General features: G+C 62.9%; 5 protein-coding genes and 3 long non-coding RNA genes across 28 annotated transcripts; 6 read left to right on the top strand and 2 right to left on the bottom strand.

Moving 5' to 3' along the window:
• Positions 1 to 948: 948 nt before the first annotated feature.
• NEURL4 (neuralized E3 ubiquitin protein ligase 4) lies at positions 949 to 31,811 on the top strand. The gene is given in 35 exon segments (XM_066985131.1): positions 949 to 1,245; positions 2,938 to 3,751; positions 4,260 to 4,438; positions 4,961 to 5,419; positions 6,375 to 6,435; positions 6,438 to 6,485; positions 6,580 to 6,668; positions 7,435 to 7,507; positions 8,181 to 8,496; positions 9,211 to 9,392; positions 10,579 to 10,664; positions 10,760 to 10,922; positions 11,907 to 12,099; positions 13,512 to 13,588; positions 13,721 to 13,799; positions 14,881 to 15,050; positions 16,135 to 16,378; positions 17,070 to 17,122; positions 17,125 to 17,213; positions 18,616 to 18,828; positions 19,796 to 19,894; positions 20,948 to 21,088; positions 21,866 to 22,003; positions 23,383 to 23,443; positions 23,446 to 23,540; positions 25,440 to 25,506; positions 25,509 to 25,612; positions 26,297 to 26,387; positions 26,893 to 26,997; positions 28,163 to 28,204; positions 28,309 to 28,444; positions 29,794 to 29,906; positions 30,883 to 31,009; positions 31,571 to 31,693; positions 31,695 to 31,811. Coding segments are annotated over 35 exon segments (5,382 nt in total). The 5' UTR covers positions 949 to 963; the 3' UTR covers positions 31,765 to 31,811.
• Positions 31,812 to 32,741: 930 nt separating this feature from the next.
• Positions 32,742 to 39,323, top strand: GPS2 (G protein pathway suppressor 2). 3 transcript variants are annotated; one of them, XM_066985246.1, is made up of 9 exons: positions 32,742 to 32,932; positions 33,366 to 33,475; positions 34,890 to 35,002; positions 35,963 to 36,045; positions 37,251 to 37,340; positions 37,605 to 37,684; positions 38,116 to 38,184; positions 38,678 to 38,764; positions 39,115 to 39,323. In XM_066985246.1, the coding sequence occupies exons 1-9, from the start codon at positions 32,839 to 32,841 to the stop codon at positions 39,196 to 39,198; spliced, it is 810 nt and encodes a 269-aa protein (XP_066841347.1). In that variant the 5' UTR covers positions 32,742 to 32,838; the 3' UTR covers positions 39,199 to 39,323. The 3 variants fall into 3 exon arrangements, with proteins under 3 accessions (XP_066841347.1, XP_066841345.1, XP_066841346.1); XM_066985244.1 differs by having other exon boundaries at positions 34,869 to 35,002; XM_066985245.1 differs by lacking the exon at positions 35,963 to 36,045 and adding an exon at positions 35,282 to 35,361 and having other exon boundaries at positions 34,869 to 35,002.
• Positions 39,324 to 39,498: 175 nt separating this feature from the next.
• Positions 39,499 to 53,698, bottom strand: EIF5A (eukaryotic translation initiation factor 5A). Of its 3 annotated transcripts, none has more exons than XM_066985249.1 (6): positions 53,556 to 53,658; positions 48,432 to 48,604; positions 42,026 to 42,130; positions 40,520 to 40,651; positions 39,903 to 39,976; positions 39,499 to 39,630 (listed from the first exon to the last, which is right to left on the bottom strand). In XM_066985249.1, exons 2-5 carry the CDS (start codon positions 48,594 to 48,596, stop codon positions 39,914 to 39,916), a joined length of 465 nt encoding a protein of 154 aa, XP_066841350.1. In that variant the 5' UTR covers positions 48,597 to 48,604; positions 53,556 to 53,658; the 3' UTR covers positions 39,499 to 39,630; positions 39,903 to 39,913. The 3 variants fall into 3 exon arrangements, with proteins under 3 accessions (XP_066841350.1, XP_066841348.1, XP_066841349.1); XM_066985247.1 differs by lacking the exon at positions 53,556 to 53,658 and adding an exon at positions 53,333 to 53,461 and having other exon boundaries at positions 39,507 to 39,630; positions 48,432 to 48,611; XM_066985248.1 differs by having other exon boundaries at positions 39,508 to 39,630; positions 48,432 to 48,611; positions 53,554 to 53,698.
• A 6,108-nt stretch (positions 53,699 to 59,806) lies between these two features.
• Positions 59,807 to 61,067, top strand: LOC136787860 (uncharacterized). Its single transcript, XR_010826951.1, has 3 exons — positions 59,807 to 59,900; positions 60,376 to 60,508; positions 61,020 to 61,067. It is a non-coding gene; the product is annotated as an uncharacterized lncRNA (long non-coding RNA).
• A 7,710-nt stretch (positions 61,068 to 68,777) lies between these two features.
• LOC136787944 (uncharacterized) lies at positions 68,778 to 79,154 on the top strand. 10 transcript variants are annotated; one of them, XR_010827001.1, is made up of 7 exons: positions 68,778 to 68,972; positions 69,642 to 69,707; positions 70,423 to 71,467; positions 71,834 to 71,881; positions 71,959 to 72,176; positions 72,804 to 72,908; positions 72,981 to 73,461. It is a non-coding gene; the product is annotated as an uncharacterized lncRNA (long non-coding RNA). The 10 variants fall into 10 exon arrangements; XR_010827000.1 differs by lacking the exon at positions 71,834 to 71,881; XR_010827003.1 differs by lacking the exons at positions 68,778 to 68,972; positions 69,642 to 69,707; positions 70,423 to 71,467; positions 71,834 to 71,881 and adding exons at positions 74,949 to 75,789; positions 76,798 to 77,873; positions 78,892 to 79,154 and having other exon boundaries at positions 71,888 to 72,176; positions 72,981 to 73,170.
• Positions 79,155 to 80,505: 1,351 nt separating this feature from the next.
• On the top strand, positions 80,506 to 91,069 carry LOC136787936 (Fc receptor-like protein 5). 6 transcript variants are annotated; one of them, XR_010826987.1, is made up of 7 exons: positions 80,635 to 80,872; positions 81,545 to 81,610; positions 82,345 to 82,515; positions 82,883 to 83,386; positions 83,752 to 84,093; positions 84,722 to 84,826; positions 84,899 to 85,379. XR_010826987.1 is itself a non-coding variant. In XM_066985362.1 (7 exons), exons 4-7 carry the CDS (start codon positions 82,987 to 82,989, stop codon positions 84,997 to 84,999), a joined length of 948 nt encoding a protein of 315 aa, XP_066841463.1. In that variant the 5' UTR covers positions 80,667 to 80,872; positions 81,545 to 81,610; positions 82,345 to 82,515; positions 82,883 to 82,986; the 3' UTR covers positions 85,000 to 85,379. The 6 variants fall into 6 exon arrangements, 2 of the variants coding, with proteins under 2 accessions (XP_066841462.1, XP_066841463.1); XM_066985362.1 differs by having other exon boundaries at positions 80,667 to 80,872; XR_010826986.1 differs by lacking the exons at positions 81,545 to 81,610; positions 82,345 to 82,515 and adding an exon at positions 90,809 to 91,069 and having other exon boundaries at positions 80,506 to 80,872; positions 83,090 to 83,386; positions 84,899 to 85,088.
• Positions 82,941 to 84,906, bottom strand: LOC136787950 (uncharacterized). The gene is made up of 2 exons (XR_010827018.1): positions 84,703 to 84,906; positions 82,941 to 84,599 (listed from the first exon to the last, which is right to left on the bottom strand). It is a non-coding gene; the product is annotated as an uncharacterized lncRNA (long non-coding RNA).
• Positions 91,070 to 91,377: 308 nt separating the features above from the next.
• Positions 91,378 to 96,956, top strand: LOC136787934 (uncharacterized). Of its 3 annotated transcripts, XR_010826981.1 has the most exons (7): positions 91,536 to 91,744; positions 92,343 to 92,408; positions 93,143 to 93,313; positions 93,888 to 94,184; positions 94,674 to 94,891; positions 95,516 to 95,620; positions 95,693 to 96,161. XR_010826981.1 is itself a non-coding variant. In XM_066985359.1 (5 exons), the coding sequence occupies exons 1-5, from the start codon at positions 91,393 to 91,395 to the stop codon at positions 95,791 to 95,793; spliced, it is 1,197 nt and encodes a 398-aa protein (XP_066841460.1). In that variant the 5' UTR covers positions 91,378 to 91,392; the 3' UTR covers positions 95,794 to 96,161. The 3 variants fall into 3 exon arrangements, 1 of the variants encoding a protein (XP_066841460.1); XR_010826980.1 differs by lacking the exons at positions 92,343 to 92,408; positions 93,143 to 93,313 and adding an exon at positions 96,938 to 96,956 and having other exon boundaries at positions 91,378 to 91,744; positions 94,550 to 94,891; positions 95,693 to 95,882; XM_066985359.1 differs by lacking the exons at positions 92,343 to 92,408; positions 93,143 to 93,313 and having other exon boundaries at positions 91,378 to 91,744; positions 94,550 to 94,891.
• Positions 96,957 to 104,367: the final 7,411 nt, after the last annotated feature.

The raw sequence follows: 104,367 nt of genomic DNA, 5'->3' as shown, positions 1-104,367 counted from the left end.
AATGAATCCTCGGTTTAATTAACCCCAGAGCTCTCGAGCTCTCGCAGCCTTAATGGCTTCTTAATTAGGCGGTAATTCCGCAGCCCGAGTGCTAATTAGCGTGGTTGGTGGTAATTAGCGGCCGCTCGCCTCCTCAGAGCGGCCCTGCGTTGCCAGGTGCGGCCCCGTCGCCATGGCGACCGTTGCCAGTCGCCGCCAGGCCGCCGTAAAGCCGCACTGCCGTAAAGGAGGGGAGCACCGATAGGGGTGCGGTATCGTGAAGGGGGAGTCGCGATAAAAGGTTGCGAGACCCTAAATGGGGGAGGAGGCGGCTGCGGCCACGCTGCCGTAAAGCACGGCGAGGTCAGGACGGAGGACCAGAGCGCCACACCGCCGTAAAGCACAGCACGGTCAAGACGCTCCACCACCACGCCACCCTGCCGTAAAGCACGCCGCGATCCCGCTGAGGCCACGCTGCCGTAAAGCACACAACGGACAGTACGCCCCGCCACCCTGCCGTAAAGCACTGTAGGATTCCCCCCCGGTGCCACAATATCGTAAAGCACGGTAGGAATCCCCACCCCGCCACACTGCCGTAAAGCACGACAGGCTTAGTACTCCCCGCCACACTGCCGTAAAGCACGCCGCTGCCCTCTCACTCCACCGTGCCACACTGCCGTAAAGCACTCAGCGGCGAGGACGCCCCGCCACGCCGCCGTAAAGCACGGAAGAAACCCCCCGCCGTAAAGCACGACAGGCTTAGTGCTCCCCGCCACACTGCCGTGAAGCACGCCGCGATCCCGCCGAGGACACACTGCCGTAAAGCACGACAGGCTTAGTGCTCCCCGCCACGCTGCCGTAAAGCACCCCGCGGCGAGGACGCCCCGCCGCGCCGCCGTAAAGCACGCCGGCCCTCTCCCTTCCCCCCCGTGCCGCCAAGCGCGGCGCTGTCGCGCGGTGTCGCGGCGCGGCGCCGGGATCGCGATGGCGGCGCCGGGCCCCAGCGCTGCGGGCGGCGGGGCCGGGAGCGGGGCCGAGGGGGAGGGCGAGGGGGAAGGCGGGGGCGGCCCCCCCCTCGGGGGTCCCCCCCCGGCCCCCCCCGGCCCCGGGGAGCTGCACCCCCGCACCGGGCGCTTGGTGGCGCTGTCGAGGGGGGGGCGCAGCGCGGCCCGGGCCCAGCCGGGGCAGGAATTCAACCACGGGCTGGTGCTGAGCCGCCGGCCCCTCGCCCCCGGCAGCGTCTTCACCGTCAGGATCGACCGCAAGGTGGGGGGGGGGGGGGGCACTGGGAGGGGACTGGGAGGGACTGGGGGGCACTGGGAGGGGATGGGGAGGGGGTGGGGAGGGGTTGGGAGGGGATAGAGGGAGATGGAAGGGGACTGGGGGGCACTGGGAGGGGACTGGGAGGCACTGGGAGGGGACTGGGAGGCACTGGGAGGGGATGGGGAGGGACTGGGGGGCACTGGGAGGGGATGGGGAGGGACTGGGAGGGGATGGGGAGGGACTGGGAGGGGATAGATAGAGATGGAAGGGGACTGGGAGGGACTGGGGGGCACTGGGAGGGGATGGGGAGGGACTGGGAGGGGATAGAGAGAGATGGAAGGGGACTGGGAGGGACTGGGAGGCACTGGGAGGTACTGGGAAGGGATGGGGAGGGACTGGGAGGGGATGGGAGGGGATAGGAGAAGATGGAAGGGGACTGGGGGGCACTGGGAGGGGGTAGGAGGAGATGGAAGGGAACTGGAGAGACTGGGGGGCACTGGGAGGGGATGGGGAGTGACTGGGAGGGGATAGAGGGAGATGGAAGGGGACTGGGAGGGACTGGGAGGGGACTGGGGGACACTGGGAGGGGACTGGGACGGGCCTGAGGACCGAGCCCTGACGTGGCCCCATTGCCCCCCGTAACCCCCAAATTCCCCCCCCTAAACTCCCCCAACCCCCCCATAATTTTATATCCCCCCCCCCAAGGTAAGCTCGTGGGGCAGCCCCCTGTAACCCCCCCAAATCCCCCCCATGAACCCCTGTAACCCCCCCAACCCCCCCCAATTCCCCCCCCAACCCCCCCTAAATTTAATCCTTGCCCCCCCCCCAGGTGAATTTGTTGAGTGGCTCCCTATAACTCCCCCCCAATTCCCCCCATAACCCCCCCAACGCCCCCCCAAACCCCCCCACTTCCCCCCATAACCCCCCCCAATTCCCTCCATAAACCCCCAATTCCACCCCCCCATAACCCCCCCAAACTTACTCCTTGCCCCCCCTCGCTCTGGGCAGGTGAACTCGTGGAGTGGCTCCCTGTAACCCCCCAACCCCCCCCATAACCCCCTGTAAGTCCCCCAACCCCCCCCATAACCCCTTAATCTCCCCCAAACCCCCCAATTCCCCCCCAAACCCCCCCATTTCCCCCCCCCAACCCCCCCCCAAACTTACTCCTTGCCCCCCCCTCACCCCCCCGGGCAGGTGAACTCGTGGAGCGGCTCCCTGTAACACCCCCAAATCCCCCCAATTCCCCCCTATAACCGCCTAATCTCCCCCCAACCCCCCCAATTCTCCCCATAACCCCCCCCAATCTCCCCCCAAACCCCCCAATTCCCCCCATAACCCCCCCCAACCCCCCCCAAAATTACTCCTTGCCCCCCCCGGCAAGTGAACGTGTGGTGCGGCTCCCTATAACCCCCCCAAATCCCCCCCATAACCCCCTATTTCCCCTCTATAACCCCCTAATCTCCCCCCAAACCCCCCAAAATTCCCCCCCTAACCCCCCCTAGCCCCCCCAGATTTACTCCTTGCCCCCCCCCAGGTGAATTTGTCACGTGGCTCCCTATAATCCCCCCCAGAGCCCCCAATTCCCCCTATAACCCCCCCAATTCCCCCCCATAACCCCCCCAATTCCCCCCCCAACCCCCCAATTCCCCCCCCAACCCCCCCCCCCACTTACTCCTTGCCCCCCCCCCCGGGCAGGTGAACTCGTGGAGCGGCTCCATCGAGGTGGGGGTGACGGCGCTGGACCCGGCCGAGCTCGACTTCCCCAGCAGCGCCACGGGGCTGCGGGGGGGCTCCTGGGTGGTGTCGGGGTGCTCGGTGCTGCGCGACGGCCGCTCGCTGCGCGACGACTTCGGGCCCGACCTCGACGCCCTGGCCGAGGGCGACCGCGTCGGGGTGCAGGCGACCCCCGGGGGCGAGCTGCGCCTCTGGGTCAACGGCCGCGACTGGGGGGTGGCGGCCGCCGGGCTCCCCCCCCGCGTCTGGGCCGTCGTCGACCTCTACGGCAAGTGCACCCAGGTCACCGTCGTCGGCCCCGCCCAGCCGGGGGACGAGGCCCCGCCCCTCGCCGACGGCCACGCCCCGATAAGCCACGCCCCGATAAACCACGCCCCGATAAACCACACCTCGATAACCAACACCCCGATAAACCACGCCCCAACGAGCCACGCCCCGATAAACCACACCTCGATAACCAACGCCCCGATAAACCACGCCCCAACGAGCCACGCCCCAACAAGCCACGCCCCGATAAACCACGCCCTAATGAGCCACGCCCCGATAAACCACGCCCCGATAACCAACGCCCCTATGGACACCCCCGTGGACTTGCCCCTGCTGGCCACGCCCACCGCGGCCACGCCCCCGCCGGCCACGCCCCCACCGGGCGCGGCCCCAACGGACACGCCCCCGATGGGCGTGGCTCCGGTGGACACGCCCGCGACGGGAGGGGTCCCGGCGGAGGGGCCCTCCCCCCGGCCCGGTGCTGGTGCGCATGGGAGGGGGCTGCTGCGTGAGTGGGGGGGGGGGTCGGGGGGGGGGATTTGGGGGGGGTCTGGGGAGGTTGGGGGGCATTTGGGGAGGGGGATGGGGGGTTGGGGGTGGTCTGGGGAGGGGGGATGGGGGGATTTGGGGGGGTGGGGAGGGGGATGGGTGGTCTGGGGGGGATTGGGGGGTCTTGGGGGGCGTCTGGGGGGGATGGAGGGGGTTTGGGGGGGCTTCTGGGGGGGTGGGGGATTTGGGGGAGGCTGTTGGGGGAGTCTGGGGGGGTGGAGGGGGTTGGGGGAATTTGGGGGTTGGGGGGGGCTATGGGGGGGTCCAAGAGGGGTTTGGGGGGGGGTTGGAGGGGGCCTGGGGGTGTCTGGGGGATTTGGGGGGGGTCTGGGGGGAGGAATGGGGGCATTGGGGGGGAATTGGGGGGCTTTGGGGCTTTTTGGGGGGGTTTTGGGGTCAGTTTGGGGGGGGGGGCACATTGGGGGGGGGTTGGGGGCTCTGTCTCACCCCCCCCTCCCCCCCCCCAGCGCTGCCCCCCCCTGCCCCGGCGCCCCCCCGGCCCCAGCCCCGCCCCGACCGGTTCCTGGAGGGCCTCGACCCCCCGAGGGTGAGTGGGGGCGGGGCCAGACCCGGAGGGGGCGGGGCCAGGCGCAAAAGGGGCGGGGCCAATCCCGAAGGGGGTGTGGCCAACCATACAGGGGGCGGGGTTCGGTGCGGGGGGCGTGGTCTATTCCTGGGGGCGGGGCCTGCTGCAGGGGGCGGGGCTTCCACCCCTGTATTCCCCTATAGGTGAGGCGGGGGGTGGGGTCTTGTGTAAGGGGGCGGGGCTTTATGCAGGGGGCGGGGCTTCCGCTGCCACGCCCTGATGCAATGAATGGGGGAGGCCCCGCCCTGGGGGCGTGTCCGGGCGTATGGGGCGGGGCTTCCCTGCCCATACCTGCAGCAAGGGATTGGGCGGGGCTTGTCCTGGGGGGCGGGGCTTGTTCTGGATTGGCCGTGTCCATCCCGAGGGGGCGTGGCTAACTCGGGGGGCGTGTCCGCCCGGAGGGGGCGTGGTCTACCCGGGGGGTGTGCCCCGCCCTTGGGGACGGGGTTAACCCTTTCCTTGCCACAGCCCTAAGAGTGCCAGGGGGCGGGGTCTCTCTTCCTGGTGGGCGTGGCCCAGCCGTGGAAGGGGGCGTGCCCACCAAGGGGGCGGGGGTCTATCAAGGGGGCGTGTCGCTCATAGGGGATGGGGTTAACCCTTTCATTGCCACGTCCCACAGTGTGGTGGGGGGCGGGGCTTCTCCGTGGTGGGCGTGGCCCAGGCGCGAAGGGGGCGTGGTCTATCCAAGGGGGCGTGGTCTATCCGGGAGGGGCGTGTCCACCCCGGGGAAATGGAGTTAACCCTTTCCTTGCCACAGCCCTGAGAGTTTGTGGGTGGGGGGGGGGGGGGGTGCCTCTCCTCGATGGGCGTGGCCTCGGTGTGCAAGGGGGGCGTGTCCCGACGTGTCCCCGCCCCCCGGTAGGCGGGGCGTGGGCGGGGCCGTCGCTGTCCAACGAGGCGCTGCTGTTCCACGAGAAGTGCGGGGCGCTCATCAAGCTGAGCAACGGGCACAAGACGGCCGAGCGCCGGCGGCCCCTCGACGAGTTCAACAACGGCGTCGTGCTCACCAACCGGCCCCTGCGCGACGGGGAGATGTTCGAGGTGGGCCGGGGGGGGGGCCTGGGGGGGTCCTAGGGGGGGATTTGGGGGTCCTAGGGGGGGATTTGGGGGGATTTGGGGGTCCCAGGGGGGGACTGGGGGGTCCCAGGGGGGATTTGGGGGGATTTGGGGGTCCTAGGGGGGGATTGGGAGGCCTAGGGGGGATTTGGGGGGTCTGGGTGCGGGTTAGGGGGGTCCTAGGGGGGATTTGGGGGTCCTAGGGGGGGATTAGGGGGTCCCAGGGGGGATTTGGGGGGATTTGGGGGTCCTAAGGGGGGTCCTGGGGGGGATTTCTGGAGGTCAGAGGGGTCCTAGGAGGGGATTTGGGGGGCTTAGGGGGGCCTAGGGGAGATCTTGGGGTCCAAGTGGGGTCAGGGGGGTGCTAGGGGGGGATTTGGGGGGTCCCAGAGGTGACATAGGGGTTTTAGGGGGGATTATGGGGGTCCTAAGGGGGGCCGGGAAGGATTTAGGGGAGGTTGGGGGGAGTCAGAGGGGTCCTTGGGAAGATTTGGGGGTCCTAGGGGGGATTTGGGGGTGCCTTGGGGGGATTTGAGGGGTGTCAGAGGGGTCCTGGGGGGGATTTTGGGGCTTAGGGGAGCCCTAGGGGGGGTTGGGGGGCTTAGGGGTGTCCTGGGGGGGGGATTTGGGGGTCCTATGGGGGTGCTGGGGGGCATTAGGGGGGGATAGGGGGGGTCAGAGGGGTCCTAGGGGGGACTGGGGGGGCTTGGGGAGTCAGGGGGGAGCTAGGGGGGGATTGGGGGTCATAGAGGGCATTTGGGGGGGGCCTGGGGGGGATTTGGGGGGGGTTGGGGAAGCCTGTGGGGGATTTGAGAGGGGTCCTAGGGGGTCTTGGGGGGGGCTGGGGGGGGTTGGAGGAGGGCCGGGGGGCAGGTTGGGGTGTCAGGGGGCTCCTAGGGGCTGTTTGGGGGGGGTCCCAACGTGCCCCCCCCCCCCCCAGATCCGCATCGACAAGCTGGTGGACAAGTGGTCGGGCTCCATTGAGATCGGGGTGACGGCGCACAACCCAACAGCCTCGAGTACCCGGCCACCATGACCAACCTGCGCTCCGGTGGGCCCCCCCTGCTAATTAATGCCCCAATTAACCCCCTCCCCGATTAACGACACCCTAATTAACTCCCCCTGACTCCCCCCCCCCCCCCAAGGCACCATCATGATGAGCGGCTGCGGGATCCTCACCAACGGCAAGGGGACGCGGCGCGAGTACTGCGAGTTCAGCCTGGACGAGCTGCAGGTGCCCCCCCCCCGGACCCCCCCCCAATTTAATTTTCATGGGGGGGGGTCCCCAAAACCCCCCCCGGCCTGGGGAGGGGGCGGCGCCGTGCCCCCCAATCCCCCCTTGTTGGTTAATGGGAGGATGAAGGAGTCCAAGTCTTTTGTGCTCCCCCCCCCCAATTTGATTTTTAGTGGGGGGGGGGTTCCGGACCATTCCCCATTTATTTTTTATTGGGGGGGTCCCCAAAAGCCCCCCAGAATGGAGAGGGGGTGGTGCTGTACCTCCAAATCCTTCCTTGTTAACGGGGAGGGGGGGTCCAAATCCTTCGTGCCCCCCCCCCCCGCCATTAATTTTTTCCTAAATTTGGTCTTCCCTAAATTGGGGGGATCCCCAAACTGAGGGGGAGCAGCCCCAAATTGGGGGGGGGGGGGACAAATTTGGGGGAGGGTCCCCAAATTGGAATGGGGCAGCCTCAAACTGGGGGGGGTCCCCAAATTGAGGGGGGGACCCCAAATTAGAGAGGGATCTCCCAATTATGGGGGGGCCCCCAAGTACCCCCCCCAGGACCCCCAAGTGCCCTCCCCACCCTGGACCCCCAAATCCCCTCTCATTGAGGGAGGGATGACCCCAAACGCCCCCAAAAATCTGCACCTGGGGCCCTCCTTAACTCTCTGGGGGGGTTGTTGGGAGCCCCCCGGGGGTCCCCCCATTTTTTGGGGGGGTTCTCGGGTCCCTCATATTTTGGGGGGCTTCTCGGGTCCCCCATGTCCCCCCCCCCTCACAGGAAGGGGACCACATCGGGCTGACGAGGAAGGCCAACAACGCGCTGCACTTCTACATCAACGGCGTTGACCAAGGTGGGGGCGCGGGGGGGTGCCACGGGGGGGCCACGGGGGGCGTGGGGACACTGGGGACATGGGGGGACACGGGGGGGGACGCGGGGGGGTCAGGGACGTGGGGCGTGGGGACACCAAAGGGACGCGGTGCCCTTGGGTGATGTTTTCGTGGCGTTGTCCATGTCAACGGGATGCAGTCATGCGGGGGGCACGGAGGTCCCCGGGGGGGACACGGTGACGTTGTCCCACTCGTGGTGGCCCTGGGTGATGTCGTGACACTGATGACGTCACTGATGTCATCGTGGCACGATCGGGACCTCCCAACGTTGCCCATCGATGACGTTTTCGCCCTCATCCCGTTGAGCCCAACCCAACGTTGACCCCAACCCAAGACCTGGGGTGTGCTCGGGACGCTTTGGGGTGCCACGGGGTGACTTGGGGTGGGGGACAGGAGACCCCTGGGTGAAGTTGTGACACCGATGACGTCGCTGATGTCATCATGACGTGATCGGGATCTCCCAACATTGACCATCGATGACATTTTTGCCCTCATCCCGTTGACCCCAACCCAACGTTGACCCCAACCCAAGACCTCGGGTGGTTTTGGGACGCTTTGGGGTGCCACGGGGTGACGCGGGGGTGGGACACCAGACCCCCCCCCCACAAGGTGACCCCCCAGTGTCCCCCTCCCCAGGGGTGGCGGCCCCGGTGACGCCGCCGGTGCTGTACGGGGTGGTGGACCTCTACGGGATGGCGGCCAAGGTGACCATTGTGCACGGCCACAACCCCAGCGACCGCCTGCGCCGCAACAACGCCATCCTGCGCGCCCTGTCCCCCGAGGGGGGGCGACGAAACGGGACCCCCGCCCCCCCCGCCGTGGTCCCCCCCGGCCCCCCCCCAGCCCCGGTGCCGGCCCCTCCCCTCTCCGGAGCCCCCCGGCTCCTTTTCCACCCCAACTGCGGGCAGAAGGCGGCGGTGGTCAACGAGGGGCGCACGGCGCTGCGGCCGCAGTGAGTTTTGGGGGTGGTCTTGGGGGGGTCGGGGGGGGCATTAGGGGGTGTTCGGGGTCTGGGGGGGAAGATTTTGGGGGGATATTGGGGGTCTGGTGGGGGATTGGGGTGAGTGGGGCTCTGGGGGGTGATTTTGGGGGGATATTGGGGGTCTTGGAGGGTTATTGGGGATGGGGGGATTGGGGGGGATTGGGGTATGGGGGGGAAGATTTTGGAGGAATACTGGGGGGGTTGGGGGGTCTGGGGGGTATTGGGGATGTTGGGAGTGGGATTGGGGGGTGTTGGGGGTCTGGGGGGGATATTGGGGGTCTGGGGAGGTTATTGGGTGGGGGACATTGGGGACGGGGGGAGCTTTGTGGGGGGGGCACACTGGGGATGGGGGGGCATTGGGGGGCTATTGGGGATGCGGTGGGGACATTTGGGGGACTTGGGGGAGCATTGGGGGGGCGTTGGGGTTGTGGAGGTTTATTGGGGGGGCTAGGGGGGTTTTGGGGGCCCATGGGTGCCGGGGGGCCCCTTGGTGACCCCCCCGTGGTGTCCCAGCGCCACGGACGACTTCAACCACGGGGCGGTGCTGAGCGCGCGGGCGCTGTGGGACGGGGCTGGGTGGGGGTTTATTGGGATGGGGAGGGGGGGCTATTGGGGTTGGAGGGGTTCTGGGGTCCCACGGGTGCTGGGGGGGGGGCCCTCGGTGACCCCCCCACGTCCTCGCAGCGCCACGGACGACTTCAACCACGGGGTGGTGCTGAGCGCGCGGGCGCTGCGGGACGGGGAGGTGTTCACGGTGCGCCTGGACCGCACGGTGCCCAAGTGGGCCGGCTCCATCGAGATCGGGGTCACCACGCACAGCCCCGCGCGCCTCCAGCTGCCCTCCACCATGACCAACCTGCGCTCAGGTGGGCGGGGGGGGTCCCCAGGGGGTCCTCAGGGGGTCCTCGGCATCATTACGGGGTCCTCGGCATCATTATGGGGTCCCCACAGGGTCCTCGTCGTCCTTATGGGCTCTCCATGAGGTTCCCAACATCTCCATGGGGTTCTCAGCATCATTAGGGGGGTCCTCAAGGGGTTCCCAACGTCCTTATGGAGTCCTCATTGTCCGTATGGGGTCCCTGGGGGGTCCCCACGGGGTCCTCGTCGTCCTTATGGGGTCTCCATGGGGTCTACAACATCTCCATGAGGTCCTCAGCATCATCAGGGGGTCCTCAAGGGGTTCCCAACACCGTTATGGAGTCCTCATTGTCCGTATGGGGTCCCCAGGGGGGTCCTCAGCGTCATTATGGGGTACCCAGGTGGTCCTTGGCATCATTACGGGGTCTTCAGCATCATTATGGGGTCCCCATGGGGTCCTCATCGTCCTCATGGGGTCTCCATGGGGTCTACAACTTCTCCATGGGGCTCCCAACATCTCCAGGGGGTCCTCAGCATCATTACGGGGTCCTCAATGCCTTATGGGGTCCCCAACAACCTTATGGGGTCTCCATGGGGTTCCTAATGTTCTTATGGGGTCCTTAGCATCATTATGGGGTTTTCATGGGGTCCTCATTGTCCTTATGGGGTCCACAACATCTCCATGGGGTTCCCAACATCTCCATGGGTCATCAGTATCATTAGGGGGTCCTCAAGAGGTTCCCGACATCCTTATGGGGTCCTTAATGTCTGTATGGGGTCCTCAGGGGGTCCTCAGCATCCTTATGGGGTCCCTATGAGGTCCTTGGCATCGTTAGGGGGTCGTTAACATCCTTAGGGGGTCCTCAGCATCATTATGGGGTCCTCAAGGGGTCTTCAACATCCTTATGGCATCTTCAGTGTCCTTACGGGGTCTTTGAGGGGTCCCCGATGTCCTTATGGGGTCCCCATGGGGTCCCCAACATCTCCTTGGGGTCCCCAACGTCCTTACGGGGTCTCCACGGGCTCCCCACCACCTCCATGCGTTTTTCGACCCCCGTATCCTCCATCCTGAGATCCCCAAGCCCCCCCCAACCCCAAACCCCACCGTGACCCCCCAAAAAAAACCCCCAAACCCCCCGAAAACCCCAAAACCCCCCCAAAAACCCCAACCCCCCCCCCCAAAACACCCCGCAGGCACCTGGATGATGACGGGCAACGGGGTGATGCACAACGGCACCACGGTGCTGGACGAGTACGGCCACAACCTCGACCGCCTCAAGGTGGGCGCCCATGGGTGGGGGCGGGTGGGAGAGGGGGGTCCCGGGGGTCCTTGGGGTGGGGGCGTGACCCCCCCCACCCACGGGTGTCCCTGCAGGCGGGGGACACGGTGGGGGTGGTGCGGCGGGCGGACGGCACCCTGCACTTCTTCGTCAACGGGACCCCCCAGGGCCCCGCCGCCTGGAACGTGCCCCCCGGCGTCTACGCCGTCGTCGACCTCTACGGGCAGGCGGCGCAGGCCACCATCGTGGGGGACGGCGGTAATTTGGGGGGGGGGGGGCACGGGGGGGGGAAATGTGGGGGGGCTGGGGGGCTTGGGAGGGGGTTTGGGGGGTGAGAGGGGGGTATTGGGGGGATTTAGGGGGGTATTGGGGGCTATTGGGGGGTATTGGGGCAGGCGGCGCAGGCCACCATCGTGGGGGACGGCGGTAATTTGGGGGGGGGGGAATATGGGGGGGATTTGGGGGGGCTGGGGGGGCTTGGGAGGGGGTTTGGGGGGGATTTGGGGGCATTTCGGGGGTGGGAGGGGGTATTGGGGGGATTTAGGGGGTTATTGGGGAGCTATTGGGGGGTATTGGGGCAGGCGGCGCAGGCCACCATCGTGGGGGACGGCGGTAATTTGGGGGGGGGAGTATATTGGGGGGGGGATTTGGGGGGGCTGGGGGGAATTGAGGGGCGAGGGAGGGGGGTTTGGGGGGGAATTGGGGGGATTTGGGGGCAGTTGGGGGGTAATTGACGGGGTATTGGGGGTAATTGGGAGGGTTTGGGGGGAATTTGGGGGGTGGGAGGGGGTTGGGGGGGGATATTAGGGGATTTGGGGGGGATTTGAGGAGGTGGGAGGGGGCATGGGGGGGGTTGGGGGGAATTGGGGAGGATTTGGGGGGAAATTGGGGGGATTTGGGGGCAGATGGGGGGTAATTGGGATTTGGGGGTGGCATTTGGGGGGCATTGGGGGGAGATGGGGTAATTGGGGGGGGATTTTGGGGGGGTGGGAGGGGGGGTTGGGGGCGATTGGGGGGGTTGAGGGGGGATATTGGGAGATTTGGGGGGTATTTGGGGGAATTGGGGGAGTGGGAGGGGGTACTGGGGGGGCTCGGGGGGGCATTGGGGAAGTTGGGGGGGGAACTGGGGTGAGGATTTGGGGTTATTGGGGGGGGGGGTCCTAGGGGGCTTGGGGACACTGGGGGGGGGGTCCCCAGGGCCACGTCACCTGCTTTCAGCCCCCCCCCCCCCCCCAACCCCAGACCCGCCGTCCGAGGGCTCGTCGGGGGGCTCCCCCGGGACCCCCGAGAGCCCCCCCCCGGCGGGGGGGTCGGCCAGCGACCTGCGCTTCCACCGGCGGCACGGGGCCAACGCGCTGCTCACCAACGGGGGCCGCACGGCGCTGCGCCAGAACTGCCGCGCCGAGTTCAACGACGCCATCGTCGTCTCCAACCGGTCGGCCACCCCGAAAAGCCCCCCGGGGGGGGGGAACCCCAAAAATCCAGGGGGGGAACCCTAAAATCCAGGGGGAGAACCCTAAAATCCAGGGGGGAACCGCGATTCCCAGGGTGGGACCTGGAATTCCTGGGGGGAATCCAGAATTCGCAGGGGGAGCCCGTAATCCCAGGGGAGAGATCCTAAAAGTCAGTCTAGAACCCAAAAATCCAGGCGGGGAACCCCAGATCCAAGTGGGGGGAACCCCAAAATCCAGGGAGGAACCCCTAAATCGAGGGGGGAACCCAAAATTCCCAGGGTGGGACCTGAAATTCCCGGGGGGAACCCAAAATTCCCAGGGGGAACCTGAACTCCCAGGGGAGAGATCCTAAAAGTCATGCTCTAGAACCCCAAATCCAGGGGGGAACCCCAAAATCTGGGGGGGGGACCCCAAATCCAGGGGGGAACCTGAAAGCCATGGGGGGAACCCGAAATCCCAGGGAGGATCCTAAAAGTCATGTCCTGGAACCCCAAATCCATGCCAGGGACCGTAAAACTCATGTTCTAGAACCCAAAATCCAAGAGTGAGACCCCAAAGGTCATGTCCTGGAACCAAAAAGTTATGTCTAGGAACCCAAAATCCATGGGGGGATCCTTAAATTTGTGCCTGGGATCATGAAACCTACGGGAACCCAAAAATCAGGTCCTAGAACCCAAAATCCCCGGGGGGGGATCCTGAAAACCATGGGGGGAACCTGAAATTCCCAGGGGAAACCCAAAATCCCATGGGGGGAACCTGAAATCCCAGGGGGAGATCCTGAAAGTCATGTTCTGGAACCCAAAAGTCACTTTCTAGAGCCCAAAAATCCACAGGGGGAACAAAATTCCCACGGGGAGATCCTAAAAGTTATGTCCTGGAACCCCAAATCCATGCCAGGAACCCCAAAACTCGTCTTCTAGAACCCAAAATCCATGGGGAGATCCCAAAAGTCATCTCCTGGAACCCAAACTCCATGGGGGGGGTGGGGTCCCAAAAAGCACATCCAGGAACCTAAAAGTCATGTTCTAGAACCCAAAGTCCATGTTGTAGAACTCAAAATCTATTGGGGGGGGGGGGGGGGGTTCCTAAAAGTCATGTTCTAGAACCCAAATTCCATTGGGGGGGGATGTCGCAAAAAGCGTGTCCAGGAACCCAAAACTCACGTTCTAGAACCCCAAAGCCACGTTCTGGAACCCCAAGTCATGCTCTAGAACCCGAAATCCTTGGGGAGATCCTAAAAGTCGTGTTTTAGAACCCCAAATCCACGGGTGGGACCCCCATGGGTGTCCCCCCATAATCCCCCCCCCCCCCCAACGTGTGCCCCCCCCATGGGTGCCCCACCCCCCCATGGACCCCCCCCACCCATGGGTGCTCCCCTCCCCCCCCCCCCCAGGGCGCTGCGGGACGGGGAGCTCTTCGAGATCGTCATCCAGAAGATGGTGGACCGCTGGTCGGGCTCCATCGAGGCCGGTGAGCGGTGTGGGGGGGGGGGACGACACTTTGCGGGGGGGGAGGTGACACTTTTGGGGGGGTGACACTTTTTGGGGGGGGTGGGGGTGACAAGGGGGCGTGGCCTGAGCCGGCCCCGCCCCCCGCCCCCAGGTGTCACCGCCATCCGCCCCGAGGAGCTCGAGTTCCCCAACACCATGACCGACATCGACTACGACACCTGGATGCTCAGTGGGGGGGGGGTCCCCAAATTGTCCCCAAGGGGTCCCCAAATTGTCCCCAGGGTCCCCATTGGTCCCCAGCTGTCCCCAAAGGGACCCTAGGGTGTCCCCAAAGGTCCCCGTGGGGTCCCCAGTTGTCCCCATTGGTCCCCAGGGGGTCCCCAGTTGTCCCCTGGAGGTCCCCAAATTGTCCCCATGGGGTCCCCAAATTGTTCCCAGGGTCCCCTTTGGTCCCCAACTGTCCCCAAAGGGACCCTAGGGTGTCCCCATTGGTCCTCATGGGGCCCCCAACTGTGCGCTGGGGGTCCCCAAATTGTCCCCATGGGGTCCCCAGCTGTCCCCAGTTGTCCCCATTGGTCCCCAAATGTCCCAAGGGGGCCCTAGGGTGTCCCCATTGGTCCCCAATTGTCCCCTGGGGTCCCCAGCTGTCCCCATGTCCCCCTGCCCCCATGTCCCCTATTGTCCCTTATTGTCCCCAAAATCCCCTACTGTCCCCATATCCCCCAAGTGTCCCCAATGTCCCCATGTCCCCATATCCTCCTATTGTCCCCAAATGTCCCCATGTCCCCACTTGTCCCCATATCCCTGTACTGTCCCCCGCCCCCATATCCCCCAACTGTCCCCATATCCCCCAACTGTCCCCAATGTCCCCAATGTCCCCATGTCCCTACTGTCCCCCGCTGTCCCCAAATGTCCCCAACGTCCCCAATTGTCCCCATATCCCCATACTGTCCCCATATCCCTGTATTGTCCCCATGTCCCCAATGTCCCCATATCCCCCAACTGTCCCCGATGTCCCCAAATGTCCCCATATCCCCGTACTGTCTCCCTGTCCCCCATATCCCCCAACTGTCCCTGATGTCCCCAATGTCCCCATGTCCCCCAAAGTGTCCCCATGTCCCCTATTGTCCCCAAATGTCCCCATGTCCCCAATTGTCCCCATATCCCCGTACTGTCCCCCTGCCCCCATATCCCCTACTGCCCCCATATCCCCCGATGCCCCCGATGCCCCCGATGCCCCTGACGCCCCCGCCATCCCCGTGTCCCCTGTTGTCCCCCACATGTCCCCAACGTCCCCGCGCGTCCCCGCAGCGGCACGGCGGTGATGCAGGACGGGAACACGCTGCGCAACAACTACGGCTGCGACCTCGACTCCCTGGGGACGGGGGCGCGCATCGGGATGATGCGCACGGCGCGCGGGGACCTGCGCTACTTCATCGACGGCAGGGACCAGGGCGTCGCCTGCTCGGGGCTGCCCCCGGGTACGGGGTCCTTATAGGGTCGGGGGGGTTATGGGGTCATGGGGGGGGGTTATAGGGTCAGGGGTTATGGGGTTGTGGGGTTATGGGGTATGGTAGGGTTATGGGGTCAGGAGGGTGATGGGGATAACAGCACTGACCAGGGCGTCGCCTGCTTGGGGCTGCTCCCGGCTACGGGGCCGTTATAGGGTCAGGGGGGTGGTTATAGGGTTGGAGGGTTATAGGGTTATGGGGTTATGGGGTCAGGGGGTCATGAGTTCATGGGGTCAGGGGGTCAGGGGGTTATGGGATGTGGTAGGGTTATGGCGTCCTTATAGGGTCAGGGGGGTTATGGGGTCATGGGGGGGGGGGTTATAGGGTCGGGGGGTTATGGGGTCATGGGGGGGTTATAGGGTCAGGGGGATATGGGGACAGGGGGCCATTGGGACATGGGGCTGTGGGGCACGGGGCTGTGGGGTTATAGGGCTGTGGGGTTATGGGGCCGTGGCGCTACGGGGACACGGGGACATGGGGTTATGGAGTTATAGGGCCATGGGGTTATGGGGTTATAGGGTCATTGGGCTATGGGACCCTGGGGCTATGGGAACACAGGGCTTTGGGGCTGTGGGGCCATGGGGTTATAGGGCTATGGGGCTGTGGGGTTATGGGGTTATAGGGCCATGCAGTTATAGGGCCATGGGGCTATGGGGCCGTGGGGTTATGGGGCCGTGGGGCCGCAGTGCTGTGGGGCCATGGGGGCTATGGGGCTGTGGTGCCGTGGGGCTATGGGGCCGTGGGGTTATGGGGCCGTGGAGGCTATGGGGCTATGGGGCTATGGGGTTATAGGGCCATGGGGTTATAGGGCCATGGAGTTATGGGGCCATGGGGTTATGGGGCCGTGGGGCTGTGGGGCCGCGTTGCTATGGGGTTATGGGGTTATAGGGCCGTGAGGTTATAGGGTTATAGGGCCATGGGGCTATGGGGCCGTGGGGCTATGGGGTTATAGGGCCATGGGGTTATGGGGCTGTGGGGCTATGGGGCTGTGGGGCTATGGGGTTATGGGGTTATGGGGCCGTGGGGCCGTGGTGCCATGGGGCCCGTCCCGTAGAGGTGTACGCGGTGGTGGACCTGTACGGGCAGTGTGTCCAGGTGTCCCTCACCGGCGCCTCCGGCCCCGCCGACAACAGCCTGGGGCCCGGCCCCCCGACAAGGCCCCGCCCCCATCCCCAGGTGGGGGCACCCCAAGGGACCCCCCGCTGGGAGGGAGCCCCCGGGTGGGGGGGGAGCCCCCGGGATGGGAACAGCCCCCCCGAGGGGTGGGACCCCCCTTATAGGGTGGGAGCCCCTCTGTAGGGTGGGACACCCCACTATGGGGTGGGAAGCCCCCCCAAAAGGGATGGGACCCCCCAGGTGGGAGGGAGCCCCCAGGGTGGGAACAGCCCCCCCCAAGGGTCAGAAGCCCCCATATAGGATGGGACCCCCTCTATAGGGTGGGACCCCCTGGGATGGGACCCCCCTCCCAATAGGATGGGACCCCCTCCCCCCCCGGGTATCCCCCCAACCCTTTTTGGGTCCCCCCACTGGTGCCCCCCTCGGGTCTCCCCCCATGCTCGGGTCCCCCCATTTGTGTCCCCCCATTGATGTCCCCCCTATTGCCGCCCCCTCCATTACTACCCCCTGGGTCCCCCCATTGATGCTCCCCCTCGGGTCCCCCCCCCCTCGGGTACTCCCCCCCCCCGCTAACCCCCCCCATTTTTATTGCCCCCCCCCCCCCCCCCCCCCGCCGGTGCGGCACCGCTTCCATGCCCCCCCCGGGTCCCCCCCCCCCCATTGATGCTCCGCCCCTGGGTCCCCTCCCCCTTGGTGCCCTCCCCCCTCGGGTCCCCCCCCCCACTGGTGCCCCCTCCTTGGTGCCGCCCCCCTTGGTACCCCTCCCCCATTAGCACTCCCTCGGGTCCCCCCCTCGGGTACCCCCCCCTCGGGTTGCCCCCCCTCGCTGCCCCCCCGCTAACCACCCCCCCCCAATTTTTGTTGCCCCCCCAGCCCCCCGGTGCGGCACCGCTTCCACGCCAGCTGCGGGCAGAACGTGGCGCTGGCGGGGAGGGGCAGCGCGCGGCGCGGGTCGGGGGCTTCAGCCACGGGCTGGTCTTCAGCAGGAGCCACCTGCGGGCGGGGGAGCTCTTCGAGGTGGGCGGGGCCGCGGGGGGACACGCCCACTGGGGCGGGGCCGCGGGGGGACACGCCCATTTGGGGGCGGGGTCACGGGGGGACACGACCTCTGGGGATGGGTTCACGGGGGGACACGCCCACTGGGGGCGGGGTCACGGGGGGACACGCCCACTGGGGGCGGGGTCACGGGGGTCACGCCCACTGGGGGTGGGGTCACCGGGGAGACGCCCACCGGGGGGGAGGGGTCAGAGGGGGTGACGTTGGGGTGGGGGGTGGGGCACTGGGGGGGGGGGGGGGGGTGGGCGAGGTTATTGGGGGACGCGCCCATTAAGGGTGGGGCTAATGGGGACACGCCCATTTCAGGTGGGGCTAATGGGGACAGGCCCATTTGGGGGCGGGGTCACGGGGGACAGGCCCACTGGGGGCGGGGTCACGGGGGACACGCCCACGGGGGGCGGGGCCTCGGGGGACACGCCCACCGGGGGGGGAGGGGGCAGCGGGGGTGATGTTGGGGTGGGGGGTGGGGCACTGGGGGGAGGAAGGGGGTGGGCGTGGTTATTGGGGGACGCGCCCCCTTTAGGGTGGGGCTATTTGGGACACGCCCATTTGGGGCGGGGTCACGGGGGGCACGCCCACCGGGGGGGGGAGGGGTCAGAGGGGGTGAGTGACGGGGGAGTGAGGGGCACTGGGGGGGGGGGGGGGGTGGGCGTGGTTATCGGGGGACACGCCCAGTTAGGGTGGGGCTAATGGGGACACGCCCGTTTGGGGCGGGGTCACGGGGGACACGCCCACTGGGGGCGGAGCCAAGGGGGAGTCCCATTGGGGTGGGGGTAGGGGAGGGCACTGGGAGGGGAGGAGCGGGAATGGGGAGGGGTAAGAGAGGCCACGCCCCCTGTATGGGAGGCCACGCCCATAACGCCAGAAGCCACGCCCCTTCTGTGGGAGGCCACGCCCACTGTAGGGGAGGGGACACGGTGCACGAGGCGGGAAGGAGGCCACGCCCACCAGTCTGCGAGGCCCCGCCCACTGCATGGGGGCGGGGAGATGGGAGGAAACCACGCCCCCGGAGGTCCGAGCCCCGCCCCTGGGGCCCAAGCCCCGCCCCCTGAGCGTTAACCCTTCGCTGCCCAGGTGCACATTGGGGCGGGTGGGGGAGGGAATAACCAACGGTGGGCGGGGCCTGCTGCTGGCCACGCCCCCTTGAGCCCAAGCCACGCCCCCAGGGCCCTAGCCACGCCCCCGAACATTAACCCCTCGTTGCCCAGATGCAAATTGAGGTGTCCAGGCAGGTGGGAGGGCTGCTGCTGGCGAATAACCAACGGTGGGCGGAGCCTGATGCTGGCCCCGCCCCCATTGGGTCTAAGCCCCTCCCCCCGATGTCCAAGCCCCGCCCCCCGAGCGTTAACCCCTCGCTGCCCAGGTGCGCATCGAGGCGCTGGACGAGCGCTGGGCGGGCTCGGTGCGGGTGGGGCTGGCGGCGCTGCCCCCCGGGCAGGGCCCCCCGGCCCCCGCGCTGCCCCCCTCCCTCCTGGACCTGCCGGGCCCCCCAGCTGGGTGGTGGCGGGGGCCGAGGTGCGCCGCAACGGGACCCCCGCCCGCCACAACTACGGGGTCAACCTCCGAGCGGCTGGCCGTGAGTTAGCGGGGGGGGGGGGGCCGGGGGGGGGGTCCTCGGAGGGGTCTGGGGGGTCTTGGGGGGGGGGCTGGGGGGCGTTAGGGGGGTGCTGAGGGGGGTTTGGGGGGTATTGGGGGGGATTAAGGGGGGCTGGGAGGGGTGTTGGGGGGGCTGGGGGTATTGGGGGTCCAGGGGAGGTGCTGGGAGGGGGCTGGGGGGGCCTGGGGGGGGTTAAGGGGGTCTTGGCGGGGGGTCGAAGGGGTGCTGAGGGGGGGGTAGGGGGGTCTGAGGGGGTTGGGGGGTCCTGGGGGGTGTTAAGGGGTTTCGGGGGGGGTTAGGGGGGTCTGAGGGGGTTGGGGGGTTCTGGGGGGGGGTTAAGGGGGTCTCGGGGGGGGTTAGGGGGGTCTGAGGGGGTTGGGGGGGTCCTGGGGGGGTTAAGGGGTTTTCGGGGGGGTTAGGGGGTCTGAGGGGGTTGGGGGGGGTCCTGGGGGGGGTTAAGGGGTTTTCGGGGGGGGTTAGGGGGGTCTGAGGGGGTTGGGGGGGTCCTGGGGGGGGGGGGGGGTCAAAGGGGGTCTCGGGGGGGGGTTAGGGGGGGTCTGAGGGGGTTGTGGGGGGGTCCAGAGAGGTTCTGGGAGTGGTCTGAGGGGAGGTTGGGGGGGGGTTGAGGGGGTTGTGGAGGTGTTGGGGGGGTCTTGGGGGGGGTTAAAGGGGGCTGAGAGGGTTGGGGGGTCCTGGGGGGGGTCAAGGGGATCCTAACTGGGACGGTGGGGGTCTGAGGGGTCTTTCAGAGGGCTCAGGGGGTCCTGAAGTATTCTGGGGGGTTCTGGGGGGGCCTGGGTGAGACTGGGGGGGCTGGGGGGTCCTGGGGGTTCTTTCAGGAGGTTTGGGGGGTCCTGAATGGGCCTGGGGGGAGGCCCGGGGGGTTTGGGGGGTGTCACAAGGTGTGTGGGGGGGTCTGACCCCTCTGTGCCCCCCCCCCCCGTAGGTGGGGAACCGCCTGGGGGTGCGGCGCGGCGCCGACGACTCGATGCACATCCTGGTGGACGGCGAGGACATGGGGCCCGCGGCCACCGGCGTTGCCAAGGTAACGGCCCGTGACGTCATCACCCCGTGACGTCATCACCCCATGACGTCATCAACCCGTGACGTCACCTGTCCAGTGACGTCACACCCCCCCCGGGACCTCACCCGTCCCTTGTGATGTCACACCCCCCCCCCCACCATGGGTTTGTTCATTGGGAGACGTCATCGCGGTGACATCATCGCAGTGACGTCATGATGATGTCATTGGGTCAGGTGATGTCACAGGGTTGGGTGATGTCATCGCGTTGGGTGATGTCATCGGGTCAAGTGATGTCATCGGGTCGGGTGATGTCATCACGCTGAGTGATGTCATCGGGTCAGGTGATGTCACAGGGTTGGGGGATGTCATTGGGTTGGATGACGTCATCAGGTTGGGTGATGTCATCAGGTCAGGTGATGTCATCGGGTTGGGCGATGTCATCACGTTGGGTGATGTCATTGGGTCGGGTGATGTCATCGAGTCGGGTGATGTCCTGGGGCTGGGTGATGTCACCAGTTGCATGACGTCGTCAGGTTGGGTGACGTCATGGGTTGGGTGACGTCATGGGTTGGGGAATGTCACCAGGTCTCTGATGTCACGGGGCTTCCGTGACGTCACATCCGGCCTGGGAGGGGCTCCCCTGTGATGTCATAGGGACTCCTTGACCTCATTCTTTTTACCTGGGCGTGGCTATGACATCACAGGCGTGGCTGTGACATCACAGGGCATGGCTATGACATCATAAGACACAGCTATGACATCAGAGGCCATGATTATGACATCACAGGGTGCAACCATGGCATCACGGGGCGTGGCCATGACATCACAAGTCGCAGCTATGACATCACGGGGTGTGGTTATGACATCACAGGGCGTGGCCATGACTTCACCGCTCCCACTCCCCCCTGGGGGAACGTCCCCACCAATGACATCACAGCACCGCGGGGGGGCTATGACATCATCACACCGCGTGACCTCACCGGGCTGCCTGGGGATGTCACGGCGATGACGTCATGGTGATGACGTCATGGTGATGACGTCACGGTGATGACGTCACTCCCCCTCCCCCCCCAGAACGCCTTCGTGGCCCTGGACCTGTACGGGCGGGTGACGGCCGTGTCCATCGTCAGCGCGGGGGGGCGAGGGGGGGGCAGCGGCACCCCCAGCCCCTCCCCCACCCCCAGCCCCTCCCCCACCGCCACCTCCCCCCCCACCGTGAGTCCTGGGGGGGGGGCACTGGGAGGGACTGGGAGGGGACTGGGAGGGCGGGGGGGACTGGGAGGAGGATGGGGGGCACTGGGGGTACTGGGAGGGGGATGGGGAGGTACTGGGAGGGGGATGGGGGGTACTGGGGGCTACTGGGAGGGGACTGGGAGGGGGATGGTGGGCACTGAGGGTTACTGGGACTGGATGGGGGGCACTGGGAGTACTGGGAGGGGGATGGAGATGGATTGGGGGATACTGGGAGGGGCACTGGGGGCTACTGGGGGTACTGGGAGGGGCACTGGGGGTCCCCAGGCGGTGCCCCCACCCCTGTTAACCCCGCCCCCTGTTTGACCCCGCCCCTGTTAACCCCTTCCTGCCCTCACCCCTGCGGACCCCGCCCCCGTGTCCCCACCCATTTGGCCCCGCCCCCATTTGACCCCTCCCCATTGTGGCCCCGCCCCTTGACCACGCCCCCTCTGGCCCCGCCCCCTGCCAACCCCACCCCCGTTAACCCCTTCCTGCCCTCACCCCTTTAACTCCACCCCTTGCACCCCCACCGCCTTTGACCACGCCTCCATTTGACCACGCCCACTGTGACCACGCCCCCACCTTGACCACGCCTCCTATGGCCCCGCCCCCTTGCCCCGCCCCTGCTACCCCTGCCCCTGTTAACCCCTTCCTGCCCTCACCCCTGCGGACCCCACCCCCCACGACCCCGCCCATTCTGACCCCGCCCCCTCCGGCCCCGCCCCCTCTGGCCCCGCCCCCTTTCGGCCCCGCCCCCAGGGCCCGCCCACCTTCCTGCCCAGCCACGGCCGCAACATCCTGCTGTCCAACGGGAACCGCACGGCCACGCGCGTCTCCAGCTACAACCAGGGGCTGGTGCTGGTGGCCCAGCCGCTGCCGCCCGGCCGCCTCTTCCAGGTAGTGACGTCATAGGGGGCGTGACGTCATCGGGGGGTGACGTCATCGGGGGTGTGACGTCATCGTGGGGTGATGTCATCCCTGGGGTGATGTCATTGGGGATGTGTGATGCCATCCCCAAGGGTGACATCGTGGTGGGCGTGACATCATGGGGGGTGACGTCACTGGGGGGATGTGACGTCATCGGGGGGTGATGTCATCCCTGGGGTGATGTCATTGGGGATGTGTGATGTCATCCCTAAGGGTGAAATCATGGGGGCGTGACGTCATGGGGGGTGACGTCACTGGGGGGATGTGACGTCATCGGGGGGTGATGTCATCCCTGGGGGTGATGTCATTGGGGATGTGTGATGTCATCCCTAAGGGTGAAATCATGGGGGCGTGACGTCATGGGGGGTGACGTCACTGGGGGATGTGACGTCATCGGGGGGTGATGTCATCCCTGGGGGTGATGTCATTGGGGATGTGTGATGTCATCTCTAAGGGTGACATCATGGGGGCGTGACGTCATGGGGGGGTGACGTCACTGGGGGGATGTGACGTCATCGGGGGGTGATGTCATCCCTGGGGGTGATGTCATTGGGGATGTGTGATGTCATCCCCAAGGGTGACGTCATGGGGGTGTGACGTCATCAGGGGTGTGACATCATCAGGGGTGACGTCATCCAGGGGGTGATGTAACTGGGGGTGTGTGATGTCATCCCCAAGGGTGACGTCACTGGGGTGCGCAATGGGGTGGTGTCTGGGTGGGAGGGGTGTGGCCCAGGGGGCGTGTGACATCATAGGGGGGTGGTGACGTCATCAGGGGGTGTGTGACATCATCAACCCATCTCTGATGTCACTGGGGCATTTTTGAGAGGTGTTTTGGGCGGGTTAGGGGTTTTGGGGGGGGTTTAGGGGGGTATTTAGGGGCTTTTATGGCATTTTTATGGGGTTTCAGGCATTGTAGGGGAGTTTTAGGTGGGTTTGAGGTTTTTTTGGGGGGGGTTAGGGTTTTTTAGGGCATTTTTAGGGGGGTTAGGGGATTTTCAGGGCACTTTTAGGGGATTTTTGTTTATTTTAGGAGGTTTTCAAGGGGTTTTAGGGGAGATTTAAGGGGGGTTAGGTTTTTTTGGGGACTTTTGGGGGTTTATTTTTTTTTGGATTTTTTTTTTAAGGTTTTTAAGGGTGTTTTTAGTTGTTTTTCTAGGGGGGTTTAGGGGTTTTTAGTTTTGGGGGGGCATTTTTAGGGGTTTCAGGGTTTCTAAGGGTGTTTTTAGTTTCTTTTTAGTGGGTTTTAGGTGTTTTTAGTTTTTTGGGGGGTGTTTTTTGCGTTTTTAAGGGCGTTTTTAGTTTTTTTTTAGGATTTTTTAGGGTTTTTCCCCCATGGGTGCCCGCAGGTGCGGATCGACGCGCTGAACCCGCAGTGGAGCTCCTCGCTGGCCCTGGGGGTCACCGCGGCCCCCCCGAGCGCTTCCCCTTCCCCGCCTCCGCCGCCGGCGTCAAGCGCTCCGCCTGGCTGCTGCAGCGCCGCAGCGTCTTCCACAACGCCCGAAAGGTGCCAAAACACCCCAAAAACGCCCCAAATAACCCCAAAACCACCCTAAGGAACCCCAAATAACCCCAAAGAGTACCCAAATAGCCCCAAATGGCCTCAAAACAGCCCCAAAACAGCTCCAAATGGCCCCAAAGAGCCCCAAAATTGTCCCCCCCAAAAAATCCCAAAGACCCCAAAACCACCCCAAATAGCCCCAAAACCTCCTTAAGTAACCCCAAAGAGTCCCAGAATAGCCCCAAATGGCCCCAAAACCACCCCAAATGGCCCTAAAGAGACCCCAAACCGCCCCAAACCCACCCCAAACTTCCCCAAAGCTGCTGCAGCGCCGCAGCGTCTTCCACAACGCCCGAAAGGTGCCAAAACGCCCCAAAAATGCCCCAAATAACCCCAAAACTGCCCTAAGTAACCCCAAATAACCCCCAAACTGCCCCAAAGAGACCCAAAAAGCCCCAAACTGTCCCAAATGGCCCCAAAACCAGGCCAGAGAGCCCCAAAATTGTCCCCCCAAAAAAACCCAAACTGTACCAAATAGCCCCAAAGACCCCAAAACCACCCCAATTAACCCCAAAGAGCCCCAAAACCTCCCCAAAGAGACCCAAAGAGCCCCAAAACTGTCCCCCCGAAAAATCCCAAAGACCCCAAAACCACCCCAGATAGCCCCAAAACTGCCTTAAATGACCCCAAAGAGTCCCAAAACAACCCCAAGGAGTCCTGAAAGAGCCCCAGAGTGCCCCCAAACCGCCCCAAAGAGCCCCCAAACTGCCCCAAACCAACCCCAAATAGACCCAAATTGACCCAAAGCTGCTGCAGCGCCGCAGCGTCCTCCACAACGCCCGAAAGGTGCCAAAACGCCCCAAAACGCCTTAAATGGCCCCAAAACCACCTTAAGTAACCCCAAATAACCCCAAACAGTCCTCAAATAGCCCCATATTGCCCCAAAACAGCCCCAAAACAGCTCCAAATGGCCCCAGAGAGCCCCAAAATTGTCCCCCGCAAAAAATAAAGACCCCAAACCCACCCCAAATAGCCCCAAAACCTCCTTAAGTAACCCCAAAGAGACCCAAAAGCTCCCCAAAGAGCCCCAAAACTGTCCCAAATGGCCCCAAAACTTCCCCCCCAGGAAAAAACCCAGAGTGCCCCAAGTAGCCCCCGAAGACCCCAAAACCACCCCAATTAACCCCAAAGAGCCCCAAAACCTCTCTAAAGAAACCCAAAAAGTCCCCAAATTGTCCCCCAAAGCCCCCCCCCGAAGCCCCCCCCAAACACCCCCCAACCCCCAAAGACCCCCAAAGGGCCCCCCAGGCCCCCCCCACCCCCAAAGCCCCCCCCAAAGCCCCCCAGTGCCCCCCAAAGACCCCCAGGACTTCCCGACACCCCCCCCAGGACCCTTCCCGATGACCCCCAAAGACCCCCCAAGTTACCCGAAGCCCCCCAAGAACCCCCAGAGCCCCCTGGACCCCTCCAAATCCCCCCCTACCCCCCAAAGACCCCCCAGGCCCCCCCAACCCCCCCAACGCCCCCCCACCCCCCTCCCAAGCCCCCCAAATTCCCCACAGACCCCCCAAGCCCCCAAACTCCCCCAATTTCCCCGAAGCCCCCAGAGCCCCCCGGGACCCCCATAATCCCCCAAAGCCCCCCAAGTCTCCAAAGACCCCCCAAAACCCCCCAATACCCCCCAAACCCCCCAGGACCCCCTCGGGACCCCCCAGGCCCCCCCCTGACCCCCCCCATTTTATTTCCCCCCCCCCGATCCGGGACTGCCACGGCCCCAACCTGGACGCGCTGCTCCCCCAGAGCCCCCCAAAGGCCCCCAAAGACCCCCCAGAGCCCCCAATACCCCCCAATGCCCCCCAGGACCCCCAGGCCCCCCTGACCCCCATTTTATTCCCCCCCCCCCAGATCCGGGACTGCTACGGCCCCAACCTGGACGCGCTGCCGGCGGGCACGGTGCTGGGGCTGCTGCTGGACGGGGGCGGCTGCACCTCTACGTGGACGGCGCCGACCAGGGGGTGGCCGCGGGGGTCCCGCAGCCCTGCCGCGTGCTGGTGGATCTGTACGGGCAGTGTGAGCAGGTATTTGTGGGGTCGTTATAGGGGATTTATGGGGTCGGGGGGTTGTGGGGTATGGGGGGGTATGGGGGGGGGAATGGGGGGGGTTGGGGGGGGGGGAGGTCGGGGGGGGTTGGGGAGACGGGGTCCCGCAGCCCTGCCGCATGCTGGTGGGTTTATATGGGCAGTGTGAGCAGGTACCTATAGGGGATTTATAGGGGATTTATGGGGTCGTTATAGGGTCGGGGGGTTGTGGGGTCAGGGGGGAATGGGGGGAATGGGGGGGGGTCAGGGGGGTTGGGGAACGGGGTCCCGCAGCCCTGCCGCGTGCTGGTGGATCTGTACGGGCAGTGTGAGCAGGTGGGGGTATAGGGGATCTATAGGGGATTTGTGGGGTCGGGGGGGTCATGGGGTCGGGGGAGGTATGGGGGGGTTATGGGATCGAGGAGGAATGGGGGGGGGGGTCAGGGGGGGGTTGGGGAATGGGGTCCCGCAGCCCTGCCGCGTGCTGGTGGATTTTATATGGGCAGTGTGAGCAGGTGGGGGTTATAGGGGATTTGTGGGGTCGTTATAGGGTCGGGGGGTTATGGGGGAACTGGGGGGATTGGGGGTTGGGGGTATAGCAGAGACGGGGGGTGGGGTCATAGGGACCCCATGCTGGGGGTCCTGACCCCTGACCCCCGACCCCCGACCCCTGACCCCCCCCAGGTGACGATCGTCTCGGACGTGGCCGACGTGGGGGGGGACGGCAGGGGACGCCCGCGCCCGGGGGACGTGGAGAAGGCCGACGTGGTGGACGGTGAGGGGGGGGGGCGCGACCCCAAATCTGTGGGGCTGGGGAGGGGCGGGGGCCTCAGGGACCCCCAATCTATGGGGCTGGGACCCCACATCTATGGGGTGAGGGGGCTGGGACCCTAAACCTATGGGGCTTGGGGGGGTCTGACCCCAAATCCATGGGGCCATGACCCCACATCTATGGGGCTGGGGGGGCTGTGACCCCAAATCTGTGGGGCTGGGGGGGTTTGACCCCAAATCTACGGGGCTGGGACCCCACATCTATGGGGCGGGGGGCTGTGACCCCAAATCTGTGGGGCCGGGGTGGGGTGGGGTGGGGTGGGGGGGCTCGGTGACCCCACATCTATGGGGCTGGGGGGGCTGGGACCCCAGATCTGTGGGGCTGTGACCCCCAATTTATGGGGCTCTGACCCCAAATCTATGGGGGGGGCTCGGTGACCCCACACCTATGGGGCAGGGGGGGCAGGGGGCGTGTCCTTGCTAAGCCCCGCCCCTTTCCTCCCCCCCAGGGATGAAGGAGAGCCTGTGCTGGGCGCCCCCCCGCGCCCCCCCCCGGCAGCCCTGCGCCTACCTCGCGCTCTGCGCCCGCTTCACCGCCCTGCTGCTGCTGCCCGGTGAGGGGGGGCAAAATTTGGGGGGGGGGGGCCCAAAATATGAGGGGGGTCCCAAAATATGGGGGGGGGTCCCCAGTATCCGGGGGGGGGGGGGGCAAAAAAAACCGGGGGAGCGGCAAAAAAGCTGAAGGAGGGGGAGGAACAACGGGGGGGGCAGAACCTGGAGGGGGGGCACAATTGAGGGAGGGCACAAAATTGGGGGGGGTCCCCAAAATATGGGGGGTCCCTAATATGTGGGGGGAGGCAAAAAAAACCGGGGGGGGGGGGGGCAAAAGCTGGGAGAGGGAGAGGAAAAATGGGGGGGGAGGGTCAGAATCTAGGGGGGGAACAAATGGGGGGGGGGGCAGAAAATTTGGGGGGGTCCCCAAAATATGGGGGGGGGTCCCCAGTATCCGGGGGGGGCAAAAAAACCCGGGGGAGGGGCAAAAAAGCTGAAGGAGGGGGAGGAAAAACGGGGGGGAGGACAGAACCTGGGAGGGGGGGCACAAAATTTGGGGGGGGGGTCCCCAAAATATGGGGAGGGTCCCTAATATGCGGGGGGGCCAAAAAAAGAGAGGGGGGGGCAAAAAAGCTGGGGGAGGGGGAGGAAAAATGGGGGGGGGGGGGCAGAACCTGGACGGGGGGACAAATGAGGGGGAGCACAAAATTTGGGGGGGGGGTCCCCAAAATATGGGGGGGGGTCCCAGTATCCGGGGGGGCAAAAAACCCCGGGGGGGGGGGGGGCAAAAAAGCTGGGGGTGGGGGCAAAAAAGCTGAAGGAGGGGAGGAAAAAGGGGGGGGGGGGGGCAGAACCTGGGGGGGAACAAATGGGGGGGGCCACAAAATTTGGGGGGGGTCCCCAAAACCTGGGGGGGGCTCTTTGGGGGGTCCCCAATAATTGGGTCAATTTGGGGGGGGGGGGTTGGGGGTTCTTATGGGAGGGTTCTTATGGGGGGGCTCCCTATGGGGGGGGGTCCCCAAAACCTGGATCCCTTTGGGGGGGGGGTCCTAATTTTGGGGCGCCCCATTTTGTGGTGACCCCCCATTTTGTCGTGCCCCCCATTTTGGGGTAACCCCATTAATTCCGGGGTCCCCCCGGTTTTGGGGTGCCCCCCCATTTCTGGGTGCCCCCAGTTTCGGGGTACCCCCACCCATTCGGGCCCCCCCCAATTTTGGTGCCCCCCAGAGGCGTACTTCGCCCCCGAGCCCCAGCGCAGCCCATTTTGGGGTGCCCCCCCCCAATTTCAGGGATGCCCCCCCCCATTTCTGGGTGCCCCCAGTTTCGGGGTGCCCCCATTTCGGGGTGCCCCCTAATTTCTGCCCCCCCCCCAGAGAGGCGTACTTCGCCCCCGAGCCCCAGCGCAGCCGCTGCTTCTGCGAGCGCTGCCACGCGCCGGGGGGGGGGCGAGGGCCCGCGGGGGGGGCGCGAGGGGACGGCGCCGCTCGGCTGGTGCCGCTTCAGCCTCAGGTAGGGGGGGGCGGGGGGGTCGGGGGGGGGATTGGGGGGTTTGGGGGGGGCAATGGAGGGGATTTGGGGTCGTGGGGGGGGGATTTGGGGGGGGGGGCAGTGGGGTCGGGGGGGGATTTGCGGGGGTTGGGGGGGTTGGGGGGGGCAGTGGGGGGATTTGAGGTCGTGGGGGGGATTTGGGGGGATTTGGGGGGCGTTGGGGGAGGGATTTGGGGTCGTGGGGGGGGATTTGGAGGGGATTGGGGGGATTTGGGGGGATTTGGGGGGCAATGGGGGGCATTTGGGGTCATGGGGGGATTTGGGGGGGTATGGGGTCGTGGGGGGATTTGGGGGGGCTTGGGGGGGCAATGGGGGGGATTTGGGGTTGTGGGGGGGATTTGGGGGGATTTGGGGGGGATTTGGGGGGCAATGGGGGGGGGGTGGGGTCGTGGGGGGGGGATTTGGGGGGATTTGGGGGGGGCAGTGGGGTTGGGGGGGGGATTTGGGGGGCTTGGGGGATTTGGGGGGGGATTTGGGGGGCAATGGGGAGGATTTGGGGTCGTGGGGGGGGATTTGGGGGGGGTATGGGGGGAGCAATGGGGTCGTGGGGGGGATTTGGGGGAGGTTGGGGGGATTTGGGGGGCAATGGGGGGCATTTGGGGTCGTGGGGGGGATTTGGGGGGCTTGTGGGGGGGCAGTGGGGTCGTGGGGGGATTTGGGGGGCTTGGGGGGGGGATTTGGGGTCGTGGGGGGATTTGGGGGGGATTGGGGGATTTGGGGGGGTATGGGGGGAGCAATGGGGTCGTGGGGGGGATTTGGGGGGGTTGGGGGGGCAATGGGGGGGATTTGGGGGGGCAGTGGGGAGATTTGGGGGGGGGATTTGGGGGGGACTTGGGGGGCATTTGGGGTCAATGGGGGGATCTGGGGGGGGTTGGGGGGTAACGGGGGGGGGGATTTGGGGTCGGGGGGCACAATGGGGGCTTCGGGGGGGGGGGATTTGGGGTATCGGGGGAGTTCCGGGGGGGATTTGGGGGGGGGGGGAATGGGGGGGGGATTTGGGATAAGGGGGGGGGTGGGGGGGGCAATGGGATTGGGGAGAGAATGGGGGGGGGGGGGGGGTCTTCGGGGGGGGGGGATGGGAGGTTTGGGGGGCGATGGGGGGGGCTTGGGGTCGTGCGGGGGGTTGGGGGGGGGGTCCCGGGGGGGGGGGTGGGGGAGGGCCTGGGGGGTCCCTGGGGGAGCACCGGGGCCCCCCGCGGTACTCGGGGGCACCGAGGCCCCGCCCCCAAGCCCCGCCCCCAAACCCTGACCACGCCCCCTCCCCGAGCCCCGCCCCCGGCCCCGCCCCCAACCCCCGGCCCCGCCCCCAGGCCGAGGCCCCGCCCCGAGGGGGCGTGTCCGTGGCAGAAGTGGCCGCGCGCCTTCCACGGCACCAGCGCCGGGAGCGTCCGGGCGGCGCTGGACAGGGGGCAGCTGGTGCCAGGTGGGGGCGGGGGGGCGCCGGGTCATCGGGGGGGCACGGGGTCAAGGGGTCATCGCGGGGTCATGGGGGTCATGGGGTCATGGGGGTTAAGGGGGGGGATGGGGGGGTCAGGGGGCGGCGCTGGACAGGGGGCAGCTGGTGCCAGGTGGGGGCGGGGGGGACACGGGGGGGCACGGGGTCATCGAGGGGTCATGGGGTCATCGAGGGGTCATGGGGTCATTGAGGGGTCACGGGATAATGGGGGGGTAATGGGGGTGGGGAGGTCATGGGGTGGTGCTGGACAGGGGGCAGCTGGTGCCAGCTGGGGGCGCAGGGGGCACGGGGTCACGGGGGGTCATGGGGTCATCGGGGGGTCATGGGGTTGGGGTCACAGGGGGTCATGGGGTAATGGGGGTTAAAGGGGGTGGGGGGGTCATGGGGTGGTGCTGGACGGGGGCAGCTGGTGCCAGGTGGGGGCGCGGGGGGGCACGGGGTCACGAGGGGGTCACAGCGGGGTCAGGGGGGTCATGGGGTCGGGGGGTCACAGGGTCATGGGAGGGTCATGGGGTTGTGGGGGGTCATGGGGGTTTTAAGGGGGGCATGGGGGGGATCATGGGGCGGCACTGGACGGGGGCAGCTGGTGCCAGGTGGGGGCATGGGGGGGTCACGGAGGGGTCAGGGGGTCATCGGGAGGTCACGGAGTCACAGGGGGATCATGGGGTCATGGAGGGGTCAGGGGGTCTTGGGGGGGGGCCGGGGGGGGTCAGGGGATGTTAATGGGGGCATGGGAAGGTTCCGGGGGGGTCATGGGGGGGGTCAGAGGTCATGGGGAGGTCATGGGGTCGTGGGGAGGTCATGGGGTCGTGGGGAGGTCATGGGGGGGGGTCATGGGGGGGTCATGGGATAATGAAAGTGTCGGGGTTACGGGAGGGTAATGGGGGGATGGGAAGGGCCGGTGGGGGTGTGGGGGCGTGGCCTGACCGTGCCCCGCCCCCAGGCCCCGCCCCCCTGCTGGGCACGCCCCCCGAGGCGGAGGGCGGGGCCTCGCCCCCCCGGCCCCCCCGCCTGGTGCTGTCCCCGGCCCTGCCCTACGCCGCCCTCGAGCCCTTCGCCACCAAAGTGCAGTGAGTGGGCGGGGCCGGGGGTGGGCGGGGCCTAACGGGGGTGGGCGGTGTCCAATGGGGGCGGGGCACGAGTGGGCGGGGCCTCGTGGGGGCGGGGCACTGGGTGGGAGGGGCGGGGTGGGAGGACGTGGGGTGGGGGCGGGGTGTGGGTGGGCGGGGCTATGCAAATGAGGTCTGTGGGGGCTTGGTCTCATGGTGGGAGGGGTCTGGGTGGGCGGGGCGTCGGGTGGGCGGGGCCTCGCGGGTGGGCGGGGCTTGGGTGCGCTTGGGGGGGGCACCCAGGAGGGAGGGGTGAATCTGGGGGGGGGTTTGCAGGGAGTGGGCGGGGCTTGGAGCGGGTGGGCGTGGCCATGTGGTGGGTGGGCGTGTCCTAGCGAGGCCACGCCCCCTTTCCCACCCCCTCCCTCCTTCCAGGTGCCCCACGATGGATGGGGGGGGGGGCCTATTAAGGGGGGGTGGGCTCCTTTTGGGGTGGGCGTGGCTACAACGCAGGGGGCGTGTCTCGGGGCAGGTGGGCGTGTCCTAACGAGCCCCCCCCCTCCTTTCTCTCCCCCCTCCCAGCTTCCGGGACCCCGGGTCGCAGCGGGCGCTGGGGGCGCGCGTGGCCTTCGAGGTGGGGGTGCGGCCGGGCTCCTTCCGGCCGGGCCCCCCTCGCTGCGGCCCCGGCCTGCAGCCCCCCCGGGCTGGAGCTCGAGTGGGTGACGCGCGAGCCGGGCGCCACCGTCCTCTGCGGGCTGCTGGTGCGCGTCGAGTGAGGGGGGGGGGTCCCCAAAATTTCCCCGGGATCCCCCCAGGTACTGGGGGACCCCCAATTACTGGGACACCGCCCCCCCCCAAAAAAAGAATTGGGGGGGTCTCCAGGGTTGGGAAATGCCCCCCCTCAAAAGGGGGAGGGGGAAGGTTTGGGGGAGGGGCACAACTTGTCTGCCCCCCTCAGCACTGGGAGCCCCCCCCAAAAAAAAGGGGAGCCCCTACGATTTGCCCCTCCTCTCCCCCAAAATGGGGGACCGCCCCCCCCCCAAATCCCCTCCCCCCCGTGTCTGGGTGCCCCCCCCTTTATGGGGGCTCGTTTTTAGGGTGGGGAGGGGCCTAAAAAATGGGGGAGGGGGCCCTAAAGGTGGGGGAGGGGACCCCCAGAAGTGGGGGGAGGGGACCCCAGAAGGTGGGGGAGGGCTCCCCCTCCCCACCCCCCCCCCGGCGCCCCCCCCCCCTTTATTTATTTCCGCAATGTGAAGCCGGGGGGGAGGGGCGGGGCCGGTTCCTCCTTTTTTGGTGTTTTTTTGTTGTTTAATGTTATTTAAAAGCTGCTCGGGGGGGCGGGGCGGGGCGGGGGGCGGGGCCAAGCCCCTCCCCCTCCTCCCCCCTCCCCCTCCTTCTCCCCCTCCCCCCATTAAAGGAAAAAAAAAGCGAGTGACGTCACGTGGGCGTGGTCTGTGAGGGGGCGGGGCCAGGAGGTGAGGGGCGTGGCCTGAAGAACGGGGGCGTGGCTTAATCGGAGGGGGCGGGGCCACAAAGGGCGGGGGCGGGGCCAAAGGGGGGCGAGGGGAGGGAGCGGGGGCGGGGCCAGGCGGGCAGTGACGTCACCGGGGAGGGGGCGTGGCCAGGGAGCCGGCGGCGAGGAGAGGGGGCGTGGCGCGGGGGGCGGTGACGTCACAGCGGGATGGGCGGAGCCCAGCGGCGGGGTTTCGCAGCGGAGGGGGCGTGGCCTCGCGGGCGCGCCCCGCGCATGCGCGGCGGGCGGGGGGCGGAGCGGCGGCCCGGAAGCGGAAGCCGCGAGGCGCGCGGCGCTTCCGGCGGGCGGCGGGGAGCGGAGCGGGAGCGCTGCGAAGATGCCGGCGCTGCTGGAGCGGCCGAAGCTGTCGTCGGCCATGGCCAGGGCCCTGCACCGCCACGTCATGGTCGAGCGCGAGCGGAAGCGGCAGGGTGAGCGCGCACCGGGGTCGCCGCGGCAACGCGGGGGGGGGGGGGGCCATGGCAACGGGGGCCAGGCCCGGGGTCTCCACGGCAACCGGGGTAGGCCCTCGGGGGTCTCCATGGCAACCGGGGTAGGCCGCAGGGCCCCCACGGCGACCGGGGTAGGCCGCGGGGCAGGCCCCGCCGTCTCCATGGCAACCAGGGGGCCGGCCCCCGGGGTCTCCGTAGCGACGCGGCCCCGCCCCCGCGGCGTCTCCATGGCGACGGCCCCGCCCCTCCCCGTTGCCGGGGCAACGTAGGCGGAGGCCCCGCCCCTTCCCCGTCGCCGCGGCCCCCGCCCGCGGGGGGCTGGGGCTGGGGGCGCTGCCGTGACCCCGTGCCCTGCCGTGACCCCTGACCCCGGTGCCCCCTGACCCCGTGCCCCCTGCCCCCGTGGCCGCAGAGGAGGAGGAGGTGGACAAGATGATGGAGCAGAAGCTGCGCGAGGAGCAGGAGCGGCGCCGCAAGAAGGAGATGGAGGAGAGGATGTCGCTGGAGGAGACGCGCGAGCAGGTGCGGGGGGGCGGGGACCCCCCTCGGGGACCCCCCCTCGGGGACACCCCCTCGGGGACACCCCCCTCAGGAACCCCCCTTTAGTGACCCCCCGCTTGGGGACCCCCCTTAGAGACCCCCTTTGGGACCCCTCCCCTCGGGGACCCCTCCTTAGTGAACCCCCTATGAGACCCCCCCCTCTGGGACCTCCCCTTTAGGGACCCCCTGCTTGGGGACCCCCCTCAGGGGTCCCCCCTCAGGGGCCCCCCTTAGGGACCCCCCTCAGGGACCCCTCCTTAGTGAACCCCCTCGGGGACCCGCCTTTCGGACCCCCCCTCTGGGACCTCCCCTTTAGGGACACCCTCTTAGGGGACCCCTCTTAGTGACACCCCCTCTTTGGGACCCCCCTCCTCAGGGACCCCCTCTAAGGGACCCCCCCTTAGTGATCCTCCCCCTTGGGGATCCCCCTTGAGGACCCTCCCTCAGGGACCCCCCTTAGTGACCCCTCTTAGGGACCCCCCTTTGGGACCCCCTCCTTAGGGACCCCCCTTTACTGACCCCCCGCTTGGGGACCCCCCCTTAGTGACCCCCCTCAGGGATCCCCCCTCGGGGACCCCCTCAGTGAACCCCCTCAGGGACCTCTCCTCAGGGACTCCCTCTTAGGGACCCCCTTAGTGACCCCCCCCCCTCGGGGACCACTCCCCTTGGGGACCCCCCTTTAAGGACCCCCCTTAACCCCCCCCCAGACCACCCCCCTTGGGACCCCCCTCCAGACCCCTTCCCCTTGGGGGTCCCCCCCCAAGTGCCCCCCAAATGCCCCCCAGCCCCACAACTGCCCCCCAAGTGCCCCCCAAGCCTCCCACCACCCCCCCAGTGCCCCCCCACCCCGTGACAGCCCCCAGCCCCCCCCAAGCCCTCCCAAGTGTCCCCCTGCCCCCCAAGCCCCCAGATCCCCCCAGCTGCCCCCCAACCCCCCCAAATGCCCCCAAGCCCCCAAGCGTCCCTTCTGCCCCCCAAATCCCCCCCCCCAAATCCCCCCAGCTGCCCCCAAGCCCCCCTAAAGCTCCCCAAATGCCCCCCTCAGCCCCACGGCTGCCCCTCAAGCCCCCCCAAATGCCCCCCAGCTGCCCCCAGGGCCCCAAATGCCCCCAAGCCCCCCAAGTGCCCCCCCCGCCCCATGGCTGCCCCCAAGCCCCCCCTAAAGCCCCTCAAGCCCCCCAAATGCCCCCTCCCAGCCCCCCAAGACCCCCCAAGCCCCCCCAACCCCCCCAGCTGCCCCCAAGTGTCCCTTCTGCCCCCACCCCCCCCAAATCCCCCCAGCCCCCAAGCCCCCCAAGCCCCTCCCAGCCCCCCAAATGCCCCCCTGCCCCCCCAAGCCCCTCCCAGCCCCCTCCAGCCCCCGGCCGCCCCGCAGCCCCTCCGTGCCCCCCCCCAGATCGCGAAGCTGCAGGAGAAGCTGGGGGCGCTGCAGGAGGAGAAGCACCAGCTCTTCCTGCAGCTCAAGAAGGTGCTGCACGAGGAGGAGAAGCGGCGCCGCAAGGAGCAGAGGTGGGGGGCGGGGGGGCGCCGGGGGGCACCTGGGGGGCTGGGGGGGCCTGGGGGGCTGGGGAGCACCTGTGGGTACCTGGGGGGGGCACTTGTGGGGCTGGGGGGTGTGGGGCAGGAGGGGGGTCACAGGTCGGGGCGCTTGTGGGGGGGGGGGTACGTGGAGGGCTGGGGGTCACCGGGGGGGCCGGGGGGCACTTGTGGGGCCGGGGGGGGGGGCTGCGTGGGGCCGGGCAGCGGGTGAGTGCCCCCCTGTCCCCCCCGCCCCCCCCCATCCTGCAGCGACCTGACGACGCTGACGGCGGCCGCCTACCAGCAGGGGATGGCCGTGCACGGCGGGGCGCACGTCCTCAGCATGCAGGGTGCGGGGGGCGGGGGGGGTCGTGGGGCTGGGGGGGGCTGGGGGGGGGGTTACGGGGGGGGGTTATGGGGGGGTCATGGGGTGATGGGGGGGGCTGGGGGGGTTACGGGGGGTTATGGGGGGGTCATGGGGCGATGGGGGGGTTATGGGGCGGTGGGGGCGGCTCGGGGGGGCTGTTTTGGGAGGTTGGGGGGGGGTTGGGGGGCAATGGGGGGTGGCTATGGGGGGTTATGGGGCGGTGGGGGGGGGCTATGGGGGGTCTGGGGGGGTCATGGCGGGGTCATGGGGCGGTGGGGGGCGGCTCAGGGGGGTTGGGGTGTGGTGGCGGGGGCTGGGGGGGATCGGGGGGTTATGGGGTGGTGGGGGGGTTTTATGGGGGGTGGGGGGGTCATGGGGCAATGGGGGGCAGCTAAGGGGCAGCTATGGGGCGCTGTGGGGCGCTATGGGGCAGCCGTGGGGCGCTATGGGGCAGCCATGGGCAGCTATGGGGCGCTATGGGGCAATGTGGGGCGCTATGGGGCAGCCGTGGGGCAGCCGTGGGGCGCTATGGGGCAGCCGTGGGGCAGCCGTGGGGCGCTATGGGGCAGCGTGTCCCCCCGCAGGCAGCCCCGGGGGGCACAGCCGGGCCGGGCCCCTGCTGGCCGCCGACCGCGCCAAGCAGCTCTTTGGGCCGCCCGTCATCACCGTGAGTGGGGGGCACGGGGGGGGGGGTCCTGGGGGTCCTGGGGTCCCCCTGTGGGGCAGCCCCACGTGGAGGGGGGGGGGGCAACGTGAGGATTTGGGGGGTGGGCTGGGGGCGCGCCCCAGATAAAGGGGGCAGAGGACGAGGGGTGGGGGGGAGCTGGGGGAGGGGGCGGCCCCCGGTGTGAGGCCCCTCAAATGTGTGGGGCGCCCCCCAAGTGTGGGTCACCCGTTTTTTGGGGGATGGGTCAGCCCCCGAAACGTGGGGCTCAGCCCCCAAGCGTGGGTCACGATGTTTTTGGGGTCAGCCCCCCCCCCAGGTGTGGGGCTCAGCCCCCAAGTGTGGGTCAGCCCCACATTTTTTGGGGGGCTCAGCACCCCAAGCGTGGCCCTGCCCCCATGTGTGGGTCACCCCCAAGTGTGGGTCACGATGTTTTTGGGGTCAGCCCCCAAGTGTGGGGCTCCCCCCCCCAAATGTGGGGCATGATGTTTTGGGGTCAGCCCCCAAATGTGGGGCTCAGCCCCCAAGCCTGGGTCAGCCCCACATTTTGGGGGGGGGGCTCAGCGCCCCAAGCGTGGCCCCGCCCCCACGTGCCCCCCCCGCGCCCCCCCAGACGCGGCACTTCGGGGCGCAGCCGTCCTTCGGGGCCGGGGGGGAGCACGGCTCCTTCCAGGGGGCGCAGGGGGCCCCGGGCCCTTCGCCGTGGGGCAGGCGCAGCAGCACCCCTACCCCCCGGGCAGCCCGCGGCCCCCTCCTACGGCGCCTCCCAGCAGATCCCGCGGTGAGGGGGGGCCCTGGGGGGCTGGGGGGGGGGGGGGTGCTATGGGGCTGGGGGTTATGGGGCTGGGGGTGATATGGGGGGGCTTGGGGGGGGGGTTATGGGGCTGGGGGGGTGCTATGGGGCTGGGGGGGCTATGGGGCTGGGGGTGATATGGGGGGGCTTGGGGGGGGGGGGGTTATGGGGCTGGGGGGAGATGCTATGGGGCTGGGGGGGGGCTGGGGGGGGGACGCTGTGGGGCTGGGGGGGGCTGGGGGGTGTGCTGGGGGGGGGGCACCGTGGGGCTGGGCTCATTCCATGGGGCTGGGGCTTTGGGGGGGGGGGGGGAAACCCTACAGGGCCGGGGTCCCGCTATGGGGCCGGGGGGTTTCTGTGGGGCTGGGGGCGCCGTGGGGCCGCGCTCACCCCCCCTCCCGTGCCCCCCCCCCAGGCCCCTCGGGGTTCCCGGCGCTCCCCTTCCTGCCCCAGCAGCAGCCGGGGGGGCTTCGGCCTGCACGGGCACTTCCCCCCGCCCAGACCGGTAAGGGGCGGGGCCTCGGGGGGGGACGCCCCTTCGGGGTGGGGGCGGGGCTTCCGGGGAGCTGGGGGGGGGGGGGGTCGGCCCCACAAGTCCCCCCCCCGCCCCACAAGTCCCCCCCCCAACCCACACATTCCCTGCCCCACAACTTCCCCGCCCCACAACTTATGGGGCTCGGCCCCCCCCCCCCCAACCGGGGAGGGAGGGGCCGCTGTGGGGCCGAGCCCCCCCCAAGTGTGGGGCTGAGCCCCTGCCCCCCCCCCGCAGGCTTCCTGCCCCCCAGCAGCAGCATCCCCCTGCAGAAGCAGCTGGAGCACGCCAACCAGCAGTCGGGCTTCAGCGACGCCGTCAGTGGGGGGCGCCGGGGGGGCTGGGGGGGCGCCGGGGGGGGGGGCTGGGGGGGGATGTGGGGGGGCTGGGGGGGCACTTGGGGGGGCTGGGGGGCACCTGGGGGGCTGGGGGGGGATGTGGGGGAGCTGGGGGGGCACTTGAGAGGCTGGGGGGGCACTTGGGGGGCTTGGGGGGCACTTGGGCTGGGGGGGACACGGGGGGCTGGGGGGCACTTGGGGGGCTGGGCAGGGCATTTTTGGGGCTGGGGGGCACTTGGGGGTTGGGGGGGCGCTGGGGGCATTTGGGGGGCTGGGGGGGATGTGGGGGGGGCACTTGGGCACTTGGGGGTTGGGGGGGTGCTGGGGGCACTTGGGGAGCTGGGGGGGGGTATTTGTGGGGCTGGGGGGCACTTGGGGGGCGGGGCCCTGACCCCCCAGCCCCCCCCCAGGCGCTGCACCCCAGCCCGGCCCTGCTGCCCAGCCCCCAGCTGCCCGTGCCCATGCAGCCGGCGCCCAAGGTGACAGCGGGGGGGGGGGGGGGGAAATGTGTGGGGCGGGGGGACTTGGGGGGCAGGGGTGTGGGGCGGGGGGGGGACCTGAGGCACGGGGTGTGGGGCGGGGGGACTGGGGGGGCAGAAATGTGGGGCAGGAGGGACTGGGGGGGGCACAGATGTGGGGCAGGAGGGACTTGGGCATGGGGTGCGGGGCACGAATATGTGGGGCAGAGGGGATGTGTGGGGCAGAGGTGTGGGGCTGGCGGGACTTGTGGGGCACAGGGGGGATGTGTGGGGCACGGCTGTGGGGAGAGGGATGTGTGGGGCAGGAGGGGGGCTGTGGGGGGGGCGCAAAGGGACGCATGGGGTGAGGGAGGAACTTGTGGGGCACAGAGGGGCTGGGGGGGGGAAATGTGTGGGGCAGGAGGGCCGTGTGGGGCAGGGACTTGTGGGGCAGGAGGGATGTGGGGCAGGAGGGACTTGTGGGGCGTGGGCCCCCCCTGACGGCACCCCACAGGCGGGGCTGCCCTACACACACCCGGCCCGCCCCGCCTCGCCCGGCAGCTTCCCGCCCCACGGCGCCAGCCCCCAGCAGCCCCACGCGGTGAGTGCCCCCCGCCCGCCCCACACGTGTGGGGCCCCGCTCACCCCCTGACCCCTTCCCACCCCGCCCACCCCACACGTCTGGGTCCTGCCCCACACGTGTGGGGCCCTGCTCACCCCCCCCCCACCCCGTACATCTCCCTCCCCACCCCTCCCACCCCACACGTGTGGGGCAGGACCCACAAGTGTTGGCCCCACGCGCCCCCGCCCCCCATCCCTCTCCCGCCCCACACTTGTGGGGCAGTGCTCACCCCGCCCAACCCCCCACTTGTGGGCCCCGCCCCCCACTTGTGGGTCCCGCCCCCCACGTGTGGGGCAGCGCCCCTCACCCCCCGTCCCCCCCCCCCGCAGTCGGGGTTCCCCGCCAGCACCCCCCCGGCCGCCCGCCACCCGTTCCTGCCCCACGGCCAGGGCCAGCGCTTCTACCACAAGTGACGCCGCCCGTGACGTCATCGCCGACGTCATCGCCGACGTCATCGCCGACGTCATCGCCACCGTCACCCCGCCGCCCCCCCCCAGGGCACGCCGCCGCCGTCCTATTAAACTCGCTTCCGTTTTTATTCGGGCTGATTTTAACAAACGGGGGGGGGCGGGGCGCCGGGGCCCAGCCCCCCCCCGGCCGCGCGGGGCCCCCCCCGGGGGGCTGTGGGGGGGGGGGGGGGCGGGGAAGTGGGGGGGGGGGGGGGAGGGGCAGGGCCCAGCCCCGGCGCGCTGTTGGTGGGGGGGGGGAGGGAGGGGGGGGGACGCTTGGGGGGCGGCCGTGGGGCTGGGGACCCCCCCCCGGCCCCGCCGCCCGCCCCCCCCCCCGCCCCCCCGGCGGCTGTAGTGTTCCCGGGGGGGGGCCCCCGCCCCGCTGCGTCCGCCGGCCTGGGGGGGGAAGGGGAGGTTGGGGGGCGCCCCATAGCCAGGGCAGCCCCCCCTGGCCCCACATCGATCCCCTGCCCCATAGCGACCCCCCCCCACCCCATAGCACCTCCCCTGCCCCACAGCGACCCCCTCCTGCCCCACAGCAGCATCCCCACCACCCCCCTCTGCCTGTCAAGGCCCCACATCCCCCCCCGCCCCACAGCACCCCCCCGCCCCATAGCGGTGCCCTGCCCCATCGCGCCCCCCCCCCCGCCCCACGGCGCGCCCCACACCTGCGCCTCCGTTACTTGGCCATGGCCTTGATGGCGACAGCGGCTTCCTCGGTCATCGCCGACAGCACGGTGATCTGCGGGGCCGCGCTCGTGGGGCGCCCCACAGCGCCCCGTAACCCCCCCACAGCGCCCCGTAACCCCCCCACCCCCCTTACACCCACCCCACTCCCAGCCCCCAGCACCCCACAGCCACCCCCTGCCCCGCAGCACCCCGTAACCCCCCCACAGCGCCCCACAACCACTCCCCCAGCACCCCACACCCACCCCTGCCCCACAACTGCCCCCCAGCACCCCATAGTGCCCCACACCCACCCCTTAGCACCCCATAACCACCTCATAGCACCCCATAACACCCCCTAGCACCCCATAACACCCCCTAGCACCCCATAACCACCCCATAGCGCCCCATAACCGACCCACAGCACCCCATAACCACCTCATAGCACCCCATAACACCCCCTAGCGCCCCATAACCACCCCATAGCGCCCATAACCACCCTCTACCACCCCACACCCGCCCCATAGCACCCCATAACCGCCCCACAGCACCCCATACCCACCCCCTAGCGCCCCCCAGCGCCCCCCCAGCGCCCCCCATGGCCCCCGCGCGGCCGTACCAGGATCTCCTCCCCGCAGTCGTACTTCTGCTCGATCTCCTTGCCCAGCTCGCCCTCGGGCAGCCTCAGGTCCTCCCGCACCTCGCCGCTGTCTTGCAGCAGGGACAGGTACCCGTCCTGGATCCCGATCAGCTGCGGGGCCGCGCGTCACCGGGGGGCCCGCGGCACCCGTACGGGGCCCCAGGGGGTGCCCCACGGGGAAACGGGGCCCCAGGGGGTGCCCCACGGGGAAACAGGGCCCTAGGGGGTGCCCCACGGGGAAAACGGGGCCCCAGGGGGCGCCCCACGGCACAAATGGGGCCCTAGGGGTGCCCCAGGACAAGATATGGGGCACCCCACGGCAAATACGGGGCCCTATGGGGTGCCCCATAGGAAGAACAGGTCCCTATGGGGTGCCCCACAGCAGAGATGGGGCCCCATGGGTGCACCACAGCACGATATGGGGCGCCCCATGGCAGAGATGGGGCCCTAGGGGCGCCACACAGTGTGATGTGGGGCGCCCCATGGCACATATGGGGCCCTATGGGTGCCCCATGGCAAAAACGGGGTGCCCCACGACAGACATGGGGCCCTAGGAGCACCCTACAGTGCACTATGGGGTGCCCCACAGCGCGGTGTGGGGCCCTAGGGGCGCCCCATGGCACAGACGGGGCTCTATGGGGCGCCCCATGGCAAAATGAGGGCCCTATGGGCACCCTACAGTGCAATATGGGGCGCCCCATAGCACGATATGGGGCCCTATGGGCGCCCCATGGCACAGACGGGGCCCTATGGGTGCCCCACGGCACGATATGGGGCGCCCCACGGCATGGACGGGGCCCTATGGGGCGCTGTGGGGTTTTGGGGTGCGTGCACCACATTGGGGTCCCCTCACCCTGCGGATAAAATTTGGGAACTCCCCGCCCTGAAGCAGAGAATTTGGGGTCCCCCCACCCCGTAACACACTGGGGACCCCCACCCCGTTACAGGCTGGGGTCCCCCCGCCCTATACCCCGTACATTAGGGGTCCCCCCACCCCATAACGGGGTGCCCCCACCCCATACCACATTAAGGGTCCCCCCACTCTGTATATTTGGGGTCCCCCCACCCCATAATCACCCTACCAATGAGCTTTGGGGCCCCCCTACCCCACAAAACATTTGGGGTCCCCGCACCCCATAATGGGGCGCCCCCACCCCACACATCTGGGGTCCCCCCCATATATTTGGGGTCCCCCCACCCCATGCAATTGGGGTTCCCCTCCCTCCATAATAGGGTCCCCCATAATGGGGTCCCCCCGCCCCACACATTTGGGGTCCCCCCGCGTATGTTTGGGGTCCCCCCACATAATGGGGTCCCCCCATATTCGGGGTCCCCCCCCCCCATAAATTATCGGGGTCCCCACACCCCATACAGTTGCCCCCCCCCCCCCATCCCCCCTCCCTGCCCCTTCCCCCTAGCTCCCCCCCCGGGCCCCCCCCCTTAGGCCCCGCCCCCCGGAGCCACACCCCGTCAGGCCCCGCCCACCTGGAAGTCGTTGCGCTTGATGTTGGGCACGTCCATGTTGTGGGTGGAGGGGCAGATGTCCTCGTACTTCTTGCCCGTGAAGATGTCGATGCCCACCAGGTGCACCTGGGGGCGGGGCCAGCGTGAGGGGCGGGGCCTCGGGGGGCGGGGCGGGGCCCGAGGGGGCCTTGGGGGGGGGCGGGGCTTGGTGTTTGGGGGCGTGGCTTGGTGTTTGGGGGCTTTGGGGGCGTTGGGGCTTGGGGGCGTTTGGGGGGGCGGGGCTTGAGGGCGGGGCTTTGGGGGGGCGGGCTTGTTTGGGGGCGGGGGCTTGAGGTTTGGGGCTTGGGGGCGTGGCTTGGGGGCGGGCGTGGCTTGGGGTTTGGGGGCGGGGCTTGCGGTTTGGGGGCGGGGCTTGGGGGTTGGGGGCGGGGCTTGGGGGTTGGAGGGGTGAGGGCTGGGGGTGCGGGGGGAAGCCATGGGCGCCTGGGGGCGTGGCCAAATTGGGGGCGTGGTCTCCTGGTGGGCGGGGCCCCTGGGGGCGGGGCTTGGGGCTCAAGGGGCGGGGCTTGGGGGTTGGAGGGCTGGGGCCACACCGGGAGGCTGGGGGCGTGGCCTCATAGGGGGCGTGGCCTCGGGATGTGGGCGGGGCCACGGTGGAGGCTCGTAGGGGCGGGGCTTGGGGCTCAAAGGGGGCGGGGCTTGGGGCTAGGGGGGGCAAGGCACCAGGGCAGCTGGGCGCACGGCCGCGGTGGGCGGGGCCTCGTGGGGGCGTGGCCATCACGGGGGCGGGGCTTGGGGCTCCAGGGGCGGGGCTTTAAGGGGGGTGGGGCCCCGGGTGCCTGGGGGCGGGGCCTCGTGGGGGGCGGGGCTTTGGGTGGGGTCTGAAGGGGGCGGGGCTTGGGGCTTCGAAAGGGGGCGGGGGGGCTGCCAGGGGGGTTTGGGGGGGGGATTTGGGGGCTTCAAGGAGGCTTTAAGGGGTCGGGGGATTTGGGGGCATTTGGGGGAAGGGTTTGGGGGCTTCAGGGGGGTTGGGGGCATTTGGGGGCTTTGAAGGGTTTGGGGAGATTTGGGGCTTTTGGGGGGGTTTGGGGGGTTTTGGAGGATTTAGGGGGTTTGGGGGCTTCAAGGAGGTTTTAAGGGGGTTGGAGGATTTGGGGGGATTTGGAGGGATTTGTAGGATTTGGGGGTTTTGAGGATTTGGGGGGGGTTGGGGGCTTTAAAGGGTTTGGGGGGATTTGGGAGGTTTTAAGGAGGTTTTAAAGGGTTTGGGCAATTTGGGGGGAGGTTGGGGGATTTGGGGCTTGAAGGGTTTTGGGGGGGATTCAGGGGCTTTGAGGACTTTGATGGTTTTGGGGGGTTTTGGGGTCTTCAAGGAGTTTTAGGGGATTTAGGGAGTTTGAAAGTATTCGGGGATTTTGAAGGTTTTTGGGGGGGGTTGGGGGTTTTGTGGATTTTAGGGGATTTGGGGGCTAAAAAGGGTTTGGGGGCTTTGGGGGAATTTGGAGGGTTTTGGGGATTTCAAAGGGTTTTGGGGAGTTTTGAGGGTTTGGGGGAGTTCTGAGGGGTTTGGGGACTTTAGGAGGATTTGGGGGAATTAGGGCGCTTCAGAGGTTTTGCGGGTTTTGAGGCACTTTGGGGCATTTTCAGGAATTTCGGGGCTCGGAGGGGTTTCAGCTTTAGAGGGGCTTTGGAGAGCTTGGGGAAGTTTGGGGTGTTTGGGGGGGCTTTGGGGGCAGCTCGAGGTGCTTTTGGGGCCGTTTGGGTGGTTTTGCAGCGCTCTGTGTGTTCTCGGGGGGACTGGGAGAATTTCAGGGTGGTTCTGGGGTATTTGGGGGTGTTTTGGGTGGTTTTAGGGGTTTGGGGGTGATTTGGGGTCACCCTGCACACGTTTTGAACTCCTTTGGGGTCATCTGGGGGGATTCCTGGGGTATTTGAGGTCAGTTTGGAAGCGGGGGGTTTCAGGACCATGGGGGACATTTTGGGGCCATTTCAGGGCCTTCCAGGCCCGTTTCAGGGACATTTTGGGCCCATTTTGGGTCATTTCGGGCCGGTTTCAGGCCCACTTTGGGGCCCATTTCCAGCGCCTGTTTTTGGGACGTTTCAGCCCGTTTCAGGCCTGTTTCAGGCTCACTTCCAGGATTTTGGGGTACTCTGGCCCATTTGGGGCCCATTTTTGGGTGTTTCAGACCTATTTGAGGGCATTTGGGGCCTTTTACGGCCCCGTTTTGGTTTTTTTTTGCCCATTTCGGGCCTACCTCAGCCCCATTTGAGGGCATTTTTAGGTATTTTGGCTCATTCTGGGCCCATTTCAGGGCATTTCACCCTATTTTGGGCCCATTTCAGGCCCCTTTAATGGCATTTTAGGGCGTTTCAGGCCCATTTCAAGCCCAGTTTGGTGCATTCAGGGACATTTTGGTGCAATTTGGGCCCACTTCAGGCCCCTTTGGGGATGTTTTAGGGCATTTTAGTCCATTTAGGCCTCATTTCAGGCCCATTTTCGGGCATTTTGGCCCATTTGGGGCCCACTTCTGGTCATTTCGGACCCATTTCAAGCCCATCTGGGAGCATTTTGACCTCAATGGAGCCCATTTTGGGCCATCTTGTGGCATTTGGGGCCCGTTTCAGGCCCATTTTGATACATTCTGGGCCTAACTTACGCCCATTTGGAGCCACTTCAGCCCATATAGGGTGCATTTCAGGGCATTTGGGCCAATTTCAGTTTCATTTCAAGCCCATTTTAGTGTATTTTGGGCCTGTTTCAGACCCATTTGGGTCCATTTTTTGGCATTTGGACCCATCTGGGGCGCATTTTGTGGCATTTGGGGTCCATTTTAGGCTCACTTTGGGGCATTTTGATATGTTTTGGGCCATTTTGGGGCCCATTTCAAAAGCATTTGGGGCATTTTTGACCTGTTTGGAGCCCATTTTAGGCCATTTCAGTGCATTTCAGGCCTGTTCCAGGCCCATTTGGGGCCATTTTCGGGCATTTATGGCCTGTTTTGGTCCCATTTCAGGCCATTTTGGGCCCATTTCATGCCATTTTGGCCCATTTTGGGTCATCTGGGACCCATTTCAAACCCATTTGGAGGCATTTTGACCTGTTTCAGGCCCATTCGGGGCCATTTTGACCTGTTTGGGGCCTATTTGGGGCCCATTTCAAGCCCATTTTGGTGCACTACAGGCCTGTTTCTGGCCCATTTGAGGCCATTTTGGGGCATTTTGACCTGTTTGGGACCCATTTCAGGTAATCTTGGGCCAATTTCAGGCCCATTTCGGGGCATTTTGTGGCATTTGCGGCCCATTTCGGGGAATTTTGGGGCCCATTTTGGTACATTCTGGGCCCATTTTAGGCCCATTAGGGGCCATTTTGGCCCATATAGGGTGCATTTCATGGCGTCTGGGCCCATTTTCATCTCATTCCAAGCCCATTTCGGTGTCATCTAGGCCCCGTTTCAGGCTCATTTGGGGGCATTCTGACGTGTTTTGGGCCGTTCTGGGGCCCGCCTTAAACGTGCTTGGGGGCATTTTGACCTGCTTGGGGCGCGTTTTGGTGCGTTTGGGGCCTGCTTGGGGCCACTTCTGCTGCATTTGGGGCCTGCTCGGGGCCCACTTTTGCTGCGTTTGGGGCCTGCTCGGGGCCCACTTTTGCTGCGTTTGGGGCCTGCTCGGGGCCACTTTTGCTGCGTTTGGGGCCTGCTTGCGGCCTGCTCGGGGCCACTTTTGGTGCGTTTGGGGCCTGCTCGGGGCCCACTTTTGCTGCGTTTGGGGCCTGCTTGCGGCCTGCTCGGGGCCACTTTTGCTGTGTTTGGGGCCTGTCTGGGGCCCACAGTTGCTGCGTTTGGGGCCTGCTCAGGGCCCACTGTTGCTGCGTTTGGGGCCTGCTCGGGGCCCACAGTTGCTGCGTTTGGGGCCTGCTCGGGGCCCACAGTTGCTGCGTTTGGGGCCTGTCTGGGGCCCACAGTTGCTGCGTTTGGGGCCTGCTCGGGGCCCACTTTTGCTGCGTTTGGGGCCTGTCTGGGGCCCACAGTTGCTGCGTTTGGGGCCTGCTCGGGGCCACTTTTGGTGCGTTTGGGGCCCGCTCGGGGCCCACTTTTGGTGCGTTTGGGGCCTGCTTGGGGCCCACTTTTGCTGCGTTTGGGGCCTGCTCGGGGCCCACTTTTAGTGCGTTTGGGGCCTGCTTGGGGCCTGCTTGGGGCCCGTTTTGGTGTGTTTGGGGCCTGCTTGGGGCCACTTTTGGTGCGTTTGGGGCCTGCTTGGGGCCCACTTTTGCTGCGTTTGGGGCCTGCTCGGGGCCCACTTTTAGTGCGTTTGGGGCCTGCTCGGGGCCACTTTTGGTGCGTTTGGGGCCCGCTCGGGGCCCACTTTTGGTGCGTTTGGGGCCCGCTCGGGGCCCACTTTTGGTGCGTTTGGAGCCTGTCTGGGGCCCGTTTTGGTGTGTTTGGGGCCTGCTTGGGGCCACTTTTGGTGCGTTTGGGGCCTGCTTGGAGCCTGTCTGGGGCCCGTTTTGGTGCGTTTGGGGCCTGTCTGGGGCCCGTTGCTGCGTTTGGGGCCTGTCTGGGGCCCACAGTTGCTGCGTTTGGGGCCTGCTCAGGGCCCACAGTTGCTGCGTTTGGGGCCTGCTCGGGGCCCACAGTTGCTGCGTTTGGGGCCTGTCTGGGGCCCACAGTTGCTGTGTTTGGGGCCTGTCTGGGGCCCACAGTTGCTGCGTTTGGGGCCTGCTCGGGGCCCACAGTTGCTGCGTTTGGGGCCTGTCTGGGGCCCACAGTTGCTGTGTTTGGGGCCTGTCTGGGGCCCACAGTTGCTGCGTTTGGAGCCTGCTCAGGGCCCACAGTTGCTGCGTTTGGGGCCTGCTCGGGGCCCACAGTTGCTGCGTTTGGGGCCTGCTCAGGGCCCACAGTTGCTGCGTTTGGGGCCTGCTCAGGGCCCACAGTTGCTGCGTTTGGGGCCTGCTCGGGGCCCACAGTTGCTGCGTTTGGGGCCTGTCTGGGGCCCACAGTTGCTGCGTTTGGGGCCTGCTCAGGGCCCACAGTTGCTGCGTTTGGGGCCTGCTCGGGGCCACAGTTGCTGCGTTTGGGGCCTGTCTGGGGCCCACAGTTGCTGTGTTTGGGGCCTGTCTGGGGCCCACAGTTGCTGCGTTTGGGGCCTGCTCAGGGCCCACAGTTGCTGCGTTTGGGGCCTGCTCGGGGCCCACAGTTGCTGCGTTTGGGGCCTGCTCAGGGCCCACAGTTGGTGCGTTTGGGGCCTGCTCGGGGCCCACAGTTGCTGCGTTTGGGGCCTGCTCGGGGCCCACAGTTGCTGCGTTTGGGGCCTGCTCGGGGCCCACAGTTGCTGCGTTTGGGGCCTGTCTGGGGCCCACAGTTGCTGCGTTTGGGGCCTGTCTGGGGCCCACAGTTGCTGCGTTTGGGGCCTGTCTGGGGCCCACAGTTGCTGCGTTTGGGGCCTGCTCGGGGCCCACTGTTGCTGCGTTTGGGGCCTGTCTGGGGCCCACAGTTGCTGCGTTTGGGGCCTGCTCGGGGCCCACTGTTGCTGCGTTTGGGGCCTGCTCGGGGCCCACAGTTGCTGCGTTTGGGGCCTGCTCGGGGCCCACAGTTGCTGCATTTGGGGCCTGCTCGGGGCCCACTGTTGCTGCATTTGGGGCCTGCTCGGGGCCCACTTTTGGTGCATTTTGGTGCGTTTGGGGCCTGCTCGGGGCCCACTGTTGCTGCGTTTGGGGCCTGCTCGGGGCCTGTCTGGGGCCACTTTCGGTGCGTTTGGGGCCTGCTCGGGGCCACTTTTGGTGCGTTTGGGGCCTGCTCGGGGCCCACAGTTGCTGCGTTTGGGGCCTGCTTGCGGCCTGCTCGGGGCCACTTTTGCTGCGTTTGGGGCCTGCTCGGGGCCACTTTTGGTGCATTTGGGGCCTGCTCGGGGCCCACTGTTGCTGCGTTTGGAGCCTGCTCGGGGCCCACAGTTGCTGCGTTTGGGGCCTGCTCCGGGCCCACTGTTGCTGCGTTTGGGGCCTGCTCCGGGCCCACTGTTGCTGCGTTTGGGGCCTGCTCCGGGCCCACTGTTGCTGCGTTTGGGGCCTGCTCCGGGCCCACTGTTGGTGCGTTTGGAGCCTGCTCCGGGCCCACTGTTGGTGCGTTTGGGGCCTGCTCGGGGACCACAGTTGCTGCGTTTGGAGCCTGCTCCGGGCCCACTGTTGCTGCGTTTGGGGCCTGCTCGGGGCCCACTGTTGCTGCGTTTGGGGCCTGCTCGGGGCCCACTTTTGGTGCGTTTGGAGCCTGCTCGGGGCCCACTGTTGGTGCGTTTGGGGCCTGCTCCGGGCCCACTGTTGGTGCGTTTGGGGCCTGCTCCGGGCCCACTGTTGGTGCGTTTGGGGCCTGCTCCGGGCCACTTTTGCGCATTTTGCCCCGTTTCGCCCCGTTTTCGCCCCGTTCCGGGGCAGTACCTTGGCGTGGCCGTGCTTGCCGGTCTTGGAAGTGGACATCTCGACGATCTTGCAGGGGCGCCCCTTGAGCACCACGAAGCCGTTCTTGCGCAGCGCTGAGCACTGCATGGGGAATGTGGCCGAGGCGCCCGCGTCGCCCGTCTCGAAGTCCAGGTCGTCCGCCATGCTGCCGCTGCACCGCTGGGGGGGGGAAATGGGGAAAACGGGGTGAAAACCGGGGATTTTGGGGGTGGCAGGGAGGGACACAGCACACCGGGACCCCCAAGGGTCATAGGGGTGGAATGGGACCACTGGGAGCAGGGACACCCCAATGGGAGCCCGTTAATAGGGACACCCCAATAAGACCCCCAGAGGACATGGGGATGTAATGGGACCCCAATATTGGGGACACCTCAATTGGACCCCCAATATTGGGGACACTTAAGACCCCCCATTAATGGGGATACCCCAATAGGAGCCCCAGGGAACACAGAGATATAAGGAAACCCCTACTAACGGGCACACCCCAATAAAATCCCCGTTAACGGGGAAACCCCAATTGGACCCCTGGGTTTGGGGACACCCCACTGAGACCCGTGGGACTGGGGACACTTCATTGGGACCCCCGTTAATGGGGACACCCCAGCGGGACCCCCAGGGGACACGGGGATGTAATGGGACCCCCAGTATTGGGGACACCCCCATGGGACCCCCCAGGAATCATAAGAACACAAAAGAACCCCCATTAATGGCGACACCCCAACGGGACCCCTGGGTTTGGGGACACCCCAATAAAACCCCCAGGGGACATGGAAATGTAATGGGACCCCCAGTACTGGGGACACCCCAATGGGACCCCCATTAATGGGGACACCCCAATGGGACCCTCAGGGGACATGGGACTGGGAACCCCATTAATGGGGACACGCCGTTTGGACCCCCACCCCCATTAATGGGGAAACCCCAATTGGATCCTCGAGTTTGGGGACACCCCCATGGGATCCCGTTAATGGGGACACCCCCATGGGAACCCCATTAATGGGTACACCCCAATGGGATTCCTGGGCTTGGTGACACCCCAATGGGACCCCCAGAATTGAGAACACCCCCATTGGCACCCCCAGGAAGGGGGCATTGGGGGAACACCCCCCCAGATCAAATACTAGGAAGCCAGGACCCCAATAAGGGCAGGATTGGGGAGGGGGAGCAGAACCCCCAAAACCCTACAGGCCCCCAACCGCACACTTAAAAGCCCTACAGGACCCTCAACGCCCCCCCCCCGCTCCTATTGGACCCCCAAATATCTCCCCAAGGCCCCTACAAGACCCCCAACGCCCCCTAAAAAGCCCTAAAGGGCCCCCAGATTTCTACAGGACCCCCAAACCCCTATAGGGCCTCCCCCAAACTCCCCTACGAGACCCCCAAAGCCCCCAATACCTCTCTCCAGGACCCCCAAAGCCTCCCCCAAAACCCCTATGAGACCCCAAATCCCCCCCCTCAATGCCCCAAGAGATTCCCCCCCCCCCAAACCCCTACAGGACCCCCTCCCAACTCACAACCCCCCCCCCGAAAACTCCTACAGAACGCCAAAACCCCACAAAAAACCTCTCTAAAACCCCCAAATCCCCCCTACATGCCCCTATTGGACCCCCCAAATCCCCCACAAGACCCCAAAGCCCCCCCAACACCCTCATAGGACCCCAAACCTCTACTGGACCCTCAAATCCCCCCCCCAAAACTCCACCAGGACCTCCAAGACCCCCAAATTCCTCCCCAAGCTCCTCCAGGACCCCCAAACTCCCCCCAATCCTACCCCAAAGCCCCTACGAGACCCCAACCCCCCTCCCCCCAACACCCTTATGGGACCCCAAAACCCCTCCAGGACCCCCAACACCCCCCCAAAACTCTTCCAAGACCCCCCCAAGCCCCCCTGCACACCCCTACTGGACCCCCAAATCCCACCCCAGCATCCTCATGGGACCCCAAATCCCCCCCCCAAAACCTCTCCAGGTCCCCCACCCCCACCAGATCCCAAAAGCCCCCCAAAACCTCTATGGAGCCCCCAAATTCCCTCCTTAAGGCCCCCAACCCCTTACAGGGCCCCCAAATCCCCCCCCCAAGGCCCCATATTCCTCCTCAAGGCCCCTCCAGGACCTCCAGAATCCCCCCCAACATCCTCATAGGACCCCCAACCCCCCCCAAATCCCCCTAAAACCTCGCTGGGACCCCCAAATCCCCCCCAAACGCCTACAGGATCCCAACCCCCCCCCCAAAACCTCTTTGGGATTCCTAAATCCCCCCCCTAATACTCTCATGGCACCCCAAATCCCCCCTGAAGGCCCCAACCCCCCCCCAACACACTCACAGGACCCCAAAAGCCCCCCAACCCCCCCCAAAAACCTCTCTGGGACCCCCAAATCCCCCCCAAACACCCTCATGGGACCCCAAAACCCCCCTCAAAACCCCAAATCCCCCCCCCCAAACCCCTACAGGACCCCAAAACCCCCCCACATTCCCTCCTTAAGGCCCCAACCCCCCCCCCAACCCCTTACATGGCCCCCAAGTCCCTTCCTCAAGGCCACAAACAGCCCCCCAAAACCTCTCCAAGACCCCAAAAATCCCCCCCAACGCTCTCATAGGACCCCAAAACCTCCCCGAAACCTCCCCAAACCCCTATGGGACCCCCAACAACCCCCAAATCTCCCCCAAACCACCCTGGGACCCCCAAAGCCCCCCCAAACACCCTCATGGGACCCCGAATTCCCTCTTAAGGCCCCAAATCCCCCCCCAACACCCCCCCAAATCCCCTATGGGACCCCCAACCCCCCCCCAAATCCCCCCCTTAAAGCCCCAAATCCCCCCCAAACCCTTACGGGACCCCCAACCCCCCCCCCAGATCCCCTATGGGACCCCCAAAACCCCCCTCATCCCCCCCCTTAAGGCCCCAAATCCCCCTAAAAAAAAAAAAAACCTAAAACCCTCACAAGACCCCCAAACCTCCCCCCAAACCCCCCCAACCCCCCCCCGCGCCCCGCACTTGGTACATCCCAGCCCCATTGCCGCTAATACCGGCCCGGCCGCGACCACCGCACCCCGGGGGGGGGACACAGGCACCACGCAACCCCCCCCCCCCCGGCAGTGGTAGCGCCTGCCAGCCCGGGTGATTCAGCGGCGGCGGCCGCCACCACCGCGGCGCCGCGTGGGGGTGGGGACGCCCCAACCCCCCCCCCACACCCCCTCGCCTTGGTACGGTCCCAGCCGGCGGCGGCTGCGAGGCGGGCAGAACCAAGGCGAGGCGAGGGGGGGGAACCACGTGGTGCGGCGCCACCTCCCCCCTCCCCCCCGCAGTGGTACGGCCCGGCCCGGCCTAGGCCCCCGCGCAGCCACATGGCGGCGGCCGGGGGGGGGGGGGGTTAAGGGCCTGGGACCCCCCCCCAAATCCTCGGGGACCCCCCCAAATCCTTGGGACCCCCCCCCGCCAAAGCCTCAGGGCTCCCCCCGGGGGTTGGGGGTCCCGAAGTGGTTGGGAATCCCCCCAAAAGGGCCCTGGGAGCCCCCCCCTCAAGGCACCTGGGACCCCCCCCAAAGCCCCTCAGAACCCCCCAAATTCTTAAGACCCCCCCCAAATACCCTTAGCCCCCCCCCCAAGTGCTTGGGACCCCCCCCCACAAATCCCTGGAACCCCTCCCCAAACCTCTGAGCCCCCCGAAAAAAACCTTTAGCCCCCCCCCCCAAATCCCTGGGACCCCCCAAAACCTTGAGTCCCCCCTAAAACCTTTGAGCCCCCCCCCAAACCTTCAGGATCCCCCCCCTAAAATCCTGTGAGTTTCCCCCAAAGCCCTAGGACCCCCCCCCAAGCCCTTAGGGTCCCCCCCCCCCAAACACCTGGGACCCCTCCCCCAAAGGCTTGGGGCTCCCCCCTAAATCCCTGGACCACCCCCCCCCCCCAAAAAAAAGGCCTTAGGGCCTCCCTAAACCCTAAATTCCCCACCCCCCCCCCCGCAAACCTCTTGAATCTCTATTAAACACGTGCCCACACACCCCCCCCAAAAAAAATACTTGGTGCCCCCCTAAACTCTTAAGAACCCCCCAAAAAAACCTTTGGATTCCTCCCAAACTCCTTACCCCCCCCCCCCCAAACCCTTTAACCCCCCTCTACACATCTGGGACCCCCCAAATCCCTGAAATCCCCCCCCAAAGCTTTGGGCCTTCCCTACCCCCTTGATTCCCCCCCCCCCCCCGAAAAAAATTTCAACTCCTCCCTAAGCCTTTGAGACCCCCTCAAGCCTTTTACCCCCCCCCCAAAGTCCTTAAGAGCCCCCTAAAACCTTTAACCCCACCCCAAAACCCTTAACACCCCCCCCCCAAATTCCCCAAGACCCTTCCAACCTTAAAACCTTCCCCCCAAAGCCCTTAGGGCCTCCCTAAAGCCCCAGAACCCCCCCCCCCAAAAAAACCTTTAAGGCCCCCCCCAAATATCTAAGATCCCCCCCCAAGCCCTTAGGGCCCCCTCCCCAAACCCCTCGAAACCCCTCCAAAAAAAACTTTAAGGCCCTCTAAATCCTTCGGACCCCCCCCAAACCCCTAGGACCCCCCCCACAAGCCTTTACACCCCCCCCCCCCAAAAAAAAAGCGTTAAGGCTCCTTAAGTCGTTGGGACACCCCCAAATCCTTCAGGATTCCCCCCAAATTCCCGAGACCCCCCCAAGCCCTTTAGGACCCCCCCAGGCCCCCTCAGACCCCCCCCAAGCCCCCTCAGGCCCCCCCCCAAGCCCCAAACTCCCAGCACCGCTTGGCGCCGCCCCCCCCCCCCAACGAGCACACTTAGAACCGGGTCTCCCCGGGCCCGTTTTGGGTCCAAAAAACGCAATTTAACTACTTCCCCCCCCCCCCATCAAGACGCGGAGCGAGCGGGGACCTACCCTCGCGGGGCGGCCGCCGCCGCCGGTCTGAGGGGGCCCGGGGGGAGCCCGCGCCTTATGGGGGGGAGGCGCCACGCGGGCCCCGCGCGCTCCTTCCCCGCTCCCCCTCCCCTCCCCGCCGGGCGAGCCCATTCGGCACCCTGCTGGGGGGGGGGGTCGGTTCCCGATCCCCCCAAATTTTACCCCCCCCGGTTTTTCCCCCCCCTCCCCGCCGGACTCACCCCCCCCGTCCGCGAGCCCAACCGCCGCCTGCTGCCGCCGCCGCTCCGGCTGCTGCAACCCCGCGGCCCGCACTGCGCATGCGCCGGGAGCGCCACCGCCTCCCTCCCCCCCCCGCGGACCCCCCCGCGGTGAGAGCGTCCGCCCTAAGTGGGGGGGGGGAAGAGCGCCCGGGACGCTCTGCGCATGCGCAAGGCGGGAGCCGCGCAGCCACCGCCCCGCCCCGCCGCCGCGGCGCATGCGCGGGGAGGGAGGGGCGCGGTGGGGTGAGGCGGGGAGCGGAGCTGCGCATGCGCGGCGGGGGAGGGGTGGGGGAGGGAGGGAGCGGCGGCCCCGCCCCCACACTGCGCATGCGCGCGGCCCTCCCGGCCATAGAGACGGGGCTCGGCGGGCAGAGCGTCGCCCGCCGCCATCTTGGGAAGGGGGCGAGCGGCTGCCATGGCAACGGCGCGGCGAGAAGCGCCGGCTTGTATGCAAATGAGCGTAATGAGGACAATTAACGGCCCGGCAAGGCCCTCGTTAATCCTCCGCCCCCCCCACGCCCAGATCATGAAAGTTTATGCAAATCACCGCAGGTGCGGGACGCTTTTACCTATGAAAACGTACATTTCTTTAAATACGTACAAACGTTGCCCCGCCCGGCACTGCGCAGCACCCCCAGCCGAACGCAGACGTTGACGTTAAGTAAATTTATGTTAACACACACAAATGAGCGCGGCGGCGCTTCTCTGCATGCGCGAACAGAGAGCGGAGGGGGGAGACAGGGAGGGACAGGCGCTGCCACTCGTGCATGCTCCGCCCCGCTCCAGCCTTTATCCCTCCCCCCACGTGGTGCCGCGCGCCTCGTGCCCGCCACGCGCCCAATATAACCCAATATAACCCAATATAACCCAATATAACCCAATATAACCCAATATAACCCAATATAACGCCAAAATATAACGCGCCCAATCGCCGCCCTTCCCCTCCCCCCCCCGCTCCCTGCCAGCCAATGGGGAGCCGCGGGCGAGGCGCGAAGCCGGGGGGGCGGAGCCTGGCGGCGGTTGGCGAGGCAGCCCCGGGCAGAACCCCCTCAAAAGCGGCGGCGGCGGCGACAGGGTCGGAGCTCGGCGCTGTTCTCTCCCCCTCAGCGACCAGGCCTGTTACCAGCCTCCCCCGGTTCTCTCCGCTATCGCCCCCCGGTGGCCGCGGCCATGCTGAGCGACTCGCAGGGCCCTGCCGAGCCGCCCGGCTCCCCCCCGGGCCCGCCACCGTCCCCCCTCAGAGGCCGGTGCCGCTGCCGCTCCCCCCCCGGCCCCCTCAGAGGCCGGTGCCGCTGCCGCTCCCTCCCCGGCCGTTACCTCAGAGCCTGCAGCTGCGTCCCGTGCCAAGCCCGTGCTGGGTGAGGGGTGGGGACAGGCCGTGCTCACCGGGGGTGTTAGGAGGGGGGTGCAGGGGCCTTGGGGTGATGAGCCCTCACCCTGCCACACTCCTCTGGTGGGGTGGGGGTAACTGGGGGGTACTGGGGGTTCACTGGGGGTAACTGGGGGGGCTAGGGGGGTACTGGGGGGAAACTGGGAGAGGCCTTGGGGGGGTAACTGGGAGGGGCTGGGGGGTACTGGGAGAGGCTGGGGGGGATAGTTGTGAGAAACACTCCGAAAACAAACAAACAAACAAACAAAAACCTGCTGCTCAACAGCAGCTGGGAGAGCGAGGAGCGAGAAACCTCCCCGCAGACACCAAAGTCAGCACAGACGGAGGGGGTGGAGGCGCTCCAGGCGCCGGAGCCGAAGCCCCCTGCGGCCTGTGGAGAGGCCCCTGGTGGAGCAGGCTGCCCCCCCCGTCCCCCCCTTCTCGATACTTGGGAAACTGACCAAACACCACAGCAAATATACCAAAACCTCTAGACTGTTACTTAGATAGTGCCTACACCCTCTTTCCCTGCTCGTTCAACTTTCCCAACTCATTCAAAAAACAGCTCTGTCAAACATTACATACCACACCTTTAACACCTTCCATAACCCTTTTTAACGCTTCTTGTCTTTCTCCAGCCTGTACTTTCACCAAAGTCTCAGTCATTAGCCAACTTAATTCCATACCTTCCTTCTTCCACTCCGGATATTCCTACCTGAAGTGGCCAGCCTGCCCACACTTAAAACATCCCATCAAAGCCTGTCCCTGCTAAGATTCAGGCCACAACACGGGTAGCTTTCCTTGCCTGCCATTCCTTCATCTCTCTTCCTCTCTTTTCCATCCTGGCCCTGACTCCCCCTGAAGATTTTCTTCCTCTTTCTCCAACCCTCTGCCTGACTACCTGCTACGCTGTCAGTACCATTAGTTTCACCCTCTGCTTTCCTTCTCATCTCCCCTCTTGACACACACGTTCAGGGCCTCCCGCAGGAGGGCCCCCAGTGACTGGTCACTACATCCCCCCCACCTTCTGGAGCATTTTCTGTGCATCTTGCCAGGCTTCAATCACAAAATGAGCTTTCAAGAGCCCTTGGGATACCGGGTCCTCAGGATTCATCCCCAAGTACTTTCTCATTCTGACCCCAAGTCTCTCGTATGATTTCTGTGTTGCACACTATTATTCTTCCAGCCAGGATCGGCAAGTGGGTATTTCTGCCCTGCCGGTATTACCCCTGGTCCTGGAGGATGAGTTCTTTCCCATTTTTGTATAGCAGCTCTCCTCCTGATCATTCCCATTTCTTTCCCTGTAAACAACATATTTATATACGTAATTCCCCCTCCCCAAGAGTATAAGTTAGGTCCTAGGAAACTCCTAACCTCTCTGCTGGTAAGGAGGGGGGGAAGTTCACTTAAGAGGATACACAGTTAGTGTTAGTGCTGTTAGTATCAGGGAAGGCAAAATTCTCAGTACCTCTTCTGCCTTGTTCTAATTCTTGCCAGAGCCTAGAGTACGCTCTTCTCTAGGGACAGTGTTAATTGCAGTCCCTGTCTCCTTTCCTGGAGCGACTGCTGCTGCCACCGGTGCAATATTAGGATTATAGGGAGCATAACTTGGCTCCTCCTCCAAAAAAAAAAAAAGGAATCTTATAGTTTACACATAAATTTCAAGCCTGAATTTTCATCAGGCCCGTATTTTGGCCAAAATACTGCTGTTTCCTTAATCGGTTCTTTTGTCCAGACTAATACACAATATTTAACCTTTTTTTTTTTTTTTTTTTTTTTACCATCTCCTCCAATTTTGAGATTATTTTTCCAATTTCTTATAATTCTTCAGGAAGAACTTTCGGTAGGCACTCCCCCAGGGATATCTCCCTGTCCCCCTGGAACTCATATTTCCCATTTTTCCTATTCTGGAAAATGGGGGTGTACTGCCAAGCACTTCCCTGTGCAAGGGCTTACCATACACCAAAATTCCCTGGTGTATTTCCGAGCACTTCCCCGTGCAAGGCTTACCGCACACCACATTTCCCGAGACTCTTCCTTTCTCTCCCTTATCTCACGCTTCGTCCGTCTCTGCCTGCGCCCCTCGCGGAGCTGCGGCACCGCGGATCAGGACCCCACACTCGCTTCGTACAAAAGTACGTCTCAAGCACACATCACACAGAGTCTCACCCGACCCCCAAAGCAATACTTAATATTTCTTACCTTGGTCTGTGCACAGAGTTACCGGATCAATTCTTAAAACCCTGAGTGTCTACCTTCTTCCTTTTCCCCACTCCTTCACGGATCCTGCCTCTTTCATCAGCCTCGGGCCCTCTGTCAGCTCTCCGCAGAGCCGCCGTCGATGCACAGGACCGCTGAAATCAGCGGGGCATGCCTTCCTGCTGCTGCGGCGGTGGGGCTCCCCGGTAGGCGACTGGCTCCCGGACGAGCCCCAAATTGTGAGAAACGCTCCGTAGCCAACAACTTGGGCTCAGGCGAGGATCTCAGCGAAGCAGTAATTTATTCGCGATTGCAATGGCGGGCGCCCCACAAGCAGGAGAGCGCACCCATAGTTCCAAAACCCAGTTTATGTACTTTTTGATGACAGGACCCTCCCCAGTTTCCCCACTGAGTGGGTAATCCAGGTTCACAATCTATCTGATGCTTCACAGACAATGCCTGGCCTTCAGTTGCTGGCCTGTTAAAGTTCAAGCTTCTTTTGACTTTTTTACTGTTTGAAGTGGTAATGTTTCATCACTTATCTGATTTGACTTGACACCGTGATTTTCACCTAATTGCTCTAAGGAGTCCGGCTGTCTGCATTTTACAAGGTTTTCTGTTAAGCTTTCTTATCACTGTAAGCATATCTCAATACCCCATTCCTTCCTTCTGTACCATGTAACACTGCAAAAACAACATTTCCATTCCCACATAGTGGGGGTAACTGGGAGAAACTGGGAGAGGCTGGGGGAAAACTGGGGGTAGCTGGGAGGTATTGGAGGTAACTGAGAGGGGCTGGGTGTTACTGGGAAAGGCTAGGGGGTAACTGAGGGGGTACTGGGGGTTACTGTGGTTAACTGGGAGCTACTGGGATTAACTGGGAGGAGCTAGGAGAGGCTGGGGGTCACTGGGGGGGTTAACTGGGAGTTACTGGGGGGGTTGCTGGGAGATCACTGGGGCTTACTGGGAGGGACTGGGGGGGCACCTGCCCGTCCTGGGGACTCCCCCTGCCACTTAAAGGGGTCGGGGGGGCACTAAGAGGAATCCCAAAACTGACGTTTTTCACCCCAAATTCTCTCCCCCCAGCCACCCAGGTGCTGGGCACTGTGAAGTGGTTCAACGTGCGCTGTGGCTATGGCTTCATCAACAGGTGGGGGGGGGGGTGGGGGGCGCAAATTATGGAGGGGGGGAACAAATTGCCTTAATTAATCCCCCTACATTAATTCCGCCCCCCAGGAATGACACCAAGGAGGACGTCTTCGTACACCAGGTACCCCAAACCCCCCTGAAACACCCCCCCCCCCCCCAAATTTTTTGGGGTGCCCCCAGGACCTCCCTGCGGACCCCCCGTGGAATTTTGGGGCCCCTCCCCAAATTTTTGGGCCCCCCCCCTCCCCGCAGACGGCGATCAAGCGCAACAACCCCCGCAAGTTTCTGCGCAGTGTGGGCGACGGGAGACCGTCGAGTTCGACATCGTGCAGGGCGTGAAGGTAGGTGGGCGGGGCCCCCTGTCGCTCGAACCACGCCCCCTTTCGCTCGAACCACGCCCCCTTTCGCTCAAGCCACGCCCCCTTTCGCTCGGCATCGTGCTGTATGGAGGGCTGGGGCCCCCTTTGGCCCGGGCCACGCCCCCTCTCGCCTAGGCCACGCCCCTCCGAATCGCCACGCCCACGTTGCACAGGCCACGCCCCCTCTTTTTACCACGCCCTCTTTTAGGAAAGCCACGCCCCTCGGGCCATTGCCCTGCATATAGGGCTGGGGACACCACCTGCACAGGCCACGCCCACTCCTGCACAGGCCACGCCCACTCCTGCACAGGCCACGCCCACTCCGGCACAGGCCACGCCCCTTCACCCTGGGACACGCCCCTTTTACATAGGCCACGCCCCCTCCCGTTTAGGCCACGCCCCCTCCTTCCACCCAGCCCCCTCCAGTCCCTGCCCCTTCCCATTAGCCCCGCCCACCCCCGACCCCGCCCCCTGGCTACGCCCCGCCCCCTCCCTTTAGGCCACGCCCCCTTTCCAGCCCCACTTACCCTCATGTAACCACCCCGGCTCCCGCCCCACTCCCCCTCCAGGCCCCGCCCCCACCCGTTAGCCCCGCCCACCCCCTGGCCCCGCCCCCTCCCCAAGCCCCGCCCCCTCACGCGTCTCCCCCTCCCCTGCAGGGCCCCGAAGCCGCCAACGTGACGGGCCCGGGGGGGTCCCGGTGAAGGGCAGCCGCTACGCCCCCGACCGCCGCCGCTGGCTCCCCTCGTCTTCCACCGCCGCTTCCCGGGGGGGGGGCACTGGCAGCAGGGCGGGGCCACCGAGGTGGGCACTGGGGGGGCGTTTGGGGGGCGTTTGGGGGGGAACAAGTGGGTTTGGGGGGCGTTTGGGGGGGGAACAAGTGGGTTTGGGGGGGAATGGGGGCATTTGGGGGGGGATCCGGGCGGGGGGGGGGAAATGGGGGCATTTGGGGGGGGGGCTCGGGGGGGGTAGTGAGGGGATTTGGTGGGGTCTTGGGGGTATTTGGGGGGTTGTGGGGGGATTTGGGGGGGGTCTGGGGGAGGGGTTAGGGGACACGCGGGGACAATTTGGGGGTCCCGGGGGGTTTTGGGGCCCCTCCTGACCCCCCCTTTTTTCTTTTTCCCTCCCCTTCCAGGCCCCTGAGGGGAGGAGGAAAGGGGAGGCCCCGCCCCCCAGCGGGCAGGCCCCGCCCACCGTGGCCCCCCTGAGCGCACCCGGGGGCAGCGGGGGTTCCGACCCCGCTTCCGCAGGTAGGGGCGGGGCCTAACGGGAGGGGCGGGGCTTAACGGGAGAGGGGGCGGGGCCTAAAGGCGGAGGGGGCGGGGCCTAGCGGGGAGGGGTCTCGGGGTGGGACTTAGGGTGTGGGCGGGGCCTTAAAAGGGAAGGGGAGGCTTGGAGAGGGGGAGGGGCCTAGGGATGGGTGGGGGCGTGGCCAGAAAGGGGGCGTGGCCTGAGGGTGGTGTCCCAAAGGGGGCGGGGCTTGAGAGGGGAGGGGCCTCAGGGGGCAGGGGCGGGGGGTGGGGGCTGAGGAGGGGAGGGGGGATCAGAGGAGGGAGGGGGCGGGGCCTGGAGGGGGCGTGGCCTCGGGGGGGGGCGTGGCCTCCGAGGGTGGGGGCTTGGGGAGGGAGCTGTGGAGGGGGGGCTCAGAGGGGAGGGAGGTGGGCGGGGCCTGGAGGGGGCGTGTCCCCTCCCGGCCCCGCCCCCGACGCCTGGCCCCGCCCCCAGGCCATTCGGTGCCCAGCCCCAGGCCGGGGCCGAGGGGGCGGGGCCGGGGGCGGGGCCGGGGGCGGGGCTTGAGCCACGTGGGCAGCGGCCCCGCTCCCTCGTGCTCCTCCGCCGCCAGCCCGGATCGGCCCAGGTGAGGGGGGGGGGGGGTTTGGGGGGGGGCTTTGGGGGTCCTGGGGGGGGGGGGGGTCCTTTATGGGGCCCCCGGGGTTTGGGGTGACCCCGTGGGGTGGGGGCGGGGCCGGCTTGGGGTCCCCAGGGGGTCCCTAAGGTGGGGGGGGGGCCCTTAGGGTTGCCCCCAGCCCTATTTTGGGGTCCCCGGGCTGTGGGGGTGCCCCCATGGGATTGTCCTGACCCCGCTTTGGGGTCCCTGATTTGTGGGGTGACCCCGTGGGGGGGGGACGGGGCTGGTTCGGGGTCCTCGGGGGTCCTCAGGGGGGTCTTTAAGGGGTGGGGGGGGGCTTAGGGCTGCCCCCGGCCCTATTTTGGGGTCCCCAAATCCCCCCGTGGGGGCCTTGGGGTGTAGGGGGAGACCCCATGGGATTGCCCCCCCCCCTTTTGGGGTGCCGGGGGGCGGTCCCATGGGACTCCCCCGTTTTGGGGTCCCCTCATCCTCTCCCCCCTCCCCCCCCCCCGCCCTCAAGGAGCCGCCGCTGCCCCCCCCAGCTCGGCCGCCGCGGGGGACGCCCCGGCCAGCGCCCCCCCCCCCGAGCCCAAGGGCACCGAGGCGCCGCCGACCCCCCGGGACCCCCCTGCCGGAGGTGAGACCCCAAAACGGGGCGTGCCCCCCACACTGGGTGTGTGACCCCCCCAGTTGTCCTCTTGGGACCCCAAATCCCCCCCTTGTGTGTCCCCTCCCCCCCAAATTCTCCCCCTTTCCCCCCCCGGGGTGCCGCCCCCCCTTTTTGGGGTACCCCCCCAATCCTCCTCCCCTTTTTGGACCCCCCCCAAATTCTCCCCCTTTTTGCCCCCCCCCAAATCCTTCTCCCACTTTTGCTCCCTCCTCCCTTTTGGCGCTGGCCCCCCCCAAAAAATCCCCTTCCCCCCCCCCCAAATCCCCTACTTTGTGCCTGCCCCCCACCCCAAAAAAAAACTTCCCTTTTGGGTGCCCCCCCTCAAATTCCCCCCCTACCCTTTTGGGCCCCCCCCCCAAATTCCCCCCCCTTTTGGGTGCCCCCCCCCCCAATTCCCCCCCTTTTCGGTGTGCCCCCCCTAAACCCCCCTCTTTGTGCCCCCCCCAAATTCCCCCCACTCACCCCCCTCTCCCCACAGGTCTCCGCCGCCCCCCCGCCGCCAAGTGATCCCACCACCACCACGGGGGGGGCACAAGGAGGGGCCAACACCAGGTGCCCCCCCCCATGGTTTTTGGCCCCCCCCATGGTTTTTGGCCCCCCCATGGTTTTTGGGCCCCCTATGGTTTTTGGGCCACCCTATGGTTTTTGGGCCCCGCAATGTTTTTTGGCCCCCCCCCCAATATTTCCCAGTTGAAGGACCCCCCCCAATAAAGATGTTTGAACTGCAGCGACCTCCCCGCCTCGTCTGTGCCCCCCCCCCGATTATTTTGGGGGTGAGGGCTGTTTTCGGGGCCCCCACCCCAAAAAAAACCACGGTGGGGTCCGGGAGGGAGCGGCGTTTATGTACAGGCGGGGGGGGCAGAAGTGGGGGGCCCCCCGGGAGAACGAGGCACTTGGGTGGGGGGGACCCCAAAATGCCCCCCCAATGATTTAGGGTGAGGGGGGCTCAAAATGCCCCCCAGGGTGTTTTAGGTAGCGGGGACCCCAGAATCCACCCCCCAGATCATTTAGGGTGCGGGTGGGGGTCCCAAAAATCTGCCCCCAATGATTTAGGGGGGGGGGGTCCTCAAAATCCCCCCCCAATCATTTGGGGTGGGGGGGGCCCTACAATGCCCCCCGAGGTGCTTAAGGTAAGGGGGGACCCCAAAATGCCCCCCAGGGTGTTTTAGGTAATGGGGGGCCCCAAAATGCCCCCCCCCAAATCGTTTAGGGTGGGGGGGGTCCCAAACAGCGGGATTTAGGGGATTTCCCCCAAAATTTGGGGTCGGGGGGCGCAGGGGTAAGAAATGTATTTTTTTAGGGGATTTTCCCCCAAATTTTAAGGGGAGGGGGCAAAACTGCGGGTTTTGGGGGATTTCTCCCCAAAATAAGGGTTGGTTTTTTGGGGGGGGGGTAACTGGGGTCACAAATGGGTTTGGGGGAGTTTTCCCCAAATTTGGGGTTTTGCGGGGTCCCAGCAGCAGCTTCGGGGGGATTTCACCCCAAAATGGGGGAGGGGGGGCACAAATAGCAGCTTTGGGGGATTCCCCCCAAATTTTGGGGCCTCGGGGGGGGGGGTCCTAAAAGTGACCTCACGGGGAGGGATTTGGGGGATTTTCACCCAAAATTTGGGGTCTGGGGGGGGAATCCTACAGGCACACCACAAGCAGCGGTTTTGGGGGAAATTCCCCAAATTTGGGGGTTTTGCTGGGGGGGGGTGTCCCAAAAGGGGTCGCAAGCGGCGGGTTTTGGGGGAATTTCCCCAGATTTTGGGTTTTTGCTGAGGGGGGGGTCCCCGAAACGGGGCCACAAGCAGTGGTTTGGGGTGAATTTCCCCCGATTTTGGGACTTTTGGGGGCATTTCCCCCAAATTTGGGGCTTTTGGGGGGTCCCTGATTGGGGGGGTGGAAGAGGTTTTTGGGAGGAATTCCCTAAAATTTTAGTGGTTTTTTTCGGGGGGGGGGGGGTGTCCCAAAACGGGTCACAAGCAGCAGCTTTTGGGGCCGTTTCCCAGTTTTGGGGCCGTTTCCCTGGATTTTGGGGCTTTTTTTTTGGGGGGGGGGGGATTTCCCTAAATTCTTTTTTGGGGGGCTCATTTGAGGACTCCCCCCCTTATTGGGGGGGCGCTCATTTGGTGCCCCCCTTCTGGTTCTTTTTGGGGGGGGGGGAGGGCTCACATATGGCCCCCTATTTTGGGGCTAAAATACCCCCCGGGTGTTTAAGGGAGGGGGGACCCCACAATCCCCCCCCCCCAAATTATTTAGGTTGCGGGTGGGGGTCCCAAAAATCTGCCCCCAATGATTTGGGGGGGGGGGGGTCCTCAAAATCCCCCCCAAATCATTTGGGGTGGGAGGGGCCCTACAATGCCCCCCAAGGCCCTAAAGGTAAGGGGGGGCCCCAAAATGCCCCCCCCCAAATCGTTTGGGTGTGGGGGGAGTCCCAAACAGCGGGATTTAGGGGATTTCCCCCAAAATTTGGGGTCGGGGGGGCGCAGGGGTAAGAAATGTATTTTTTTTAGGGGATTTTCCTCTAAATTTTAAGGGGGGGGGGGCAAAACTGCGGGTTTTGGGGGATTTCTCCCCAAAATAAGGGTTGGTTTTTTTGGGGGGGGGGTAACTGGGGTCACAAATGGGTTTGGGGGAGTTTTCCCCAAATTTGGGGTTTTGAGGGGTCCCAGCAGCAGCTTCGGGGGATTTCACCCCAAAATGGGGGGGGGGGGGGGCACAAATAGCAGCTTTGGGGGATTCCCCCAAATTTGGGGGTCTCGGGGGGGGGGGTCCTAAAAGTGACGTCACGGGGAGGGATTTTGGGGGATTTTCACCCAAAATTTGGGGTCTGGGGGAATCCTACAGGCACACCACAAGCAGCGGTTTTGGGGGAAATTTCCCAAATTTGGTTTTTTTTTCTGGGGGGTCCCTAATTGGGGTCACAAGCAGCGGGTTTCGGGGGAAAATCCCCAAATTCGAGGATTTTTGAGGAAATTTCCCCAAACTTAGTGTTTTCTTTGAGGAGGGGGCCCCAAAACGGGGCCACAAGCAGCGGTTTTGGGGAATTTCCCTCGATTTTGGGACTTTTGGGGAGATTTCCCCAAATATGGGGGTTTCAGTGGGGGTCTCAAACGTGGGTAACAAAGTGCAGGTTTTGGGCGATTTCCCCCAAAAAAGTTTGTTTTTTTTTTAAGGGGGTGTCCCCGTGCCCCCCCCCTTTGTGTCACAAGCAGCAGCTTTTTGGGGGCATTTCCCCCAAATTCGGGGCTTTTGGGGGTCCCTGATTGGAGGGGGGAAGAGGTTTTTGGGGGAATTCCCTGAAATTTTAGTGGTTTTTTTCGGGGGGGGGTGTCCCAAAACGGGTCACAAGCAGCAGCTTTTGGGGCCGTTTCCCTGGATTTTGGGGCATTTTCCCTGGATTTTGGGGCTTTTTTTTTTGGGGGGGGGGATTTCCCTAAATTCTTTTTTGGGGGGGGCTCATTTGAGGACTCCCCCCCCTTATTGGGGGGGGGCGCTCATTTGGTGCCCCCTTCTGGTTCTTTTTGGGGGGGGGGGAGGGCTCACATATGGCCCCCTATTTTGGGGCTAAAATACCCCCCGGGTGTTTAAGGGAGGGGGGACCCCAGAATCCCCCCCCAAATTATTTAGGTTGCGGGTGGGGGTCCCAAAATGTCCCCCTCCAATGATTTGGGGGCGGGGGGTCCTCAAAATCCCCCCAAATCATTTGGGGTGGGAGGGGCCCTACAATGCCCCCCAAGGCCCTAAAGGTAAGGGGGGGCCCCAAAATGCCCCCCCAAATCGTTTGGGGGGGGGGGGGTCCCAAACAGCGGGATTTAGGGGATTTCCCCCAAAATTTGGGGTCGGGGGGCGCAGGGGTAAGAAATGTATTTTTTTTAGGGGTTTTCCTCTAAATTTTAAGGGGGTGGGGCAAAACTGCGGGTTTTGGGGGATTTCTCCCCAAAATAAGGGTTGGTTTTTTTTGGGGGGGGGGGTAACTGGGGTCACAAATGGGTTTGGGGGAGTTTTCCCCAAATTTGGGGTTTTGAGGGGTCCCAGCAGCAGCTTCGGGGGATTTCACCCCAAAATGGGGGGGGGGGCACAAATAGCAGCTTTGGGGATTCCCCCCAAATTTGGGGGACTCGGGGGGGGGGTCCTAAAAGTGACGTCACGGGGAGGGATTTGGGGGATTTTCACCCAAAATTTGGGGTCTGGGGGAATCCTACAGGCACACCACAAGCAGCGGTTTTGGGGGAAATTTCCCAAATTTGGTTTTTTTTTCTGGGGGTCCCTACTTGGGGTCACAAGCAGCGGGTTTCGGGGGAAAATCCCCAAATTTGAGGATTTTTGAGGAAATTTCCCCAAACTTAGTGTTTTCTTTGAGGAGGGCCCCAAAACGGGGTCGCAAGCAGCGGTTTTGGGGGAATTTCCCTCGATTTTGGGACTTTTGGGGGGATTTCCCCAAATTTGGGGCTTTTGGGGGGTCCCTGATTGGAGGGGGGAAGAGGTTTTGGGGGGAATTCCCTGAAATTTTAGTGTTTTTTTCGGGGGGGGGGTGTCCCAAAACGGGTCACAAGCAGCAGCTTTTGGGGCCGTTTCCCCGGATTTTGGGGCTTTGGGGTCAGGGACGGAGCGGCGTTTATGTACAGGCGGGGGGGGGGGGCAGAAGTGGGGGCCCCCCGGGAGAACGAGGCACTTGGGTGGGGGGGACCCCAAAATGCCCCCAATGATTTAGGGTGAGGGGGACCCCAAAATGCCCCCCCCAATGATTTAGGGTGCGGGGGGACCCCAAAATGCCCCCCCCAATGATTTAGGGTGAGGGGGGACCCCAAAATGCCCCCCAGGGTGTTTTAGGTAAAGGGGGGCCCCAAAATGCCCCCCCCAAATCGTTTAGGGTGGGAGGGGGGTCCCAAACAGCGGGATTTAGGGGATTTCCCCCAAAATTTGGGGTCGGGGGGGCGCAGGGGTAAGAAATGTATTTTTTTTTTTAGGGGATTTTCCCCCAAATTTTAAGGGGGGGGGGCAAAACTGCGGGTTTTGGGGGATTTCTCCCCAAAATAAGGGTTGGTTTTTTTGGGGGGGGGGTAACTGGGGTCACAAATGGGTTTGGGGGAGTTTTCCCCAAATTTGGGGTTTTGAGGGGTCCCAGCAGCAGCTTGGGGATTTCACCCCAAAATGGGGGGGGGGGGCACAAATAGCAGCTTTGGGGGATTCCCCCAAATTTGGGGGTCTTTTGGGGGGGGGGTCCCCAAAAGTGACGTCACGGGGAGGGATTTGGGGGGATTTTCACCCAAAATTTGGGGTCTGGGGGGGAATCCTACAGGCACACCACAAGCAGCGTGTTTCGGGGGAAAATCCCCAAATTTGAGGATTTTTGAGGAAATTTCCCCAAACTTAGTGTTTTCTTTGAGGAGGGGGCCCCAAAACGGGGTCGCAAGCAGCGGTTTTGGGGAATTTCCCCAGATTTTGGGTTTTTGCTGAGGGTGGGTCCCCGAAAAGGGGCCACAAGCAGCGGTTTTGGGGGAATTTCCCTCGATTTTGGGACTTTTGGGGGGATTTCCCCAAATTTGGGGGTTTCGGTGTGGAGGAGTCTCAAATGTGGGTAACAAAGTGTTTTTTTTTCGGGGGGGGGGGGTGTCCCAAAACGGGTCACAAGCAGCAGCTTTTGGGGCCGTTTCCCTGGATTTTGGGGTCGTTTCCCCGGATTTTGGGGCCGTTTCCCCGGATTTTGGGGCTTTTTTTTTGGGGGGGGGGGATTTCCCTAAATTCTTTTTTGGGGGGCTCATTTGAGGACCCCCGCCCTTACTGGGGGCGCTCATTTGGTGCCCCCCGTCCGGCTCTTTCGGGGGGGGGGGCTCACTTATGGACCCCCCCTCCAATTTTGGGGGGAGGGGTCCCATTTGAGCCCCCCCGTCAAATTTCTTTGGGGGGCCTCAGTTGGGACCCCCTCACTTTATTTTGGGGGGGGGGGGCTCATCTGAGGACCCCCTTCCCGATTTCTTTTGGGGGGGGGGCTCTCACTTGCCCCCCCCTTTTTTTCGGGGGGGGGCTCACTTGGGCGCCCCCTTTATTTTTTCGGGGGGGGGCCTTAGGGTCGCCCCCGACCCCGTTTTGGGGTCCCTAATTTGCAGGGTGACCCCACGGCACCCGGCCTGGGTGGGTTTTGGGGTCCCTAGGGGGTCCTCAGGGTGGGGGGGGTCCTTAGGGCTGCCCCCGGCCCTATTTTGGGGTCCCCAAATCCCCCCCGGGGGGCCTTGGGGTGTAGGGGGAGACCCCATGGGATTGCCCCCCCCCTTGGGGTGCCCAGGGTTTGGGGTGACCCCATAGGGCTGGGTCCGGTCCCTTTTGGGGTTCCCGGGGGGGTCCCTAAGGGGGGGGGGGAGTGGGGGGCCTTTAGGGTTGCCCCCAGCCCCTTTTGGAGCCCCCCCCCCAAATTCTCCCCCTTTTTTGCCCTCCCCCCCAAATCCTTCTCCCACTTTTGCCCCCTCCTCCCTTTTGGGGCTGGCCCCCCCCGAAAATCCCCTTCCCCCCCCCCCCCCGTCCCCTACTTTGTGCCTGCCCCCCCCCCCCCCGAAAACTTCCCCCTTGGGTGCCCCCCCGCCCTTCTGGGTGCCCCCCCAAATCCCCGCCCCCCCTTTTGGGTGTCCCCCCACCCATTTCGGTGCCCCCCCCCCAAATCTCCCTCCCCCCTTTTGGGTGCCCCCTTGGATGCCCCCCCTTGGATGCCCCCCCTTTTGTGCCCCCCCCCCCAAATTCCCCCCACTCACCCCCCCCCCCCCCCAGGTCTCCGCCGCCCCCCCCCCGCCGCCAAGTGATCCCACCACCACCACGGGGGGGGGGCACAAGGAGGGGCCCCCCCGGTGCCCCCCCCACCCCCACCAGCTGCCCCCCCCCCAAGTTTTTGCCCCCCCCCAATATTTCCCCGTTGAAGGACCCCCACAGTAAAGATGTTTGAACTGCAGCGCCCCCCGTGGGAACAGAAATGTTGTTTTTGCAGTGTTACATGGTACAGAAGGAAGGAATGGGGTATTGAGATGTGCTTACAGTGATAAGAAAGCTCAGCAGGTGACCTCCTAAAATGCAGACACCCAGCCTCCTTAGAGCGATCAGGTGGAAATCGCTGTGTTAAGTCAAGGCAGACAAGGGGAGAAAACATTGCCATCCCAAAAACAGGCTGGCAACTGAAGGCCAGGCATTGTCTGGGAAGCATCAGACAGATTGTGAGCCTGGATTGCCCACTCAGTGGGGAAACTGGGGAGGGTCCCGGCACCAAACAGTATGTAAACTGGGTTTGGGGACCAGGAGGCGCGCTCCTGCTCGTGGGGCGCCCGCCACTGCGATCGCGAATAAATTCCTGCTTCGCTGAGCTCCTCGCCTGAGCCCAAGTTGTTGGCTACGGAGCGTTTCTCACACCCCCAAGCCATTAAGGATCCTCCCTGGGACCCCCAACCCCCCCCCAGGATATTAACCCTAACCCTAATTACACCCCTAATGAAGCCTCCCAGCAGCAGCCTTTGGGTAGACCTGCTGTCCCTTTCTCCCTCCCCCCGAACCACATCTCCCAGCACCCCCCGGCGGGCCGTTCCCTCCCAGCTCCCCCCGTTTCCACCCCGTTTCGTCGCCCTGACGCCATCTCCCCGCGCCATGAAGCCTCCCCCCGGCCCCGCCTGGTCCCGGCCCGCTTCGCCGAGGCCCCGGCGGGGAGGCCCCGGGCCGCGGCCTGGTCGCTGCGGGAGAAGCGATCGCTGCTGGCGGCGCTGCGGGCCCAGGCCGCCCTCGGCCTCCCGGAGCTCCAGGCCCGGCCGCTGCGGGAGAGCCTCCCCGGCGGAGCGAGGCCGAGGTGGGCCCGGGGGGGCTTAATGGCCCGGGGGGGTCCTTAATATCCCGGGGGGGCTTAAAGTCCATGGGGGGGGCTTAAAGGCCCGGGGGTCCTTAAAGGCCCGGGGGGGGCTTAAAATCCATGGGGGGGGCCTTAATATCCCAGGGGTTCCTTAATATCCCGGGGGCCTTAATGCCCGGGGGGGTCCTTAATATGCTTGGGGGGTCTCAGGGAGGGTCCTTAATGGCTTTGGGGGGGGGGGTCCTTAATATGCCCGGAGGGGGTCCTTAATTTATTGGGGGGGGGGGTGGTGTTGGGAGGGGTCCCGGGGAGGGTCCTTAATGGCTTGGGGGGGGTCCCTTAATATGCCCGTGGGGGGGGGTGGTCCTTAATAACACGGGGGGGTCCTTGGGGGGGGTTGGAAGGGGTCCTGGGTCCCCAATTCCTCGGGGAGGGGGCTTGGGGGGGTCCCCGGGGGGTCCTGGGTCCCTGCGTACCCCAAGGTACATGGGGGGGGCAATGGGGGGTACAATGGGATGGGGGGGGGTCTGGGGGTGCACCGGGGGGAAATGGGGGGTACATGGGGATGGGGGGGTGAGGACCCCCCTGCCCCGGGGGGGGGACACGATTTTTTGGGTGGGGGGGGACACGGGGGGTCATATTTGTGGGTTTTCGCCTCCCCCCCTCCAGGTGTGGCTGGAGCTGGCACAGATGCTGGCGGAGGGCGTGGAGGAGGCGGCGGCGGCATTTTCGCAGGTGGGGGGGGTAAAAAATGGGGGGGGGTAAAAGTGGGGGGGTGGGGGTAAATGGGGGGTGGGGGTAGATTGGGGGAGGTCGGGGGTAAATTGGGGGGGTTCAGGGGTAAGTTGGGGGATTCAGGGGTAAATTGGGGGTTTCAAATTAGGGGGTGAGGGTAAAATGGGGGTTAAATGGGGGCTGGGGGTAAATTGGGGGGGGGGACCGGGGGTAAAATGGGGGGTGGGGTAAAGTGGGGGGTTGGGTGTAAAATGAGGGGGGGTTAAATGGGGAGCCCAAATTGGGGGGTGGGACAAGGGGGGTGAGGGTAAAGTGGGGGGGGGTTGGGGATAAAGTGGGGGGTAAAATGGGGGCTGGGGGTAAAATGGGGGGTAAAATGGGGGCTGGGGGTAAAATGGGGGGTTGGGGGTAAAGGGGGAGTAAATTGGGGGGGTTGGGGGAAAATTTGGGGGGTTGGGGTTAAAGGGGGGTTAAAATGGGGGGGGCTGGGGTTAAAATGGGGGGGCTGGGGGTAAATTGGGGGGGGGGGGGACCGGGGGGTAAAATGGGGGGGTGGGGGTAAAGTGGGGGGGTTAAATTGGGGGATAAAATGGGGTTAAAAGGGAGGGTCCTTAATGGCTTGGGGAGGGGGAGTCTTAGTAATCTGGGGGGGGGGGCCTTAACATCGCCAGATGGTCTCCGAGGAAGGTAACTCCTCTGGGGTCTCCTTAAACAGGGGCTGAGCTGCTGGGGGCACGGCTGGATTTGGGGTCCCACAGGTGTGACTGTCTGGGAGACCCTCAGCCTCATTCCCCCTCCCCATAACAACCCAGTGGTGAAATTGGGTGCTGGGGATTTTCGTTATCTCACTTTGTTGAGGTCCTGCCTCGTGTCAACACACTGGTGGTGAGTGGAAACCCCTTGAGACCCAACCCCTTCCCGGCCCTCTCCTTCCCACACCTGCTCCTCCTATTTTGGGTGTGGGTCAATGGTATTTTTGTAGGGTTTGCAGCTGGGGGCAGGTAGGGAGGTGGAGACCAAACGTGTTTTCCCAGTGGCTGCTGTGGAGGAGCATCAGCGACGGGTTTTACCCTTCACCCTTAGCCTTTTCAACCCCCCCTTCCCCCATTTCCTATTTTCATAAATTACCAAGTTGCAGCAAAAAAAAATAAAATTGCTTGAAAGCACATTAAGGACATTTCTGCCGGCATGGCAAAGCTGCCCAGGGTGTGGAAAGGGTTTTTGCAGTCTCCTTTCTTTCATCACTTCCCGCAGCGGGACGCAACCTTGTGCTGAATCCCAAGGAGATAAAATGAGCCATAGCCCAGAGACATTTCTGCTTTACGAGGTCCCCTCTGTGCTTTTATTGTATTCCTTGAAATGAAAGCCAGTTTCTTTTATTTGCGTGGAGTTAGTCCCTTCTGCCTCTGCTCCTTGCACCTCACCTCCGTCCCCCCTGCCTGTCTCCCTCTCTATCCCCCAGCCGCAGTCCCTGCCCCGACCCTCTGGGTGCTGCAGGGGACAGAAGGAATATTTCTTTGGAGACGCTGTCACGCTGGTGTGCACCACTCCCCCCAGCATCACTGGGAAGCTGACGTACCAAATTTTTGGCGAGGCTGGCTGGGCAGTTTCAGGATTTAGCTCGACGAGTAACTACACGTTTGAGTTCGTCCTCTCCCGAATGCAACACAGGGGGCCGCATTTCTGCAGCTATTCCCTCAAGCAAGGTCGGAAGCAGCTCATATCCCCAACCAGCGAAAAACTGGTGATCAAGATTGGAGGTGAGCTGTGTGATTTCTTTATCTTTCTCTCTGCTTTCTCCCTCCTCTCTGAGAACTATTCAGATGCCCAAACGTGGGTGTCAGCTATCGCCCCGCAATGTGACAACTCACCTGGAAATCAGGATTGGTGGGCTTTGTGGTTTAACCCAGCCCATCGCCAAAATCAGTAGGATTTTCTGGGTGGAGGATTTATCTTTCTGGGACCAGCATGGTCTGGAAGGTGGCTGCCACTGGCGCTCTTCTCATGTCGTGGCAGGAAGCCTACAATCCCAAGCTTTGCTGCATGCAGTGGGAAGGCAAACAACTGGAGATCCGTTTGTGCTGTCCTTATTGCTACGTCTCCATTTATTCCTCCCCTTTTCTCAGACCACCTTCCCCAGCCCCTGCTGACGGTGGAGTCCCCCGCTGGGAGAGGTGATGGCAGGAGATCTCCTGAGCATCATCTGTAAGGCCCCTGGAGACGCCACTGTACGGAGGTTTCACTTCTACAGGGATGGCCAAGAGGTCCTCCCTACGACAGAAGGCTCTGAGGACAATGCAGCAGATCACGGGGGCAATTTAAGGACTTCCATGGTCCTCCAGCTCCCACGTGCTGGTCCCCAACAGAGTGGAAACTTTACCTGCAAGTATGAGGAAAAAAAGCCTGAGAGGTGGATCCCGTCCTTCACAAGCCAAGCCGTGTCTATCAGTATAAATGCCCAAAAGAAAGGTGAGCTGGCCATCCATCCACCCACCTAACAATCTGTCAGTCCATCCACCACCAACCCACCCACCCACCCATCCATCCATCCATCCACCACCCATCCATCCATCCAGTAACCAGCCCATTAAACCATCCCTCTCTCCATCTGTCCATCCGTCTGTCCCTCCCTCTCTCCATTTTTTCCTGAAACGATTCCATTCCAGTCCCTGTACGTTCCTCTCCAAACTAGCTGATTTTTGCACCGGGCAGCTGCTCTATCTATCCGATCACCATCCTTCTGTCCATGACTCAGCCCACCCAGTCTTGCACCCACCTCTCCCTCCCTCTCAGCCCTTCCATCACCCCAACCACCCCAAACAAGTATCGAGCATCCCTCTGTCCACCTTTATGGCTCAGCAGCCTCTCCTTGGCCTCCCGAGCCATTGTTCCCAAATTTCTCAGTGCCTCCTGCAGAGCCAAGCAAGTGGGGAAAGTCTTTGGGTGTTCAGCACTCAGGACCTGAGCAGAATGCCTGGAGACGGAGGGGTGGGGAAAGGGAAAGAGAGATGGTGGCGGAACGATGCTCACAGCCTTCCCTCCGTCAGCACGCATGAACTGTGTCTACATCTCCTAACCTGTCCCACCCTCTTGCAGGGAAGAGCTGCTTCCTTCTTCTACGGCTCCTGGTTGTGGGCGGCTGCTTCCTCACCATCAACAGCCTCATCCTCCTCTTCTTCTGGGCCCGGGGGAGAACCAAAGGTACACCCTGAGCTGAGGGGGGAATCGCCCCACCTTTGGGCTCCCCACCACCCACCTCGCTCCTTCCCGCAGACGCCTCGTTCCTGTCTGGAGCCAGCCCTGCCGGGATCTCCCAGCTGCACGCCAGATCCCCACACACCCTTCAGGAGGAGAATAAGTATGAGGAACACTAATGAGAGGAAGATGCTGTGGGCGATTCCACCCCCTAAAGACCGCTCCCTGCTGAAGACGCATCCCAAAAGACTGGTGTGCAGCCAAACAGGTGCTCACCTGTGGGAAAACAAAGCAAGGAACGGTTCCTGGGAGGATGAAAGAAGTAGAAAGGGGTCGTTTCACGTGGTAGAGGGGAGGGAGGAGACATGGACGTTGTCGGGAAGGGTGATTGTGAAAGAGAAAATGAAGAAAGACCAGAAATAAAAATGGAAATTGTGAGGAAAAAGAAAGGAGTGAGAAAGGGTGAGAAATGAAATGGAGAGACAAACAGTGTGAGTGAAAAATGAAAGCATGGACAGAGGCTGAGACAGAGTGAGAGAGGGATGGGGAAGAAAAGGGATGCCAGGAGCATCGAGGAGGGCACGACGGTGGGAAGAGCAGGTTGGAGAGGTGAAGGAGAAGAAAAAAGGTGGAAGGAGAGCCCCCAAATCAGAACAAGCCCTTGTGCGGGTCATTAACTGGATGGCCACCGCTGTCACCTCGCCTGGTTGTCCCGGTGTGTTAGGGATGTTAGGGCATCCAGGGAGGGGTGGGAGAGCCGCTGCAGGTGGGGTGGGTGGCTGGGGGCTCTGGTGTTTGGGCTTTTGGAGGGGAATGTCCCATAGCCCATATACGTGGGAGCTGTGGGGCTGCAATAGGAGGATGCTGGAAATGCAGAGACTGGGAACGTGTGAAAATGTGGAGGTGGCATTTGAGCCCCTGGGGGGTGGCGTACAGGGAACTGGGGGGATATTGGGGTGGGACGTTAAGGAGTGAGTGGTGGATATTTGGGGCATGTGCGGGGCTATGGGATATGGCATGCCACCAGCACTGGATATGAGGGGAATGCAGGGATGTGGGGAAGCTGCGTGATCAATACGGGAACCTGAGCTGATGGGGGCGCGCTGGGAAATCTGGCTATGGATGGCACTAAGGACAGGGGGCTTTGGGGATACGGCAGGCTGCTGGGGAGGGATATGGGGGCAGGAAGGAGATGGCGACCCTGCCGATGGGATACAGAGCGACTTTGGGGCAGTATGAGGCTGTGAGATATGAGGATAGCGGAACCGCTCTCTCCTGTCCTCCGCGGCCTTATCTCCACCTCGCAGCCTTCCTTCCCCTCCAGCCTCTTTCTGCCATGCCCTCAGCCCCCGGCAGCCAGCAGTGGATGAGAAAGAATTGATAGAGGGGAGGGAGCGTGCTGCCGGGCCATGAGGTCCCAACGCTGCTCCGTGACACCGGGAGGGCTGCGAGGTCACAATACCTCTCGGTGATGCAGTGCTGGGCCGTGACATCCCGACACCCCATTGTGACGCTGGGCCAGCCCACAGGCACTGCTCCGCACCGGTCCTGACAGCAGCAGTAGCTGCAGCTGCAGCGGCGGTGGTGGAAGCATGGTGCGAGTGTGGGGAGCCACGGCCCCTGCCTGCGTCCTCTTCCTCCTGCTGGTGGCCCTGTGTGCCCGGGGTGCCCAGGCTGCGCCATGGCGACCACCGGGAGCAGGTGGGTGGGCAGGGCTTGTGGGAAGGTGAGGTTCTAAATCCATGTGTGGACACACCGTAACCTGCACAGCAGGAAGGGATGGATCAGAGCGGAGACACTCAATTTCACACCTGGCAGGCACTGGTGAGCGCCAGAGAAGGCCGAGAGCCTCTGCTGCCGCTTGTGGGTCACGCCGTGTCCCAGGGGCAGCTGCTAGCCCAGCACTACCATAAGTGGTCCGAGCTGTTCCGTGCAAACATTGGTATCCAGCCAGCAGCAACTGGTGTGTGCTTGCAGCTGTGCCCAGAATATGGTTCAAGGAGGAGCAGTTCCTTGTAGTCACACTGTCCTGCTTTCTTTCTAAAGGGCTGGTTAGAGAGACTGTGCCGAAGGAGGTGCTTTGGCGAGGAAGCGGTCGCACGCTGCCACTCTCTGACAAACGAACAGGGGCAACACAGGCAACTGCCCCACCAGGTAAAGGCTGTTTCTTGGTCATCCGCTGTCACCAACCAGAACCAGCATGCGTGTGCAGGTTCTTGCCCTGGTACCCGCTCTTGCAGCTCATGTCAGCAGCCAAACCCAAGAGTGTCAGTAGGCAGCAAGTGTTGCAGAGGAAGGCAGGAGTGGCTCCCTGAGGATGGCTGTCTTCCCCGGGCTGTGACAGCATGTGAGAGCAGTGCAGCGGAGGGACGCTCACAAAGCTCTGTGGCTGTGGCTAGAGAGGGGTCACCTCCCAGCGCACCCAGTTCCCAGGGATTTTGGAACCTTGCTCTTGGGGGAACGAGGCCGTCAGAAGCCCACTGAGCAGACGATGGGAAACGGGACCCCTCCTGTGAGCTGAGGCCCAGAGTGATGCCCTGACCCAGTGCAAACAGGGCACTGCCATAGAGCTACTGATGTAGGTGTCGATGTGACAGAAACTTCTCACGGGGCTTTGGTTGCAGAAGTGTCCCCAGGGAGGGCTTTGCCAGACCCTCGGCTGCTTCCTGCGCTGGAGCCCAGCTGGTATCCCAGGGGTGGGAAGTCATTTCACTGACTTCACAAACGAAGCCCTGGTTCTCCAAATTGCACTGGTGCCAAAGTTAACTTCCTACTTTCTGTTCAGGTCCTCTAACAGCGAAGGACAATGCTGAAATAAGAAAATCTTCCCCAACATCCCCTGACATCGTAGAGGATCTCATAAAGGAGTTAGACGAGGCAGCACATGGTGGGTATATTTCACTCTGTCCGCCATAAGACTTGGGAAGCTGAGGTTCTAAATCCATGTGTGGACACACCGTAACCTGCACAGCAGGAAGGGATGGATCAGAGCGGAGACACTCAATTTCACACCTGGCAGGCACTGGTGAGCGCCAGAGAAGGCCGAGAGCCTCTGCTGCCGCTTGTGGGTCACGCCGTGTCCCAGGGGCAGCTGCTAGCCCAGCACTACCATAAGTGGTCCGAGCTGTTCCGTGCAAACATTGGTATCCAGCCAGCAGCAAAGGGCTTCTGCTGAACTTGTGTTCAGCTCCCGCACAGCGCTGCTTGCAGCTGGGCGAGTTCAAGGCAGGAGGCACAGCCCAAGCAGTCCTTGCTGTCTCATTTGCCGGGAGACACATGTCACTGCAGGGGAAAAGCACCCTTGGCGCTTACCTCAGTTTCAGCTGATTTAGCTGTCCAATTCTAGTTGGGTTTCAAATGACTTGGCTGTGCTTCTCCTCTTGTTTGGGGACTGTGGGCTCTTCCCTGATGCCCACGACTGTGCCCACAACATGGTTCAAGAGCTTGCGGCTCAGCCTGATGTGTGTGACTCTTGCCCTTCCCATGGGATGGAGTCAGCATGATGGGATGGACATGCTTCTCAGAAGGGCTGTTCCTGCCTCTGAACTGGATGCAGCTTTTTTCTGTCCTCTTTGAAGGCACGAATTGAGCAACATCTTGCAGTGTGCCAAAAATGCACTATGTGCGATGTGAACAAGAAGATCTCCTGCAATCTCCTGGTCTCGCAGCAGGCCAGATTTTGCTGTCTGTGCTGGTAGACTGCCAGGAGTCGAACACTTAGATTTTTCTTTGTGAATGACATGTTGTTTGGAGTAGTGAGTACCTCCCCCAGAAGCCCAGGCCGTAGCTTCTAAACTTTAGGGATGTCTTTTGAGAAGCACTACCTTTCAAAGATACCGTCCTCGAAAGGAGGAGCGGTTCCTTAGGGTCACACTGTCCTGCTTTCTTTCTAAAGGGCTGGTTAGAGAGACTGTGCCGAAGGAGGTGCTTTGGCGAGGAAGCGGTCGCACGCTGCCACTCTCTGACAAACGAACAGGGGCAACACAGGCAACTGCCACACCAGGTAAAGGCTGTTTCTTGGTCATCCACTGTCACCAACCAGAACCAGCATGCGTGTGCAGGTTCTTGCCCTGGTACCCGCTCTTGCAGCTCATGTCAGCAGCCAAACCCAAGAGTGTCAGTAGGCAGCAAGTGTTGCAGAGGAGGGCAGGAGTGGCTCCCTGAGGATGGCTGTCTTCCCCGGGCTGTGACAGCATGTGAGAGCAGTGCAGCGGAGAGACGCTCACAAAGCTCTGTGGCTGTGGCTAGAGAGGGGTCACCTCCCAGCGCACCCAGTTCCCAGGGATTTTGGAACCTTGCTCTTGGTGGAACGAGGCCGTCAGAAGCCCACTGAGCAGACGATGGGAAACGGGACCCCTCCTGTGAGCTGAGGCCCAGAGTGATGCCCTGACCCAGTGCAAACAGGGCACTGCCTCACTGGCACTCCTGGGCTCCCGAATTTTGTTCAGTTTTGTCCCTAAGGCTCCGAGTGTGCCTCGAGCAGCGAAGGTGGGCAAGCGCCTAAGAACTTTTAGAACTCCAAAGAGCTGGGGGAGCAAACCTGAGACACTGGGCCCTCAGCATTATGGCAGGGGAAACAAAGGATGGAGGGAAAACAAAGCTGAGAGGCAAAAGGGAGGCTCCAGAGTGCCTTGAGTTGCAGTGCCTTTGGCAGATTCCCCAGCTTCTGCTGAACCTCAGGAAGCATTGCGGCCTGAGGATTTTCACTTGCTCAAAGATGCTAACCAAATGAAACAGAACACTTCCTGGCAATGTCAGACCTCCGGTGAGATTACCAGTAGTGCGCAGGACACAGCAATGTCCACAATTGTTCTTGCAGGCGTGGATGGGGAGAACAATGCAAACACTGCGAAGCGCCAATATTTCCTAAGTTCCTGGATAGCAGGCACTGTGGCATTCTCGGCTCCCCTCCTGTTTTTGATACTTGTGTGCTGCGTGCGTGCTTATCCGGCGTTGGAGGCATAAAAATCAGTGAGTTGTTGTTCCCCCGCTCCCTCTCCTCCTCTCCCCCTCCCAAATTCGTTACCGTATCTTTGTCAACGTTATTATGTGGCTGCTGCCAGCCAGGAAGCAGTTGTCGTTAGCGTATTGTGAAGTGAGCAGTTAGTTTTTGACCAGACTCTTCTGAAATTTCTGCTGTCCAGTGCTTTAGGTGGCCTCTAATTCCTGGGCATTCTGTTCTGGAGCCCATTTTTCTGTTGCTGGTCTTAGCGAAGCTTGGCCCTTCCGCAGCAAGAGCAGAGCCAGGGACAGCCGTAGGCAAAGCGAGGTCAGGAAGAGAAATGCAGGAGCTGAGAGAGGGTGCCATCGGAGAGAGAAGCGCAGCAGTGCCAGTTCCCCCCCAGCACAAGGCACCCTGTTCTGGGATGCCCTGAATTGCAGGTGTCCGCCTCAGCCAAGGTGTGCCAGCTACTGGGAGCATGGGGATGAGCCCTGCCAGCTGCGGGCATTGCCTTGGAGAGGGGCAGTCGGTGTGTCACAGCCGCACCTGAGCGCTGCCAGCGTGCGTGTCCTCAGCACACACAGAGCTTGTGTGTTTAATTACACATCCCAAAGAGCGGATGGGCAGCACCTCCCCGAACAGGGAGCCGAGGCCGTCACCTTGTTGGGCCAGGGCCAGGGCCGGGCAGGGAGCTGAGTACTGGTCCTTGCAAGGCGCTCTGAAAAAGGGCAGCCGGTGGCTGTTGGGACCCGGTCGTGCTGAGCCCGGCTGTGGACCCCTGTCTCTGCGGGGGCCAGGTCTTCTTGCTGGGACAGCACGTGCAGAGCAGGCAGGTCAGGATGGCTGGCGAGGCGCTGGGGAGGAGACAAGCTGGGGCAGGATGTGGAGGGGAGCAGAGTCCCAGCCGAGGGCACAGGGCACCCTGTTTTCTGCACAGAGCACTGTGTGCCCACAGCTCACGCACAGCCGGGTGCCTGCACCCTGCTGCCTCGCACCCGCCTGGCACCGCAGCCGCAGCACGGCCTCAGCAAGTTCCTGTCTCCGCAGGCGCCTCGCCGCAGCCCAGGCAGCCCAGACATTGACACCCGCAGCCGCTCCGTGAGCCCCTACAGGCAGCCTGACCACCGTGGTACGCCTGAGAGCCAGGCCCGACGCCAGCGGCCACCATCAGTGCCTGGAAGAGCGGCCCGCCTGCCACCAGCGGCCAGCCTGCCACCCTCCTCCAAGGGCTGGGGCAGGCCCCCCCGGGGTGCAGCCTGGGGCAATTACTGACCCCCAGGCTGCAGCTTAAATAAATATTGTGAAATATTTATGTTGTGTTATGTTATGTCAGTGACGGCTGAGGTCACTGGGCCTGTTCAGCCTGGAGAAGAGGAGGCTGAGGGGGGACCTCATCACAGTCTACAACTTCCTCGTAAGGGGGTGTCGAGAGGCAGGAGACCTTTTCTCCATTAACACCCCCCCCAGGATATTAAGCCTAACCCTAATTACACCCCTAATTAAGCCTCCCAGCAGCAGCCTTTGGGTAGACCTGACCTCCCTTTGGGAGCCTTTACACAGCCCCACACGCAACGGGACTTAATGGCCCGGGAGGGGGCTTAATGGCCCGGGGGGGGGGTGTCCTTAATATCCCCGGGGGGGCTTAAAATCCATGGGGGGGGCTTAAAGGCCCGGGGGGGTCCTTAAAGGCCTGGGGGGGGGGCTTAAAATCCATGGGGGGGGCCTTAATATCCCAGGGGTTCCTTAATATCCCGGGGGGGGCCTTAATGGCCCGGGGTGTCCTTAATATCCCGGGGGGGGGGGGAGGGGGGCTTAATGCCCGGGGGGGGGTCCTTAATATGCTTGGGGGGGTCTCAGGGAGGGTCCTTAATGGCTTGGGGGGGGGGGGTCCCTTAATATGCCCGTGGGGGGGTCCTTAATTTATTGGGGGGGAGGGGAAGGTGTGTGGGGGGGTGTTCTCTCTCTCCAGACCCTAACCCTAATTAAGGCCCCCCCCATAGCCACTAAGACCCCCCCCCGTGGGAACAGAAATGTTGTTTTTGCAGTGTTACATGGTACAGAAGGAAGGAATGGGGTATTGAGATGTGCTTACAGTGATAAGAAAGCTCAGCAGGTGACCTCCTAAAATGCAGACACCCAGCCTCCTTAGAGCGATCAGGTGGAAATCGCTGTGTTAAGTCAAGGCAGACAAGGGGAGAAAACATTGCCATCCCAAAAACAGGCCGGCAACTGAAGGCCAGGCATTGTCTGGGAAGCATCAGACAGATTGTGAGCCTGGATTGCCCACTCAGTGGGGAAACTGGGGAGGGTCCCGGCACCAAACAGTATGTAAACTGGGTTTGGGGACCAGGAGGCGCGCTCCTGCTCGTGGGGCGCCCGCCACTGCGATCGCGAATAAATTCCTGCTTCGCTGAGCTCCTCGCCTGAGCCCAAGTTGTTGGCTACGGAGCGTTTCTCACACCCCCAAGCCATTAAGGATCCTCCCTGGGACCCCCCCAACCCCCCCCCAGGATATTAACCCTAACCCTAATTACACCCCTAATTAAGCCTCCCAACCCAAGCCTTTGGGTAGACCTGACCTCCCTTTGGGAGCCTTTACACAGCCCCACACGCAACAGGACCCTGCGCCTTCTCTCTCTCCAAACTACCCTAAACGTAACCCTAATTACACCCCTAATGAAGCCTCCCAGCAGCAGCCTTTGGGTAGACCTGCTGTCCCTTTCTCCTCCCCCCCCGAACCACATCTCCCAGCACCCCCCGGCGGGCCGTTCCCTCCCAGCTCCCCCCGTTTCCACCCCGTTTCGTCGCCCTGACGCCATCTCCCCGCGCCATGAAGCCTCCCCCCCGGCCCCGCCTGGTCCCGGCCCGCTTCGCCGAGGCCCCGGCGGGGAGGCCCCGGGCCGCGGCCTGGTCGCTGCGGGAGAAGCGATCGCTGCTGGCGGCGCTGCGGGCCCAGGCCGCCCTCGGCCTCCCGGAGCTCCAGGCCCGGCCGCTGCGGGAGAGCCTCCCCCGGCGGAGCGAGGCCGAGGTGGGCCCGGGGGGGGCTTAATGGCCCGGGGGGGGGGTCCTTAATATCCCGGGGGGGCTTAAAGTCCATGGGGGGGGCTTAAAGGCCCGGGGGGTCCTTAAAGGCCCGGGGGGGGGGGCTTAAAATCCATGGGGGGGGCCTTAATATCCCAGGGGTTCCTTAATATCCCGGGGGGGCCTTAATGCCCGGGGGGGGGTCCTTAATATGCTTGGGGGGGTCTCAGGGAGGGTCCTTAATGGCTTTGGGGGGGGGGGTCCTTAATATGCCCGGAGGGGGTCCTTAATTTATTGGGGGGGGGGGTGGTGTTGGGAGGGGTCCCGGGGAGGGTCCTTAATGGCTTGGGGGGGGGGGGGGGTGGTCCTTAATAACACGGGGGGGTCCTTGGGGGGGGGTTGGAAGGGGTCCTGGGTCCCCAATTCCTCGGGGAGGGGGCTTGGGGGGGGTCCCCGGGGGGGTCCTGGGTCCCTGCGTACCCCAAGGTACATGGGGGGGGCAATGGGGGGGTACAATGGGATGGGGGGGGGTCTGGGGGTGCACCGGGGGGAAATGGGGGGGTACATGGGGATGGGGGGGTGAGGACCCCCCGCCCCGGGGGGGGGGACACGATTTTTTGGGTGGGGGGGGGACACGGGGGGGTCATATTTGTGGGTTTTCGCCTCCCCCCCCCTCCAGGTGTGGCTGGAGCTGGCACAGATGCTGGCGGAGGGCGTGGAGGAGGCGGCGGCGGCATTTTCGCAGGTGGGGGGGGTAAAAAATGGGGGGGGGTAAAAGTGGGGGGGGTGGGGGTAAATGGGGGGGTGGGGGTAGATTGGGGGAGGTCGGGGGTAAATTGGGGGGGTTCAGGGGTAAGTTGGGGGATTCAGGGGTAAATTGGGGGTTTCAAATTAGGGGGGTGAGGGTAAAATGGGGGGGTTAAATGGGGGCTGGGGGTAAATTGGGGGGGGGGACCGGGGGTAAAATGGGGGGGTGGGGTAAAGTGGGGGGGTTGGGTGTAAAATGAGGGGGGGGGTTAAATGGGGGAGCCCAAATTGGGGGGGGTGGGACAAGGGGGGTGAGGGTAAAGTGGGGGGGGGGTTGGGGATAAAGTGGGGGGGGTAAAATGGGGGGCTGGGGGTAAAATGGGGGGGTAAAATGGGGGGCTGGGGGTAAAATGGGGGGTTGGGGGTAAAGGGGGAGTAAATTGGGGGGGTTGGGGGAAAATTTGGGGGGTTGGGGTTAAAGGGGGGTTAAAATGGGGGGGGCTGGGGTTAAAATGGGGGGGGCTGGGGGTAAATTGGGGGGGGGGGACCGGGGGTAAAATGGGGGGGTGGGGGTAAAGTGGGGGGGGTTAAATTGGGGGATAAAATGGGGTTAAAAGGGAGGGTCCTTAATGGCTTGGGGAGGGGGAGTCTTAGTAATCTGGGGGGGGGGGGGCCTTAACATCGCCAGATGGTCTCCGAGGAAGGTAACTCCTCTGGGGTCTCCTTAAACAGGGGCTGAGCTGCTGGGGGCACGGCTGGATTTGGGGTCCCACAGGTGTGACTGTCTGGGAGACCCTCAGCCTCATTCCCCCTCCCCATAACAACCCAGTGGTGAAATTGGGTGCTGGGGATTTTTCGTTATCTCACTTTGTTGAGGTCCTGCCTCGTGTCAACACACTGGTGGTGAGTGGAAACCCCTTGAGACCCAACCCCTTCCCGGCCCTCTCCTTCCCACACCTGCTCCTCCTATTTTGGGTGTGGGTCAATGGTATTTTTGTAGGGTTTGCAGCTGGGGGCAGGTAGGGAGGTGGAGACCAAACGTGTTTTCCCAGTGGCTGCTGTGGAGGAGCATCAGCGACGGGTTTTACCCTTCACCCTTAGCCTTTTCAACCCCCCTTCCCCATTTCCTATTTTCATAAATTACCAAGTTGCAGCAAAAAAAAATAAAATTGCTTGAAAGCACATTAAGGACATTTCTGCCGGCATGGCAAAGCTGCCCAGGGTGTGGAAAGGGTTTTTGCAGTCTCCTTTCTTTCATCACTTCCCGCAGCGGGACGCAACCTTGTGCTGAATCCCAAGGAGATAAAATGAGCCATAGCCCAGAGACATTTCTGCTTTACGAGGTCCCCTCTGTGCTTTATTGTATTCCTTGAAATGAAAGCCAGTTTCTTTTATTTGCGTGGAGTTAGTCCCTTCTGCCTCTGCTCCTTGCACCTCACCTCCGTCCCCCCTGCCTGTCTCCCTCTCTATCCCCCAGCCGCAGTCCCTGCCCCGACCCTCTGGGTGCTGCAGGGACAGAAGGAATATTTCTTTGGAGACGCTGTCACGCTGGTGTGCACCACTCCCCCCAGCATCACTGGGAAGCTGACGTACCAAATTTTTGGCGAGGCTGGCTGGGCAGTTTCAGGATTTAGCTCGACGAGTAACTACACGTTTGAGTTCGTCCTCTCCCGAATGCAACACAGGGGGCCGCATTTCTGCAGCTATTCCCTCAAGCAAGGTCGGAAGCAGCTCATATCCCCAACCAGCGAAAAACTGGTGATCAAGATTGGAGGTGAGCTGTGTGATTTCTTTATCTTTCTCTCTGCTTTCTCCCTCCTCTCTGAGAACTATTCAGATGCCCAAACGTGGGTGTCAGCTATCGCCCCGCAATGTGACAACTCACCTGGAAATCAGGATTGGTGGGCTTTGTGGTTTAACCCAGCCCATCGCCAAAATCAGTAGGATTTCTGGGTGGAGGATTTATCTTTCTGGGACCAGCATGGTCTGGAAGGTGGCTGCCACTGGCGCTCTTCTCATGTCGTGGCAGGAAGCCTACAATCCCAAGCTTTGCTGCATGCAGTGGGAAGGCAAACAACTGGAGATCCGTTTGTGCTGTCCTTATTGCTACGTCTCCATTTATTCCTCCCCTTTTCTCAGACCACCTTCCCCAGCCCCTGCTGACGGTGGAGTCCCCGCTGGGAGAGGTGATGGCAGGAGATCTCCTGAGCATCATCTGTAAGGCCCCTGGAGACGCCACTGTACGGAGGTTTCACTTCTACAGGGATGGCCAAGAGGTCCTCCCTACGACAGAAGGCTCTGAGGACAATGCAGCAGATCACGGGGGCAATTTAAGGACTTCCATGGTCCTCCAGCTCCCACGTGCTGGTCCCCAACAGAGTGGAAACTTTACCTGCAAGTATGAGGAAAAAAAGCCTGAGAGGTGGATCCCGTCCTTCACAAGCCAAGCCGTGTCTATCAGTATAAATGCCCAAAAGAAAGGTGAGCTGGCCATCCATCCACCCACCTAACAATCTGTCAGTCCATCCACCACCAACCCACCCACCCACCCATCCATCCATCCATCCACCCACCCATCCATCCATCCAGTAACCAGCCCATTAAACCATCCCTCTCTCCATCTGTCCATCCGTCTGTCCCTCCCTCTCTCCATTTTTTCCTGAAACGATTCCATTCCAGTCCCTGTACGTTCCTCTCCAAACTAGCTGATTTTTGCACCGGGCAGCTGCTCTATCTATCCGATCACCATCCTTCTGTCCATGACTCAGCCCACCCAGTCTTGCACCCACCTCTCCCTCCCTCTCAGCCCTTCCATCACCCCAACCACCCCAAACAAGTATCGAGCATCCCTCTGTCCACCTTTATGGCTCAGCAGCCTCTCCTTGGCCTCCCGAGCCATTGTTCCCAAATTTCTCAGTGCCTCCTGCAGAGCCAAGCAAGCGGGGAAAGTCTTTGGGTGTTCAGCACTCAGGACCTGAGCAGAATGCCTGGAGACGGAGGGGTGGGGAAAGGGAAAGAGAGATGGTGGCGGAACGATGCTCACAGCCTTCCCTCCGTCAGCACGCATGAACTGTGTCTACATCTCCTAACCTGTCCCACCCTCTTGCAGGGAAGAGCTGCTTCCTTCTTCTACGGCTCCTGGTTGTGGGCGGCTGCTTCCTCACCATCAACAGCCTCATCCTCCTCTTCTTCTGGGCCCGGGGGAGAACCAAAGGTACACCCTGAGCTGAGGGGGGAATCGCCCCACCTTTGGGCTCCCCACCACCCACCTCGCTCCTTCCCGCAGACGCCTCGTTCCTGTCTGGAGCCAGCCCTGCCGGGATCTCCCAGCTGCACGCCAGATCCCCACACACCCTTCAGGAGGAGAATAAGTATGAGGAACACTAATGAGAGGAAGATGCTGTGGGCGATTCCACCCCCTAAAGACCGCTCCCTGCTGAAGACGCATCCCAAAAGACTGGTGTGCAGCCAAACAGGTGCTCACCTGTGGGAAAACAAAGCAAGGAACGGTTCCTGGGAGGATGAAAGAAGTAGAAAGGGGTCGTTTCACGTGGTAGAGGGGAGGGAGGAGACATGGACGTTGTCGGGAAGGGTGATTGTGAAAGAGAAAATGAAGAAAGACCAGAAATAAAAATGGAAATTGTGAGGAAAAAGAAAGGAGTGAGAAAGGGTGAGAAATGAAATGGAGAGACAAACAGTGTGAGTGAAAAATGAAAGCATGGACAGAGGCTGAGACAGAGTGAGAGAGGGATGGGGAAGAAAAGGGATGCCAGGAGCATCGAGGAGGGCACGACGGTGGGAAGAGCAGGTTGGAGAGGTGAAGGAGAAGAAAAAAGGTGGAAGGAGAGCCCCCAAATCAGAACAAGCCCTTGTGCGGGTCATTAACTGGATGGCCACCGCTGTCACCTCGCCTGGTTGTCCCGGTGTGTTAGGGATGTTAGGGCATCCAGGGAGGGGTGGGAGAGCCGCTGCAGGTGGGGTGGGTGGCTGGGGGCTCTGGTGTTTGGGCTTTTGGAGGGGAATGTCCCATAGCCCATATACGTGGGAGCTGTGGGGCTGCAATAGGAGGATGCTGGAAATGCAGAAACTGGGAACGTGTGAAAATGTGGAGGTGGCATTTGAGCCCCTGGGGGTGGCGTACAGGGAACTGGGGGGATATTGGGGTGGGACGTTAAGGAGTGAGTGGTGGATATTTGGGGCATGTGCGGGGCTATGGGATATGGCATGCCACCAGCACTGGATATGAGGGGAATGCAGGGATGTGGGGAAGCTGCGTGATCAATACGGGAACCTGAGCTGATGGGGGCGCGCTGGGAAATCTGGCTATGGATGGCACTAAGGACAGGGGGCTTTGGGGATACGGCAGGCTGCTGGGGAGGGATATGGGGGCAGGAAGGAGATGGCGACCCTGCCGATGGGATACAGAGCGACTTTGGGGCAGTATGAGGCTGTGAGATATGAGGATAGCGGAACCGCTCTCTCCTGTCCTCCGCGGCCTTATCTCCACCTCGCAGCCTTCCTTCCCCTCCAGCCTCTTTCTGCCATGCCCTCAGCCCCCGGCAGCCAGCAGTGGATGAGAAAGAATCGATAGAGGGGAGGGAGCGTGCTGCCGGGCCATGAGGTCCCAACGCTGCTCCGTGACACCGGGAGGGCTGCGAGGTCACAATACCTCTCGGTGATGCAGTGCTGGGCCGTGACATCCCGACACCCCATTGTGACGCTGGGCCAGCCCACAGGCACTGCTCCGCACCGGTCCTGACAGCAGCAGTAGCTGCAGCTGCAGCGGCGGTGGTGGAAGCATGGTGCGAGTGTGGGGAGCCACGGCCCCTGCCTGCGTCCTCTTCCTCCTGCTGGTGGCCCTGTGTGCCCGGGGTGCCCAGGCTGCGCCATGGCGACCACCGGGAGCAGGTGGGTGGGCAGGGCTTGTGGGAAGCTGAGGTTCTAAATCCATGTGTGGACACACCGTAACCTGCACAGCAGGAAGGGATGGATCAGAGCGGAGACACTCAATTTCACACCTGGCAGGCACTGGTGAGCGCCAGAGAAGGCCGAGAGCCTCTGCTGCCGCTTGTGGGTCACGCCGTGTCCCAGGGGCAGCTGCTAGCCCAGCACTACCATAAGTGGTCCGAGCTGTTCCGTGCAAACATTGGTATCCAGCCAGCAGCAACTGGTGTGTGCTTGCAGCTGTGCCCAGAATATGGTTCAAGGAGGAGCAGTTCCTTGTAGTCACACTGTCCTGCTTTCTTTCTAAAGGGCTGGTTAGAGAGACTGTGCCGAAGGAGGTGCTTTGGCGAGGAAGCGGTCGCACGCTGCCACTCTCTGACAAACGAACAGGGGCAACACAGGCAACTGCCCCACCAGGTAAAGGCTGTTTCTTGGTCATCCGCTGTCACCAACCAGAACCAGCATGCGTGTGCAGGTTCTTGCCCTGGTACCCGCTCTTGCAGCTCATGTCAGCAGCCAAACCCAAGAGTGTCAGTAGGCAGCAAGTGTTGCAGAGGAAGGCAGGAGTGGCTCCCTGAGGATGGCTGTCTTCCCCGGGCTGTGACAGCATGTGAGAGCAGTGCAGCGGAGGGACGCTCACAAAGCTCTGTGGCTGTGGCTAGAGAGGGGTCACCTCCCAGCGCACCCAGTTCCCAGGGATTTTGGAACCTTGCTCTTGGGGGAACGAGGCCGTCAGAAGCCCACTGAGCAGACGATGGGAAACGGGACCCCTCCTGTGAGCTGAGGCCCAGAGTGATGCCCTGACCCAGTGCAAACAGGGCACTGCCATAGAGCTACTGATGTAGGTGTCGATGTGACAGAAACTTCTCACGGGGCTTTGGTTGCAGAAGTGTCCCCAGGGAGGGCTTTGCCAGACCCTCGGCTGCTTCCTGCGCTGGAGCCCAGCTGGTATCCCAGGGGTGGGAAGTCATTTCACTGACTTCACAAACGAAGCCCTGGTTCTCCAAATTGCACTGGTGCCAAAGTTAACTTCCTACTTTCTGTTCAGGTCCTCTAACAGCGAAGGACAATGCTGAAATAAGAAAATCTTCCCCAACATCCCCTGACATCGTAGAGGATCTCATAAAGGAGTTAGACGAGGCAGCACATGGTGGGTATATTTCACTCTGTCCGCCATAAGACTTGGGAAGCTGAGGTTCTAAATCCATGTGTGGACACACCGTAACCTGCACAGCAGGAAGGGATGGATCAGAGCGGAGACACTCAATTTCACACCTGGCAGGCACTGGTGAGCGCCAGAGAAGGCCGAGAGCCTCTGCTGCCGCTTGTGGGTCACGCCGTGTCCCAGGGGCAGCTGCTAGCCCAGCACTACCATAAGTGGTCCGAGCTGTTCCGTGCAAACATTGGTATCCAGCCAGCAGCAAAGGGCTTCTGCTGAACTTGTGTTCAGCTCCCGCACAGCGCTGCTTGCAGCTGGGCGAGTTCAAGGCAGGAGGCACAGCCCAAGCAGTCCTTGCTGTCTCATTTGCCGGGAGACACATGTCACTGCAGGGGAAAAGCACCCTTGGCGCTTACCTCAGTTTCAGCTGATTTAGCTGTCCAATTCTAGTTGGGTTTCAAATGACTTGGCTGTGCTTCTCCTCTTGTTTGGGGACTGTGGGCTCTTCCCTGATGCCCACGACTGTGCCCACAACATGGTTCAAGAGCTTGCGGCTCAGCCTGATGTGTGTGACTCTTGCCCTTCCCATGGGATGGAGTCAGCATGATGGGATGGACATGCTTCTCAGAAGGGCTGTTCCTGCCTCTGAACTGGATGCAGCTTTTTTCTGTCCTCTTTGAAGGCACGAATTGAGCAACATCTTGCAGTGTGCCAAAAATGCACTATGTGCGATGTGAACAAGAAGATCTCCTGCAATCTCCTGGTCTCGCAGCAGGCCAGATTTTGCTGTCTGTGCTGGTAGACTGCCAGGAGTCGAACACTTAGATTTTTCTTTGTGAATGACATGTTGTTTGGAGTAGTGAGTACCTCCCCCAGAAGCCCAGGCCGTAGCTTCTAAACTTTAGGGATGTCTTTTGAGAAGCACTACCTTTCAAAGATACCGTCCTCGAAAGGAGGAGCGGTTCCTTAGGGTCACACTGTCCTGCTTTCTTTCTAAAGGGCTGGTTAGAGAGACTGTGCCGAAGGAGGTGCTTTGGCGAGGAAGCGGTCGCACGCTGCCACTCTCTGACAAACGAACAGGGGCAACACAGGCAACTGCCACACCAGGTAAAGGCTGTTTCTTGGTCATCCGCTGTCACCAACCAGAACCAGCATGCGTGTGCAGGTTCTTGCCCTGGTACCCGCTCTTGCACCTCATGTCAGCAGCCAAACCCAAGAGTGTCAGTAGGCAGCAAGTGTTGCAGAGGAAGGCAGGAGTGGCTCCCTGAGGATGGCTGTCTTCCCCGGGCTGTGACAGCATGTGAGAGCAGTGCAGCGGAGAGACGCTCACAAAGCTCTGTGGCTGTGGCTAGAGAGGGGTCACCTCCCAGCGCACCCAGTTCCCAGGGATTTTGGAACCTTGCTCTTGGTGGAACGAGGCCGTCAGAAGCCCACTGAGCAGACGATGGGAAACGGGACCCCTCCTGTGAGCTGAGGCCCAGAGTGATGCCCTGACCCAGTGCAAACAGGGCACTGCCTCACTGGCACTCCTGGGCTCCCGAATTTTGTTCAGTTTTGTCCCTAAGGCTCCGAGTGTGCCTCGAGCAGCGAAGGTGGGCAAGCGCCTAAGAACTTTTAGAACTCCAAAGAGCTGGGGGAGCAAACCTGAGACACTGGGCCCTCAGCATTATGGCAGGGGAAACAAAGGATGGAGGGAAAACAAAGCTGAGAGGCAAAAGGGAGGCTCCAGAGTGCCTTGAGTTGCAGTGCCTTTGGCAGATTCCCCAGCTTCTGCTGAACCTCAGGAAGCATTGCGGCCTGAGGATTTTCACTTGCTCAAAGATGCTAACCAAATGAAACAGAACACTTCCTGGCAATGCCAGACCTCCGGTGAGATTACCAGTAGTGCGCAGGACACAGCAATGTCCACAATTGTTCTTGCAGGCGTGGATGGGGAGAACAATGCAAACACTGCGAAGCGCCAATATTTCCTAAGTTCCTGGATAGCAGGCACTGTGGCATTCTCGGCTCCCCTCCTGTTTTTGATACTTGTGTGCTGCGTGCGTGCTTATCCGGCGTTGGTGGCAGAAAAACCAGTGAGTTGTTGTTCCCCCGCTCCCTCTCCTCCTCTCCCCCTCCCAAATTCGTTACCGTATCTTTGTCAACGTTATTATGTGGCTGCTGCCAGCCAGGAAGCAGTTGTCGTTAGCGTATTGTGAAGTGAGCAGTTAGTTTTTGACCAGACTCTTCTGAAATTTCTGCTGTCCAGTGCTTTAGGTGGCCTCTAATTCCTGGGCATTCTGTTCTGGAGCCCATTTTTCTGTTGCTGGTCTTAGCGAAGCTTGGCCCTTCCGCAGCAAGAGCAGAGCCAGGGACAGCCGTAGGCAAAGCGAGGTCAGGAAGAGAAATGCAGGAGCTGAGAGAGGGTGCCATCGGAGAGAGAAGCGCAGCAGTGCCAGTTCCCCCCCAGCACAAGGCACCCTGTTCTGGGATGCCCTGAATTGCAGGTGTCCGCCTCAGCCAAGGTGTGCCAGCTACTGGGAGCATGGGGATGAGCCCTGCCAGCTGCGGGCATTGCCTTGGAGAGGGGCAGTCGGTGTGTCACAGCCGCACCTGAGCGCTGCCAGCGTGCGTGTCCTCAGCACACACAGAGCTTGTGTGTTTAATTACACATCCCAAAGAGCGGATGGGCAGCACCTCCCCGAACAGGGAGCCGAGGCCGTCACCTTGTTGGGCCAGGGCCAGGGCCGGGCAGGGAGCTGAGTACTGGTCCTTGCAAGGCGCTCTGAAAAAGGGCAGCCGGTGGCTGTTGGGACCCGGTCGTGCTGAGCCCGGCTGTGGACCCCTGTCTCTGCGGGGGCCAGGTCTTCTTGCTGGGACAGCACGTGCAGAGCAGGCAGGTCAGGATGGCTGGCGAGGCGCTGGGGAGGAGACAAGCTGGGGCAGGATGTGGAGGGGAGCAGAGTCCCAGCCGAGGGCACAGGGCACCCTGTTTTCTGCACAGAGCACTGTGTGCCCACAGCTCACGCACAGCCGGGTGCCTGCACCCTGCTGCCTCGCACCCGCCTGGCACCGCAGCCGCAGCACGGCCTCAGCAAGTTCCTGTCTCCGCAGGCGCCTCGCCGCAGCCCAGGCAGCCCAGACTGACACCCGCAGCCGCTCCGTGAGCCCCTACAGGCGGCCTGACCACCGTGGTACGCCTGAGAGCCAGGCCCGACGCCAGCGGCCACCATCAGTGCCTGGAAGAGCGGCCCGCCTGCCACCAGCGGCCAGCCTGCCACCCTCCTCCAAGGGCTGGGGCAGGCCCCCCCGGGGTGCAGCCTGGGGCAATTACTGACCCCCAGGCTGCAGCTTAAATAAATATTGTGAAATATTTATGTTGTGTTATGTTATGTCAGTGACGGCTGAGGTCACTGGGCCTGTTCAGCCTGGAGAAGAGGAGGCTGAGGGGGGACCTCATCACAGTCTACAACTTCCTCGTAAGGGGGTGTCGAGAGGCAGGAGACCTTTTCTCCATTAACACCCCCCCCAGGATATTAAGCCTAACCCTAATTACACCCCTAATTAAGCCTCCCAGCAGCAGCCTTTGGGTAGACCTGACCTCCCTTTGGGAGCCTTTACACAGCCCCACACACAACAGGACCCTGCGCCTTCTCTCTCTCCAAACTACCCTAAACGTAACCCTAATTACACCCCTAATGAAGCCTCCCAGCAGCAGCCTTTGGGTAGACCTGCTGTCCCTTTCTCCTCCCCCCCCGAACCACATCTCCCAGCACCCCCCGGCGGGCCGTTCCCTCCCAGCTCCCCCCGTTTCCACCCCGTTTCGTCGCCCTGACGCCATCTCCCCGCGCCATGAAGCCTCCCCCCCGGCCCCGCCTGGTCCCGGCCCGCTTCGCCGAGGCCCCGGCGGGGAGGCCCCGGGCCGCGGCCTGGTCGCTGCGGGAGAAGCGATCGCTGCTGGCGGCGCTGCGGGCCCAGGCCGCCCTCGGCCTCCCGGAGCTCCAGGCCCGGCCGCTGCGGGAGAGCCTCCCCCGGCGGAGCGAGGCCGAGGTGGGCCCGGGGGGGGCTTAATGGCCCGGGGGGGGTCCTTAATATCCCGGGGGGGCTTAAAGTCCATGGGGGGGGCTTAAAGGCCCGGGGGGTCCTTAAAGGCCCGGGGGGGGGGGCTTAAAATCCATGGGGGGGGCCTTAATATCCCAGGGGTTCCTTAATATCCCGGGGGGGCCTTAATGCCCGGGGGGGGGTCCTTAATATGCTTGGGGGGGTCTCAGGGAGGGTCCTTAATGGCTTTGGGGGGGGGGGTCCTTAATATGCCCGTGGGGGGGGGGGGGTGGTCCTTAATAACACGGGGGGGTCCTTGGGGGGGGGTTGGAAGGGGTCCTGGGTCCCCAATTCCTCGGGGAGGGGGCTTGGGGGGGGTCCCCGGGGGGGTCCTGGGTCCCTGCGTACCCCAAGGTACATGGGGGGGGCAATGGGGGGGTACAATGGGATGGGGGGGGGTCTGGGGGTGCACCGGGGGGAAATGGGGGGGTACATGGGGATGGGGGGGTGAGGACCCCCCGCCCCGGGGGGGGGGACACGATTTTTTGGGTGGGGGGGGGACACGGGGGGGTCATATTTGTGGGTTTTCGCCTCCCCCCCCCTCCAGGTGTGGCTGGAGCTGGCACAGATGCTGGCGGAGGGCGTGGAGGAGGCGGCGGCGGCATTTTCGCAGGTGGGGGGGGTAAAAAATGGGGGGGGGTAAAAGTGGGGGGGGTGGGGGTAAATGGGGGGGTGGGGGTAGATTGGGGGAGGTCGGGGGTAAATTGGGGGGGTTCAGGGGTAAGTTGGGGGATTCAGGGGTAAATTGGGGGTTTCAAATTAGGGGGGTGAGGGTAAAATGGGGGGGTTAAATGGGGGCTGGGGGTAAATTGGGGGGGGGACCGGGGGTAAAATGGGGGGGTGGGGTAAAGTGGGGGGGTTGGGTGTAAAATGAGGGGGGGGGTTAAATGGGGGAGCCCAAATTGGGGGGGGTGGGACAAGGGGGGTGAGGGTAAAGTGGGGGGGGGGTTGGGGATAAAGTGGGGGGGGTAAAATGGGGGGCTGGGGGTAAAATGGGGGGGTAAAATGGGGGGCTGGGGGTAAAATGGGGGGTTGGGGGTAAAGGGGGAGTAAATTGGGGGGGTTGGGGGAAAATTTGGGGGGTTGGGGTTAAAGGGGGGTTAAAATGGGGGGGGCTGGGGTTAAAATGGGGGGGGCTGGGGGTAAATTGGGGGGGGGGGACCGGGGGTAAAATGGGGGGGTGGGGGTAAAGTGGGGGGGGTTAAATTGGGGGATAAAATGGGGTTAAAAGGGAGGGTCCTTAATGGCTTGGGGAGGGGGAGTCTTAGTAATCTGGGGGGGGGGGGGGCCTTAACATCGCCAGATGGTCTCCGAGGAAGGTAACTCCTCTGGGGTCTCCTTAAACAGGGGCTGAGCTGCTGGGGGCACGGCTGGATTTGGGGTCCCACAGGTGTGACTGTCTGGGAGACCCTCAGCCTCATTCCCCCTCCCCATAACAACCCAGTGGTGAAATTGGGTGCTGGGGATTTTTCGTTATCTCACTTTGTTGAGGTCCTGCCTCGTGTCAACACACTGGTGGTGAGTGGAAACCCCTTGAGACCCAACCCCTTCCCGGCCCTCTCCTTCCCACACCTGCTCCTCCTATTTTGGGTGTGGGTCAATGGTATTTTTGTAGGGTTTGCAGCTGGGGGCAGGTAGGGAGGTGGAGACCAAACGTGTTTTCCCAGTGGCTGCTGTGGAGGAGCATCAGCGACGGGTTTTACCCTTCACCCTTAGCCTTTTCAACCCCCCTTCCCCATTTCCTATTTTCATAAATTACCAAGTTGCAGCAAAAAAAAATAAAATTGCTTGAAAGCACATTAAGGACATTTCTGCCGGCATGGCAAAGCTGCCCAGGGTGTGGAAAGGGTTTTTGCAGTCTCCTTTCTTTCATCACTTCCCGCAGCGGGACGCAACCTTGTGCTGAATCCCAAGGAGATAAAATGAGTCCTAGCCCAGAGACATTTCTGCTTTACGAGGTCCCCTCTGTGCTTTATTGTATTCCTTGAAATGAAAGCCAGTTTCTTTTATTTGCGTGGAGTTAGTCCCTTCTGCCTCTGCTCCTTGCACCTCACCTCCGTCCCCCCTGCCTGTCTCCCTCTCTATCCCCCAGCCGCAGTCCCTGCCCCGACCCTCTGGGTGCTGCAGGGACAGAAGGAATATTTCTTTGGAGACGCTGTCACGCTGGTGTGCACCACTCCCCCCAGCATCACTGGGAAGCTGACGTACCAAATTTTTGGCGAGGCTGGCTGGGCAGTTTCAGGATTTAGCTCGACGAATAACTACACGTTTGAGTTCGTCCTCTCCCGAATGCAACACAGGGGGCCGCATTTCTGCAGCTATTCCCTCAAGCAAGGTCGGAAGCAGCTCATATCCCCAACCAGCGAAAAACTGGTGATCAAGATTGGAGGTGAGCTGTGTGATTTCTTTATCTTTCTCTCTGCTTTCTCCCTCCTCTCTGAGAACTATTCAGATGCCCAAACGTGGGTGTCAGCTATCGCCCCGCAATGTGACAACTCACCTGGAAATCAGGATTGGTGGGCTTTGTGGTTTAACCCAGCCCATCGCCAAAATCAGTAGGATTTCTGGGTGGAGGATTTATCTTTCTGGGACCAGCATGGTCTGGAAGGTGGCTGCCACTGGCGCTCTTCTCATGTCGTGGCAGGAAGCCTACAATCCCAAGCTTTGCTGCATGCAGTGGGAAGGCAAACAACTGGAGATCCGTTTGTGCTGTCCTTATTGCTACGTCTCCATTTATTCCTCCCCTTTTCTCAGACCACCTTCCCCAGCCCCTGCTGATGGTGGAGTCCCCGCTGGGAGAGGTGATGGCAGGAGATCTCCTGAGCATCATCTGTAAGGCCCCTGGAGACGCCACTGTACGGAGGTTTCACTTCTACAGGGATGGCCAAGAGGTCCTCCCTACGACAGAAGGCTCTGAGGACAATGCAGCAGATCACGGGGGCAATTTAAGGACTTCCATGGTCCTCCAGCTCCCACGTGCTGGTCCCCAACAGAGTGGAAACTTTACCTGCAAGTATGAGGAAAAAAAGCCTGAGAGGTGGATCCCGTCCTTCACAAGCCAAGCCGTGTCTATCAGTATAAATGCCCAAAAGAAAGGTGAGCTGGCCATCCATCCACCCACCTAACAATCTGTCAGTCCATCCACCACCAACCCACCCACCCATCCATCCATCCATCCACCCATCCATCCATCCATCCAGTAACCAGCCCATTAAACCATCCCTCTCTCCATCTGTCCATCCGTCTGTCCCTCCCTCTCTCCATTTTTTCCTGAAACGATTCCATTCCAGTCCCTGTACGTTCCTCTCCAAACTAGCTGATTTTTGCACCGGGCAGCTGCTCTATCTATCCGATCACCATCCTTCTGTCCATGACTCAGCCCACCCAGTCTTGCACCCACCTCTCCCTCCCTCTCAGCCCTTCCACCACCCCAACCACCCCAAACAAGTATCGAGCATCCCTCTGTCCACCTTTATGGCTCAGCAGCCTCTCCTTGGCCTCCCGAGCCATTGTTCCCAAATTTCTCAGTGCCTCCTGCAGAGCCAAGCAAGCGGGGAAAGTCTTTGGGTGTTCAGCACTCAGGACCTGAGCAGAATGCCTGGAGACGGAGGGGTGGGGAAAGGGAAAGAGAGATGGTGGCGGAACGATGCTCACAGCCTTCCCTCCGTCAGCACGCATGAACTGTGTCTACATCTCCTAACCTGTCCCACCCTCTTGCAGGGAAGAGCTGCTTCCTTCTTCTACGGCTCCTGGTTGTGGGCGGCTGCTTCCTCACCATCAACAGCCTCATCCTCCTCTTCTTCTGGGCCCGGGGGAGAACCAAAGGTACACCCTGAGCTGAGGGGGGAATCGCCCCACCTTTGGGCTCCCCACCGCCCACCTCGCTCCTTCCCGCAGACGCCTCGTTCCTGTCTGGAGCCAGCCCTGCCGGGATCTCCCAGCTGCACGCCAGATCCCCACACACCCTTCAGGAGGAGAATAAGTATGAGGAACACTAATGAGAGGAAGATGCTGTGGGCGATTCCACCCCCTAAAGACCGCTCCCTGCTGAAGACGCATCCCAAAAGACTGGTGTGCAGCCAAACAGGTGCTCACCTGTGGGAAAACAAAGCAAGAAACGGTTCCTGGGAGGATGAAAGAAGTAGAAAGGGGTCGTTTCACGTGGTAGAGGGGAGGGAGGAGACATGGACGTTGTCGGGAAGGGTGATTGTGAAAGAGAAAATGAAGAAAGACCAGAAGTAAAAATGGAAATTGTGAGGAAAAAGAAAGGAGTGAGAAAGGGTGAGAAATGAAATGGAGAGACAAACAGTGTGAGTGAAAAATGAAAGCATGGACAGAGGCTGAGACAGAGTGAGAGAGGGATGGGGAAGAAAAGGGATGCCAGGAGCATCGAGGAGGGCACGACGGTGGGAAGAGCAGGTTGGAGAGGTGAAGGAGAAGAAAAAAGGTGGAAGGAGAGCCCCCAAATCAGAACAAGCCCTTGTGCGGGTCATTAACTGGATGGCCACCGCTGTCACCTCGCCTGGTTGTCCCGGTGTGTTAGGGATGTTAGGGCATCCAGGGAGGGGTGGGAGAGCCGCTGCAGGTGGGGTGGGTGGCTGGGGGCTCTGGTGTTTGGGCTTTTGGAGGGGAATGTCCCATAGCCCATATACGTGGGAGCTGTGGGGCTGCAACAGGAGGATGCTGGAAATGCAGAGACTGGGAACGTGTGAAAATGTGGAGGTGGCATTTGAGCCCCTGGGGGTGGCGTACAGGGAACTGGGGGGATATTGGGGTGGGACGTTAAGGAGTGAGTGGTGGATATTTGGGGCATGTGCGGGGCTATGGGATATGGCATGCCACCAGCACTGGATATGAGGGGAATGCAGGGATGTGGGGAAGCTGCGTGATCAATACGGGAACCTGAGCTGATGGGGGCGCGCTGGGAAATCTGGCTATGGATGGCACTAAGGACAGGGGGCTTTGGGGATACGGCAGGCTGCTGGGGAGGGATATGGGGGCAGGAAGGAGATGGCGACCCTGCCGATGGGATACAGAGCGACTTTGGGGCAGTATGAGGCTGTGAGATATGAGGATAGCGGAACCGCTCTCTCCTGTCCTCCGCGGCCTTATCTCCACCTCGCAGCCTTCCTTCCCCTCCAGCCTCTTTCTGCCATGCCCTCAGCCCCCGGCAGCCAGCAGTGGATGAGAAAGAATCGATAGAGGGGAGGGAGCGTGCTGCCGGGCCATGAGGTCCCAACGCTGCTCCGTGACACCGGGAGGGCTGCGAGGTCACAATACCTCTCGGTGATGCAGTGCTGGGCCGTGACATCCCGACACCCCATTGTGACGCTGGGCCAGCCCACAGGCACTGCTCCGCACCGGTCCTGACAGCAGCAGTAGCTGCAGCTGCAGCGGCGGTGGTGGAAGCATGGTGCGAGTGTGGGGAGCCACGGCCCCTGCCTGCGTCCTCTTCCTCCTGCTGGTGGCCCTGTGTGCCCGGGGTGCCCAGGCTGCGCCATGGCGACCACCGGGAGCAGGTGGGTGGGCAGGGCCGGGGCCAACACCAAACCCTGGGCGGCATGGTGCTGCGCGGCACGCGTATGGATGGAGGGGACGGGGACGGGATGGCAGCAGGGCCGGGCGGGCACCGCGGGCAGGGGGCAGGCAGGAGGCAGAAGCCCCGCAGGGTGGCACGGTGGGGCCGTGGCTGCTGCGGGGTTGTTTCCTGCCGGGGGGGCCGGGAGCGGCGCTGGGGCCGAGAAGCCCGGGTCTGAGCCCCTGTGGGGCTGAGGCCGCTGGCCCCTCTTGGGAAATTTCCACCTGCATCTTTGTCCCGTGACATTGCCTCAGCCCCCTCAGTCACTGCAGGGTGCTGGGGAAGAGGGAGAGCACAGCATGCCATGGCAACGTCTCTCATCTCTGCTTGATTTTAGATGATGACGGTGTTGGCTCTCGATATCCAGCTTCTCAGCTGGATCATGGTTTGGAGCCTCAGGAGGATCCCCGAGGTACGTTGCGAGTGTGCTTCCTTGAAGGAAGATGGCTAATGGGCTGTAATAGTTTATTCAGGGTCTTCCAAGCGCGTTTGTGCCGTGAGGGGGCTTGCACAAATGAGCCCTGAATATTTCTTCACTTGGAGAGATGCCACCCCTGCCCCTCTCCACAGAGAGGGAAGAACCCAGGCTTTTCTTCCTGTTTGGGCCATGTCATTACCTGAGCCCCAGCCAGTGCCTCCCGGTCACTGAGGAAGAGGCAGGCCCCAAGAGGCAATGGAAGCTCCCCTTACCTGTGTCTGATCCCACTTGTGCCCACAGGCAGTACTGGTCAAGTGCCTCCATGGAATCCTGCTCCTGAGCCTGCCAGTATGGGTCCCACAGGTGGTAAGTTGTCCGTGTTCATTTCCTTGCTGTTTGTTAAGGGTTTGTTGAGCTAGCTCAGCAAGGGTTCAGCTGCTCACTGGCCAGGGGGCTTCTCCATGACAAACATGGATGATCATTTTTCCCGGGGTCTGCACGCTCCCCCTGCAGTGGGGTCTTCCTTTGTGTCCAGCAGAGATCTTCCCGTAAGAAACACCTGAGGGGCCACATCTTTGGCGGCGTGGTCCCTGCGGGGTGTTGCGCACAGCCTGGAGAGAGGATTTGGGAAGAGGCCAAGAGGGAGCCTCCAGCTCAGCAGGCCCCTTTGCGGCTTTGGAAATCCTGGCTCGTGTCTGGGTCCCACATCCTTGCCTGAGCCCCCTCCAGTCGCTGCAGGTCACTAAGGAAGAGGTAGATCACACCATGCACGGGGAATGTTTCTCTTCTGTGCTTGATTGCAGCAGTTCTCGTAGGCTCTGGCTACTCGACACCTCAGCCTGATGTGGACCACGAGCCTCAGGTTAATCTGCCAGGTAAGTCAGCGGAAGGCAGGAGCATCTAGGTGCTGCAGAGCCAGCAGGCACCTTGCGCTTGAGTTGAGACCTGGGGTGGGCACGGGGAGGGCCCTTCTCCGGGCAGCTCCACGCACGCTTAGTTTGTACCAGCACGGTGCCACTGCAGGCACCCAGCAACTGTTTGCAAGATGCTCTGGAGTGGCAGGGAGAGACGAGTGCCGTGGAGCAGTCCCCTCTTTGAACCGCATTCTCTGTCACTCTGGTCAGAAGGAGTATGTTGGCGTAGTTCACAGGAGGGACTCCACTTGTGTTTACAGATGGGACCGAAGGCGAAGGTGATCCAGGCTCCCAGACGGGTTCCAGGACTGAAGCTCTGGGAGATGGCCTGGGTAAGTTGTGGCTTTTGACTTCCTTTGAGAGCTGCCAGCTCAAAGCCCAAACGTCAGCCAGGCATCTCTGCAGGTGGGAGGGTATAGACCGGCACGTGTGTGTGCCCTGTCAAGGCACGAGCCCTGGTATGCTCTCCTACTGAGCTATTGATGTAGATGGCGCTGGGACAGAAACTTCTCACGGGGCTTTGGTTGCAGAAGTGTCCCCAGGGAGGGCTTTGCCAGACCCTCGGCTGCTTCCTGCGCTGGAGCCCAGCTGGTATCCCAGGGGTGGGTAGTCATTTCACTGACTTCACAAACGAAGCCCTGCTTCTCCAAATTGCACTGGTGCCAAAGTTAACTTCCTACTTTTTGTTCAGGTCCTCTAAGAGCAAAGGACAATGCTGAAATAAGAAAATCTTCCCCAACATCCCCTGACATCATAGAGGATCTCATAAAGGAGTTAGACGAGGCAGCACGTGGTGGGTATATTTCACTCTGTCCGCCATAAGACTTGGGAAGCTGAGGTTCTAAATCCATGTGTGGACACACCGTAACCTGCACAGCAGGAAGGGATGGATCAGAGCGGAGACACTCAATTTCACACCTGGCAGGCACTGGTGAGCGCCAGAGAAGGCCGAGAGCCTCTGCTGCCGCTTGTGGGTCACGCCGTGTCCCAGGGGCAGCTGCTAGCCCAGCACTACCATAAGTGGTCCGAGCTGTTCCGTGCAAACATTGGTATCCAGCCAGCAGCAAAGGGCTTCTGCTGAACTTGTGTTCAGCTCCTGCACAGCGCTGCTTGCAGCTGGGCGAGTTCAAGGCAGGAGGCACAGCCCAAGCAGTCCTTGCTGTCTCATTTGCCGGGAGACACATGTCACTGCAGGGGAAAAGCACCCTTGGCGCTTACCTCAGTTTCAGCTGATTTAGCTGTCCAATTCTAGTTGGGTTTCAAATGACTTGGCTGTGCTTCTCCTCTTGTTTGGGGACTGTGGGCTCTTCCCTGATGCCCACGACTGTGCCCACAACATGGTTCAAGAGCTTGCGGCTCAGCCTGATGTGTGTGACTCTTGCCCTTCCCATGGGATGGAGTCAGCATGATGGGATGGACATGCTTCTCAGAAGGGCTGTTCCTGCCTCTGAACTGGATGCAGCTTTTTTCTGTCCTCTTTGAAGGCACGAATTGAGCAACATCTTGCAGTGTGCCAAAAATGCACTATGTGCGATGTGAACAAGAAGATCTCCTGCAATCTCCTGGTCTCGCAGCAGGCCAGATTTTGCTGTCTGTGCTGGTAGACTGCCAGGAGTCGAACACTTAGATTTTTCTTTGTGAATGACATGTTGTTTGGAGTAGTGAGTACCTCCCCCAGAAGCCCAGGCCGTAGCTTCTAAACTTTAGGGATGTCTTTTGAGAAGCACTACCTTTCAAAGATACCGTCCTCGAAAGGAGGAGCGGTTCCTTAGGGTCACACTGTCCTGCTTTCTTTCTAAAGGGCTGGTTAGAGAGACTGTGCCGAAGAAGGTGCTTTGGCGAGGAAGCGGTCGCACGCTGCCGCTCCCTGGCAAAAGAACAGAGCCAGTGAAGTCAACTGCCCCACCAGGTAAAGGCTGTTTCTTGGTCATCCGCTGTCACCAACCAGAACCAGCATGCGTGTGCAGGTTCTTGCCCTGGTACCCGCTCTTGCAGCTCATGTCAGCAGCCAAACCCAAGAGTGTCAGTAGGCAGCAAGTGTTGCAGAGGAAGGCAGGAGTGGCTCCCTGAGGATGGCTGTCTTCCCCGGGCTGTGACAGCATGTGAGAGCAGTGCAGCGGAGAGACGCTCACAAAGCTCTGTGGCTGTGGCTAGAGAGGGGTCACCTCCCAGCGCACCCAGTTCCCAGGGATTTTGGAACCTTGCTCTTGGGGGAACGAGGCCATGAGAAGCCCATTGAGCAGACGATGGGAAACGGGACCCCTCCTGTGAGCTGAGGCCCAGAGTGATGCCCTGACCCAGTGCAAACAGGGCACTGCCATAGAGCTACTGATGTAGGTGTCGATGTGACAGAAACTTCTCACGGGGCTTTGGTTGCAGAAGTGTCCCCAGGGAGGGCTTTGCCAGATCCTCGGCTGCTTCCTGCGCTGGAGCCCAGCTGGTATCCCAGGGGTGGGAAGTCATTTCACTGACTTCACAAACGAAGCCCTGCTTCTCCAAATTGCACTGGTGCCAAAGTTAACTTCCTACTTTCTGTTCAGGTCCTCTAAGAGCAAAGGACAATGCTGAAATAAGAAAATCTTCCCCAACATCCCCTGACATCATAGAGGATCTCATAAAGGAGTTAGAGGAGGCAGCACCTGGTGGGTATATTTCACTCTGTCCGCCATAAGACTTGGGAAGCTGAGGTTCTAAATCCATGTGTGGACACACCGTAACCTGCACAGCAGGAAGGGATGGATCAGAGCGGAGACACTCAATTTCACACCTAGCAGGCACTGGTGAGCGCCAGAGAAGGCCGAGAGCCTCTGCTGCCGCTTGTGGGTCACGCCGTGTCCCAGGGGCAGCTGCTAGCCCAGCACTACCATAAGTGGTCCGAGCTGTTCCGTGCAAACATTGGTATCCAGCCAGCAGCATGGTGTGTGCTTGCAGCTGTGCCCAGAATATGGTTCAAGGAGGAGCAGTTCCTTGTAGTCACACTGTCCTGCTTTCTTTCTAAAGAGCTGGTTAGAGAGACTGTGCCGAAGGAGGTGCTTTGGCGAGGAAGCGGTCGCAAGCTGCCACTCCCTGGCAAAAGAACAGAGCCAGTGAAGTCAACTGCCCCACCAGGTAAAGGCTGTTTCTTGGTCATCCGCTGTCACCAACCAGAACCAGCATGCGTGTGCAGGTTCTTGCCCTGGTACCCGCTCTTGCAGCTCATGTCAGCAGCCAAACCCAAGAGTGTCAGTAGGCAGCAAGTGTTGCAGAGGAAGGCAGGAGTGGCTCCCTGAGGGTGGCTGTCTTCCCCGGGCTGTGACAGCATGTGAGAGCAGTGCAGCGGAGAGACGCTCACAAAGCTCTGTGGCTGTGGTTAGAGAGGGGTCACCTCCCAGCGCACCCAGTTCCCAGGGATTTTGGAACCTTGCTCTTGGGGGAACGAGGCCGTCAGAAGCCCATTGAGCAGACGATGGGAAACGGGACCCCTCCTGTGAGCTGAGGCCCAGAGTGATGCCCTGACCCAGTGCAAACAGGGCACTGCCATAGAGCTACTGATGTAGGTGTCGATGTGACAGAAACTTCTCACGGGGCTTTGGTTGCAGAAGTGTCCCCAGGGAGGGCTTTGCCAGACCCTCGGCTGCTTCCTGCGCTGGAGCCCAGCTGGTATCCCAGGGGTGGGAAGTCATTTCACTGACTTCACAAACTAAGCCCTGGTCCTCCAAATTGCACTGGTGCCAAAGTTAACTTCCTACTTTCTCTTCAGGTCCTCTAAGAGCAAAAGATAAAGCTGAAAGAGTAAAACCTTCCCTGAGGTCCTCTCACATCACAGGGAAAATCAGAAAGTACTTCGAGAAGGCAGCACCTGGTGGGTATATTTCACTCTGTCCGCCATAAGACTTGGGAAGCTGAGGTTCTAAATCCATGTGTGGACACACTGTAACCTGCACAGCAGGAAGGGATGGATCAGAGCGGAGACACTCAATTTCACACCTGGCAGGCACTGGTGAGCGCCAGAGAAGGCCGAGAGCCTCTGCTGCCGCTTGTGGGTCACGCCGTGTCCCAGGGGCAGCTGCTAGCCCAGCACTACCATAAGTGGTCCGAGCTGTTCCGTGCAAACATTGGTATCCAGCCAGCAGCAACTGGTGTGTGCTTGCAGCTGTGCCCAGAATATGGTTCAAGGAGGAGCAGTTCCTTGTAGTCACACTGTCCTGCTTTCTTTCTAAAGGGCTGGTTAGAGAGACTGTGCCGAAGGAGGTGCTTTGGCGAGGAAGCGGTCGCAAGCTGCCACTCCCTGGCAAAATTACAGGGGCAACACAGGCAACTGCCCCACCAGGTAAAGGCTGTTTCTTGGTCATCCGCTGTCACCAACCAGAACCAGCATGCGTGTGCAGGTTCTTGCCCTGGTACCCGCTCTTGCAGCTCATGTCAGCAGCCAAACCCAAGAGTGTCAGTAGGCAGCAAGTGTTGCAGAGGAAGGCAGGAGTGGCTCCCTGAGGATGGCTGTCTTCCCCGGGCTGTGACAGCATGTGAGAGCAGTGCAGCGGAGAGACGCTCACAAAGCTCTGTGGCTGTGGCTAGAGAGGGGTCACCTCCCAGCGCACCCAGTTCCCAGGGATTTTGGAACCTTGCTCTTGGGGGAACGAAGCCGTCAGAAGCCCACTGAGCAGACGATGGGAAACGGGACCCCTCCTGTGAGCTGAGGCCCAGAGTGATGCCCTGACCCAGTGCAGATGGGGCACTGCCTCACTGGCACTCCTGGGCTCCCGAATTTTGTTCAGTTTTGTCCCTAAGGCTCCGAGTGTGCCTCGAGCAGCGAAGGTGGGCAAGCGCCTAAGACCTTTTAGAACTCCAAAGAGCTGGGGGAGCAAACCTGAGACACTGGGCCCTCAGCATTATGGCAGGGGAAACAAAGGATGGAGGGAAAACAAAGCTGAGAGGCAAAAGGGAGGCTCCAGAGTGCCTTGAGTTGCAGTGCCTTTGGCAGATTCCCCAGCTTCTGCTGAACCTCAGGAAGCATTGCGGCCTGAGGATTTTCACTTGCTCAAAGATGCTAACCAAATGAAACAGAACACTTCCTGGCAATGTCAGACCTCCGGTGAGATTACCAGTAGTGCGCAGGACACAGCAATGTCCACAATTGTTCTTGCAGGCGTGGATGGGGAGAACAATGCAAACACTGCGAAGCGCCAATATTTCCTAAGTTCCTGCATAGCAGGCACTGTGGCATTCTCGGCTCCCCTCCTGTTTTTGATAGTTGTGTGCTGCGTGCGTGCTTATCCGGCGTTGGAGGCAGAAAAATCAGTGAGTTGTTGTTCCCCCGCTCCCTCTCCTCCTCTCCCCCTCCCAAATTCGTTACCGTATCTTTGTCAACATTATTATGTGGCTGCTGCCAGCCAGGAAGCAGTTGTCGTTAGCGTATTGTGAAGTGAGCAGTTAGTTTTTGACCAGACTCTTCTGAAATTTCTGCTGTCCAGTGCTTTAGGTGGCCTCTAATTCCTGGGCATTCTGTTCTGGAGCCCATTTTTCTGTTGCTGGTCTTAGCGAAGCTTGGCCCTTCCGCAGCAAGAGCAGAGCCAGGGACAGCCGTAGGCAAAGCGAGGTCAGGAAGAGAAATGCAGGAGCTGAGAGAGGGTGCCATCGGAGAGAGAAGCGCAGCAGTGCCAGTTCCCCCCCAGCACAAGGCACC

The sequence above is a fragment of the Anser cygnoides genome, chromosome 31 (assembly GCF_040182565.1).
Source record: "Anser cygnoides isolate HZ-2024a breed goose chromosome 31, Taihu_goose_T2T_genome, whole genome shotgun sequence".
Taxonomy (NCBI): domain Eukaryota; kingdom Metazoa; phylum Chordata; class Aves; order Anseriformes; family Anatidae; genus Anser; species Anser cygnoides.
The sequence above is the reverse complement of the archived record's forward strand: the minus strand, read 5'-3'. Positions and strand labels throughout refer to the sequence as shown.

Coding starts and splice junctions, on each gene's coding strand:
- LOC136787936 (XM_066985361.1), top strand. CDS start 80,521: ATGAAGCCTCCCAGCAGCAGCCTTTGGGTAGACCTGCTGTCCCTTTCT. Junction 80,873..83,089: donor CCCGGCGGAGCGAGGCCGAG/GTGGGCCCGGGG, acceptor TCTATCCCCCAG/CCGCAGTCCCTGCCCCGACC. Junction 83,387..83,751: donor ACTGGTGATCAAGATTGGAG/GTGAGCTGTGTG, acceptor CCCTTTTCTCAG/ACCACCTTCCCCAGCCCCTG.
- EIF5A (XM_066985248.1), bottom strand. CDS start 48,596: ATGGCGGACGACCTGGACTTCGAGACGGGCGACGCGGGCGCCTCGGCC. Junction 40,652..42,025: donor TCAAGCGCAACGACTTCCAG/GTGGGCGGGGCC, acceptor GCGGCCCCGCAG/CTGATCGGGATCCAGGACGG. Junction 39,977..40,519: donor ACTGCGGGGAGGAGATCCTG/GTACGGCCGCGC, acceptor GCGGCCCCGCAG/ATCACCGTGCTGTCGGCGAT.
- GPS2 (XM_066985244.1), top strand. CDS start 32,839: ATGCCGGCGCTGCTGGAGCGGCCGAAGCTGTCGTCGGCCATGGCCAGG. Junction 33,476..34,868: donor TGGAGGAGACGCGCGAGCAG/GTGCGGGGGGGC, acceptor GCCGCCCCGCAG/CCCCTCCGTGCCCCCCCCCA. Junction 37,685..38,115: donor AGTCGGGCTTCAGCGACGCC/GTCAGTGGGGGG, acceptor GCCCCCCCCCAG/GCGCTGCACCCCAGCCCGGC.
- LOC136787934 (XM_066985359.1), top strand. CDS start 91,393: ATGAAGCCTCCCAGCAGCAGCCTTTGGGTAGACCTGCTGTCCCTTTCT. Junction 94,185..94,549: donor ACTGGTGATCAAGATTGGAG/GTGAGCTGTGTG, acceptor CCCTTTTCTCAG/ACCACCTTCCCCAGCCCCTG. Junction 94,892..95,515: donor TATAAATGCCCAAAAGAAAG/GTGAGCTGGCCA, acceptor ACCCTCTTGCAG/GGAAGAGCTGCTTCCTTCTT.